The 121,896-nt window shown below is 49.5% G+C and overlaps 10 protein-coding genes across 16 annotated transcripts in view; 4 read left to right on the plus strand and 6 right to left on the minus strand.

Moving 5' to 3' along the window:
- Window positions 1–9,157, plus strand: part of NBL1 (NBL1, DAN family BMP antagonist) — a 13,091-nt gene extending 3,934 nt beyond the window's left edge. Inside the window, exons 2-5 of one of the 2 annotated variants that reach the window (XM_075113924.1) lie at window positions 5,542–5,620; window positions 6,365–6,559; window positions 6,780–6,891; window positions 7,763–9,157. In XM_075113924.1, the coding sequence (XP_074970025.1) occupies window positions 5,542–5,620; window positions 6,365–6,559; window positions 6,780–6,891; window positions 7,763–8,017 (641 nt within the window). In that variant the 3' untranslated portion in view covers window positions 8,018–9,157. The remainder of the gene's footprint in view (window positions 1–5,541; window positions 5,621–6,364; window positions 6,560–6,779; window positions 6,892–7,762) is intronic. The other variant, XM_075113925.1, reaches the window with a different exon arrangement.
- A 3,049-nt stretch (window positions 9,158–12,206) lies between these two features.
- HTR6 (5-hydroxytryptamine receptor 6) lies at window positions 12,207–17,437 on the plus strand. Its single transcript, XM_075113916.1, has 3 exons — window positions 12,207–14,284; window positions 15,883–16,041; window positions 16,311–17,437. Exons 1-3 carry the CDS (start codon window positions 13,556–13,558, stop codon window positions 16,728–16,730), a joined length of 1,308 nt encoding a protein of 435 aa, XP_074970017.1. The 5' UTR covers window positions 12,207–13,555; the 3' UTR covers window positions 16,731–17,437.
- A 2,231-nt stretch (window positions 17,438–19,668) lies between these two features.
- TMCO4 (transmembrane and coiled-coil domains 4) lies at window positions 19,669–60,711 on the minus strand. Its single transcript, XM_075113915.1, has 14 exons — window positions 60,656–60,711; window positions 56,750–56,934; window positions 56,157–56,331; window positions 51,397–51,424; window positions 49,291–49,423; window positions 45,579–45,676; window positions 44,698–44,841; window positions 44,069–44,188; window positions 41,836–42,000; window positions 41,140–41,276; window positions 39,549–39,633; window positions 35,652–35,769; window positions 32,503–32,620; window positions 19,669–20,433 (listed from the first exon to the last, which is right to left on the minus strand). Exons 2-14 carry the CDS (start codon window positions 56,926–56,928, stop codon window positions 20,101–20,103), a joined length of 1,833 nt encoding a protein of 610 aa, XP_074970016.1. The 5' UTR covers window positions 56,929–56,934; window positions 60,656–60,711; the 3' UTR covers window positions 19,669–20,100.
- OTUD3 (OTU deubiquitinase 3) lies at window positions 60,088–82,094 on the plus strand. 5 transcript variants are annotated; one of them, XM_075113921.1, is made up of 10 exons: window positions 60,788–60,875; window positions 61,097–61,208; window positions 62,790–62,841; window positions 72,635–72,783; window positions 73,521–73,633; window positions 76,711–76,833; window positions 77,543–77,665; window positions 78,678–78,774; window positions 79,060–79,241; window positions 79,581–82,094. In XM_075113921.1, the coding sequence occupies exons 3-10, from the start codon at window positions 62,798–62,800 to the stop codon at window positions 79,755–79,757; spliced, it is 1,008 nt and encodes a 335-aa protein (XP_074970022.1). In that variant the 5' UTR covers window positions 60,788–60,875; window positions 61,097–61,208; window positions 62,790–62,797; the 3' UTR covers window positions 79,758–82,094. The 5 variants fall into 5 exon arrangements, with proteins under 5 accessions (XP_074970021.1, XP_074970022.1, XP_074970023.1 ...); XM_075113920.1 differs by having other exon boundaries at window positions 60,088–61,303; XM_075113918.1 differs by lacking the exons at window positions 60,788–60,875; window positions 61,097–61,208; window positions 62,790–62,841 and adding an exon at window positions 71,537–71,777 and having other exon boundaries at window positions 79,581–79,780; window positions 81,415–82,094.
- Window positions 65,452–67,369, minus strand: RNF186 (ring finger protein 186). The gene has a single exon (XM_075113923.1). It carries the CDS (start codon window positions 67,275–67,277, stop codon window positions 66,357–66,359), a length of 921 nt encoding a protein of 306 aa, XP_074970024.1. The 5' UTR covers window positions 67,278–67,369; the 3' UTR covers window positions 65,452–66,356.
- Window positions 82,095–88,294: 6,200 nt separating the features above from the next.
- Window positions 88,295–90,448, minus strand: LOC142066448 (phospholipase A2, membrane associated-like). 2 transcript variants are annotated; one of them, XM_075113862.1, is made up of 6 exons: window positions 90,278–90,417; window positions 89,809–89,865; window positions 89,532–89,667; window positions 88,935–89,041; window positions 88,636–88,796; window positions 88,295–88,541 (listed from the first exon to the last, which is right to left on the minus strand). In XM_075113862.1, exons 2-5 carry the CDS (start codon window positions 89,846–89,848, stop codon window positions 88,672–88,674), a joined length of 408 nt encoding a protein of 135 aa, XP_074969963.1. In that variant the 5' UTR covers window positions 89,849–89,865; window positions 90,278–90,417; the 3' UTR covers window positions 88,295–88,541; window positions 88,636–88,671. The 2 variants fall into 2 exon arrangements, with proteins under 2 accessions (XP_074969963.1, XP_074969965.1); XM_075113864.1 differs by having other exon boundaries at window positions 88,295–88,796; window positions 90,278–90,448.
- A 132-nt stretch (window positions 90,449–90,580) lies between these two features.
- Window positions 90,581–91,586, minus strand: LOC142066447 (group IID secretory phospholipase A2-like). Its single transcript, XM_075113861.1, has 4 exons — window positions 91,536–91,586; window positions 91,115–91,259; window positions 90,896–91,002; window positions 90,581–90,819 (listed from the first exon to the last, which is right to left on the minus strand). Exons 1-4 carry the CDS (start codon window positions 91,573–91,575, stop codon window positions 90,695–90,697), a joined length of 417 nt encoding a protein of 138 aa, XP_074969962.1. The 5' UTR covers window positions 91,576–91,586; the 3' UTR covers window positions 90,581–90,694.
- A 1,946-nt stretch (window positions 91,587–93,532) lies between these two features.
- Window positions 93,533–95,275, minus strand: LOC142066643 (phospholipase A2, membrane associated-like). Its single transcript, XM_075114386.1, has 4 exons — window positions 95,158–95,275; window positions 94,500–94,644; window positions 94,133–94,239; window positions 93,533–93,810 (listed from the first exon to the last, which is right to left on the minus strand). Exons 1-4 carry the CDS (start codon window positions 95,273–95,275, stop codon window positions 93,665–93,667), a joined length of 516 nt encoding a protein of 171 aa, XP_074970487.1. The 3' UTR covers window positions 93,533–93,664.
- A 4,565-nt stretch (window positions 95,276–99,840) lies between these two features.
- Window positions 99,841–103,995, plus strand: UBXN10 (UBX domain protein 10). The gene is made up of 2 exons (XM_075113662.1): window positions 99,841–99,916; window positions 101,640–103,995. The coding sequence occupies exon 2, from the start codon at window positions 101,655–101,657 to the stop codon at window positions 102,534–102,536; it is 882 nt and encodes a 293-aa protein (XP_074969763.1). The 5' UTR covers window positions 99,841–99,916; window positions 101,640–101,654; the 3' UTR covers window positions 102,537–103,995.
- Window positions 103,996–104,824: 829 nt separating this feature from the next.
- On the minus strand, window positions 104,825–118,097 carry LOC142066347 (ATP-dependent RNA helicase DDX19B). The gene is made up of 12 exons (XM_075113661.1): window positions 117,942–118,097; window positions 116,912–116,960; window positions 116,433–116,486; window positions 115,410–115,545; window positions 112,148–112,240; window positions 111,137–111,239; window positions 110,232–110,346; window positions 109,933–110,110; window positions 109,266–109,503; window positions 108,081–108,243; window positions 107,112–107,303; window positions 104,825–106,711 (listed from the first exon to the last, which is right to left on the minus strand). The coding sequence occupies exons 1-12, from the start codon at window positions 117,996–117,998 to the stop codon at window positions 106,650–106,652; spliced, it is 1,440 nt and encodes a 479-aa protein (XP_074969762.1). The 5' UTR covers window positions 117,999–118,097; the 3' UTR covers window positions 104,825–106,649.
- Between the last annotated feature and the right edge of the window lie 3,799 nt (window positions 118,098–121,896).

Here is a 121,896-nt window from a genome sequence, read left to right on the forward strand (position 1 = left end):
CTGTGTTTGAAAGTGCCTATTTCTCGTATTATCCGCAGTGCACTCGGATACGACCTACCGCTGGGGACTGTTCTAGCCAAAGCATGTTGCAGGCTCGTCCTTCCTTGCGCAGGGTCTCAAGCAGAGCCCGTTCACCCTCCCTTTCCCCAAATCGCCGAGGCACCCCGCTCCCACTGCTCCCCAAAACTGCCGGCTGCTGGAGGCTGGTGCCAGGCTTGATTTCCAGGTGCCCAAAACAGCTGATCCTTGCTCCCATCCCGTTTGCCCTGCTGCTCTTAGGGGCTGCAGAGCCCCACATTTTGAGCAGGTGCTTGAAGAAGAGAGGGAGTGGAGGGTAGCATGGGGCCAGGATATATTCCTGTGCTTTAGGATGATGCATTTTCCTGGCTGTGGATTGTTCTTAATGCTGAAGAAATTGAGCAATTGAAATAAAGTACCAGAAACTGTTTATATTACTCTTGCCTCCTCCACAGGCCATTAGTGTGTCCCTTTTCCAGCAGAGCTCCTTTAGGACCCCATTCTAAGCCTCTCTAAGCCCATAGGTAGCTTTCCAATGACTTTTGTAGGTAAAGGAGCTTGGATTTTTTTTCCAGCTGCAAAAAACGAGTTTCTCAAGTGCTCAGTGCATGGTTGAGGAGCCAGATTTAAAATCCCAATGTACCAAAGTCTTTTGAAATTCTGGCCAGAGTGGGGAGGGGAGAGGGCTTTAAAAAGGCTGCACTGCTTTTCTCTCTTTCTGCTTTATTTCTGTGAATCACCCAACCATGCTTGAGTGGAAATTAATATGTTACGGAAAGGGAAGCTCTAGCATCTCCTGCTTTTGAAAGGAGCAGAGGCGGCCAGATCCACGGTGAGAAATGACCCAGCTTTTGCTCCATTATCAAAAAGATTTTAGGATTGATTCTCATGCGTGTTAAATATCAAACGTCTTCCTGTGGTAGTTCCCTTTTTATTTTTTTGCAATTTCTTCCCAGATTTTGCAGCTCAGCGAAGCAAGACTGAAACTCTCAGCTCAGAAGAGACTTCTGTGTTCAGCTGAGCACTCCTCTGTCTTGCTGTCCTGAAGAATTACCTCTAGACGTGTTCAGCACATAGTTCTCCTCCCTCTCGCCTGGCGATATTGTCGTGACATCGACCCGGTTAATGTGGGCTACTGCAGGCGCAACAGCAGAGTCCCCGAAAGAATGGTGTGCTTTGTATTTTTTGCAACCAAATTGAAAAATGTGAAGTTTTAGATGAATGCAAATTTCAAAAAAGGGGGAAGTATGGAATGAGGACAAGTACTGAATAAAATCAGTTGGTTTTTGTTTTTTTTTAAGAACACAGTGACTTTTCAGGTTTTCAGAGTTTAGATTTAAACTTTGCCTGCTAATACTGCTGGCTTATAATATTTCTTGTTCCATGTAAGCAAATATTATTTGAGGTGATATTCCTAAGAGGCAGTTCCCTGTAGTATTCAGAAGTCACTGTACAGACAAAATCCTGTGTCTGAGGAGCCCCAGGCCCTGGATCTTTCTGGGACAGGTACACGTTTCTTTCCAAAGAAAGATCAGACGCCTACCGTGGCTTTGCCTCCTTTTAGGTGCCTAAATAATCAGTTGCCTCTTAGTGTTTACAGCTACCTGCAAGAGAGATGGCTCCTGGCCACCCCCACGCACAGGAGAGCTTTCTCTTCCGCAGGCAGCGGCCCCGCTTGCCCTACAGCACCGTGTCCTTGCACGACTCCCCCACCGCCCGGCGATGCCCCAGCCTGACTCCCGCCTGCCCCACAGCGCCGCATCGCGTGGGGCACGGGCTGTTGGCAGCCATCCCTCCCCTCCCGCCCTGGGCAGCCTCTTCCCTCGAAGGAAGTCTGGCGCTCCAAATACCTCCCTGTGCTTTCCCGCTCTCTCTGCACCCGCCAGCTCGCTCGCCATACGGCCGCTCCCCTGTCTCTGGTCTTACAAGCAGGGAAACTGAGGCACGGAGCAGAGTGCTCAGCACCATGTCTTTGGGGCCCCCTTTTCTCCTGGCACCGCCGTGCAGCAGCTTTTCTCCGCAAAACGGCACAAATAACTAGTTGAACACAAAGGCAGGACCTGGTACTGCTGTGGTCCGCGTCTGACACCAACTTGGGATTGCTCCTGGCAGCCTGGCGTGGTGTAGCCTGAGAGCCAGGCTGGGTGGGAAGGCGGCTCCGTCGGGCAGGACAGCGTGTGTCCAGGGAGGCAGGAGAGGAAGGTGGAGGTCCCAGCTCTGACCCAGACCAGGAGCTGAAACCTTCGTCTTGTCCATCTCACTGAGGTCTCGTGCGTCTCACGTAAGGACTTGGATCACTGAGTTAGGCCTTGAGGTAAGGCCCTTGCCCAGCTTCATACCCCATTTGACTTAGCTACAGTGTGGAGCTGACACTATTTCTGCGCTGGATTCACAGGCTTTGAGCCTTGGCTAAGCAATGTTTGTAAAGCTTAGGGGCTTCTTGTCTCTCAGAACCTGGGATGCTGCGTGTGTGGCCATGAGCACAATATACCTGTGTCTGTGTTTTTATGTGTTTGGCAAAATTGCAAGATCCTGGAAAAGAAAAATACCTATAAATATATTAAACTACGTATGAAATGTTCCCCATGTCCACCTGCAGGCTTGTCTTGTATTATGGCATAAACTTCCCGCTGGAAAAAGAGGGTAAAACTGATTAGATCTTTTTTATTTTCCTCCAGAAGTGTTTGGTTTCCAAAAGGCAGGGAACAGCTGTGGGCTGGATGGTGGGAACGTGGCCTCCGAGGTAATTCCCGTTATTGTCCTCCAGCCGATGTAATGATGTAGATTTTCCCAGCTGGTTCCAGGTGTTGGCGGGGACTGTCCCGCTTTGGGACTCCTGCGAGTCCCCGGGGCTGCTGGGATGGAAGGAAGGAGCTCTTCTAGGTGACACGAAACATCTGAGCCTGCTACCACCAGATCTCAAAACTGGGCTCATGGGAGGCTCAGCCATCGGCAGGACTCCTGCCAGGCTCTCCGGGCCCCGAAGGGATGCTGAGCTGGTGCAGCTGAGATCCATCAGCCTTGGACATTTTGCCCCTCAGCTCCTCGGGCATGGGGACAGGCTGGAAGAGGGCTCCGGGGCCGCTCACCACAAGGCTGCAGCTGTGCGTGCGCTGAGAAGTTGTTTGTCTCCGGAGTCCGGGATGTGCCAGGCTCAAGGGCTGAGTCATTTGATTTCTCAAATGTGTGCTGGAGGGATGGCGGAGGAAGCTGCCATGCAGTTCCCTGCAGGGGGAGAGGGGGAAGACCCTCACGGGCTGACGGGTCTGCCGGAACTGAGCTGAACTTTCTGCTTGAAAAGCTTTGACTAGCAGGGAAAAAAAAAAAGAGTGCCCCGGTGCGGAGAAGAGAAAGAAGCCCCTGTGCGCGGGGAAGTGCTTGCCCCCGCCGGCAGGCCAGGGCCGGGGTCAGCGCCGGGGAGCACACACTTGTTCCTTTAGGGGCTGCAACGTGTAATTTAGCTTGTCACGGAGGAATGTGCTCAATGCCTTTATTTAATCGGGAGTTTGCAAACCTGCTCGGGTGCCTTGTCTTCCTTTTTCCCTCCCCTTCCCAGCCGGGGGGGAGAAGGAACACGGTGCTTTTGTCTCCGACCCTGTGGCTGCTGTCAGATGAATGGTTTTAGTGGCAGCTCTGTTCGCATGACTGGTTTGAACTATGCCAGCGAACATGCCGCGGTTGCGAGCAGGCTGTTTCCAGCCCCAGCTCCCTCCCAAACTCAGCTGCATCAGATGTTTTCCTAGGCGCTGGCATAAACCTTGTTACTTACTAGAAATGTGGCCCTGCGGGTTCCAGGGCTTTCTTGGGAGCAGGAAAACACTACGTGGATGTGGCTTGTTCAAGGCTCAGAATCAGTGGGGGTAGCAGTGCTCGGCCCCCACAGTGCCCCAAAGAACGGGGTAATGCTGCAACTGCTCCAGCTCTGGAGAGGAACCGGGTTCCCCTGCTCACCGCTGCTCCTCTGCAAGGCGGACCAGCGGCCGCGCTGCTAGGGGCCCTGGTTACGAGACAGGCCTGCTCAGGAAAGGAGAGGGCTTAAGCATATGTTTAAGTGCTTTCTTGAATCCAGGCCAGGTCCTGTGCTTTAGCAGAGCACAACCTCACTCATCTTCCTCTCGGTATCAGAGTGAGACAGGAGCCCAGATGCTCGGAGATGATCCTTCATGCCTCTGGCAACGGGTCTGCTCTGACCAGCGCTGCAGAAACACCTCTCTATTGAGCACCTCCCTCCAGGAAAAAAAAAGGTCCCAGGGAAGCAGGGCTGTCAGCGCAGACAGAAGTGTTTGCCTCTCTGCCGCTGGGTAGAGATGCATAGAAACCTGGAGAAAAACCAGCCACCACCTTCCTTTGGAAAGAAGGAAATTGCTCTGTAATCGGGCATGTGGAAGTGAACTTCTGTGCTGACTCCAGAGGAATTTCGGCTGTTCCCTGGGGGTTGTGATTGCTGTTTGGGTCACATCCCAGCTCTGATCTCGGACTTGCCTTTGGGAGTGGGATTCCTCAGCACGGAGCTGCTGGCATTTGAGGAATGAGTGATGCTCGTTTCAGAAAACCAAGCAAACCAAGCATGTGTGTGTGTGTGTGTGTGCAGCTTAGCCGCGTCCTTCTCAGCAGAAATGGCAGAATTTCCCCACTGAAATGGAAGAAAAATTCAGGGAGCAGAAGTAAGCCCTAAGAGTTGTTGTCAGGACAAATGTATTTAACCACACCGCTCTCATTGATGGCAGTGCACGTTCAGGGGCTAAAAACCCTCTGCTTGTCTCAAAGCAAGACCTACAGCCCCTGCTTTGTGCGGGTGTTCTCACTGGGGCCCGTAGGACTCACGGGAACCAGTGCTGGGAGGTTTGGGAAGCCAGAGCTATAAAGGTGTTGCTGCGTTACACCATTATGGTTCCTGTATCACCAGGAAATAAGAAAATTTAGCAGAGACCCCACCTGGTTCCTCCAGAGATTGTGAGGCCAGGGAATGGGGATGTCCTTTTCTGGCTGCCTTGGGATGGAGGATGGGGAACCGTGTCTCTTGATTCAGATCCAGGAGGTCGGGCTCAGTGGAGGCGCAACAGGGCAAAACCCTCTGCCCCCTAACGCCCTGCGGATATCCGAGCTGGCGCTGTGAGAGGCGCTTCGTAGGCCTCCTCACTTAGATAAGCATGGTGGTCCTCCAGCCGAGGATGTGTCGGTGGAGCCTGTGCAGATAGACTGAGCAGCCCGGGGAACGCCCAGCTGGGGGTCCCCAGCGCAGAGCTGCCTCTGACACCGGCGTCTGATAAACATTTTTCCTCTCCTTCCCCGGCAAGCATGAGAGGGCCAGGCCCAGGAGCCATGGGAATCAACAGGAGTCTTTCCAGTGTGGGCTTTGGATCTTCGTCTGGATAAATAAATAGAAGGAAATAACAAATAACATGGTTCTAACAAATATTTTAGAAAGTGTAAATGTCTGCCTTTCGCTATGATTCCATCCAAACACCACAAAGGAAAAAATTTCCCTCCTTCTGTGATCTTTTTCCATCTGCCTTTCCCCAGTGATTGGGAGTGTTAATGCAGGCACCTTGGCTCAAGAGTCCAGCACAAGGAAACCCTGCGTGGGATTTCTCTGGGGGTGGTAAGTAACCTTCTTGCCGACCACCTTCGCGAGCGAGGCTTGTGCTTGGTGTTAAAAGGACCCCCCTTGCCTGCAGACTGAGTTCCCGACCTCAGAGTAACCGTTTGCTGAATTGGAGCGGCTCTATAAAAATAAATGCCGTATCGGTCATTTCTGTGGGTTTCTTGCCTCTGAATTGAGGTTTCCTCGGCTCCCTGCTTGCTGCTGCCTTGCAGCGACACCTGCTGCGCACTCCTAGGAGGAGAGTGGTTTTCGTTCCCGAGAAAGCGGTCCCTTTTCCCTAGGAAGGCTTGCAGCAAGGCCAGCTTTGGCTTTTAAGGTGGGAGCAAAGGAAGTGGGGAAGTCTGTTCCTTCCTCAACCAAAACCACTTGTGCCGTCCGTGACTTCTCCAACCCGTTCTGAAACAAAACCCCAATACTTTTGTTTTGCAAACTTCTCCCAGCCCAGCTCTGGGTGGGAAATGATGAAAAGCCTGCTGTTGCTCCTGGCACACAGCTCAGGAGAAGTAATGCAGGTGTCTGCCTGCCCCCCAGCTGGTTTTGCACCAGGAAGCAGCGGTTCAGCACGTCCCACTCCCCATGCGGTGTTTTGGGGAGCCTCCCTGGCCACGGAGGGAGATGTCAGTACCAACGCACTGGGAGGACATACCTGCGCTTGTCGCAGCCAAGAGCTGCCGTGGGGTTGGAGAAATGGGCCGACTTGTCTGTTTTCTTTCCTGCTAACGCTTTCCTCTCTGTCTCCAGTTGTAGGATTTTGGCAGAGCTGGCCATGATGTTACGGTTCGTGGTCGGTGCCCTCTTCCCAGCGCTGCTCCTGGCTGCACCGCCACCCATAAACAAGCTTGCCCTCTTCCCGGACAAGAGTGCTTGGTGCGAGGCGAAGAACATCACCCAGATCGTGGGGCACAGCGGCTGCGAGTCCAAGTCCATCCAGAACAGGTACGGATCCGCCCTCGGTGCCGAGCTGGATGCAGCTGATTTCCATTTGCAGGTGGCACCGGAGTGGCTTTGGGCACTGTCACTCGCACAAGAAGCCAGGCACAATGTCCTGCCTCTGCCTGGCTCCCTTCCCTCTGCCTCAGTGGAAGGTCAGATCTCCTGCCTTTGCTGGGAAGCAGGCACCTCCCCGGAGGCCTCATCCCGCCTGTTGTCTTTGCAGGGCCTGTCTGGGACAGTGTTTCAGCTACAGCGTCCCCAACACCTTCCCGCAGTCCACAGAGTCCCTGGTTCACTGCGACTCCTGCATGCCAGCCCAGTCCATGTGGGAAATCGTGAGTATCCCTGCCTGCTCCACGGTTCTTTCTGCGGGGCCTCGCGCAGGGGCTCCCAGCTCTGCTCTGCCACCACATCAGGGCAAGTCGTTCTCCTTCCCTGGGGTTTCCCCACTCGTGGTTCCCTTTCGGGGTGTCTCTCAGGTGACCGTACCCTGTCTGGAGATGCCTGGGTGGAAGGGGCTGCTGGAAGCAACGTGATTGCTGTGATGAACGATGCGTTTATCACTGTTTGCAGAAGCATCCCCCATCAGTCCCTGCATTATTCATCCCTGTGCTCATCCCACCTGCCTGTTCTCTTCACCGCTCCCTTTGTCACCTCCTCCCACTTGGGAGTTTTTGCCTTCGCTGGCCAGAAGTGCTTCCCACAGCCCATCTGCCAGTCACCCTCAGACCGCACAGTTTCGTGCCACCGTTGATCCTGGCATAAAGTGGCCATAAGCCCTACCTCCGAGGCAAGCCTAGGCACCCATGGAGCTGGGTTCAGCTCTCCGATTTGCTTTCAACTCGGATGTTTGGGCAGATGGTTTAGTCCAAACCATCCGAGATGCTCAGCAACGTGTCCTGTGGGTGGCCTTTGCAGTTACCACCGGTATTTCTGTGCCAGCAGTGCCTGGGAGCAGTGCCCCGCTTGAGTCGGTGCGTTTTCCCCGGGTCTCTGCAGCTTGTGACCTTGCGAGACATTCCCAGAGAGCTCTTGCCTTGCAGACTGACCGCGGAGGTTTGTCTGTATGGGCAGTGAGCCATCGGTTCTGGCTTAAAATACCTCAGCTCCGCAGGGCACGGGGCAGGTGAGAGCGCCTGCAGCAGGCTGGCCATCCAGGCGTGGAGCCTGCGTGCTCACTCGCTGCATCCTCCTCCTTCTACCCAGGTGACGCTGGACTGTCCAGGCAACGACGAGATCCCCAGGGTTGACAAGCTGGTGGAGAAGATACTTCACTGTAGCTGCCAGGCTTGCGGGAAGGAGCCGAGCCACGAGGGAGCCCTGTTCAACGTCTACCTGAATGCGGAGGAGAACATGCCCGCTGAAGGTCCCAGCCCCCATCACTACACCCACCACCAACAGGAGGTGGAAGAATCCCCTGCCTCCAGCCACCACCACCACGAGGAGGAGGGCGACGAGTGACCTGGCCCTTGCGGACTGTCCTTGCAGCCGGCGGCGCGGGCAGGGGGTGTGTGCGAGGGAAAGGGCCGGGTTTGGGGAGGGAGGGGGGTGGTGGAGTCTTTCCTGTCTAATAGGTACCCTCACGCTTTGCTCTCCACGACACCCCGGGGCGGGAGGAACGTTTTGAGGCACAAGCTGAGGGGCAGACGTGGGGCTGGAGCTGCAGGGCAAGAGGGGAGGGCTCGGGGTTTTCTGATACAAAACTACTTGCACATAATAGTAATAATATATTGAGAGGAGCAGGAACCCGGACGAGAGGGTTTTGGCTGAGAGCGAGAGCTGAGCTGGGCTCCCCGGGGGCTCTCTGCAGGCTGCTGGACCTGCTGTGGAGCCTTTGCTGAGTCCTTCTGGGTTTTTCTCTTGTAAACAGCTCATACCTGGGGTGGAGGAAGAAGGGATGCAGCCTCTCTGCAGTCCCACAAGAGATGCACATCTCTCCTGGGGTGTGCGGGATCAGCGGCACCCCTTCTTCCTCCAATCTGCCCTGTCTGCCGAGGGACCCGTGGGCTCGGCGTGGCTGCGCTGTTCCTCCTGGCACCCGCCGGACCTTAATGCAGCCCCAAGCCCCGTGTATGGGGTAGCTGGTGGGGAGTGCTTTACCCCAGGATGTGCCTCTGGGGCTGCGTGCCTGAGGGTGCTGGGAGCCGTGGTGCTGAGAGCCCTGGCCTCGCCGGTCCTCGCGGCCACCATGCAGCTCCCTGGGGACGAGGGAGCTGGGTCATGCCGTGGGCGCTGGGGTTTTGCGATTTGTGGCCCGTGGGAAGGCCAAGAGCAGGCTCGTGCTGGGGCGCTCTGGGTGGGAGCCGGCCCCTCTCCCCCCTCTCCCTGCTGCACTTTAACGGTGGTGGAGGGAGAAGGGGGACGAGTGCCAGCATGCCGATGTACCTTTGCGGGAGACTGCTCGTGCAGGGCTGCGGAGGCTCGGGGTGGGGGGACGGCCCCGGGCCCCTCCTGCTACCCCTTTCTCTGTTGTATAAAGCTGGTTTCTTTGGCGCTGTCCTGACAAGAGCTTCCAGAGCTTGTAATCGACGCCTCCCCCTCCTTTTTACAAGTTGTGGGTTTGTTTTTTTTTTCCCTTAAATAAATTAGTTCTGACTTCCATTTCTTAGCGCTCTGATGCCTGTCTGGTTTTTGGCAGAGGGCTCCTCAGTGCTGACGGGGGAGAGGCCGTTTACACCAGGACACCCGGCGGGACAACGGCACAGGAGGGTACAGGGCACGGGAGAGCGATGGTTCCCTTTAGCTTTCTGCAACGTTCAGTTTGGGAGGAGGAGGGAGAGCCGCTAAAAGGAGAACCGGCCCCAGATGCTCAGCATATGGGCTGCACGTGGACACGGGGAGCCGGCGCGTCGGCTGGCGCCCAGGCGTGGTTGCACTCGAGGGCCCTTGTTGGGGCGGCCTGGAGGTTTAAGGGCTGTTGGTCCCACTTGTGTGGGAAGTGCGTGGGGTCTCTGCGGGATCATACGATCTTTACCGGCTCTGTTACCACTAGGTGACACTCTTGATCCAGCGCGTTTCATGGCATCCAGATGTTCATGGCCTCCAGGAGTGCCTCTGGAGTGGAGGAAGGCGAGCTTGGACACGGACATGGAGATCCCTTCGTGTGTGAGGAGGGGACCCAAGCGCCTTGGCTGAAAACCCATGGGCTCTTTGCAAGGGTGTTTGGATCAAGCGTTCCCTGGGCAGGGCAGAGTGTGCCCTCGCAAACCTCCGGTCCCGCTGCTGCCCGGCTCACCCAGCCTGGCTGTGCCCTCAGAAACGCTCAGATGACGCTCCCTTGCCTGAGCCTGACCCTGGGGCAGGACCCCTCTGCTCCCAGCCGGGCAGGAGGCCGTGCCGTGCAAGCAGCCAGCTCTCACTGCCCCTCTCTTGGAGCCCCAGGCTCCGGGGGCTCCGTGCGAGTTCCAAGAGCGGCTCTCGGGTGGTGAAGCCGGAGAGCGTTTGCGTGAAGGCAGGAATTGCTACAACGAAGGGGATGGACTGAAAAGGAAGGACCCTGGCAGGGGTGGAGGTATCCTGTGCATTAAGATAATGTTTTTAGGCCGCGAAGTGTCTTTCCAAGGAAGGGGGCTTTACCGGAGAGCCAGGAAAAGGTGGAGAAACGCGTGCTGTTGCTGACCACCACCACGTGGCCCCTTTACTGGTGCGCAGTGAAAACAGGAGCTGGGTTTAGCAGGGGGACTGTTCCTGTAAACTCCAGGAGCTGCAGTTTGGGGTGTTGGGAGCAGGATGTCTCCACCTCCTTTCGACACAACCTGAGCTTCAGTGGAGGCAGGCAGCAGAGGGCTGCTTCGCAGATGAAAACGCAGATCTTTCAAAGGCAGCCAGCCAGGCTCCAGCTGAAGCCTGCCCCAAGGAGCCAGCCCAGCTGAAGGAAGGAAAGAGGTCCTGAGAGTACTCTGCACTACTAGAGGCCACTGTGTTAAGCCCTGGGCTGCCTGGATGTCCTCGCCGAGGTCTCTCAGCCTTCCAGTTTTACTCACTCCATCTCACCAGCCCTTTTTTTTGCTGTGTTGACACTTGGGTGGCTGTTGACAACCTGGTTTTGCTTTCCCCGCCAGCGGTACTGGAGAGCAGAGCTGGTGGAAACCATGATCTCCTGCAGATGTGTCCAGAAACACAGCACAGGGGAGAGAGCACAAACAGGCCAGCAGAGCTGCCGGAGCGGAGAAGCTTTTGCAGGGGCAATGGTAGGATTTGGACCTCATTTTAAGGCAGTTTTTTTTTTAAACACATTTTGCTATGATCGATTCAGATTCACTTCCCCAGCAAACACATCCAAACCAAGCATACGAAACCTCCCACGTACCGAAGTGCGGAGGGGACAATCCTGATCCGATCTCCTCCTCTACAGCAAAAGCTCTGGAGATAAACTGAGATGCTCCTAAGGTCAGGGCGCAGCAAGGCTGAGAAGGAAGGCTTTGCACCGTGCCATGACTTCCTCGCCGAGCACTAGTGTGGACCCAGCTGGGATAAATCTGTGCCGCTGCATCCATTTATCCCAGCTGGGGAGGGTTTTCTTGCTCGTTCCCAGCACAGATGGGACGAGGAAGTGAGGGTTTCCTGGTACAAGCGCTTTTCTAAAGAAACCTCCTGCTGCGATCAGAGCCTCGCGTGTGTGCGCGCTGCCCTGGGATGCCTGCCAGGACGGAGCGACGCAGAGGTGGCCCGGGAGGTTCGGCTGGGAGCATCCGAGGAGAGGGTCCTGGGGAAGCAGTGGGAGGGCAGATGCCGTGCACGAGCTCCCAGGAGAGCTTGGCCTGGTACGAGCGACGGCAGCCCTTTCCCTGTGAACAGCTTTCGAGAGGCACGGAGATCCTGGGGGGCTGCATGGGGGCTGCGTCCAGGCGCAGCGGTGAGCTCTGCTTTGCATCTCCCCTGCCCCTCGCTCACAGGTGGTTCCCAGGCCCGAATTGCCCATTCAGCCACTAGGAAAAGCATGACAAAATTGTTGAAAAGGTGATCAGAAAAGTAGATCTTGGTGAAGAGACAAATTTCTGTTCCGGGCCGGGCGGCTGGGCAGCCCTGCAGGGGGATGGGGCTGGCGGGGCAGGCAGCGAGCACAGCCGGTGCTCGTCACACATCTGCAGCAGCACCCTCCCCGGGGAAGCGTGTTAACAAAAGCTTTGGCAGCAGCACGGGGAGGAAAGGGCAGTGCCTGGCCCTGTGACCGCAGGGGTAGGCGCCAGGGCCACAACAGGGACACACAGTTTGCGCTGGGGTCGGCGCCCTCGGCCCTCGTCTCCCCCGGACAGCATTTGCAGCCATTTGTTGGAAGGAAAAAAAACCCTTTTGTCATCTGGGTAATTAAAAAACCCAGATCAGTCCCTGCCAAGCACCCCGAGGTACTGGCCCTGAAGCGTGCAGGTGGTAGCGTGGGACACCTGACAGATTCAGAAGCGTCTTCTGAGCTAGAAGGGCTGAAGAAGCCAGCAGGACCCGCTACGGCCTCTGACACCTCACCTCCCGCTTGCCAGAGGGCAAGTTGCCGCGGTTCCATCCGGGGTCTCCCCTGCGAAGGCAGGGACCGGGGCTGCACCGAGGTGGCCCGGGTAACCCCGCAGCAGAGGGGCAAGACCACCATCTATCCCGCCGCGGATGCAGCCTTTTCCCTTGGCTTCCACTCACACCCTCCATCCCTGGCTACAGCTCACTGGAAAATGAGCCAGCAAGTCCTTTCCATGCCTCCGGCTGCTCTTTGAGCAGGCAGCTGTGGGCTATTGCGTGCAGGTTTTGTTGCTTTTTATTCAGCTTTGCAAAATTTTGCTTTTTACCGACTGGCGTGGAGGACGGAGCCTCGCGCGGCGCTGCCGGCCGGGCTTAGGCGCAGGCCTGCCGGCCCATGGGTCGCTGCCCACCGGCCAGGCGAGCGTGGGGTCGCCGGCATTGGCAGAGGCGGCCAGTGGAGGGGAGGCAGAGCGTGGTGCTGGCGGCCTCTTTAAGGCAGAAAAGGGAACTCTCTGGCTGCCACTTTGTGGAGTTTCGACCAAATCCCTGTTTTCATTAGCATTTCATTTCATCTCCTCCTCTCCCCCCCCAGCCCCACCTCCTCCGAATCAGCATTTCTGCATCCTTTTCTGTGCATCACAGAGCAGCAGGTAAAACTCCGGCTGGCACCTGCACACACGCGCACCCGCGCTCACACACGCGCACCCCTGCACGCCGGACGCACCTCTGCCGGGGGAGAGGCACCTTCCCACGCTCCTGCGTGTTGCATCTTCCTCCTCACAGGCGAGTTTGGCTCGGAGCATCCCCGTGCTCGCCTCAGGGCTGCTCTGCTTCGCCTTGCTGGCTCTGGCTGCAGCAGCAGCAGAGCTCAGGCACGGAGCTACTCGGTGGGGCCCTGCTGCCCCAGGGGACGGAGCTCTGCAGGCAGCCAAGCCTGGCTGAGCCTCAGGGATCCGGAGCATCCCCAGCATCTGCAACGTCCTGGCATCCAGAGCATTCCCAGCATCCAGGGTATCCTCGGTCCAGAGCACCCCTGGCATCTGGAGCATCCTGGGATCCAGAGCATCCCCAGCATCTGAAGTATTCTGGAGTCCTGAGCATCCCAGCATCAAGAGCGTCCTGAGCGTCCTGAGGTCCAGTTTATTCCTGGTCCAGCACATCCAGAGCGTCCCCGGCACCTCAAGCATCCCTGGCATCTGGAGCATCCCGGTGTCTGGAGCATCCCCAGCATCCAGAAGCAGCGTCCAGGGACATCCCAGCGCAGGAGGATTTGCAGGGACAAGGAAATGCCTGGCTGTGAGTAACGGGGAGCGGAACCTTGCTGCTGCTGCTCAGCTCCTGGGAAGCTCACTCTGCCCTGGTTGCCAGTGAAGAGGGAGAGCGGGGGGAGAGAGGGAGAGGAGGAGGAGAGGAGAAAGGACAGACACAGAGCAGAGAGAGCAAGCTGGTGCTTCTCCCCCTGGAGTTGGCTCCGGCAATGATCACCTAGCGCACGTCACAGCCGGAGAAGGTCCCCCCAGCTCCAGAGCCATCCCTGCCACCCGGCTCCTCATGGAGGGCGATGTGGGGGCCCCCAATGCCAGCGTGCTGGGGGAGCGCTCGCTGCTGGTGGGGAGCAGCTGGGTGGCCGCTTTCCTCTGCTTCATCATCCTGCTGACCACGGCGGGGAACTTCCTTCTCATCCTCCTCATTGTCACCCAGCGCTCCCTCCGCAACACCTCCAACTACTTCCTGGTGTCCCTCTTCATGTCCGACCTCATGGTGGGGCTGGTGGTCATGCCCCCGGCCATGCTCAACCAGCTCTACGGCCGCTGGGTGCTGCGGGGCGACTTCTGCTCCCTCTGGTACTCCTTCGACGTCATGTGCTGCAGCGCCTCCATCCTCAACCTCTGCGTCATCAGCCTGGACCGTTACCTGCTCATCATCTCCCCCCTCAAATACAAGCTGCGGATGACCTCCTGCAGAGCCCTCTGGCTCATCCTGGCCACCTGGACCTTGGCTGCGCTGGCCTCCTTCCTGCCCATCAAGATGGGTTGGCACGAGCTGGACTTCGAGGTCCGGTCAGCAAACGTCACCTTGCAGGGGGACGAGGACCAGTGCCGGCTGCTGGTCAGTTTGCCCTACGCCTTGGTGGCCTCCTGCCTGACTTTCTTCCTCCCGTCTGCCGCCATCTCCTTCACCTACTGCCGCATCCTCCTGGCAGCCCGGAAGCAAGCGGTGCAGGTGGCTTCCCTCGCCTCCAACATGGCCAGTGCCGCCACCGCCGAGACCACGCCGCAGGTAAGGTGGCCGCAGGGGCACGGGTGGGGTGCCTGGGGTGTTCCTGCCGTCGGGACGGCCTCGGGGCCGGGGCCGGCAAAGGGCTTTGGCCACCAGACTGCAGGGAGGGAGATTTTGGGTAACATCCACCCCCGCGATGGGAGGACGGCTGCTCCACGGTGTCCTTGGAGGTGCCCCGTGTCGTGTCCCAGCGATGGTGTGCTTTTTTGGCTGCTCGGGAGCACAGAAACAGCATGAGCAGAAGCAGAGAAATAAATTAAGATACAGGGAAAAATGCTCAGCAGCGCAAAATAAATGCCGTTTTGCCCCCCTCTTGGCTGGCATCATCCCAGAGGGTTTTAATCTTATCTGACTTTCCACTCATAAATCTTGGCCATGGTGGGCGTGACACATATGGGGGAGACGGATTTTAAATAACAGCAAATACCAAATTCTGGAGAGCACCTCATTTGGAAGAGCCAGCTTCTATTTTTTGTTACCTGCTCGATAACGGGAACCCCAAAGAACCTCCGCCCTCGGCTGCTGGTTCAACCAGTGGGTGTGGTTTTATAACCAAAATGTGGCTGCGCTTGTTTGTATTTCTCTGGGAGAAGGTAAATGCCACTAAATCAAACATCTTTAATTCCCCATACTAGGCTTTACTGACCTCATATCCTACAGGGAAACAACAAACTTAATTGCCTTTAAATACCTTGATTTAGTTTGTTGTTCTCTCTCTTTGAAGAAAGGAGCCAGGACGCCCTGACCCGGCCAGCTCTCCCACACATGATAAGATGCACCAGCCTTTCCAAAGGAAAATGAGAATCAAAGAATAAACAGGCAATATCATAAAGCGTTTAATTTCCCCCCTGCCCAGGTGCCGGGTTTTTGGACTCTACAAACGCAACCTGCCGCAACCCGGCGGCCCCGCGCAGGCGCTTGGCTCTGCCGCGGAAAACCTACGTCCGCCCACCGCATCTCAGCAGAGACCAGTGTCCCGGCAGGTCCCCACGAGCCCCGAGTCGGCTTGGGGTGAGCTGAAAACAAGGCGTCAGCCAGGGAACCCTCGCATTTCAGCTTTTTAACCAGATTTTTGTTCTCTTTTTGGGTGGGAAGCTGAGTGGCAATGGGGCCTTACTTAATTATGGCAGAGGGCTGAGAGAATAACTTTGGCTACAAGAGGGGAGAGAGGACTGAGCTAGTTACGGTGTTTGTAGGCTGAAATGTTTGACGTCCTGCTTTTAAAAATGCCATTAGTTTGCTGCTCTAATCAGCAGCTAGAGCCGCCTCTTTCGGGCATGCTTTATCCCCACCAAAACATTGACTAAGTTACATTCGTCTATAAAAGAAGCATTTTAATGAGAAAGCCTCTATTTTACAGTTAAAAAAACCCCAACTCTCAACGTTGTGGGTTTCTATTGCCTCCTCTTCCTGACTTACGGCTCAGGGACTGCGGTGCGTACCATCCTCCTGCCCCCTGTGAGAAGGGAAATAACGGCAGGGTTTCTGCGGGATTTGCAGCACCAAACGCCACTTTTCTTGGGCAGGAGGCTGGTGCCGGTGCTGGCGGCTCCAGCCCGGGGAGAAGCGCTCTCTCACCACCCCGTCTCCTGCTGCAGGCTCCCCGCGCCCCGAGCCAGCCCACGGCCGGCAGCGAGAGCAGGAGGTTCGCCAACAAGCACAGCAAGAAGGCGCTGAAGGCCAGCCTGACGCTGGGCATTCTCCTGGGCATGTTCTTCGTGGCTTGGCTCCCCTTCTTCGTCACCAATGTGACGCAGGTAAGCACGTGTGGGGGTTTTTATGTTGGGTTTTCAAAAGCTTTTCACGTTGAATCCAGCTGGGTTGGGTCTCAGATGTCTGCAGGTCTTGCTGGAAAGCCTCTGGGACCAAAGATGCAATTTCTCCAGGGAGTAACAGCAAGGAGAAACCCTTCCAAAGAGTTTTGGAGGGTTCCTTCAAAAGGAAAACGTTGGCATGGCTGGGAAACTGCTCTGGATCGGGGCTGAGGTGGGAGACACCGCTAACCCTTGCCATGTCTCCCCGCCAGGCAGTCTGCAGCTGCGTCCCGGCCAGCTTCTTCGACGTGCTCACCTGGCTCGGGTACTGCAACAGCACCATGAACCCCATCATCTACCCGCTCTTCATGAGAGACTTCAAGAGGGCCATGGGCAAATACCTGCCCTGCTGCCGGCGCTCGGGGGAGCCCCGTCCCAGCGCCATCTCCCTCTCCATGAGGAACTCCAACAGCGGACCTCGCGCCGCCACCTCCCTCAAGAACGTCCTCACTTTGCAGGCTGAGACCGACTCGGTTGACTCCGGGGCACTGGGGAATGAACACGGCCTGCTGCCGGCCATCGACGGCTCCCCGGCTCTCCCGGGCCCTGCCACCCACTTGGTCAACCTTTTCGCCACAGAGCCCCCAGAGGCAGAGCTGCAGCACAAGCAGCTCAGCAACCCTGTGGCCTGAGCGAGGGTGTCCGTGGGGCTACAGCCGTGGGGAGATGCCGACGGGGGGGTTACGGACCTCTGCGTGCTGGGGAGGATCCCCCAGCACAGCGCAAACTCTCCGGAGGGCTGGTTTGCCACGCGACGTCTCCCTGCCCATGCGTTGCTGCTCGATGCCCTCTTCAAATGCAATGTGCATCTCCCCGGAGAAGACGTCGTCACCGAGCACTTCCGTGGGTAGGTTTAAACAGTGCAAAGCCACGTTTTACTGCTGAATTAATCTGCCTTGTTTCTCTCTCTTTCCATCCCTCCTTCGCTCACCGTCACCAATCCCTCACTCTTCTCCGAGGGCTGCTTCTCGTGGCCTTTTTCATCTCCCGTTAGTCTGAGCCTCGGACTCCAGTCCCTTCCGCCAGCCTGTGTCTGCCTAAACTTAAACCAAGGCTTGGTTTTCAGCTCCCACTCGCACAGCTTAGCAGATCACCTCTGTCTCACCAACTGCACCCCGAGGACCGGTGAAAACCACATCCCATGACTCACGGACAAGAGGTTCGGGGCTGCTTCAGGCCACAGAACATCACGTCTTCTTGGGGTTTAATTTCCTCGCCTGATTTGGGCTGTATCTGTCTCGGTTTCCTGTGAAAGCCGTGAGTTGCAACCCAGTGAAACCATCGTGTTTAATCATGAACAGCCAGCACTACGGGGGATTAAATTTGATGCAAAATGTTCAACGCTGCTCTTTGGATATTCAGCAAGGGTGTGGGTGTTCGCCTTGTTTGTGGCTCTGTGGGTATCCTGACAGTAGTAAGTGACGGAATGAGCTTCCCTTTAGATTTCATCCTACAGCTTCCTATTTTTGGCATATGACCATCACCCTTTGCTATGACAATCTGTCAATTTTTAGATGATGCAGTTAGAAAATATACTTTTTTTTTCCCCCCTTCAAATTAAGAATCTAAATGAATATTGTGTTTTACATGACAGTGCCCCCCCCCCCCCAGCCATCAGCAGAGAGAATAGTGAGTAATATGCTAAGTGGGCACTTAAAGAAAACCACAAACGCTTTTAGCAAATTCTTCCTCAAGTGCCTTTCGGCTGCAGAGAGGGGTTGGTAGTTGGTTGCGGAGTCCTCCCTGGGCTCCGCACCCTGCGAGCCTCGCTGCCTGCTTGCCAGCTCACGCTGTCGCATTTGATCGTGCTCCTGAAGCTCGTGGTTACACAAACGACTACAAAACATCCCAAGGATATGGGATGCTGGAAGAAGCAGCCACACGCCAAGCAAGACTCATTTCGTTTTCTTTCCACGTTGCCCACGTATGTTCCGGAGCTGAACAAGTGTTTTTATGACTAACTTGACATTTATTTGCTACAAATCCCCTTGCAACTGACGGCCGGCCCAGCGGTCAATGATAAATAACCACGGAGGACTGAGCACAGGTTCAAACATCAAACCGGTTAATTCATTTTCCCACGTCTGTGGAGAGATAAGTTGGGTTTGGTAGCAAGCAGAAAGATAAATACGTACATCTTTCCACAAATGGCTTTATATAAAAACATACTTTGACTACAACTCTGGTTAAAAACGAGTAGAAAAATACAGGAGGAACTCCGACAGTCCGTTAGGTAACCATGCCAGCAGGCAGAGGCTTCAGGAGACGGACAAAGAGAGACCGCTTCAAGCCAAATGCTCAAAAGCAATAATACATTACTCTCTCATCAAGCCAATTCTTCCTAATAAGCTCTTTGCTTGCGGACAAATCCCCCGATGCAGGAGAGAAACTGTATGAAAACCCAGCAGTGCTAACGCTGACCGGCGGAACGGGCCCCTTGCTGCGGGATCCCACAGCCTGTCCCGGAGACGTCTGCCGCGGCGCTGCAGCGAGGCGCCGCTCCAGAACCGGAGCGAGCAGGCCTGAGCCCCCCGCGGCGGAAGGCATCAGGGAGAGGAAAAGCAGGGCACCATACCCAAAGCCGCTGTGCATTGCCAGGTTCTGCCGCCGCCCCCAGAAACAGCCGCGTTTCCAGCTTTGTGAGAAATAATCTGCGGGTAAGGTTTGCAGAAAGCTGGGGAAGGAAAGGAGAGGTGGTTGTTAAACTACCTTCTGGCACAGGGAGGGAGGAGGACGACGCCGTGCGAACCACAATCGGAAGCCGCAATCGCGCTGTTTCCCCTCGTGAGCCAGCGAGACCTCCCAGACCCGGGTGCGGGAAGGCATTCGTACCAACTCGCGCTGGTCTTAAAGCAGGGTAACACAGAGCTCTTCTCAGAACAGGGTTCACCCTCCAGCTGTGTTCCTGCGGGGTCATGTTTTCTTGGGCTGAGCAGCAAAACAGGCCAGAAAAGGACCTTTTACAGCAGATGCGGGTCTGTCCCACACGGTTTGGAGGACTCTGCGCAGCCAGGAGGTAAAGCAAGGTCCCCCGCTCTGGCTTGAGTCTGAGGGCGAAGCGAGTGGGTGCCGATACGCTTTTACGGAAGGAAATGAAACAGATTCCTGTTTATCCTATGCCAAGTATTGGTTTTATTCTAAGCCAATTAAAAATATGGCTAGAAGGGGCTTTTAAGGCTGGAGATGTGCGTGGGGGACAAAACGAAAAGTCTCTGTGGGTTGCTGGCTTGCAAAGCCTGGCAGGAAGTTTCACAAAGTAATAAATCATAAAAAGCCCACTTGTTTCTTCTGCTGTCTTTCACCTAGGGACTCAAAGCATGTTTCTAATAGTAATGAGGCCTCGAACACTCATCGCCCTCAGCTTGCAGATAGGGAAACAGTCGTCTCGATTGGAAAGCGCCCAAGCCCTGGCACCAAACCAGCAGCAGAAGGAGAAGGAAGCCAGGTACACGGAGCCTTTCCCCTCCCCGGCTAGCAGAGCCGAAGCGTGGGCGCTGAGACGTACAGAGCTGGGCAGCCGGAGCCTGCAACGCCCCTGCTCATGTGAAAACCAAAACCCAACTCGACCGATGGTAGAAAAATGTTTTTTAATTTCCTAGTGACGAGCCCCTCTCTACGATATGCTTAAAAATACCCACAGAGCCACCTGCTTTCTCAGGAGTTATACAGCAGAGATGCAGTCCCTAATGGTGACAGCTGCTTCCCTTGAGGATAAACCCAGTATGTGCGAGGAGGGAAGTGCCATCGCTTCCTGAGGAGCAATGCTGATTCAGGCAGGAATTGGGCTTCTCCTGTCCGTGGGGGATGCCGTGGGCAGCTGCTCCGAAAGCTTTGATCCAGTGTCACGCCAGTGCCACACTCCAGGCTCTCAGGGGGGTCTGAAAACTGCAGCTACAGCTCTGCCGGCTCGACCGATACGCCTTTGGGAGTGCCAGTGCAACGGACGGTGCTTTGAAAGCAGTTTTAGTGCTGGCTGAGCATCTCTGCCCAATGCAGAGAGCTCTAATTTGCTCCCTCGCCCGCTGCCGGTTTGTTGCTGTCCCTGCTGTCTGAACAGTCTGGGCAGGGGAGCGAGGCTTCTCCCGGGAGGCAGCTGGGGGGGTCATGGAGGTGAGCAAGGCTGGCTGGGGGAGTCTCACCGCCAGCCGCATCCTCCTCTCGCATGGTGTTTTCCTCTTCCCCAGCCTCGCTGCCTGCTGCCTGCTGTGATTTCTTGGCTAGAGGTGAGAAAAGACTGCTGCTGCCCTTCTCTTCCTGCCGACAGTCCTTGGTTTTAATGCCCACAGCTTTTAGGATTGTGTCCATTTGCTTCATGTAGTCCAGGTGACCGTTTACCTGCAAGCACCAACAAGAGTCCTGTTAGTGGGGAAGCTGCTGGGAACACAGCTCAGCCAAGTCCCTCATCTCAAAAGCCACTGCTGCTGTGAGAGTCGGGTTTAGCTCTGAAAGGCTGAAAGAAGAAAGACTGAAAAATGCAGTTGTCCACTGAATAACCTGAACTGGCCGCACCCATCGTGGCACACGCTGCTGCTGGATTACTTGTCCTCTAAGATGCATATACTTAAATGCTTGGACATTGCTGAGTTACAAAACCCCAGATTCTGGGTGCCACGAGGGTAAGAGAGGAGGTGACCTGCCATGGCGAGAGACGCCCAGGTAGGAGACAAGTTGTCTTAGTTCAACTACCTAGTCTAAATCACGTCCTCCCTGTGCCTTCACTCCTTTGTAAAAGCAAAGATTATCGTATTTAAATGAGGTTATAGTCATTAACCCTCACAACAGCTACCAAGTGCATTAAGGTTCTTGGCTGGAAGGAGCACTGATCTGTCCCACACCATATAAAACTGGGAGCCTGAGAGTTATGAGTTCATAAACCAAATTAAAGTCAACAATACGTGCAAAACCCCACACATTTTTATTGTAAGTTGATTTCCATGGCAAGATAAACCCTTCTGAGATGGATGTTGGAACACACTCTTCCAGTCAGGGCACAGGGGGCAGAGCAAACCTCCTCTACAGGTTATTGTCATACGCTAAAGGCGGCCTGGCTGCAAAGGCAGAAACTGCCTCCTTTGTTTCAGGGGTGCCGTGCGAGCAGAGCGTTTGAAGTAACCACAGCCGAGACCCTACCAGAGACCGGCCTTCGGGTCTCCTCTGCTGTTGTACTCACAGCCAAAGCGGGAGGAAGCGCTTGCGAGCGCAAGGTGGATTTATAGTGTTTTTTTCAGTGGAGAGGGAAGTGAGGTCAGGCTGAGTCGAGGCCATTTCAATGCCTGACGCGCCAGCTGGCCTGTAGATTTCAGCAAAGATTAAGGGGTATGATTTGCATCTTGAGATAGTTTAGCATCTTTGGTAAATTCTCCTTCTAACAGTTTAAATCCTTCCTGACCCAGCCAGAAAGCTGTCTCAGGCAACACCGCCTCTTATTTTCCCAACTCTTGCTAGTAATGAGGGAATTTCCGCAGTGGGGAATACCTGACACCACAGTCCCAGGTTTCCTGCTTCCCAGACACGTGTACGAACACCCCAGGAAGGGGCTGTCTGCTCATACAAGATGGTAAGGGCCCTTTGCAGAGCTCTGCAAATAAACCCAGCCGTGGACCTTCTGCTCTCCTCCCTGCCAGCTCAGTCTGACAGCCTGGCTGACGCCTGGGCAGTCCTTCCTCGCTCTGCCAGCAACCAGGGCTCCCAGCACACCTCTACCCAAAGCTAAAGCAAACCTCCTTTCCCGCATGGGCACGATACAAACATCCTAGCTGCTCACGTGAAGCCGCTTTTCAGTGGTAACATTTGGATGCACTTAGGACTTGGAGCAAAATGAAGGATTTAATCAGCACATTAGTAACGCAATACGCGACTTTAATCAGTCCAGATGGCTCAACAGGCTCTTGATGTTTTGAACAGATTAGTTAATTAAAATAACCATTGAAGGACTAAGGGACTGGCTGTTAAGACGTGTACATTGTTCTCTGAAAAAGTATGAACCTTTTACTACTCAGCAGGGGAGCTTGATGCCAAAGAAAGCAGTGAGCACAGCGTTGGACAAGGTGAAGAGGAGCAAGAAGGAAATGGATGTCCTGGGAGGGGTCGCTGAAGTCTCTTGGTTTGCTGTGTTCTGAAACCTCTACAGTCATCACAATCTGCCTGCCCTGGTCAGCGCTCGGGGATTTCTCAGCCTGTTACGTTACCTAGTCATTAGTCAGAGAGAACCAATTTCCTCTGCCACCCTGAGGCCTAGATTTTCATAACTCCTCAGTATCCAGCAGCTTCCACTGAAACAACGGGGAATTCCTCTTCCCTGAGCACCGCGCTCACTGAGAGACGCTGGCATTAAGCAATTCTGAAGAGCTGAGCCTTTCCTCACGCAGCTAGAAGAGAAGTTGAGACCTGAAAGTCTGTCCCTTACTGCAGGTCTGCTAAGACCACTGAATCTCTTCAAGGGAAACTCACTGCTGTTTCCAGGATAGCCCGGGAGAGGATGCCGTAAAGCCAGACCAGCGCAAGCCCTGAGAGGCGTCGGAGGAGGCAAGACTCCTTCTCTGCTACTTTGTGACATTAAGTACTGAGCCATCAGCAAAAGAACAGCGGACAAATTGCCTCGCCACTTTAAAACTGTGAAGCCATCCTGGTGGGAAAATTCTGCAATTCCATCTCTCAAAAGCCTGTTTTCATCCGCAATCGGAAGAGCTGAATTCCTCCGCTGGGTAGGCCGTGCTGGAGAAGGGATGGGAGCATCTACAGCATTGCAAGGGACAATAAAAGCTTTAAAGGGAAATAAAAAATTGTTTGGATATTTGTCAGAACAAAGTGCAGGAGGAATTTGAGAATAAATGGAAAAGTGTTCTTGTAACCAAAGCAAATAATATTTATGCTTGGTATAAGGAAATGAAAGCAGCGGGGTAGGTTTCTCAGTGTGCTTAGGTGACCTCTCCCCTGTTGTATCTGATTTTATGGTTGCTTTACTCACTGGAAAACACAAGCCAGCTGCCTGTATCACTAATTCTGCTGCAGGGCTACGGCACCGCAAGGGAAGATCTCCAGAGAACTACAGATGATAGCGTTGTTCAGGGGATCGATCAGTCAGCTGAAAGGAGCCGTCAGTTCAGTAAGTTGGGAAAGGTTTTCAAGTTCGAATCCACCCAAACGTGTCAAAAATGTCATTGAGCATAATCAGCTGCGCCTTTTAAATTCAAATGGAAGTCTTTTTATTTGGTACAATAAGTGCCTCTGGTTACGGTGTCATAAAAACACAGTTCAGTTTATGGGAGCTTTGAAAAGAAATAATGCCACCCCTGGGCCCGCGGCCAGCCCGCTGGCAGTGGCTGTACCAAGGAGAGCTGTGAGCTCTGCGGCACAGATACCGCTCTCCCTATTAATGACAGCAGTTCTAGGTGGAGAGGGGCAGGGGCAGAGATCAGCGTGTCTGAGAAGAGATGATAACGGAATCGATCTGCAGTTACCACGCAGCGCTCTCCATTAGCGGTAAGCCGGTGCAACCTCCACGGCACCACTCGATGGCCTTTGTGGCTGGTTTTCCCCAGCGTTGCGAAAGAACAGATCAAGCACCAACACAGGATCCACCCAGCTCCTCAGGGCAGAGGAATAATCCCGACTTCTCTCAGGTTATGAGCTGGAGGAACGCCAGGTGTACCCCAGAGCCCTGAGGGGCCGCCTGGGGAGCCTGCCAAGTGGCAGGCAGAGAAGGGACCTGGGAGAAAGGAGACACTACGCATGATCCTGGCTCTGCCGCAGACTCACATGAGCACAGGCAAGATTCTTGCTCCATCACCACACTGGGTATCACAAGGACATTACTCTGCTCAATGTGGCAGAAGTTGCCAACTCCAGCGCCAACTCTTGTAAGATACTGTCCAGTTTCCTTCACGAAGAGCTCCCCCGCCTGCTCCAAAGCCCGGCACAGCTTGCAAAGCTCTTTGCTCCGCAGGGCTGCGTAAGTTGCAAAAGCTCACCTGAAAGTCCCTTGGCCTCTCTGCTACCTGCAGGGAGAAATAAAGGGCAGAGCAGCTGGCTGTGCCCTCCTCCTGCTCTCCTTGACCAAACATCCCATGATTCACAGAGAATTACTGAGGAGCAAGGGAGGCATGCAGCGTGAGCAGAGGGTGCGCAGGTACTGCCTGCAAGTCACAGGAGAGAATTTCACCTCTTTGATTTGTTTTGAGCCCGTCGCATCCAAAGAGCAACTTTATAATGCAGGAAAAAGATACCCTCAGGTTTAAACGTCTCTCCAGAGCTTCGTTATTTCAGCAGGAGCAGCAATGACCACCTTGGAGGGCACCACAGTTGCAGGATTCCCTTTTGACAAATACTATCTGTTTTAACAGGAAACGGTATTTTGTGGGGGGTGAAAAGGGTTACTAGAGGAAGCTGCAGTTCCCGAAGCTCGGAAAATAATCACACCTCACTTTTCGGCAGCCCTTTCTTCCCGCTGGTGTGTCAGACACTCTGTGTACACACATAATGAAATGCAAACTGCCTCCGGGTGCCGTATCTCAACAGAGCCAGCTCAGCAGCCTTTGTTACTGCCAGTTCAGCTCTCGGGTTTACACTCCATTTCCAAAAGCGGCGGTGAATTTGTCGCTCAGGAGGAGAACCGGAGCGCAACCCTGCGCTCTGAAATAAACTGCCAGCCGGTTTTGGGGTGGCGTTGGTAAAGAAGGGAAGAAACTCAAATGCCACTGTTGCTTTCAAAAAAAATCCTGAGTCCTGGATAGTGCCTCCAAACCCGCAGCCCTCCTCTTCCAGATGGCAGCAAAGACTGATTGATGAGAGGACTCCCAAGCTGTGCCAGGTTATCACTCAAAATGCGGTCACCTCCGCCAAGCTGGCAGGCTCCTCCGGGCAGAGTTATACCCACATGTCAGCGTAAGCCTTAATTCAGAGTGCTGGCTACGTCTTGCATGATAGAGGGCATTCAGCCTGGCACAAAATATCCTGTGTTCCACAGTTTTCTGGAAGCTTACGGCAAAGACTGAACGCTGCTCGGGCAGGGGAATGTGGCTGGACCTGGCAGAGGCCAGTGGCAGAGCAGATTCCCATAGGGAGAACCAGAAGAACATCAAACGAACGCTCAAAGAGGCTGTGGCTGAATGAAGTTAAAATAGAAATAAAATTCTGCTGTTTGGGATCTTAGGAAATTACGTTTTCCAAAAGGGAAGAACAGTGAACACGCCCACTAATTCAGAAGCTGGAATTTAAATGGATATATTAAAAAATGTGAATTTGGCATCTGCGGCGAGTTTCCCCTTGCACTACAGGTATACCCTGAGTGTTAGCGGTCCTGCCTTCCAGCAGAGGAGAGGCTAATAAAAATATATCTGAAAAAAACTTTATAGAGCTGAATTTATTTTGAAAATACTGTCAATGTCACCTGTGTTATTCCTCTTTAATGTTCCTTTTTCTGCCCTGAAAAACCCAGGGAATAAAGATTGGAGCATGATTCAGCTGAAGCGAATAGGCTTTGCTTCTAAATCATCCCTTCGCACAATTACAATTCTTGTGAATAGAATAAGTCACTCAATTCTTATTTTTCTTCTCGCTTAAAACCTAACTTGACCGGTAAAAGTTCTCCTTGAATTATAGTGGCGTTTCTTGAGCAAGGCTGTAATTTTCACAGGCAATCATCTTTCGGCCACAACTTATTGATCGAGTCGTTCTCCCCTCTGGGATGATCGCTGCGGGCCGTTACCCTCCGGCAGCACTCGGGCCAACTTTGCACCAACGCGGTAACTTCTTCCAAGGACTTTTTCCATCAAACTTTGATATGTTTTGTGGGAACGTGTTGATGTTGAAAATGCTGAGTAAGCACTGGGGTTTTCTGCTGGAGTCATCCACTGCTGAAACACTCCGCCGGCTTTGCACCAGTTTCAAGAGGACTGTAGGATGGAGAGGGGTAAAATAGAGAGTGTAACACGAAAACAGAGGAAGTAAATGGAGGAAGTAAGTTTTGGAAGTCTGAAGCCTGAAGCGGCGAGATGGAGAGCAGCTGTACATCAGCGATGACGGGCAGGACGAGGTTAGGAAGAGGGAGCTTCCTAAATTCCGATTAATAAGAAAGCCCTTGAAAGAGTTGCAAGGGCAAGGCGCCTTCACCAACGTCCTTCAGCTGGCAGGTGATGCGCTCCGCACGCCGAGCCAGCCAGCTGAAGGCAACAGCTGCTTCCATGAATTTTTCAACTGTTTGCGGAGCTGCTGTCGACTGTTTTCTTGCTGATGCTCTCACTGACGACTGCCAGAAGTGGAATCGGTTCTTTTCTTTAGCTATTAGTCGGTGCCTGAACACTCAAGACTCCTTCCAGCTACACCAAAGTTGCAAAGCACACCAGTCGCTTTTTAGGTGGCTATAATAAAATACTTAATTTTTGGTGCTAATCCAAGTGGAAATTATTTAAATTAGATGGCATAAAGAATGTTTTAAAAGGCCCAGCATAAACTGTGCATATAATTATTGCCAGGGAATAATGTGAACATAATCTCTCGGGCCTCAGAGGAAAAGAGATCCCCAAAATAAAGACAGGATCGATACGCCAAACCAGACTGTTCCTAAAAATAGCTTGGGGGACCCAGATAACTGACTTAATGAACTACAGCAGTCCACTAGTGATCCAAAATATCCACTGTATTGATCAAGCCACGATTGTGGAGAATTTTTCAAGAGTCCAGATGAAAACACTGAGATGAGATTCAGTCTCCATGATCAGGATGATACAACAGGACCTGCTGCAGCAGAGGATGACTCCTCTGTTACACCCAAAGGGACTGATCACCCTTCCTCTCCCTGTCTCGCTCCCGGAACACACCAGATTTGGCAGCTGAAAAATTACCAGCTTTGTGGACTTCAAACCAGCTCTCGGCTCGATGCCACAAAACAAGATCGCTTTTGGTTAACTACAGGAAATTTTGCTGTCTTTGGGGACAATGACCTGTTCTCAGCTTATTCATCCCTTTATCTCCTTTATGAGTCAATGGTAATAACATATCTGGGCAAGAAGTCCTGGGCATTCTGGAAGTTTCAACAGCTTTGGAGTAGTGCAGCATCTCTCCTTAGCAATGTCATCTCCTACAAATCCAACACACCGGGATCCGCAGCAAGTTTAAGTCCTTACCTTACCCTAGTGTCCCTGTGGCAGCAGGCCGTGATAAGCTTCATGGTATTTCAGCTGCATTCAGCTAATATCAGTAACACATGCTGTTGTAACTGCAAGACCTCAAACACATTAGCTGAAACTGTGCTGCAGGAGAAAACCTCACGTACCCAATGTGTCAGCTCAGTCAGTCTTACCCCTGATTAACACTTTTAATTGGATGTTGCAACCCAATTTTCTTTCTATGTTAGCTGGAGAGGTTAGAAATGAAGCTCAAAACTGAACACAAAAATTATACAGGATTAGCGTTCGTGTTCTAACCTAAGACAGGAAATAGAAAGCTAAATTCTCTATCCTTAATTCACCTTATTGTGCTTTGTGTAGCCACTCTTGCAGAACCAGACATTATTAGCGCTACTTAGGAAAATCTCCTACCGCTTTTGCCGGCAGTTTTGCTCGAGGCAGGTCTGTGTGATCGTGATAGCTGCTGCAAAGTCAACAGCTACAAACCTGTTCGCTGCAAACCTGTCAAGAACGGAGTCTGCACCGTCTGGCTTTGTAAGAACAGTCCTATTTTCAAATGCAAGGTGCTCTAATGTGTAAAGCATAAAGGAAAAACTGTAAAAGGTGGTAAGTGATGCAAATTGTTACGCTCCATGGGAGAAAGACGTAATGGTATAAAAACTTTTACTCAAATGGAATAGCAAATTTCCTATATTGAGTTGTATTAGATGTGACCATAAACTACCTGTGAGTCTTTCTAAAATGTGGCACTTGGTAAACTCAGCTTTTCTGAAGGAGAGGGGTGCAGTCCCAGAAATTCAGTTTTGCCCGGGGTAGCCGGGGTGTCGAAACACCGTACGCACTTGAACAGATGTTGTGGAAACCCACCGTGAAACGATACACACGCGTCCCAGGCACGGGGAGGAAATGGGAAAATTACTCTATAAATCTGCAGGAAGGCCACACTGTTATGGCACCACGCTGCTCCTGAGTGGCAGCGCGTTTGTGAATTTTGGCACCAGGCTTACAAAATAAAGGCTCAAGGAGCGCTATAAAATGGTTCTCTCTCCCTTTTAGAAGCAGCTAAATATCCCCAGCCTCCCAAGGAGTACATCAGGACCATGCCATCCATCTGTGTTGAAGCAAGGAGGGACACCAGCCCTGAGTTTTTGTCCGCCACAGCGCAAAAACAAACTGTAAGTTATTAATGGCTCCATTTGCACTTTTTTGGAAAAGCTTTTTCAGTTTCTTCCTCTGTTCTAACATTGCCAGCACCCTCTGCCTGGATCCCAAAGGGGAAGATGTATTTAATACATATTTAATGTGTGATTCTTGGAGCTCCCGAATCAACAGCAAGAAGGATCACAGAAAACTAAGCCACTGCAGCTCCAGGGTTGCAGGGACATACAAGAGGAGGAGATCATCCCTGTGACCTTCTAGCCTAGCCAACAAATAGACTTGTTTCCACAGACCTGCATGTCCCCCTGATGTGAGACAGGCTCTCCGGGCTCCTTCGAGCCGCTGCCTGAAGCCGAGTTCTGCTCCTAGCTGTTGCTCTTCTGATCCCATTAATGCCCATCACCGTGGGAGGTGGCACTGCTCATTTCCAACAAGTGAGACAAAGGTGTAATGAGACACAGGCAACCTTTTGCCTTTTGAATTCCCTGGGGTTCTTAATTAATCCACATTTCGTAACCACAACTAATTGTTTGCTGCAAGTCTTGGGAACACAGGGGGAAAAAAACCCCACAGTTTAATGCATTTTAGGAAAAAAGCCTGACTCACAGAAGTGCCAAATCAGTAGGATTTCACAAAATTCAGACTTTTCGTCTGCTTATGGTATTTATGTAGGCTGTGTACCTGCCTGGCTGGGGGCCAGACTGCCTGGAATCTGTTTGCCTTCCCTCATAATGGGAATACTAGGCCCCTCTTCTGAGAGAGCTTTCGGAATGAGAGATCAGTCATTCTTGGTTTTTAATCATTGTCAAACAGAGAGCTTTCCCACCGCTCAGTTACAGTAGCAAAGAAAAGAAGAGTTAAAAAGCCTTTGAGGTAGCTCCGAGGGAAAAAGCAAAGGTGTGCTGATGTGTGACACAGATTATTCTAAAAAGAAGCTCTGCTGTTTTGCCTTCTGTCGTGCAGAGGCTGCAGGAGAAGAACATGGCTATGAAATGCATCAGCATGTTTTCTCTCTGTACCATTGCCGTGACTGCTCTAGAGGTGAAAAAGTACCTTGTGTCGTTAGTCTGTGGGCCGTACAGAGCACAGCTCCGGCCCCCAGCTGTTCGAATAAGGAGCGGTTTACTCGCCGTTGGTGTTGCCGCGTGTTGCCTTTCCAGGAGCTCGTGAGCACCGGCAGCAGGTAGGCTGCTGCATCCAGACAACGTGTTGATGAAGCATAAGAAAAGGAGAATTTAGCTGCCATCAAAAGCAGAGGAAAGGAAGGAGTTTTAAAGTTGATGCAAAACTTAATCATAGTCTAAAGACCTTTAAGACGATTTTCACGTTGGACTAACGAGAGAACAGTACTGACTTCTGCAATAATTGTCACGATCCATCCATGCTCTCCACTAGACTTCCAGCCAGGCATTCCTGCTGGCCCCAAGCCTGCAAGATCATCCCTGGTTTCTGCTGCGGTAAAGCTGCCCAGAGAAACTTAAGGACCCTTCTTGACTTGTAAGCCTCCATGAAAATGCTCTGCCTACGTTCTGACTCAGCATTTCTGCATTATTCAAATGTTAATGCAAAACATAATCTACAATATCCCATTTGAACAAACAGCAATCAGTCTAATACACTACAGCTCAATTACTTCCTTGGTCTCTGTAACAGGTGCTGTCAAATAAATCTACTGAATAAATCAGCCCCATTGTAACCATTAGGAAGGCTTTTATAACTGCATTTGCTGAGTGGGAGGACATTTTTCTCTCAGTTTTTTTACTGACAGTCAGATCAAAAACATACTAATCAAGAGAGACATGTAACAAATGCCTTGGAGGTGAACTGTTCATACCGAGGACTCTTAGTCCTCCACTCATTTGAGGATTCTGTTGCTACCACAGCAATGAGAACCAAGCCTGTTGGATCCAGTCCAGTTTTCATCATGGGTGGACTGGAGATGCCTAAAATACCGAAGCTGCCTGCATAATATTTGCACACTGATCACCTTTGCATCATCCGTGCTTTATTCTTCTATCACAGCTTGTCCCTTCTTAACCCTGGCAGGAGACTCACGGGGACCTCCAGCAAGGGCATCGGCAGGGATGGAGCTGCTCCCCATTTTAGGAAATATCTCTTTCTGTATTTCTGTTATGCTACTGCACTACATTTGCAGCAAAATCCATCTTTGCTTTCTTGCCACACATCTTGTCCCTGAATATTTCCTTCCCCATTCTTGCTCTTTTTACTTTTAAAACGTTCATCAGAATGCACTGTATTTCTTTTCATAGAGCTCCATGGTCTGGAAAATAGATCAAGAGAATGACACCTACTTAATGCAGGTTTTTCCCCCTGCAGGGGTTGCTCGTTTTCCCCCCGCAATGCTCTGCAGTAAGATTAAGCAAGTGAAAGTGTCAGCTCTTTCTGAAACGAGAACAGCACTGGGATTGTCTGTTGGCATCATGCACCACGGATACAGATGCACAACAATAGAAGATTAGCAGATAGCAGCTCTGCAACCATTATTCATTTAGCTGAAACGTAAATACTGCTCCTCTGGGGGGACGAATGGAGAGGCTGCTGCGAGCCAGGCAGGATAAAGCCTGCAGGACTCCAGGGGGTTTCAAAGTTCAGGAAGCAGAAAGTCAACAGAAAGAGGGTCTCTGCAGAGAAGTCAAGACGAGGGGAGTAACACGGACCAAACTAAGAGGAGGACTCACCCCTGTGCCACCACAGCTTGGCATCTTTGGCCATTTTTCTTTTCATGCCAGCAACAGATGTCACTGCTCGCAAGCGACTAATGGCATCTCTGGGGGTGGTGAAAAAATGGATGTGGAGCATGTGGAAATGCTCACCAAGACAGCCCAGTGAGATGCAAAGATACAAGAACAGCTCAGTGCTGGGCCATGTTTAAAAGCCTCTACTATACCATTTCCATCTGCGAAGCCTATATTTTGTTCTGCAAAGTCTCTATTTTATCTGTACGGCATTAAGCCCTGTGTTTTCTGGCAAGGGCTGCACATAGCTCAGTTATAATGAATGAAATGAGCTGGTAACACTTGGGTATTTATAGGCTCAGCGGGCTGGTGCTCAAAAAAAATCTGAAAGCACTTAGAAGTGCCTTTGGCTCCAGAGCAACGGTGACAATTCCTACCAGCTTGTGGGGACATTCGGGAGGAGTCACGGCAGGAGCAATGACTGTGGAAGTATCCTGAGCTTTGTGCTGTGCATCTTCCAGTCCAGTTTGCAGAGAGTGAGAAATGAGTTAAAACATTAAGAAATGGAAAAACAAGATTGCTCGTCCAAGATTACTGTCAATATGAGTACACAAGCTAAGTTCTGCATGATTATCTGTGGAAGAGCTTACTCATGAGTAAAGACAAGGCAATGAGATCAATAGTTTGCTTAAGGTAATTGAGTTGAATATTGCTAGACATGTAATATAGTGGCTTATTATTAATGACACCAGATAGCTTTGAGGAAGCTGAATGTCTACCAGCCATACACGGGAATCTCTTCCTGCTGCCTGGAGACCTACGCTCCAGAAAGGCAGCAGCCCAGCTCTGGACCTAGCAAACCAGCCATCGCTATCTTGGAGCTTCTGTAATTACAAACTGGTAATTACAAACTGACACCACAGCATCAATGCAGCCCAGGGGACCAAGGTACAAGGCCTATAAGCATGCCCCTGTATGAACCTGAACAGTGTTGAAGGCTCCACCAAGATAAGATAGCAGGTTACAACTGCTCTGCAGCGCGTCTTTGAGCTCCAGGTTTCCCAGCAGCTGATCTTACCTACCTGCTGATCCATGGCTTGCAAAACAGCAAGGTCTTTCCTGGAGGATAATGGCATTTTCCATCTCCAGTATGGGATATTTTAGAACCAAAAAAAAAACCCCAAACATATTCAAGAAGAGAGGCAAATCCTCATTATTTTGCTCAACACTGAGCACTGGCAGGGCCAACAAAATCTATAGTGAAGTCTGAGATGAGAGTTATCTCAAAGAAAGGACAGAGGGACAATGTACATAAAGGTGCTCTCTTCAGTATCCCATCCTCCCCTAATCAATGAGTGTGAGGTTGCAGTGCTGCAAGCAAAGGACAGATGGAGAGAACGGAGAATTTAAGAAGTACTACTTACTACAGATGAAAGGTCCATGTTTACCATCCTCCTGTCATCCAGGTCGACTGGCTGGAGGCCTGCAACGTTGATCTGGGCAGAGGAGGTTCTGTATACAAACCTCAGCAGCCAGTCCCCCCTAGGAGCAGAGCGGAAGAAGAGCGTGAATAAATCCTGCTGCCAAACCAATGCAATACGTGACTACTGGGACCACGGGGAGAGTGGAAGGGGCCGGGAAGCACAGTGATGTCTGCAGCAAGACCTGCTGCAGCTTCGTCTGATGTAGGAATCACAGCAGTTGCCAAATTCAGGGCAGCTTCCTGGGACACAGTAGTGTAAGTCTGAATTTAATCCTGATTCATGGGTGTAGTCTCATTACATGCATCAGGTTTAAAAATCTGACCTTTCTATTTATTTCTGTATTTGCTTAGAGATTGCAATACATTCACATATTTAATCTTTATAATGTACTAATGGGTAGAAGTTCTCCAGCCTGTAGACAGCTGTAAACGTGATGAGGCCTACAATACCCATATTGCTGACATAAATATTGACTGCAAAGCTCCTCGGAGTGCTCCTGATTTATAGGTACTGTATAAATACATGGTTTCAATGACAGAACTAGGAACAGTTTGTTCCCACTGCAAACTATTGCCATACGTCACTGTGACAGTTTCAGGGTTGACTGTAGCACGGTGAGAGAAGGCGATGCGTCCTTTGGAAATACATAACCTCTTCTCCTGCGCTGAGCAACAGCACAAAACCTGGGCACCTAAACACCACTACACTCTATAGAGGAGATTTAAGTTGGATGCGAGTGGCATTTGTACTCTGTGATGGCAGCAGGTGAAATGTACCTGCAGAGGCGGCCGTTTCTGGCTGCCCCTGTTCACCCCAAAATGGCCTGTGCTAGAAGGTGTAAGTCTACACAGAGCTCTGCAAAATCTTTGTAACACATCCACACTACTCAGGCATGGGTTCTTTCAAAAGCTGAGCGTTCTAGGATTCTAAGTCTAATTTGGTTAAGGTTTCCCACTAGGAATTTGTAACCCTGCTGTGAAATCTGATGGGACAGCTCTGACAGCTGGCTTTCACTCTCCACATCCTTTCAAACTTCAAAGCCGAAGGAGACAAGCTACACTGGACTGAAGCTTAATAAACTGGGCCCAGATCTGATCTTGCAGGAGTTCTATTCAATGTAATTAATCTTACCTAAATAGAGTTCTCCTAAGTGACAGAACAAGGCCACAATTTGTGTAAGCAAGAGACCAGAGAAATCGGAATCAGGTGAGGTCTTACCATGAAACATTTGTATAATCCTTCTCTCGTACCTAATATCCTCACATAAATTCTCCACATCTCTCAGTCACCTCCTCTAGCTGACCCTCATGCTAACCGAATAACCCTCAAATTCAGTGTCTGAGGGCTGAGTAGAGAACCAGTGCAGTGGAATATTCCCTGACAGTCTCCTCTCCTGCTTCTTCCCATTTGTGAGCAACAAGCTACAATTACTACATCATTTTTCAATCAACATTCAAGACATGGGCTTGCCAAAGCAGAGACCAACCAAGCTACTGCACGCACAGAGGTACAAACACACATACTATTTTATTCTGACAGCACATGCAGGCTTTGAAGCTATAGCAAGATCGGGTTTGGGTTTTTTTTTTTTTTTTGTATTATAGGAAATGAATATGCTGAGCTTTTTGCAGTAAAATTGATTTTTGTATAACACAGGGAGGAATGATATTTGCCAGGGAAAAATCAGTTATAGGCAACAATTGCTATAATTTATAGCTTCTTGGAAGACACAGAAGCACTCCCAAGGAGGCCGCAACTGCTTTTTCCTTATGTCACATGAAGAAATACTGTAACTGGTGTGCACATCCGCTATCTATAAAACCTCCTGTGATCCAAAATAGACAAAAGCAACAATTTTCAGCCTAACTGACAGATGGGATTAAGAATTTGTTGTTTTAATCTTGAATGCATTTAATTCTTTTATTTAGTTCTCCTTTGTAAATTAATATACTCTGACAGCACTTCCTCATCTTATCCATATGTACATACGCATATGTATGTGTGTGTGTATGGGAAGCACCAACAGCATTTTCAAGTGTCCTTGACCTGAGGGCTCACGGCTTTACGAGCTGTCTTGACTTGTAGTTACCTGTTGTTTGCTAATCTTCTTGCCTGGTTATTTCTCATTTTATTTTCCCATGCTCTTAGTCTTCCCTGCTTCATTCCTTCATTTTAATTTCCCCTCTTCTAACTGTGCTGGTAAGCAGTGCTCTTGTCACAATTATCTTCCAATACACAGTCATTAGATTTGATACTGTCACTTGAATTCTTAATAGCTTTTATAACGATTGCTTCAGTTGTTTCATGCCTCTGAATCTCCCTCTTCTCACCCAGCAGCTCTCACAACTCTGCAGAGCAGTCCTCTGCACAGTTTTAAAAGTCTATTTGGTTTCAAGGTAACCTTTCTATTCTTTCACATCCTTAGTAAATTTGCTGCAGCTATTCCAGCTATATGTCCCTTGTAAGTAAAGCATCTTGTTCATGTGGACTATCTTCACCAGAAACTGGCTCTAGAGATAAAAAAATCTTCAATCTGCTTGAGCTCCTTCCCTTCCATTGCAATTTTCACGTCTTGTTCCCCATAAGCAGACCCTACTGAATTGTACCTCAAAGCTTTTATAGATTCTAATTTGCATTCTTTAACTGTCGGTGAACTTAACGGCCGTATTTTCTAGTCCTTTAGATAAAGCTGAGCTTTAAAGAGGCCGTAGAATATGTCAAATTATGCACACAAACACACTGACCCAGGTTTAATCTGCCAGGGTGATAGAATGCTGCCACGGTTTGAACAGGACCTACATATTGAGCACTTCAGGCTTCCAGTGTAACTATGCATCATAAACAGCCAAGAGCTGGAGACAGAACAGCCTTCAGGTGTCTCCTGAGGACTGTCATCTCCAGTTAATCTGAGGGACAGACCACCGGAGGGAAGAGGCGCCGCAACTGCTGTCTCTGGCGCTACTCAATCAACGAACTCAACAGCTGAACAGTGAATCATTCACTTACAAAATGTTTAAAAGGGATAAATGTCCAAAATCATTCCAAAGTGACACTAGGATAATGAAGCAGGGGATTGAGCACGTACAGACCTGCAATATCCATTTATGATCCTGCCTGACACCACTTTCGCGATAGCTTTCCAGTACTTGGCTTCTCCTTCCACTGGAGCCCCCAGTAAGACCACATCTTCGATGATCCCTTGAGAGTCTATTAAGGAGAAAGCAGAACAGCTCAGATTTAGAAGACAGATCAGAAAATGTATCTTTACACTCACATGAAGGAGGGGTATGTTCAGATGTGCACCACAGAAAAATCTGTGGTTTAAATTTTAAAGACAGAAACAATGGAAAGAAGGATCTTAAACATCGTTTTGCATAAATGTTAACTGTCTGCAGTTCCAGCTGGAGTCAGTAAATGTGAAAATTAGAGATCCTGGGACAGTGGAAGGAACTAGGCTGATGGCAAGAGGGAGAAGTGGCCTGGCCTCTGTCCAGAAAGACACAGTTCAAGCAGCAAAGCCGTGGAAAGTTCTTTCCACACACCTATTGCCCTGCGTTTGCACAGAGCTGAACTATATTATGCTTTGAAAGAGGTGAAAGGGACTGACATTCTGTAGAGTGAGCAAACGTTGTCATATATTAAGTGCAATAATCTCTCCCCACAACCAGTCCTTAGAGCTGCATTTGTGAAAAAACCATGACCTGCACATGCAACAGACAACCCCCAAATTCTTAATATTGATTGGGAACCAGCAACAGTGAAGGCATTTGCCAACGTGAAGTGATAATCTGTTAAACTGGTGTGATTTTCTTGAAGGGTGCTTTAACCTGAATGCCCAGGGCATGATTTGCTGGAAAGGAATGTTGACTTTTAAGCATAATAAATCTTCCCCTCTTATCAGACAGCTGCAGCTGGGGAATTTCAGTGGAAATAACGATTGAATGAGAAATATTGGGGAGATCTGCTACTTTCCTAAACTCCTAAACAATGTATTAATATCTATTCATAAATCTGCCTTATAAAGAAAGATCAAGCACCTGATGCCAGAGCAGCTAAAGGAAATTTGCAGCAGCGCACGGCTTGGGAGACTCGTGGGCATAGCATGCCAAATCCACGCTCTCCACCTGTGGGAGCCCAGCGCACGCAAGATTGAGCTAAACCGTTCTTGGGCTGACGTTCGCAGTTTGTAAAATAACATGCTGAGGTTTACGGGGAAGTGAAAGTGAGAATGACTGCATATCACACCAAGTTGTGATGGAAAGGTGCTGCCTGGCTAGACTTTTTACTGTACATCAATTGGTTTCCTTTCCCTAATAGCAGTCAAAGACTCGGAGCTCCCTGCAGAGCCTGCGTCTTCCTCTGCAGTGTAAATCCCAGCGCCTGACAACAATCCAAAAGAGCTCTCGTGGTATTATTTCTTATTGCAAAGCAAATTTTGCACCGATCAAGAGAACAGCAAAGAGCAATTCAATTTCATTAGTGTAATCTGTGAGCAATAAAGTCCTGTTCCCATAATCGTGGGTAATGAAAAAGAAACCCAGAGCCTTGCGAACGGGGAGCTCGTTCCAACCAAGGTACTAAATTCCATGGCCACAGCGCGAGCCAACTGAATAAACAAACAGCTAATTCATCAGGATCCTGAATATTTGGGTAAGGTATTGGAAGCTTTTGTTTCTCCAGTCCTTTGTACAGCTTATTTCTTGCTCAGAACAAAAATGTTTAGCGTTGGCTGAAAAATACTGATCTTCTTCGAATGTTGACCAAGGGGGGTGGAAACCTCAGAACAGACACTGGCCTACGTAGCCACCGACACTCTAGAGAAATTAAATGTATTTCACAGTTTGCAAATCTTTTAGATGATGAAGAGTAATAAAGTCTGCACAGCAGGAGGGGAAAAAAAACACAGCAATTACTGATGGGCAAGAACTAAAAACTGGTAAGATGATTTGTCCAGAAAAGGTGTGGAAGATACAAGCTGGCCCAGAGGCCAAAACCAGTCTGTGGGAGCTGGGCTTTGCTGTGTCTTTGGGGTACAACTCGCTGGGCAAAGAGGAAAGCATCTCATCACGTTAGTCCTCACTGAAGAGAGCACAGGGGTGGCATTTAGCGCTCTCTGGGCAGTGCAGATGCAGCGCCAAGGACGGTGTTTCACGGCAGAGTTCAGCAGCAGAATTCCTGATACCTAACGCAGCAGAGATGATAACCTGGAGGCGATACTGGTCACACGTGCCATTCTGTAGGAGGACGCTGGGATCTGTGTTAGACAAATATGTAACATGCAACACCTCACTCCTATCGAGCGCAGTACGGCTTCAAGGTTCACGTTCAGGCCATTATCAATTGTCACGAGTTTACCCTTCTTATTTACTAAAACACATGGGAATTACAATAAAGAAATCAAACCAATGGTCCTCCCACGTGTTAGCTTGTCTCTGAGGGGTCATTACTACATCTTCTGCCGTAATGTCATTTTCTGGAAACCTACTAAGCTCTGGGCTCCAAAGTCGACTGTGATGAAGCATCCCAAAGGTTATTTAATTTAATTTGCAGAGAGTATCTTCTTTTAACAGAATTTGAGTTTCTGCCACGGTGTTACACTGGATAATCCACGATGCGTTCTTTGTCCTCCGAAATGCCACTGCCATCTGGATACAAAAGGCCTGCATGACTAGGCCTTGGGTTTCTTTTGTGTGAGACATCCAAGTCCAAACCCAAATCAGTCTCAGATGTCCCAGGTCCCAGCTCCATTCCTTCTGTGGCTTGCGCTGGAATGTGCATGTGAAGAACGCCTTGGCAATCTGCACGAAACATGCTGCTTTTCATCTCGCAAAGAGCTCAGCTTTCATAATTCAATTAAGGAACTGAAAAATTAGTGTACAGTGGGGAGCTGCTATGATACATAATTATGATGCTTAGATTTCTTTAGAATGGCAGCCAACCTTAAAGACCCCTAATGATTTCCTTTCACGTATTACTTAGCTACGGTCCCGTGTTATTCCAGCGAGAGACTGCAGACCGTTAAATAAAAGCCTGAAAATATCTCAGCCCCAGGCATTCTTAGGACACAAAAAGAGTAGATCTAGGGCCAGATTAGGATCTGGGTTCTGGCTTCAGTGTGACTCCATTAGGATCATTCTGGATTTGATTAGATTTATTTTGAGAACAGAATTGCTGTATTTGAGGACTTCCATCTTAAACCAGAAGTGAAGTTCTGGTACACGGCTGTCGGCAGAAACAACACTGGCCTTCTCCGTCCTCACTTGACTCTGTTCCACCTTCTTGGACTTTACTGAACTTTTTCCTTTATAAAGCTCCTTATTTATTAGCAGCTCTTTGTGAGGCTAAATGGTTAATGAATTAAATTAGCTACGCAGGGGGGAAGGCAGGCTGCACGCACACACTCACTACTGACTCAACTCCAAGATGCAATTTACATCAACTGATCATAATTATTTTATTCTTTTTCTAAATTAAAAATAGAATCTATTAATAAACAGAACCACAACGAGTAATAAATTGACAGATGGTTTTATACTTGACTTTGGGGAAAAATTACCATGAAAATAGCAGATGACAGTGGCATTTCAGTGACTTAAATGGAAGGGAGGACTCAGGGAATCAGATGCAATAGCTACAGAGAGCTTCCAATAAAGGGAAAGCATCCTCTGCCAAGATCACAGTGGCACGTGGGCAGCTCACAGACTGATCTGGCAGTCGAATGTCACAAAATGTCAAGTTGTTGTTTACAGACTGGAGACCAAACTGACATGCCGGAGCACCTTGAGCGAAGACAGCGGATTTAATCCACAGAGCTGGTGGAAATGACAGTAGAATTTGGCTCCAAATGCATTTTGAAACCATTTATTTTAGGTTTCTGTCCTATCCTAAAAGACCCAAGCTCTGTTCTAGAACTACTCTTCCTCTTGGAACTTCTCTGCCAGCGGTAAGCAAAATAAAGGAGAAAAAGGTTAGAAGGTGAACGTTACCTTTTTCTTGAGCCATTTCCTTCAGGCAGAAGTAAATGACTCTCGCACCCAGACTGAAGCCAATCAGTGTGACGGGTCGCCTGCCCTAAGATAGAAGGAAAGGAGGAAACGCCGTCAATAATGTTCTAGACCTGCAAAGAGGGATTGGCCATAGGACCCCCGAGACCCTGCCACGCAAAGCACTTACGCTTGTTCATGATCTTTTAAACATTCGAGCAGTTTGGTTGGTTTCAAAGGGATTATGTATCCTTAGTTACGCACAGTTCAACATTCGGAATTCTGCATATCTGAGTATTTTGATTTTTTTTAAACTCAGAAAATCAGTTGAAAGAATCCAATGATCAGAAGTTACAAGAAAGTTTTTGTTTCAAACAGAAACAAAACAGATGCTGTCACCGTTCTGAAGTTTCCAAATGAAAGCCTAATTCGAGGAGCAAAATTTTCCTAGAAATGTTTTGATAAACAGAGGAAGAAGCCGTAATACAAAAATATTGACCATTTCTAGATTTAGCACTGAAAGACAGCAGCACTGTGTGGCTGTTATAAAAAATGATGTGGGGTAAGCTTTTATTCTGAATAACCTAATAAAATTTTCTACAAGATCAAAGGGAGCCTAATCTCAACAATGAAAAATGGCCTTTGTACTAACCAGGGAGCAGGTGTGCGATGGACTCCCCAGACGTCACCCTAACTAGTTTTAGACGCTCCAGCACATTGGAATGTGTGTTTTCACAATAGTGAATGCTTAAAAGGCAGTAACAAATGCCCCCAAGCAAAACAAAGGGCTTGTATGAAATAAAATTTACTGCCTTTCCTGGGATTGTATTTTTATGAGAAATCAAGTTTGTTTCTACTCTGCTGTTTCGCATTGTTATTTATGACACGCAGCTCTGGGGCCACGGCTCCCACAGGGCCCCTCAATAATCGATACCGGACTAACGTGCCTGTGAGAGGAACACATGGCCAGCAGAAAACAGCCCCTCTCCGTGCCAGTGGTAGCCCAGCAAATAGTGGTAGGCTTTTGGGGGAGCAGAAACATCTTTTGCAAGCCGTCTCGGGGAGGCTTAATAACTTCTGTCTCTTCTTCCAGGTACCAGCCCATCCCACTTCTCTGTGGGCAAAACCACAGCTCACACGCATCTACTGTGCCACAGCCTTCTCTTACGCTGTTTTGTTGGTGTCTCTTAATTATCAGTGAATATTTTTAACACTCTATTCCCTTTTCCTTTTCACCTATCTTTACTTTCTGTTCCCACATTTCCACTAGGGGAGCTGGCCTGGCTCTTTTGTGACATGGTTAAGCCACTTGTCATTTATGACCTGGATCTCTTCATTCAGAAAGGCCTTAGGTTAAATGGAACGAATCTTAGCAGGAATACTCTGATTCACTTGGGACTTCCTATTTTTCCTCAAGGAACCAGATACATGCCGGTCACCTTCATGCATCTTTTTTTAATTTTTCAGTTTAGTATTCATTTTCTTCTCCCTGGAAAGATACCGCTTGGTAGTTCAATAGCACAACTACAGAATTTAACCTCTATGGGCCAAATTTCTTCCAGACATTATTCCTGGATAATTTCTAGCCAGTTACCTGCTGCCGACGGAGCAGGATATATGCTAGATGTTTGCCTACTTCAGCAGACCGATGCAGACACACTCCCCAGGGGTTGTCAATGACACTGGCAACAGTTAAGAGCGAAGCTGGCCAAGTCAAGGCCGTCACAATACCTGCAACACACAAAGCAAACAGCATGGCATAGTCACAAATCCAGGCTGCTCTTAGGAAACATCAAAAGCAGGATGGTTTGCTGAAGTTAAAAGCTAAACCTAAGACCTTTTGTCATTTCCAGTCCTTCTTTCTCAAGAGCTGATCTGAGAAATGTTTTGCTAGACTAAAGATAAGAAAGAATTTGATGTTCTGATAGGGAGGCAATCAGACGCTATACATGAATGTAACCTGCATGTTTGAAAGGTTTATGTAAAGCAGTAAAACACAGTGTAATAACAAAGAAATAAACACAGTCACACGTGAAGGAACATGTTTCCAGCTGTAATTTTAAAAGAACGAGTCGATGACACAGAGGCACACCAATCCAGGAAAGTAAATCTAAATTACAGATGGGGCAGAGGAGCTTCCCCGGCCACTTGTGCGGTGCGGTGCGAATGCTGCCAAGGGAGATGCCTTCTCAGAAATCTCCCTTGCTTAGGAAAGCTCCTTTAAACAGACACCAACAGCGAAACTGCACCAGAGCCACTCAAGCAGATCTGATACGATTTAGTTTCTTACCTGACAAGACAGTGAATTTTAGGGCTTCTTGAGCCATCATGTTCACAAAACCGTTCAGCAGGGAATCTAAGGCATTGCCAAGCTCCATCAAGTACTTGGATTCCCAGGCCAGACAATACTGCTCGCTTGATCGCAACATGCTGCTCCATGGCGCTGTGAAGCTCCCTGAGAAGGGTTGCAAAGATGGAATTCATGTTGAGAGAAAACACAACGACAGCTGACTCCTGGCAAGATGAGTCCAACAAAGAATCAGAAAAGAACCCGCAGGACACTGGAATTTACTAATATACTGTGATAATGAGGAATCATATTTAAAACTACTGGGATATTTAGACTCCATATTTCCACCATTTTACAATACATTTGGGCTTTGTAAATAATTGTGCAGCTTTAGCTGACTCAGCAAAGAGTTGTCAGTGTGGCCAGGCTCAGACTTCATGACGCATTCAATTGCCTCAGAGGCTGCCAAGACAGATGGACATTAACACTAATTATGACAGGTATTAAGGACATTCCTCCTATCATCAGATATTGGGCCAAGTCCTGCAGCTCCAGCTTCTCATATAGACCAAAGGAGGGCCTGTCCTGAGAAAGATTAAGTGCTGAATGGCTGCACAGACCGACTTCAGTGGGACCAGAGCACAGAAAATATGTAAGATCTTGTCAAAATCTGTCACAGCGCACCCTCCCAGCACTTCAGTGAGATGGCCAAGGACTGCAGTAACGGCCCTGACCGAAAAGAAGTCTGCATTTGCAAGATTTCCAGACTGCAATTAGTTTTACTTTGCCATCTAGCCTCATTAGCCACTGCAGTTTAGTTTTTTCCCTCCAGATGCTAATCAAAAGCAGTGCCTGACGTTTCAGAGATAATGGATAATTTACACTGTGCAAGCCCAATTTTTGGCTGAAAGAACAATTTTTAAGCCATAGTCTCTCTCCTCTTTGTAGCGTAGTTTGTACTAAGTGGCCAGGAGGGGCCTGGCAACGCTGTTAATGGCAGATGAACTCTGACGGGCAGAGCAGAATTTTCATTTTTACTAACTAAAACCCTTCCCACACCGTTCCTTCCCCAAACAGTGCAGGGCGGGTTGAGGCAGCTGCTGTCCAAAGCAGCACGAGAGCCCCATGCCAAGTCACACCACAATATGCTGTCAGATCTGTGAACGTACAAGGCAGCTGTAGGAGCTCAAAAATCACAAGGCAGCGAATTCCATTAAAATCTTGTCCTCAGTCCCTCTGTTTTAAGGATTCATGCGAGTGTGTAAATAGACAGACATAGCTGTAAGGAGGAAAATGCATGACAGAATTGTCACTAGAATTAGTTTTGCGTTTTCAAACGTTATAGCAGATTGCTAGTTATGGAAGAAGAATGCGTGTCATTTGTAACTCCCTTTTAAGGGCAAACAGAAACAAAAAGGTTCCTGAAGGGACACACTCGTCTTTGTAACAGTGCCTGGGAGCCCTCCAACCTCAAGGATTTGGACCCCTGGCAAGCAGACATTGAGAAAAGCCAAAGCGCAGGCTGCAAAGTGAAAATAACCTTACTCTGACAGCAAGCTGCAACCTAGCAAGCAACAGGACAGAGACATCCCTCTGCACTAATGATATCCAGTGTTAATTACGGTGCTTCTGAATAAATTGGCAGCTGTTCAGTCAGGTTGCTGAACACAACAGCAGACAGTTGACATATTTTATATGACAAGCTATACTGAAAAATAAAACACTACAGACCTTTCAAGGTTGCTGCCTGTAAGTTCACTTCTCGAGTGCTGTGCTTAACGGGATTTACTTAACAGAACTTTCTTGCCAATAAACCTCATTAGCTGGCAGATACCGAGAAAGAAAAAAAGACACTGTTTTCTGTTAATTGCTGGAGGATAAACATGAGGTCTCAGAGATAGGTCAGACACTTTGTACTGGTGCTGGAAATCATCCACCCCAAACAGACCTTTCCTAGCAAAACCTTACAGCATTTATTAACAGAAACAATCCTGCTACAGCTACTACTGATCCTACTATTACTACCAACTTACTGCCCTCTCCCTTCCCTCTGTTTTGATTGGGATTGCAGACTGGGCTACAAAGTCTTACGTTGAGAGTCAATCTGCTTTAGTTACCAGGCCATGCAAGCGTGGGGAAGACACGGTGCTACGAGAGCACAGACACTGCCTGCCACAGTGGAACACAGACACGGCTCTCCAGGCTTCTCTCAGTTCCCTCGTCTGGTTCTTACCGTATTTGCCAGTGCACAGCCACCCAGTAATTGCTATGGTGATATGAAGCTGCTTTCCTTCAGTAAGTGGGAGGAATTCAAACTCTTCTATGGCTCCCACACGCTTCTTCATCTTGTATCCTACACACAGCAAGGCAGAAGCACGAGTCTCAGAAATCACATAGCAAGGACAGGCTCTGCTAACAGTAGAAGTTCGTACGAAATTACTTGGGTAATTCAGATAGTTTTTTTTTCCTTTCCAAAACCCTCAGTAAACCCGTGCATTACTTAGAGCTTGGTATGGAGCCAACATGATCTTTCTGAGCTTGTGTGATCTGAGGGAATCCCAGCAGAAGACTTTTTTTGCTGCAGACCAGACATCAGCTGTAAGAGCTGCTGCTCTCCATGGCAGCACCTTTCTATTCCAAAGCAGCAAGCTTTCATTTCCTTCAGTACCCACATACCAAATATTCTTTTCCTACTTGGCTGCCCAGTATCTTAATCAGCATTGAAATAAAAATTTCACAGTTGTAAGATCACACCTCAATTTGCTTCCCTTGCTTTGCAGAGCTCAGTTATGTCATCAGCTCTGCATTTGCAGACATGATCCTTTGCCTCAGTAGCTGAGAAATGTGCGGTCACTCTCTTACCGGTAAGGCCAGCTCCGGCTGCTCCGAAAAGGGATGCCATGACAGCAATTCCAGCAGTGGAACCTAAAGCAGCTGCTCCAGCACTTCCGATAACAGCCGCAGCTCCCGCAGCAACCAGAGGGGCAGCAAGACCCCCTGTCAAGCCTGAAGACACAACAAGTGATATCACCTACCTGTTATCACTTACAAAAACCAGGCAGACGTTTCCCTGTGCTGTGTGAGCCCTGCTAACGCTACTGGAAGAGTACAAATGATAGTCTTTTTTGCATCAACAACAAAGGTGCTTTCTGAGACTCTCCCGAGGCCCTGAATCTCGGCACAGGTTCTTTGCCTGACTTCAGTGAAAACAAAGAATAATTTAAAAGTCAAAGGAAGAATGTGTGGTAGAAGGGGGTAAGCTACACCCTGTTTGCTTAGGAAACATTGATCTAGTCTCATGCGAGTTTGAATTTAGAGTTGAAGATCTGATCCTCTTATAACACAAGAGCCAAAGAGGAGAAAAAAATTTTTAAGGGTGACAACCTCAGTTTAATACTTCCCCCAGCCAGTGAAGCTACAGTGGAATAACTTTTCCAGCAAATTCTTTAGTTCTGTTTTCATGTGGCTGAAAATACTTTTCTTGGATTTGGGTTTTCATTTGTTGTTTGGTTGGGTTTGGGGTTTTGGTTTTTTTTTTGTTTGGGGTGGGTTTTTGGTACCTGAAGTGACATACTACCTTCAGCCTGGCAAAGAAAAGCAGCAAACGCTTTAAAATTAGAGCTTGGGCTAAAAGGTATGATGCTTCTGTTGCTGAATGTGTAATTCAGACAGCCCTCCCTCTGCCCCTAGCGCTGTGTGTGCAGCTCAGGAGCAAGTCTCCAAACAGCCTAGACCAGCCTCACCAATCACCGTTCCGCCCCCAACGGTTGCCAAACCGATCAGCACGTATGTCCGCAGCTTTTTTCTTCTTTCCTTCTTTTTTCTTGATAATTCTGCAGTTCTGTGGGGAGATTAGAAGCACAAAAGCTGACAGAAAAGCCTGATGGATAACAGCGCTGCATCAGAATCTGCTTTTATTCTCCTCAGCATAATTTCCCTACTGGGAACAGTAAAAAGTTACATGCAGGTGTGGACTGTGACAACACAGGCAGATTTATGAGCATGGACATAAACCCACAGATTTAAATTGAAACGATTTAATTGCTGACAAAAGCCAACAGATGTTACTTACTTGGAAACCCTTCCTAATAGGGCTGAAGCTTGTAAAAAAAGAAACGAAAAGTCAAAAGCATTGCAATAACTATATACTGCCCATGCATCTTAAAAAAAACCACAAGAAAGCTAAGTGGAAACAGGGAAAACTGTTTGAAACAAAAGGGAATAGGGATCATTTGTGATAGCAGACAAAGAGTTGGAATTAAACTATTTTCCAACGACACTGTTTATATTGAGCTGCTTTCTAATTGTACATCACAATATAATAGGTATTAAACACAAGCATTAAGTCGGCCGTCTGTGTGCATTTAAGCTACATTTTAACAAGCTTATCAGAAACAGATAAATAAACCTAAAAGGAACAAATATCACTTATTAGGCACTACTTTTGGCTTCTCTCCACTGCCTTTTGTTCTCTCTTACAAGAAACACTTCCTACTTTAGAGGAAAGTGTGAGAAACAGAGGATACTGGAATAAGTTGTTTGCAGAGGAAGGTTCCTTCTAGCCTGCTTACGCAGCAGTTAATCTGGGTCTTGAAACATGAGAATTTATCTTGCTTCCAAACTTGGATATTTTCCCTCTTAATCCTAGCCTAATTGTGGATTTTCATTATCCATATAATTGCCTAATCCTTCCTGGAACCCCCTAAGCGCACTGTAATTTTGATAAAGACAATTTTAGATGAGTCTCAAACAATATGCAGCTTTGTAAAACACAGCAGGAGGAGAATGAAGCACAGCGGGTGAAATCCCTGCGTCACCGAAGTCATTGGCAGAACTCCCACTGACTTGCATGGCACGGAGACTTTGTCGGCACAGAGATCCTCCAAAAAACATCGCGTATCACCTGCTGCAGCAGCAGCAAACGTAGCTGTCTGCAGAGGACAGTGCTGCCTGCAATGGCTACCGTTGCAGCAACTTCTGTATAACCATGTTCACTTTCTACAACCCTGTGGTCAAAGCGGTCCTTGGATATGCCCTAGTTTGTGCACCCAGTCTCCAACCTGATTGCCTGGAAAAAACTGCTCCCGGAGTTCTTTAAACAAGTGCTGCAGTTTGACCGTGAATACCTAAGTTGGCAATATCCAGCAATTTCTGTTCTACAGAGTGGTTTGTCAGCTTTTATAGGCAACGTGTTGTTGTTTCAGGCTGAAAATAACAACATCGAGAGAGCTGAAATACAGCTAACCCGGCTTTAGGTGCAAGAGTGAGCAATCTGAGTCATGTGGGTAGAAAGACAGTTTGCAGCTAAAGCCTGCCTGAAGATGCAGTAAGTAAAACAACCATCATAAGAACTTTTACCTCTCGTTGCTTTCCTCCCGTAGCTGCTAGCAACCGCTTTTGACAGTTGCTTTCCTAATAGCTTCTGCGTTACAATTATCACTTGATTACCAGGCTGCTTTTTATCCACTACGGTAATTAACTGCCTCTTCTGGTACTTCTCTACCCTCAGTGATCTCGGATATGCAGCTTTTTTTGTCTGAACCACAAGTTATGTTCAGAGAGATTTTATAGGTGGAATTTCAGGTCATTTTCCAATGATGAAAAGTGGCAGGAGTACACGTTAGCGAGCAACTGACGTCATGTTTTCCAGTTTCTTACAGAACCGTGTACAACCGAGAGCTTCACACCTGCAAGTCAGAACATCTTTGGTGCTAATAATGTGGAGTTAATTGTCTGGAGCATTGTTCTATAGGCGACTGAACATTTAACCTTGCACGTCCTGGGCCACAGTCCAACACACCCACAGCAGCGGATGCAGGAGCAAAACCTTCTGTTAACAAATATCAGTAAAAAAAGCCTATGCAGAAGCTGCCAAAACCCTGTTTGGTTGTTACTGTTCCAAAACCTCTTGCAGCGGATGGTCAAAACTGGAGGCATCTTAAGCAGACGTTAATGTATCCCCTGCCCCAAATGTCTGTGAGGTCAAAGCGGTGACAGGTTTATATTCCGCTTCCTTTCCCCATTGACTCCTAACTTTAAAACAAACAAAAGGTCATCGATTCCCACAAATCCCAGCCTTGTTTTAGCACTGCAGTAACAGATGTGTTTGCACTGCACTCTCACTATAAAGATTTTAGTTTTTTTCTTTCTATCTAGTAAGTATTTACTTCATGGTAACAACTTGGGCAAAGAACAAGAAGGAAATCCATGGCTTTCACCCCAGCAGATATGCCCAGAACCCGCAGGGCAATGTTTGAAAGCCAGGTTTGTAAGTACGCAGTGTAATTCTCCCATCGCTCTTGCCATTATCAGACACACTGCTACCTTTTTGGGTTGCACTACAGCCCATTTCAAGAGCCACAGTCCAGTCGATACAGAATTAGGTATTGGAGCATCATCTTTGCAAGTGACACCCTGCCCTCGGCCCAGGATTGAGTTTGTTTCACAATCCACAGCAAAACAGCCCCCATTAATACCAACCCTTGCTCCTGCATGCCAAATGGTCTCCTGTTTAGCAGTCCATGAGATTATTTTGACTTTCCCTTTTCACAGTGCGCTATAAAGTTAAGCTTTATTTAAATAAAGCCATAACTGATAGGTACCTGTCACGTGCTGGACCCCACAGGAAGGGCTGAACTGTACTGTGTCAGGGACGTTGATTGAAGCCTTTATTTACTCTCAAGTTAATCTCATAACCTGTTTCCTGGGTTGACAGATAAAAATATTAAATGGTCCCCTGAAAGTCCACTACAGACACGTTTATTGCCTTATGTATTGCTAAACCTTCTCACAATTCCTGCCTGAGAAGTGGAACATAGAAATACTACATTTCTTATAGATACCAACCTTTTGGCTGTTTCACATCTAAGAAGCAGTGATTAAGAGAATTAATCTTATATTAATAACACAGAATTAGGAGTCAGGTCTTTCAGTATCTCAAGATGCAGATTGTTTCCCTCAGAATCTACCTTCAGTAGGAGTCAGCTGCCAGTGAAGGCTGTGAACAGGCACAGTGAAGAACAGCTCCATAGAAAATGAGCAGCCGAGGATCTAATCCCAAAATTTATAGGAACTTCATTCTGCAAGAGGCAGTTCTATCCGAAGACTATTGGGCCAAGAGATAAGAGACACAAGGTCTTTGTGATGTATTTAAGCATAATTTATGGTCTGGGAGAAGCAACTGGAAGAAGGAAATGAGGCAGTTCGGTGCGGAGTAGCCTTTACCAGCTTGCAAGGTTGGGTCTCAGCTCTGGTTTTAAGAATGCTGAACTTTTCTGCTTCTCGGTGCAGCCGAAGCACTGTGAGGGCTCTGCAACACTAATCAAGCCATAAATGATTGCGCTAAGAGCCATGGGGGGAATGATCAGAGACTGGACTTAGGCACAAGTAATTACTGCTGAGCTTTCAAGCACCAGCAGTGTTTTTTCATCCCATAGTCAACCCAAATGTTCTTACTCTGACTCTTCCTCTTTGCCTTCCTTCAGGCTCTCAAGCAGAGTTTCCTCCAGGACTTCCAGCTCCTCCAAGGGGATTCTCAGCAGCCAGGTGATGTGGCAGATCAACACCCTGGCTCGAGCATCGTAGTAACCTTAAACAGAGGGAAGCCCAGGAAATCAATCAGCCTGCATCCCACCAGATTAAACAGCGAGTGGTGCACTTAGCTGCGCTAGAGAAACGCATCACACACAAGTATAGCTCCTTCTCTCAGGCCCTCTTTGACTTCTGTGTATTTGAAGACAACTCCTACTACCTAGAAAAGAGATAAATGGAAGATCCTTCATCCCTGCAAACCTCATCCTGTGAATAGAGCCACCACACCAGGTAATTGCCTCTATGGCTCAAAATGGATCTCAAATCCTTTGGTCTTCGTCCTCTGTGATAGAGGCACTTTGGCTCTGGATAGGCTACATTTTTCTTCTCAAGAGAGAAATGCTGCAGCAAGACCAGTCCTGACTGGAAATATATTTAAAAAATTATATATATGGGTAGCGTGACACGGTACACCTCAACTAGGCACCAATGCAAGAGGCATCTTGTAGAAATGCACCTCCGTACAAAGCCTTTATATTCAAATCACCTTCTTGGCAACAAGGGGGGCTCTGGAGTTTCAAACTACACACTGGCTCACCTAGCAGCATCACTGACAACTGCTTGCGTTTATACTTCACTGCAGGGAATGCAAGAGTGGACAGTGCACTCAGACAACGCGCGATAGCAGTAATGATTACTCCTGGGCTTATAAGCAGGTGTTCTCTAAGAAAAGACATTTTAAATGTAATAGATTTTAAATTATTTATGTCAACTCTTGCTTTTTTAATGTGTTTCTCTTAGTAGCATCTGCTGCTTGTTGATGGTAGGCTTTCATAAAGGGTTCTTGGGGCACCCTGGGATGAAAAATGCAATTGCTTTTCTAGGGGTGGGTGAAGACACCATCAAGACCCAACTACAAAGTGCGTTTCTGATACCCGCTGCACATAGATCAAACACGGCATTTGGCAATATATTACATTTATTTATTTATTACCATTGTTGCCAAGTTATCAGACTAATTCTTCGGTAGGCTTTAATGACGCCACTTTTAAAATCTGTGCCTAGTTGAGAAATAAAGATAGTATTTATCTGCACTTCATCCCTGATACGTGCCACGTCTCACAAGCCCACGCAGGTGTTTTAAGGAGTAGCCTTCTTGCTTCCTGTCTGCTAATACACAACTTAGTTTTTTACTTAGCCAGCTTGGCAGTAAGTCAGCAAGGCTTGAAAATATATTTCTTTTACATTCCAGCTTAGCAAAATAAGCAGTTTTGCAATAACTGACTTGTCAATTTTCCATTAAAAATAAAGCAAGAACAAAAATGGTACTTTGTTCTGCAGTGAAACAGGCTAATCAGCAAGGACGTTTCCTGTGAGAACATGTTAAAACACAGAGATTTAAAAAATGCAAGTGGTGATATAAACCAGGCTTCTTTTAGAAATGAGCATTTTGTTCAGGTGGTCTTTACTTCATTAATTTTTCAGACTAATCCATGTTATGGATTGTAAATCAGAAAACTGTTTTATGCATAATATAATACATGAGTAAAATCGCATTTATTCATAATAGGCTTCACAGGACACTCTGGGATTTATTCCCTGATATTTTTTTTCTTTTTAGGGAACAAGTGATCTGCAGAAAATTTGCTAGGCTGAGATTTTCATACCAGCTTTACTGCCTTCCTAAAGGAAGAGGTCACCTGCTCTCCTGGAAGCACTGGAGGAAAAACACCCCGCTCTAGGTATTTCAGTTCAGAACTTTTCTCCCATCACATACATTTCATGCCAGTGCATGGCATGTGAAGGTAAGGAGGTGAACAGTTGTTCCATTTTTAACAGGTTATTATTAATCATCCCTAATATAATAGTTGCTTTTCCTGTAGTGGATGCAGGGAAAGACTCTGCTCCTTTTGCTATAAAGGAAGCTAAGAAAAAATAGGATGGTACCTTGAGCTTTTTATGCATTTTAAAGTATCAGATGTAAACTCACCTACATTATTCTTACAAAGAACAAATGCCAGGTAAACTTACCATCTCTAAGAGAGAAAGACAGAAGATCCTAAAAAGGAAAAAAGTATATTCAAGTTAAAACTGATGACACACACCCAGAGGTCTCAAAATGGAGGCATGAAAACCCATTGGACTATGATTCAATTACTGCAGCATGTCAGTTCATGAACATGGGAAGCCAGCAAGCTACAATTCTGTAGGGCAGCAGAGGGCAGATGTTTCTGGTACAAAATTCCCCATATGCAGGTACAAATGGCTGGACAGAAGTAGATAAAAGCAAGATGGGAGGGCAGCATATACCTGCTTGGTATATGCTGAAGCATCCCCTATTTTTTATTGCTAGCAATCCTGTTGTAATCGAAAACACCATGATTCCACTGTACTTCAAAGTTTGGAGAAACAGGGTTCTGATCCTCCTACCTCTCTAATACCTTCTGCTCACTATATAGTCATATATACTCATATTTTCAACATGAGTAACAGGTTTGAATGCTACTCTAACGGCTCCTATTTTCTCTGGCGTTCTGGGAATTCATAGCTCTAGGCGGTAAGGCTGAACTGGCATGAAGTTCCTTTGAATTAAGTACTCAAACATAGAAAATCCAGAATTTATGGCCATCTGTCAAGATTGAGGGACTCGACTTCTGTGTTGGCTCTTCATCATAAAAAAAAATTGGAAAAACAGATCAATCCAATAGATGGTTTCTATGGACAAATCCATGAAAACAGAGGCCAGTGTTTTTACTACAATGTTCTCTTCTTTTATTGTCACTGGATAAATTTTAAGTTCTTTATGTAGCTACAACACTAAGCATTAGCTCAGTCTAGCTACTTCCCTCTCCTACACGCAAATAAAGCACAGCTGAATTTTACAGGGAATCTTTCAGCCCTTTGGGAACACAAAAAATGCAGCCAAAGATGTAGGATGCTGCCAAAGATTTTATGATTATTAGTCCCATAAACTCCTAAGCAAAATTTGTATCGTAAAAATGTCTCTAATCTTTTCCCTACTGCATGAGAAGCATAGAACGGAGAAGAAGCCACCCTTAACCATCTCCTACTAAAAGTGCAGTGAACTGTAAACATTATCCAGGCAAAAGTAAGTGCTCAGACTCTGAATATCATTTTAGCATGAGAAGCACCTGCTATTTCATAAAGGAAAAGAGAGCTTTTATTAATCAATCAATTTATCTATCAGCCAGAGACCTATAGGTCTAGGGAAACCAAAGGATTAGGGCAGTTGAACTCCCACCTGTGGGTGCTTTTTCACAAGGTATAGCCCCAAAACCTTCACTCCACTGCTGTTTTCACACACACACCCCTCTCCTGCTGAATATCTGGGTTGCTGTTCGCATCCACAGAGAAGCCTTCTTTTGCTTGCCTGTCCTGCAAATCCTAATGGGATGAGGATTTTCAGAAGGTCTCTGTTGGGCTGGGCTCTGCACAAAGCAGTCATTGCTGCTCCTTCACTGGGCATCCCAATGGCCAGAGTGCTCACCCAAGAAAAGGAAGGTCCTGGTTTGCTATCTCCAGTGCATGAATAACCTTTTAATTTAAGTTAAATGACTTAAAGCACTGAATCAGGTCTCCTCTGTTCCCCCAATCACCATGTTGCAGGAAAAAAGGCTTCTTTTTAGGTCCGGTCACAATTAACATTCTGTGCATGCACACATGCTGCAGACTGTTCCCCAGGCTGGTTGGTGGGAAATGGGAATTGGAAACCTTAATCCCCAACGGAGAGGGAGGAATACAACTCGGGTTTCCCAGAGCCAAATCACTACAACCACGCAGGTGTTTGATACCTGGGCACCATCACCTCCTCCGTGGCTGCAGTTTTATGAGGAAGGGTTGGCATAGGGGCATCAAAGCCCAGCAGTTCAGGGCTGGGAGTCCCAAGCAGAAAGCTGACCAAGCAAAGAGCCTGAAGTCTACAATAAGGTGAAGTTTGTGACCTTGTTACCACAATTGCCAACAGGCTTGTGGTTTGTAGGTAACAAATTCTCCTTGTGTGTTGCAGGTCTTGACTCAGGTCCTGTACGACATGCCCAGTATCATCTGTGGCACCTAACATCAAATCATCTCTTTTAAAAATCTGGCCTAAGCATTTATATGCATGTATTTCAGAAGGTGAGGGATGGATACAGGTAATGCGTTGATAAACTGGAACTACGGTTTTACTGCATCTGCGCTAATTAGCATTCCCAAGTATTGCTACCTGGTTTAGGCTTTGCATACTGCTGTGCAGCCTTCTGGAACCCAGTCAGTATTGATTAGATTAGTTCACAAGTAGTTTGTTTTCCTCCTCTAAACAGCAGGTACTACATTTCAGTCTTACTTTCAAGTTGGTGTTTTGCATCTCCCTGAGAACTCCACACAGAAGACCACCACCCTTATGATTGAGAAACCTCACAAGGAAAGGGAAGCGACCTTTGTTCAGAGTCTTTGCCAGCTTTTTGTGAATTGCTCCAAGTTCAAAATTCATTTCCTCAACAACAGAGAGCATCCAATCCGCATTGCAGTGGATGTGTGTAGAAAACGCAGGAAAATGGGCATTCTAGCTATGTTCAGAGCAAAAAAAATTCATAATAAGAACTTACAACATTTTCTCACCTATCATCACATCTTCACCTCTTTTTGTTGCACTGCCTTCTCATACTGCACCCACAGCCTGTGTGTTAACCACTACTGTCCTTAAAGGATTCAGTTAACCAACATTTACCTTTATTAGTCATCTGCAACGAATGCAAACAAAGATAAAAATTCATAATCCTCAGATTTTCATTGAATCAATAGTGAGCTCACCTCTAATCTCCTGACCTCATGTATTGTCCCTCCAGCACCACTGAGCTGGAGGGCATTCAGAAATGCAGGCAGTAGTGCTGACAGGACCCTGCTGCTGAACATGCCGGGCAATTAAAGTGTATACTTGTTAAATAACCAGTAAATGTTGCATCAGAAGCAGCTGAATCCAAAGAAGTAAGAGCACCATAAAGCAACATATCAAGAATCCACAAAGCCTTGTCCCATAGCTTGTTTATTTCCAGGTAAGATGGAAAAAGCTGAGATCAGCTTGGTACGCTGAAGTTCCCCACGCGCCAGTGCGCTTTCCCAAAGGCACCTTGCAAGCCTCCGCTGCTTTGCCCTTCAAAAGTCTTTAATTCTATCTTTCCTTCGACAAAGCCAAACACCTTGCCTACGTTCATAACTGCATAAGGTACTGATGTTGTGGCGTTAGACTGATAGCTACTCCTGATCTTTGCTTTCAAATAATCAAAGATCTGTTATCTACAGCTTCTGTATTCCACCTGAATCCAGGTGATAAGTGCCTCAGTTCTCCAGCTCAGAGCAAAATACCGCGCGCTCCCACTGATCCAGAGCCACTTTTGCAAAAGCACAACGAGCCCTCATACAGTGTAAGCTTAGAGCAAGCACAAGTTAAATTTCACCAAAATTTCACCCTTAATAAACTCAGCAGCAGCACAGGAAAACTTGCCTAATTCTAGAGAATCTAGAGCAGAGAGAATGAGGGAAACAACACGGGAAATACCAAGACATCTAGATGCAGAAACAAGTGAGTGTGGATTTATTTATTTTGAGCAAACAACATCAAAATGGATCATTGACTGTTGGACTTGATGGTCCTAGAGGTCTTTTCCAACCTTAATGATTCTATGCTTCTATGAAAACAGCTGCTCTCGTTTCAGAAGATCTGTCCTAACTTACTACTTAAGCTTAAGATTCTCTGTCACTGTATGTACACCATTACAGGACTTTGGGCATTGCAACGTTTGGATGTTTGGAGCAGATCCTCGGAGGCCTTTTATGGACTGACTAGAAGACATGAAAGACGGCTGAGATAATGGGAGCTGGTCACGATGACCAAGAAAGTTCACTCCTATCATATCTTGACTTATGCGGCCTTGTTCTCACATCTGCTGTTCTCCTGGGCCATTGCTAAAGGTGAGTTTGTGATAACTATTACTCAATACCAGAGCTCTGTCTGCACGCAGGATGCCTCGCTGCTTCCTTGCACGCAGCACACAGCGAAGGGTGCAAGGTGACAGTGGCCACGTTATCCTGGCATCAGCAGCAGCCAACCGTGCTCTTCGCCCTGCACAGCGTAACGTCAGGCTGGATGAGTAGATATCTTCTCCCGCTGAGACTCTGCGGTAAAGGTGAAGGCCACCGAAATACCGCACCTCTTTTAACTTTACGTCAGCTTCTACATCAGCTTTTACATTACGGAGTAGTCCCAGTCTCGCAAAGACTTTCTCAGTGAAAGAAAATGAAGTCACAGTAACTTATTTCCTTCTAGCCAAAGCTGACTCTAGGAAAAAGACTCTGGGAATTGTGCTACGTGGAGCATGTATGTAGAGGTGTTTTGTATTACAGGTGTAGTAAAGGGGCTTTGAAAGAAATCAAAATCAGGCCTATTGGGTACAGTGTTTCTCCAAAATCTTTAGAACACACATATGAATCAAAACCACTGCAATAATACAAAGTAAAAAGTCTGATAGTTGTCTGTTCTGTAGAGCGAAAGCGTCAAAGACACAAAATGTTAATTCAACAGACAGCAACCGTGCCTCCTGTTCATCACTTCCACGAGCTGTTAATGGATAGAGAGACTGCCAGTCACCCACACAGCTGCTCAGAAATATATGCACGTCAGAAATATCGATTTTACTTCCTTGACTGTACAAACAGAACGGCAGTTGCAAACAGACACGTATGACAGATCTCTTGCAAAAGCAAACAAGGGTGAGAAGATCATATGAACTTACTTGGGTAATGACAACTGGATTTTCTTTCAAGATGGGATCCTTCAGCAAAATCTGGGCAAAGGTTTCTGTGCCCTCACCTCCTAAGCCGCTAGCAAATGCTGTCATGGCAGGCAAGACAGCTTCGGGCAGGTCCAGCCATTTCACAAAGCCCTCAATGAATTCCGTCCTGAAGGAGCTGTAAGGCAACAGCAGCAATTAAGGCTCCAGAACTGGGGATTTTTGCAAACTTTGAGTGCTCCCTGCTTTGAAATGTTGATCTCTCACCGTCTGCACAAAAATCAAGGCACCATAAGAAGTCAGCAGAAGGCGAGTTGCTACATGAGCTGCCTAAAAAAAGAAGTAAGCAATCTGAATGGAGCCAGACCTTTCTCCAATACATGTGTCTGCAGTATTAAGGGATGCAACTTTTGCTGAAGTATAAAAGTCTTCAAGGTGTAAGAGAGAAAGTCAACGCAATTAAGAAAACAGCTAATGTCACCAGGATCTGCCACTCCCCTGACTTCAGAAGACCCCTCAGAGTCTGGTACCAGCTCCACCCGAGCTGCCGCCCAAAAGCCACCTCCTTTGCTCACCCCTCGTACCCTGTGTAATACCTTTGCTCTTCTCCAGGGAACAGCTGTGCTAGGGATATCCCACAAAGTGCCGCATAAGCAAATCTTCCCGGTTCACCCAGCCACTGGCGCAGAAGCACACATGGTTCCGTTTCACCTGCCTTTGCAGCCGCACTATGCTGTTTTGAAGCCCAACCTTTCCACTTCTCTTGTGCAGCCATTTTTACCTGCAAGTTCGAAGAGGAAAAAGCAGAAGAAAAAAAACAAACCAACAAACAGTTGAGAACCAGGAAGCAATGAGACAAATTGACTTCGCTTTTTCACTGTCACACTTGCTGTCGGTATTAAGTCAAGCCTGTCAAGGACCAGCTTGTGTATCCCCCCCACAACACGATGCTGCAACCAAAGACAACCAGAGACTTTCTGCTCACCAGTTCTCAAAAGTTCTGCACAAAATGAACCAGCGATACTTCACACAGCAAAAGAAATCCCCCTCCAGACTCAGAGAGGCTGGGCTCCGTTCAGGCTTATCGTTCACATGTTTACTGCAAAAATAACATGTAAAATAAAAGCTCGGCACCTGGTGCAGGGACCAGTACAGCTGCCTGGGAAATAGTTTGCCTCTTTCATCTTCAACCCAAATTGCTCCTCAGTTAATTTTGCTGACAGCGTTACAGAAGTTGAGTCCAGCTGCAGACTCTGATGAGGACTTTTAACGTGTCCCATGGACATTGCTATGCTTTGCTCATAATACTCCCTCCTCCATACAACCTGCTGCTGCTTTTTCCCTAAACATGAGATCCCTGTGCTACACAGACCTTGAGCTGGCCAAAATACTATTTTTTAGAGCGCAGACGTGCGCGCTTCCAACTGAACAGCTTACAACTGGTCCCCGGGAGCTCCCCTGATCATACACACAGCCAGCCGAGGTGACTGAAACCAGGCATACGCGACAACAGCTCATTTCACAATTCAATGTGGGTAACACTCTGCTCCAAAGCTCACTCACATCACCTGAAATTTCTACTGATTTCATAAAGATTTAATTGGTCTCTAAGGGGCCCGAACCACCTATTTCATGATATACTCCCTATTTAAATATTTCCTTTCCTCTGAACCCTGTAAAGCGGCTAAATAGGAATTAGGAGCCCGTACTGAACCATGTACTGACTCTCAGAGGATGCAGTGCCATTTGTGGGATATTTTTAGAGTCCTAGGAGAAAGAAATGCAGCACAGGAGCAGCTCTTTTTAAAGAGATTTTATTATCTGCATGCTGTCTGCAACAGCCTTCCAGGAAGGGTGCCTGTCTTGCCTTCCCGCTCAGAAATTTTATTCGAGGACATTCGTATTTCTCAAGGCTCACCCTATTTAACTGCTGATGTAGACATGCAAGGAAAATTCATCACTCATGGGCCGATGGTTATTGCAGCTCGCACCTCCCTTCCTGGGAGAGCTCAGCCCCCCTGCAGCACGTATCTCCTGATGGCTTGAGCACACAGGTCTAAGGCATCTCGGTGCGTTTCCATGGAAACATCACATTCCAGCAACATGGGAGCACAAAGTCCGCAGGAATAAACAAACTCTGGTATTTCCGTACCAACCAGAGAAGGGAAGGGCCAGATTACCTTCCCCGGGGCGAGTGGGTGCCTGGGATCAATCCCGGCCCCGGCAGGCCCACGCCGGTACCAACCCCAACGCGCAGCAGCATCTACGCTTGCTGAATTGCAGCAAGAACACACACCTGCAGAGGTGGCACAAGATGGGCCTCCACGCTTCCCAGGACTTCCTAACAAAATCCAAAGATTGTTTTATCACCTCAGGAGCTCCAAAGCCCTCATTTGTACACCCAAAAGCCATTTCATATCACTAGGCTCTGACCTTCCTAAAACATCCAGACTTATGGACCAATTTGCCCAGAAATAATCTAACGTTTAAAGTTTCAATAACTTTACAATTACTTGGCAGGTCTACTCACCTCTGGACACAGGTTTATTAGCTTATTATGGGAGACAGCACTGAAAATAAAATCCCCTTCCCTGCTGTGATAGATTTATTGATTTGTTAACACAGGCTCACATGAAAAGTGAAGCAGCTCAAAAGGATCCAGAAACAGTACAACTGTTTAACCTTGATTCCCGATAACATAAAAGATGTGGCCAATTATGGAGCGACACCATAGCGGCTTCTTGCATGCAAGTTCATTGCCGTTATGCAACAAATAATTCACGATGCTGAGCATCTGGAATACCCAGAGGAAGTTCTGAAGATACTCTCATCAGTACGCTCGATGTGCATCCCCTCAGCACAGATATCTATTTCTTCATAAATATCTAGGAAAAAAGGGGCTCGGATTCTCAGACATGCAGCATAAAAAAATGGCTACGTGTGATTTAGTAAAGAAAACTTGGGTCAAGTCTTGCCACTGAGTCCAGGATCATAGAATCATACAATCATTAAGGTTGGAAAAGACCTCTAAGACCATCAAGTCCAACCCCCAACCCAACACCCCCAGGCCTCCTAAACCATGGCCCCAGGTGCCACATCTACACGTTGTTTGAACCCCGCCAGGGACGGTGACTGCCCCCCCCCTCAGGGCAGCCTGTGCCAGGGCCTGACCCCTCTGGCAGGGAAGACATTTTCCCTAATATCCAACCTAAACCTCCCCTGATGCACCTTGAGGCCATTTCTTCTTGTCCTAAATGGATGAGGGAATTGAGAGCTAGAAATATATCCAGAAAGTTATTTACAGCTTGTGGCACTGGAATTCATGTCTCTCTCTCAAACAATGTGATTCAGCAATCAATAGCATTGCCATAATCTGAACCATCACTTGAAAGGGAAATTTTTTATCACTTCCAGCACTCGCTTTTCACACAAAGCCCTTCGCTTTCTTGAGAGGTGACGTATTTTATACAGCGGTTCCCAAAATCCTGTTTGGAAAGTAGGAAGACAATCCTTTTTGTGGATCTAATGCTGTACAATACACGCGTGCTCCCTACTGCTGGAAGAATTACAGAGATGCTGGCTTTGCGTTCATCCAAAAAGCAACCAAATCGCTCACACGTTAACCCCTGAGACCCTCAGAAGTTAATGAGGCATCTCATCAACCTCAGAGAAGTAGCTGTAGATAATTATTCAGATGGGGCTGGCCAAAACGCCAAACATAGGGCCAAAACCCTGCGATTAAACACTGGGCACCTCAACCTTGGAAACATTGGACAGACGAGTTTTCCTGGGAACTTGCACAGGGCTCCAGAGCCACACATGTGCTTACACGCTGGGAGCACCACGGCCTTTGATTTTAATCCGTAGATATGAAGTACGAACATGGAATGCAATTAATTCAGTCCCAGATAAAATCGCGTCTTGCCGCAAAAACATGCGAATGCGATAGACAGCCGCCGCAGAAACGCGTGCTAAATGTAAACCAGAGATCAGGCACCAAGGGGATGGGGACATGGAAAAGCTAAAGCTTAAGTAGTTGCAAAACTGAGCGCGTTTGATCCAGTTAATCCCGACGCTTGTAGCAGCAGCGATTGAGAAGCGATGTCAGTACACAGGAGGCGGGCAGAGCTGCGGAGGGGGACGTGACCAGCACGCAGAAATCACGAGTGGGAAAAATGTGAAAGAAACCCCTCAGCTGGTAAAGCTGCGAGCACCAACATCCCCGCAGCTGCCGATATTCGCTTTTATCGCACATCCTTTGTGACTGAAACTTCTGCTGCCAGAATACAGGCATTTTTTGTTTTTTTTTTACAGAAAGCAGCACTTCTGACAACCAGTGAGGAGAAGAAACCAGGCCCCGGCAGCGGGGCGGGCGCCGCCACAGCCCTCCCCTCAGGGAGCGGCCTGAGGAGAGGGTCCCTCCCGCTCACCCCCTCGGCCCGCGGAGCTGCACCCCCGCCCTGCCCAGCCCCTTTCCCCACCTCCCCCGGCCCGGAGCCGACCTGCTGCCGGCCCGGCCTCAAAGCGGAACCGCCGCTTTCCTTCCGCGCCTCCCGCCCGCCCCTTCCTGCCCGGCCCGGCCCGGCCCGGCTCTGCCAGGCCCGCCCTTCCCGCCTCCACTACGCAATCTGCGTACGGCGAGAGAGGCTGCTCTACCCTACGCGACTGGCGTAGCGACGGGCGTAGGTTGCGGAGCGCGGAGGGGAGACGCGCGGGGCTGAGGTGATGGTGGGGGCTGGCGGCCGGCCGTTGTCCCCTGGCCCCTTCATGGGGCGGTGCTGGGTCCATCTCCACCACGAGATGGGTAGAGCTGCGCTTTCCTCGCTGCCCGCCTTTACCCACAGTCTTGGGCCTTGTCTGCTACATTGGTGCCTTGCTCAGGGTTTAGGCCTATGTGGGTATGGGTCCTTTTGCTCCCTTTAAAACCCTTCTTCCCTTGCCAGAACTGCTCCCTCTCTGAGGGAGGGTTACAGAGAGAGGTGGCGATGTACATCTGGTGAAGCTGCTCTCAGGTTGCTCCACCAAGACTCCTTTGCCACATCTGTTGCAGGACAGGTTGGTGTCTCAGGAGAATTAAAGCTTCAGTGGTGTCTCACACTTCGTGCCGTGTTACTGGGTTGGATCCCAAAGCCATATGAACAGAAGCTGAAGTATGTGCTTTTGTATATCTATATGCGCTCATCAGGCAAATCTGAGGGCTATTTATGTGTCGCTTCTGAAAGCACTGGCGCAGTCAGCTCGGGAGGCTTTGCTCCACTGCGGTTGATTGGCCTTGCAGAAATCCTAAAGCTTTGGAGTTAGTTCAGCTACCCGAGCTCATGGCTTTTGCATTGTGTTTTGGGGGTTTTAAGAACTGCATTTGCTCTGAGAGCAGTCTCAGGCTGGATCCCCAAGTCCAATGCATAGTAATTTTTGGAGAAACACATTTTTTTCAGGGGAAGGCAAGAGGTTTTTCTGTATGATCATGTTTCATAACAGTAAAACTAGCTTTGGTTGCTTGGTAGCTGGGGTAACCAGTTTATGCTTTAAAATATGCTATGTGGGACTTTTTATAAATACTTTTAAAAAAAAATGTGGGTACCAGCTGTGTTTAAAAACTGATTTTGATTTGGCCAAATATCTTGCCCTGGTTCCTTGCTACTAATACTAGACCATCTCAGGTTTACTCACACAAGTATTCATGTTATATATAGGTGTTTTAAGCATAATCATATAGTCATTAAATGTAACACCAAAGTTCAGAATGAGAGTTCTGTGGATCCCAGTTATGGTGCAGAAGCTATCTATGTCACCTGTGACTTAGGTGACAGCAGAACACAACAGGCAAGTTGCAAATGGTTCACAACAAGCAAGGAATCACCTGGACGCAAATCTGTGCTCTCAGCCCAAGATCTGCAAATTAGTTTCTTGTAGATTTGACAGTTCTGTGTTTGAGAACCCAAAGTTCTCTTTGTACAGAATCTCAGCAACGTGGAAGCGTGAAATGTGTTACTTTAGCCTGTTTATATCTGTGTGATAATGCAGAAGAGCTGTTAAAAGTGGTCTGAAACGTAAGCTGAGTGGACTGACAATTAGGAGTTTTACCAGATTTGTAAACTTGGGATCTTGTTATATACAATTTCATAATAATCAAATCCAGCACAATTATGGATAATTTAAAGTTCTGTAGTTAAAGTGAGGCTTCTACATTTAACAGTAATTTAGAACGCCTACACTCACAATTCTTCAGGCACCTGTCTCACTCTCTTGCGTAAGTGACTAGTGACTGTAGTGGGTGATGGTGGTGCTGTTTGTTGACAAGAAGCCTGGAAAGGGGTGGAATAGGGAAAGTTGTGGCTTTGGGAGGGGCCCTGTGGGCAGAGGGGCAGAGTGGGAGCGTGCGTGACAAAAGGATAGGCCTATTTTTTAATTAAAATTGGCTCGTGTACATGCATTGTTAAACAAAACACCTTTGTAGTTGCTGGTCCGGGATTCTGTCTATACAGATTGTAATGCTTAAATACTGCTGTTTGGTCTTTTCATGTTGTTAATGTCTCGCTGGGATTCTGTCTTTGTAAGTCACAGTTCTCAGATATTCAGGTACAGCTGAATAATACTGCCTGGGCCCATTTCTCATTATGAACCTCTCTCTTTCAGGCTATGGCATGTTCCCTAGTCACCCTCCAACATTGGGAGCCAGCGAGGAAAGGTAACAGGTCAAGGCGATTTGGAGCTGAAACTTTCTTGCCAAAAAGACTGGTCTGAATTAAAACCAAGTACAAGCAAATTCTTTGCGTTTTAGAATAGGAATACAATTTTGTTGGCCTTTTCTCCATAAACCTAGCTGCTGCTTTAAAGGTTTACATTGTCATCGAGTGTTATCTTGTCAGATGAGAATCAACAGCTGTTATAAAGATACGGGTTCTAGGGCCGAATGACTCCTACCAACATCATGAACTGTGAATCAGCTGATTGTTAGTCGTTCTTAAAGGCTGTAGAAACATTTCAGTTGAACTGCTGAATGGATGCTTGGAAGGTGCTAATACAAAGCAGTAGGGGTGAAAATCTGGGCTTCTACAGCTGCTAATCTTTCTGTGTGGATCTCTCTGAGATCATCGCACAGTGTGCTGCCTTCCTCCCCACTGGTGTATACTGCCTCGAGGGAAGCCCTTTTCTGTTGGCCGTTGTTTTTCTGACACTATAGTGCAATGCACTGTTCCCCGACTGTTATCCACAGAGAGACAGATTTTGTCTTGTCAATGTGCTTCACTGGCAAGACACCAGGCACTTAACTTATACCACAATTTTATTATATTTTTCACTGTCCTTAAGCAAGTTATTTTAACCTATATAGTAAGCCCAATACATAATAAGACAGAAATTGGTAGAGCAAGATACATGAAATTGGAGGAAGGGGAATATGACTTGTTTGGTGTTCCAGCAGTCTGCAGCAAGGTCAAAGGTCTCAGACCTTTGAGACCAGAGCTGAGAGGGAGCTCCACCAGGTTATTCCCATTCTGTGATTTTATAGCTGGTGTGAAGCCCCCCGTCCCCACATATCTTTGTACCCAGAGTCTAATCGCTGCAGCACACCCTGCTACGACTCTTGGAGCTGAACAGGGGCTGTTTGAGCAGATAAATGAGGGGCAAGGAAAGAGGAAGGCTTTATGGTTCAGCAAAAATGTTCACGCTTCTATAATTTAAAGGAGTCACACAACTAAACCCTCAGCCACTAGTTGTGCTTGTGTTTAGTTGTAAGTGGGTGACACCTTCTTGATTTGATTTAAATACTTCCCACAGGGTGTTCTGTTAGAAACTGTCCAGGCTCTTGACATAAGTTTAGGCCTTATTTTCTGGCAGCTGATAAGCAGTGTAGGGAGTGACAGAGGCATGTTACCGGGGCCTGCACAGCAGGGCTGGGGCTGAGCAAGGGGTGACCACCAAGTCTTCACCTAGTTCCACCCCTCACCTCGGCCTCATTGTGGCATCCCCCTCTTCAGCAGACCCCGACATCAGTCCGGTCCCAGGGTCGGGACCCCACATGTAGAAATTAGCGTAATAAAATTGAACGCACCCTTTTGGAAGGGCAGGGTGATACGTAACAAACTAATTTTCCCTTTTCACATTCATGCTCTGATCTCATTCACTCACGCCCATGTGCTGACTAGCCCGCACAGGCTGGCCAGGCTCCACTTTGCATGATATGGAGGACAAGGGACACTGCCTCTAAAATCTTCATTAGGTTTCCTGACTGATGATGGCAAACTGATAGTGGGTGCAACTCACACACCCTTCTGGAGTTGTTTGGTATCTTCCTTGGTCTCTTCTCCTTTTAAAGTTTTGGTTTTTTTTTAATTGGAATTATTTTATGGCTCCAATCCAGCTCATCTTTGTCATCTTATCTTTAGGACAGTCTGTTTCTTCCTTGCTACTTGGTCGTTTGAATGAGATTAGTGTTCTGTAGCAATTAGCACATAATTTTCCTTTAACCCTTCTCGCTAACTCTGATGCCTTCACATACACTACCTTCAGGCCAATATTAATATATTTGTTACAAACCTTTATGGTACCAGTCACCCCTTAGCCTTGGTAGGAAAATTGTCTTTGAGCTGAAAGACTTGGCAAGAGTTTCTGAAGTTATTTTCAGTACAGCTGAATATCTGGTCTAGTCGCTGTATTTGGAATAATACAGTATTTGGGTTTAAAAGCATCTGCCTTTTCCCAGTTGAAAAGCTTTTTTCTGGTTAGTTATTAGCAAATGTTGCTACATATCCACTTTGCAGTAGGTCAGTTGCTGTCCGAATATATTAGAAAAATCAAAGCATTTATTTCCCTTGAAGGTTCGTGTTCTTAGGCAGAAAATAGATCTGGTTTTTTCCAAGACTCTAGAAGGACAGCGGCTCCTTACCCTCTTAGTCTAATCTCTTTTATCTGCTGGTGAGACACTATGTATATTTATATACTGAGCAATCGGAGTACATCAGTTTCCATTCTTATCGAACACAAATATTTACCACAGGCCTGATCCAAGGTCTGCTGAGATCCCTGCTGCTCTTAAAAATGTAACTTAACTGAGCAAACTCCTAATTTTTTTCTAATTTCATTTCAGTTGGGTTATAGGACGTTTTCTTAGCAACTGAGTATTTTTTTTAAATCCAGGAAGAAACCCAGCACATTACTTCTTTGCTTTACTCACCAACTCACTTGTACAGATTCCCTAATACACTTTCTCAGCTGTAGTTCCTGTGAGCGAGGAAACTGTGAAATGTTTTGACATTAATTGTCAGTGAGGAATTGAAACACAGAAGTCAATGAGCAATTAACATTATTAAACTTTAATGGACACGATCCATGTAGAAATCTCACACGTGGTATGGCATAGCAATTGACACGTGTCTGTGTGTCTCTGGGCATCCCCCAGGACAATGCCATACTTAATGTAAAGAGTGCAAGACAAGAGGTGGTGCAGGGAGACGCATAAGGGAGTTCAGGCAAGAGGAACTATTTCTGTGCTAAATAGCATGGGGAATTTGGAGTGTCATGAGCTTCTGAGAGCCTTGCCCTTTGCAAGCCACAGGCTCCAGACGAGGAGAGCTGATTTTGCTTCTTCCTCTCCCATTTTGTGTGTAGCTTAAAACAGCACCAGCTGACATCCCTTTTTCCCAGTCCCTTTCCCGTTCCGGCCAACAACTGTTTGGGCAATGATAAGGATTGAAGTGATAACCTGGGTTAAAACTACTCTCTTCCACCGAGGCTAGGCATCCAGTCCCTGATTTAGCAGTCTTCTTTCCCTGCATTGTCACAAGAAGAGGCGTACATGTGTTAAGAGAGTGGGAAAATGCAACCACGGCTAGGGATTTCCCCAGGACGTCACCTGTCCGGTGTTTCAGATAATGTTTGCAGTGTCATCGGGGGATGATACAAGCAAGAACAAAGTGACATGAGCAAAACAACAAAATTATTAGTCTGGAATAAAAATTGTGTGGAAACCTTACAGTTTTTAATCTCATAAATATCAATATATAAATATTTTCCTGTGTTTCCAGTAATTAAATGAAACAATGTTGTGCATTGCGGTTGAGCCTGAGCAGGATACCTTAGCCACCTGTTTCATTTATTATGTGAATGATTGCTTTCAAAGTCCAGTAACGAACTGGTGTGTCCAACATGTGGCTTTCCAGGCAGGACCAGGCAATTATCTCTAGGCAGCTCGCATTAATTGCTTCAGGCAATGGCAGCGACGTGGGTCTCCTTGTGGCAGGAGGTGAGCAAGTCCCTGTTACACCTCCAGTAGAATTTCGGAGTGCAGCAAAGCACCATAGACATGACCAACCCCAAAATAAGCATGAGACAAATTACCCATTTTATCAGCCCAGAGCGTATAAACGGGAGGATGAGGATGGTGAGAATCACCACAAGCAGCAGGAGCAGCACAAGTCTCTGGATAGCCAGTCTGTTGTCTGCTGCAACGTTGTCATCTCTGTATAACACGTCTTGGCCGGTCTGAATCCAGCTGTTGCCGTCCAGCCCTACAGCAGAGATGTGTACCTCAGGATTTGAATTGGGGTTTTCCAAGTGCTTCATGATGTCTTCTTTATTTTGAAGTGTGCGGATGAGTCCTCCTGACACAAAAGTGGGTTTTCTGCACAGGGGGCAGGTGATTATCCAGGTACTCTCTTCTTTCCTGAGTATAAGCTTGAGGCAGACGGCGCAGAAGGCGTGCTGGCAGTCTAGGAGCTTTGGTACTCTGTAGATGTTGTACTTGTTGAAGCAGACAAGGCAGTCCATATCAATAGATGCTGTGGTTGGACACTGGTGGTTCATTCCAGACCTGCATACTTCGGGAGAGCTTGAGTTCGTTAGCGTAACGAGTGGCTTTGAGTTTGGACAGTCTCTTTGCAGAATTACTGGTTTAAAGGCATCAGGACTGTCTTGCTCTGTGCCTGAAGGTCTCTCCACTTCTTGAATGTGTTCTTCAGTGAGTTCCAGCCTCTTCACATCTGCAGCATTTTCTGTTCGGGGTCCTGCTCCACTTGTTTCTGCAGCGCCTTCTGCAGTGGGTGCAGGACCACACTTTTCAGCCTCTGGTACTCCCGGAGTTGTCGATTCGTTTTCATGGTTCAGCTTGTCAGTGGCTCTCTCCATGGAGATAAACCTCGGTGTGGTTTGTCTTCCCTTAGCTGAAGGACTTGCCGAATATCTGACTCCTTTTATGCGTTGCTTTTATGCCTGCTGTATGCATGATTGATTAGTGACAGCTCTAAGCGTGTTGTGCTCTTATGATATGATGTTTTTATGAGATGGGGAGCAGAGCTAATGATTAACTTTGTGGCCAAGGCATTTTACAACAGCTGATAATATCACTGAGCAATTCCTGCCTGGAAGCAGACCCCGTGGCATTAGCAGGCTGCAGCTTTGTTCACTGGGACAGCCAGACACTGCCATTATTACTAAATTAGTACTTTATTTGTTAAAAGCAATTTCATTGCTCTCTAAACGCTGCTTTGCCAGGCAGTGACAGGTTTGGAGGAATTACCTAATATTAACTAAACACTGCAGTGCTTTGATTAGAGAGAGTGTAAGAATCACCAATTTTGAGTGCTCTGGGTAGGAAGTCTGCTCTGGCTTCAGCAATACTCGCTACCCTAGAGCTGTTACCCTCCAGCACAAAGTAAAGAACAAGACCAAGGTTATTAACACGGAGTATTGAATGTCTGATTGTTACCCACTCTTTTATACTAGGAGCATCCCCTTTGGTTTCAGTCATCGGAGGGCTTCAGGTGTGAACTGAAGCATGACTTAGCATCACAGAGGGTCTCACAGAGTCAGTGAGAGAGATCTGGAAATTAAAAGCAAGGTTATTGTCTTGGTAGGTCCCTCTGCTTTTTCCTGGTGTTCACAGGACAACCTCACGCGCTCAGGAATGCCCTTCTGTTAGGTGGGTTTGTGAATATTCAGCTCTTCTGGAAAAAAAAAAGCCTGAACAAAATCCCTCACTCTCTAATTTCTTTCTGCCTTTTTATTTGAGGGGGTAAAATACAGCTGGTTTCTCAGTGAGAATCCTGCAGAAGGAAGGAAGGTAGTAGAGGAAGGGTCACTAATCCCAGAAAGCTGGACTAAGTCAGCATTGCCAGCAGAAGACACACTGTACCAAGCCTGTAGCCTCAAGGGCACCTGTGTGCTGCCATATACCAGCCTCTCCCTCCAACAGAAAGAAATGAAACAACTGCAATTTAGGAGGGCAAGGAGTTCAGGAAGACTCTGATCTCATGAACTCGCTGAGGGGGGGATGAGGTGAGAAGAGCTTGTTCTTATTTGCTGAGTGGAAAGCTAGTCATAAGCAAACTTCGTCAAAGTGTCTGTGCGTCCCTGCTGTATTTCTGCTGATGCAGCATTTAGCATTGTTGGATGGACTTTTGGGTGACCCCAAATTTTAGGAGCCTGAAGATCTTTCAGTTGCAGAAGTGGGACTCGTAGTTGAAGTGCAAGAACGTCTGGAAGTGGGCTGGTGAACTGCAAGGCTCAGCTACGTTTAAAAATAGAATTTTCAGTGGCATTTCACGTGCCTCTTTATTAATAAGTTAATGCTGTTGAAAAGATCTGAGAAAGTAGAAGACAAGAGCTGCCATTTTTACAGTGCTTTAGGAGTTTCAAATTTTGTCTGTCCTTCCCGTCTCCAGAATGGAACTGTCTTAAAATGTACAGATCCTGAATCATTAGAACAGTACGAAACTGTCTGGCAGATGTTGGGAACCTGGAATGGACGCCAAGAGGGGCAACTACACTCCAAACTTAAGTATTTCAGTTAAAAACTAGGTGGGATGAACACCTGCCTCCGTGCCTGCTTGCTCTGTCTCTTGGCAATGGGTGGGAGCGACTTTCAACTGTGTGTGCTGGAAACCCAGAGCTGGCCAAGAGGCACAGTTCTTTCAATACGGGTGCGTGTCAGCAGCGAGGACAGCTCACTCAAGGGAAGGGGAAGCGGAGTGCGTCGTGGTTTGGAGAGGTCCTCCTGCTTCCCTGGTGCTCTGGCTACTGCCACACAGATCGGGGAGCCCGAGGGAGGAAGCGTGGCCTGGTGTGGGGGCTCAGGAGGCCGCAGCGGTGCGATTCCCAAGCTGTGTTTTCAGCAGCATTGTTCCGGCAGCATGTGGTCTCTCCACCCAGTTTTTATCGGTCGTATTGGGTTAAAAACATCCGTTTGTTGTTGCCCTCCATTGATGAAATTTTCAGCCAAGGGTTGAAGGACCTGCCCTGATTTTGACTCGTTTTGTCCATGGCATCGTGAGGGATGTTCACCGGCTTGCACACGGGTTGTACTTCACTGGATTGCCTAGAGCCCTTTAATGCTACTTCAGCTAATTACTCTGTCATTAATCATTTGTAGTCAGTTTATGCACTCCTCCTGCTTTCCTGCTTTTGTATGTTTGCATAAGAAAATGTGCTTCAATGGAATGCTTCTTATGGACTTGTTTATGACAGGAAATGGATATAAAAGAACAGTTGTGTCATTTCAGAGTAAAATCCTCACTTGCTGTAGGGCTGTGAGCACGCTAATATTCAGAACATCTGAGAAGAGCCAGCAGTGTGCCCAGGGGGCCAAGGAGGCTAACAACGTCCAGGCTTGTGTCAGCACTGGTGTGGCCGGCAGGAGCTGGGCAGGGATGGGGCCCCTGTGCTCGGCCCTGGAGAGGCCCCACCTAGAATGCTGGGCTCAGGTTTGGGCCCCGCGGGACAAGAAGGGCCTTGAGGGGCTGGAGCGTGTCCAGAGAAGGGCAGCGGGGCTGGGGCAGGGTCTGGAGCACAAGTGTGCTAGGGGGCGGCTGGGGGAGCTGGGGGGGTTTAGCCTGGAGAAGAGGGGGCTGAGGGGAGCCCTTCTCGCTCTCTGCAGCTGCCTGAGAGGGGCTGGAGTGAGGGGGGGGTTGGTCACTTCTCCCAGGTAACAAGCAATAGGACGAGAGGAAACGGCCTCAAGCTGCGTCAGGGGAGGTTTAGCTTCAATATCAGGGAAAATGCCTTCCCTGCCAGAGCGGTCAGGCCCTGGCACAGGCTGCCCAGAGAGGTGGGGGAGTCACCGTCCCTGGGGGTGCTCAGAAACTGTGCAGACGTGGCACTTGGGGCCATGGTTTAGGAGGCCTGGGGGTGTTGGGTTGGGGGTTGGACTTCATGGTCTTAGAGGTCTTTTCCAACCTTCATGATTCTGTGATTGTAAGGTAGTGGTGATACTCCCATGCTCAAGCTGTGTTTCAGGTTGTTGGGACTCTGGACAAGAGGAACCTAAAAAACTACATAACTTAAAAAATTGTCTTGGTGTCAAGCCTTGACGTGATGTCACCCAGCACACATATGAGCAAAGCAGGGAGCTGCTGTGAAGGGGTGGTTGCTTTCAGACTTACAACCTGTTGTCCAGTGCAATGAGGGATTTTTTTTTTACACATTTAGAGTGTTTTTGTAGCATTCAACACAAAGCCGTTTGGATGTGCCTTCGGAACAGGAATTAGACCTAAAATCCAACTGATGCACAGCAGTTCCGATGGCATCAGGCAAATTCTGTTGGTATACCTGCAGAGCAAAGCAGGACGAGGAAGAAGAGGGTTGATGGGGGCAGGACAGGAGGGCCTTAGCGGTGGGTGACTGCTGTAACTGTTTGTGGGAAGAGGGGAAGAGCGCGAGGGCAGCAGCAGATCTCCCCCTAAAGCCGTACTCTGGGTGAGTCGCCCTCACGTTGCTGTGCCGCCGCCTCCGGCCCTGCCCTGCCCTTCCATGGAGGTGTTCCTCAGCGCGAGGGGTATCGGACACGAAGGTTCAGCCTATCACACGCATTGCATTTAATTAATCGTTTCATTTTAATCGATCGTTGCTCTGCTCCTGACTGCCGTCAGCCACGGCGGCCTGGTGCCACCTCGCGGGTAGTCCATCTTCTCCCCTCTTTCTTGATTTCCTTTTCATTTCGGAGGGCTCATTTGGTGCTGGATCGGGACAGAGCGGCTGAAGTGATGCGGGACGGTTTGTAACTGGAGAAGAAAACAAGGGCAGCGTCTGGCACCCACCCGTGGGAGGTGATGGCAATACAGGGGTGCTGTGGCCGTGCCCCTGAGGCAAAGCTCCAAGGCAGAGGAGTACAATTAGGAGCAGAAGCTAACGAGGTGTGCAATCAAGCTGAGGCGAAGCATTTTGGTGCACTAATGAATGATTTACAGTGCTGCTCGCTGCATCCTCCCCATAGCTCACCCTTCTCCCAGCTGCTCCTTGCCCTCGCACTCCCCACTGCCTTCGATCCCTAAAGCCCTCTGCTTCCCCCAGCCTCAGTTTCCCTCCTGCCTTCGTCCACCTGCTCCTCCTGGAGGACTCCGCCGCGTGGGGGCGCGCGGGTAGAGCGGCGGCACTCTGGCCGCTCGCCCGCCTCTCGGTGGTGGCGCCCCGCGGTCACGGGAGGGGCGCCCGGCGTCGCAGGCGCAGTGGCCGCCCGGAGGATATGTCCCGCAAGCAGGCGGCCAAGGCCCGGCCTGATACCGGGCCCAGGAGGGCGCGGCGGCCCCGGCAGCCCCCCGCCGGAGCGGCCCCGGCACCCGGCTCGGGTGGTGGGGGCCTCGCCCGCCAGCTCCGGGCCCTCGGCCTCAAGCTCCGGGAGGTGCCGGGAGATGGGTGAGCGCCGCGACCGGTCTCCCAGGCGCTCCCGGGTCCTGTGCTTCCGTGGGCCAGCTGAGGCTTCCTCCTTCCCCGGAGCCGTGGGGAGCCGGTGTCCTCGGGGGCTGAGGGCTTTCCCCTCGGGGTCGAGCGGGCCAGTTCTCCACAGGGGTGTGGGCTTCCCCGCTACACTCCACAGGGATCAGGGCGCTCTGCTCTGTGCTTGAGCAGGGTCTGCGTCCCCGGGGGCTGACGACAATGTCACCGGCCGGTCTGAGGGCTCTGCTGGTCCTAGCTGTGTCACCTGCTGGTCTGAGGGCTCTGCTGGTCCTAGCTGTGTCACCTGCTGGTCTGAGGGCTCTGCTGGTCCTAGCTGTGTCACCTGCTCATCTGAGGACTCCGGTGGTCCTAGCCCTGATGCCTGGGTGGGCTGAGTGCTCCACTGGCCCGCTGAGCAGGTCACAGGAAGGCCCATAATTACTGGGTGAAAGGGGCATTAGATGTGTCTGCTGAGAAATGGCATAGTAGATCACTGGGTTGACCTTTGTTGCATGATGTCATTCATCTCAGTGTCAATTTAAGACAGTTTGGCCCAGCACTGTTACCGCCCTTGACTTACTCTGTTGGAGCTGATGTTCACTCAAAACCTTATTTTGCTACCAGCATTTCTTCTGATGTCAGCAGCTGTTCAATGCACAGGGAACAGGTCCTGCTTCACCCTCATATCCTTGCTGAACTCACTGGGCAGAAAGAGTGCAGCTCTCCCTTCCTGTGAACACCATACTCTGCCCTCTGCTGTGTCAGGGTCCTTGATTTTGCGGTGTGCCTGTGAGCTGTGTTTCAGACACGCTAACTTGGGGTTTCTCTCTCGGTAGCAACTGTTTGTTTCGGGCCCTTGGTGACCAGCTTGAGGGGCACTCCCGGAACCACCTCAGACATCGCCAGGAAACCGTGGATTACATGATAAAGCAGCGGGAGGATTTTGAGCCGTTTGTGGAGGATGATGTACCCTTTGAGAAACACGGTATGGTCTCCACAGGACACTAATGGGAGGGGTTATTGTGTAATGTGATTACATCTCATTTGAGCACCTCCTCACTAAACAGTTCCTCATCCCAAAACTATGTGAGGGCTCCTCTCTTGTTTTTAGGAACGGTGAGTTTATTCTCTCTGTTAGGTTTCCGTAGAAAGATAAGCTATTAAACTTGCATTATACTTGTCCTGGAAATTGTTTAAATTTAGGAGAAACTTGGAAAGAGAAGAAAAAAAGGCAAGGAGTGGAAATGTGGTGTTTTCAAGAGGAACTTGCAGAAATTGTCTAGCTCTCCTTGAATGCTGGTGGGTGTGGAGTGGGTTTCTGTTTCCCCTTGACGTTTCATAGTGGTAACACAGGGGAAGATGCAGAGCAGAGGCTGATACAGCCTCTGTTCTGACAGCTTCAGGGATGTGCCAAGTACCATGCAGGAAAATGGTTTGGTCATTTAGTAGGTGGCACTTTTCCTTCTGAGCTAATGCAGCGCTGACGGCCTTGTATAATCTGAGGGTATACTGCAGTTTTTCAGAGGTTTCTGTGGTTGTTTAAGATACATTAACTTCTGTCACTGCCAAATTCTTGCCTCAGCAGTCACCGTTTCACAGTTGGGATTTCCTTTCCAGAATTTCCGGGGCTTGTGTTGAAATTTTGTTACTCGCTATCCCTCCAGTCCTTTTGGAAGTGTCAGAAACTAGGTTTCCAACTCTTTTGAATGTTTTTTCCTTTAGTTACCAATTTGGCAAAGCCTGGTACCTTTGCTGGCAACGATGCTATTGTGGCCTTTGCAAGGAACAATCAAATGAATGTGGTTATTCATCAGCTTAATGCTCCGCTGTGGCAGGTGAGAAACAAAACTTCTCTATTTTGGCCTAATTTTTAGCTGATGAATACAAATAGTGTTGAAACTGCATAATCTATTAGAAGAGAGCAGTCGGGAGGTATAGTTAGCTGGACATGGTGGAGAGCTGTGCTTGCTTTTTCAGCCTTGAAGGAAAACACTGCGGATTTCAGCGAGGAGGAGAGGGGATGAAAGGGAACAATAAAGGCAGGAAAGATAAGTATGTGGAGACAGAGAAGTTCAATCTGGTTTTAAGCTACTAGCTTCACTGATACGTTTCTTCTGAAGATCAGCCTACGTATGAGGTGACTTTTCTGATAGGAATTCAAACCAGGCTTAAGGAAACCTGTATTTGATTGAGGCATATGGAGGTAAAGGTGTAGTGGGGCAATGCCTGCAGTGTGTTGGAATGAAGCTCCATCAATTCTGCCTGGGATTTGGAATGAGAAGGTTTCTGACAGTTGGAGAAATGAGGATCTGGACTGGGTAGAACAGGGAAAGAGTTTTAAAATCTTAAGGTGGTATTTAATCAGCTTTGGGACAGGATTGTGTTTGGGTTCCACTGACAGCGGGCCACTGGAACAAGTAATCCGTCAGGTCCCTCCTACTCTTTTTTTGGCAAATCCACACTGGAATGGGCCCCGTTTCTGGCCCCAATTTACAGACAGAACCAATGAATTATATAGATTAAATAGCGCAATAAAGATAAAAGACCAGATGAAAGCTGTCAGTGGTGTCTTAAATACATTAGAAACAGTGTCAGGGGATTCCTGAAGCCAAACAAGTTTAAACTCTTTATTTGTATGGCAGCCATGGGCAGTAAGACAGTTAACCTACATATTTTTTGAAAAAAGTAGTGTCCCTGACAATTACATGAATAAGTGGGAATATTCAGCTGCTTGACCTGCGAGAGCTTACAGAGGTAATGACCCTGCCGGAGAGTTCATGGGGTGCTGTTGGTGTTTTGTTACTGTTTTGATCCAGATGCTCACCTCAGTGTCCTTAACTCTTAATGATACTGTGTGTATCCTCTCAAAAACCTTAAACTCTTTTTTTTTTTTTTTTCCTTCCCCCCATTCATTGACCTTTCCAGGGCTGTAAATACAGAGTTCGTGACAAGGTTCTGTTTCGCCTGAGTGTAGTCTTGTTAGTGAAAGGTCGTCTTAGGCTCTTGAATAGCCTCAGTAGAGCGAGCTGTTAATAGTTGTAACATAAGGAGTCTCTGACCCACACAGAGCGTAGATCAGGGCATCAAATAACACAGAGGATCACAACATGGTGACAATGTTAGCAAGTTGCTGAGCTTGACTAACCCAGGACACACTTTTTCTTAATTTTCTATACATTTACATACTTCCCCCCCTTCCCCCTCCACTTTGGAGCCCCATCAAAACTTTAGATTCCAAAGAGAGCATTTCCAGAGAAATCCGTATCAGCAAGATGCTTAAAGCAGATGATGTGAATATCTCCTTTGGTCCCAGCTCTAAAGCAGATGGTGAGTTATCCTTTAATTTTAAGAGAACCGTTTGCATCCACTACACCTAAGCTGGAAAAGTGCGAGCAGAAGTGTTGAGGGCCTCCAGCTGTTTCTCAAGCTCTGGCCTAGTCGAAAGCTCTGTGGAGGTGGACATCTCTGTGTGGGCTTTTTAGGGCTTTAACACCCTTTACCCTTTTTGATAGTGACTGTAAACGTTGAGCTTCAAGTTAGCTCAGATGTATAGGTTATTTTATTGGCTTTTTGGATAACTGCTTACATTTTTTTCAGTTTGCCTTTTTTTTCACCTGCAGCTATCTTTTACTTACACTTCCAGCGTGCTGTGGAGAGAGGACAAAAAAGAGGCTTCACTACCGAGAGCCAAATTGACTAATTTTCAGAATAATCTTCCAAAAGCTTCAGGATTTGTTAGGTTTTAGGAGCAGGATTTATTTAGGCTCTGGCAAAGGAGAAATGTTAAAAATAAATCTTACTTGGATCCAACATGTTGATTAAATAGGATAAAAGGTAGGAGTTCAGCATAACCAAGTGTTGAGTTGGAATTTCAAGGTGAACAAGTGTCACATAGGTGAATGGAGAATATCTGTTGTGAAATCTGAAGTCATTAGCACTACACAAACCGCAGACGTGGTTGAAAGGTGACTTGGTGTAAAAACTCTTAAGTTGGGATAAGCTGATTCCAAGATGTAAAAGGATTGGGAAATTCTTGAGCCCTAAAGCAAGCATTTCTTGTCGTTTGCTTACTGACATCTTCTCCTGGAAAGCTGTCAGATCTTTGAACTCTGGCTTGACAGGTAAGCAAAGGAGATCTGCAAATGCAGTGTAATTTTCTGCATTCCTTGCAAGAGTTGGAATGCTGTGTAGCTTTTAGCGAATAGTTTGAGACAGTGATGGTCCTGGCATCGGTACAGGTAATACTCAGAGCAGGAATTTTCTGTGGAAGCTGCTGTACTTGGTGCTGATGAAGCAAAGGAACATTTGGTTGTTAACGGTGCTCCTGAATTGAGTTAACCAGTTTTCATGGTTTGCCTTTATTTCTATTAGCCTTCCTTTTAAAAAACAAAACATACCCACTTCGAATGCAAACTGTTAAAACAGCAGCTTGTCCCAGCTGCAGAGCAAAACTTACTCCGGGGTGACTGTTTCCGCTGTGGTCATCACATGAACGGTCTCTTTTTTTTCCTCATGTTTGAGGGGGAAAAGGCATTGTAGGCTTAATGGGAGCTGTGACTGAAATTGGGTCTGGGAGAATGATCAGAAAACTAGTAGCTCCTCTGGAAAGTTTATAAAATAGTTTTGAGTTTTCCACCAAAATATTTTCATACTTTTTTTGTTTGTTATGATGTAACTGACCCAGTCTCGTGTATCTGGTTCTCAAACATTATCCTTGAGACAGAGGGTCTGGTGTTACTGTGGGCACATCTGGATTATTAGGTCAACTCTTCCTGTTTAGAGATGCTTCAGTAGCTATGTACTTACTTCCGATCACGGTGTTTATCATTGCTTCCAAAAACAACGCTTTGAAAAAATACGATGCTAAAGTTGATTCCAAATCCTCATTTGCAATTTATTTTGTTTCATTTAGATTCGGGGCACAGACAAAAACAACGTGAGGGAGCTTCATATTGCGTATCGTCACGGAGAGCACTACGACAGTGTGAGGAGAATCAATGACGATTCTGAAGCTCCAGCATATCTTCAGATGGAGGTTGGTTACAACAGAATGACCTGAGCCAGCTGTGGGTGGTAAATAAAATGGATGAGTTACCAGTTGATTTCCTTTCTCATTTGCATTGAGATTGAGAAAAGAGCTTGGTCCCTGTGTCATGCTGGGGATAGAAAAGACCCTAAGGTCACTGTAACTAGTGCTGCCTGCTCTCCCGAGACAGGCTGTGAAGTGTTTAAATCACTGGGCTGAAAAATCAATCCCAACTCTGATGCTGTGATGTGGGCCGTAGGTGTATTGAACCAATCCCATCTAAATTATGCTCTCGTGCACCTCGAATGCAAAAAAAAGGGAAGGGAGGGAAGAGATGGAAATGTAACAGCTGGATACAGTACTCCTAATCTCGCTTTCCTCTCTTAAGGAGTAAGCTGTCCTCTCTTTGAGGTTCTCTGCACGCAACTGTGTAATGTGTGGTATTGTAAAAAAGTTAATAGCTCATTTGAAAAGAAGGTGACTATTGCTATGCACGATCTTGCTGTACGTGAGAGTTTGCTCGGTAGCATGCGAGTCATGGGAAACGGTGTCAGTGGTGACAGACGTGACAGGATTTCTGAGATGCTTTGACACGGGGTATTTCTGAGAAGTGTGCCATAATAATGAAATGTATTACGATGTCAGATTTGTTTTTACTGCATATGATGGAATTGCTGCACGTGCTTATGTGATGTCCTGTGCTTTGCTTTTCTTGCAGATGCTTTGCAACAACGATTCAAATAGGAAGGAAGTGAAGCCTCAGAAGGGTGACTCTGAAGATGAGTTTGAAGTTGAAATGGAAGATGCTGTACGAAAAGTGTGTGACGCAACTGGATGCTCAGTAAGTATTGAATAGCCTTTTAATGCTTAATCTTCAAACCTCCTCGAAACAAGAAAGTAGCCTTGGGATAAATTCTAAAAAGTATTCATCTTGGATAATTTCAGTACCACAGCCTCAAATCAGGGTGGTTTTTGGCCTAGACTCAACCATTAAATGCAGATGAAATACCCCCGTGGATACCTAATAATTATGGAAGGTTTATCTTGCAATCTCTCCAAAATTTTACTTTGAAACAAATTCTGTAAAATTTTAAATCCTTTGAGGATCATAGAATCATTAAGGTTGGAAAAGACCTCTAAGACCATGAAGTCCAACCCCCAGCCCAGCACCCCCAGGCCTCCTAAACCATGGCCCCAAGTGCCATGTCTGCACGGTTTCTGAGCACCCCAGGGATGGTGACACCCCCACCTCTCTGGGCAGTGTCTGACCACTCTTGCAGTGAAGACATTTTCCCTGATATTGAAGCTAAACCTCCCCTGACGCAGCTTGAGGCCGTTCCCTCTCGTCCTGTCACTGGTGACTTGGGAGAAGAGACCAAGCCCCCCCCTCACTCCAGCCCCTCTCAGGCAGCTGCAGAGAGTGAGAAGGGCTCCCCTCAGCCTCCTCTTCTCCAGGCCAAATCCCCCCAGCTCCCTCAACCTCTCCTCATGAGACTTGCTCTCTAGACGTCTGTAGCTGAACATCCCAAATGACTGGATACCCTGTGAGTCTTAGCCGTTGTCACCGGCTAGCCTGTGTGGTTCCTGCAGGGTGCTGCTCGCGCTGTGCACATGCATAGAACAGAAAGGGTCAGGAGTGAAACGGTTACGCTGAAACAGCGTGTTCATTTTTCTAATTACCTTCAGAATTTTAAGCTTTCCTCCCTCACCTTTTTCTGAAATGGAATCCAGGCTAATTGAAAGGTCATAAAAGCAGACAGCAGCCCCCTCTCAGTGGTGCAGAGGGTTGTTGCAGGAACGTGTGTCAGTGATTTGAACTCTCCTCAGTGTGTTCTTTCTCCTCTCGTGGACAGGACATTGACTTAGTAAGCCAGATTCTGGAAGTGGAAGACTATAATATAGAATCTGCAATATTTGCCATCTTTCAAGTGAATGAAGTGGAAAGAATCAGTAAGTACACGGAGTGTGTCACCTGGTGCTTCCGAAGCACGCTGTCTGACGTGGGTGTTTGCTGTGAGCAGCAGGTCAAGAGGCACAGTAGCGGTTGAAGCTTGCTGTTGGCTGTGCTGCCACCTCAGCCTTTCTGTCCTCAGGGAGGTTATTAGTGAGGGCAGATCCAATCCAGCTTTTGAAAAAAACCCCCACTTTTCCAGAAAGTCTGGAAGAAGGAAATGGCTGACACCGAGACAGCTCCTGGGTGGAGTGTGTCTGAGAAAAACCCTGTCTTCTCGGTAGGTACTGAGGAGCAGTGTGATCCCCAAAGCAAAGATCGGAAGTCGTGTAGCAGAACTCTGTGGGAAGAAAACAGAACTGGTTCAAGAATCTCTGGAAATCGGAATTTGCAGCGAGATGAAGTAGAAAACAACAAAGGACAGGCTAGATCTGATGAAGAGAATCAGACTAACAGAAGTTCCAAGGTATGTGAAGGGTGGTTTGTCAGTGATTTGTGCGCCCTTTAACAATTAGGGGAACGCTTAGGGTTGCTTAATCAGCAACTGTAGTTGAATCAAAAAGAGCTTCCCCTTACTGGATTTTGTTGCTGCTACAGCTGTGACTTCTCTGACATAAACGTTTAATGATGACATGTGGCCTTCTTTCCAAAATGACACAAAATAAAGTCCAGATAAGTAGTTTGGAATAAACATTCTCTGGCAGCTCCTTTGAGGTCTTCTTGTCTCCTTTCTAGTGTGTTATTTTTCCCCAACTGAGCAGAAAACGTGTGGTTTCAACCTTGTGTTTTCATCCTTCCCTTTCAGGTATCTAAAAAACAAAAGAAGGAACAGCAGCGGCTAGAGAAGAAGAAGCGGCAGGAAGAACGGCACCGACAAAAGGTCTTGGCCAACAAGAGTAACTGTGCAGATAGCAGCAGGACAGAGACGGACTCAAACAACCACGTCACCTTGGTGAAGGCCATGGCAGCTCTAAACATATGACTGAATGTGTTCTGAGCGCTCTGGTGAGAAAAGCAAATAAAACTGGTGAAGACCAAACACCCCTTAAGCACATTTCCGACCACCCGTTGTTACCTTAAAATCCCTTTCGGCGGAGATCTCTAAGCACACATGAATTTCCTCTTGCTTCGGTTGTGGGGCAAACAATTATTCGGTAATTCTGCATCAACCCATGTGTGAGAAGAGTTGTTTGAACTTCACAGAAAGTGGAGACTTGTTTGTATAATTTTGGCGTTAGGTGAAGGTGAGACCTTTTCTTCACACAGCAGTGTTAGATTTGTTTTGAGATCTCTATGTGCTTAGAATATTTTTTTAATAGCAATTTTTTACTTGGTTATGCTGGAGGAGCTTTATTTTGCCTTGCTGTCAGGGAAGCCTTAACAGTTCTCAACTCAGGAATGTGATTTTTTTTTTTTCTTTTCTATTTGAATTTAAAAAATTAAGGGAACAGAATCCCAGAATCCTTTCCAAAGCTGTGTGTGGTACAGCCAACTGTATCAAACATGAGATTCCTCTTTGTTTTCCATGCAAGAATGCAATGATTAGTTCTAATCTAACTAGAACTGTTGCTTCTTGCTTAAGTTTGAGATCAGCTCATTTGCTGGCCTTTAGAAAAAAAAAAAGGAGTAATAGCAGTGGACTCAGGAGACAGCAGGGCCAATTAATATGATGTGGTGAAGTCTAATGGGGTAGTAAAATGCGACTTAAGCAGGCATGAGGTTTTCTGTTGAGTGTTGTTACTTGGACATCTGGACTCTCATCTCCTTTGCCATACCCTTGAGTTTTGGGCTACTCCAGAGCTTTAGTCCAAGCCAGAAGCTTCATAGTTGTTAGTCTCCAAATGAAATTAGTATAGCCAAAGGATCAAGAGCCCTGGGAACAAGCTTCCAAGTAGCAGTGTTCACTGGGAACCCTGCCTACTTCACTCTTCATAAATCAAGCTTTTTCCAGGGTAGGATTTTTTTTTTTCATCTCAAATTCCTCTTTGGCAAGGTCACCAAGTACCGTAGCATGTACAGCTTGAATCCTGTGATGCTTTCCACTACAGGGTTGGGAATTTGAACTGAAGCATAAGGGCTGTGGGACTTCGCCATCAATTTACGGCTTGCAGTGTTTCAGCTTCACTCAGGTTTTTGGACTTTTATCAAGCACTAAGCTTGAAGAAAGCACGTGTGCTCTTACACACACAATAGATAACAGGAGACACCTCATCAGCCAGGGCAGAGATGAAATGGATTTTTTTGAAAGTAAGGAACGTTGCTTTTGAAAGAATTCTGTGTGTTCTTTGAAGTTTCTAAATCAGCACGGAAATCTATATGCCTTTTTTGACTGAACTGCTGCTATCTGAGCTCGTACTTCTTCACATGCTCTGCTACTGTTCATCAAGAGCATTTGAAGAATAAAAAGGAGCTCTGCTTTAAGTGCTGGTGGTGTAGAGGAGCAGGCTTTAATACTGGTGAAGAAGTTCTTTTTGGTCCTGTCATGAGCTTGGTGGAAATAAAAAGCAATGCAAAGCAGTTCTTACGCTTTACAGTGGGACATTGTGTCTGGGAAGCGAAGCAGCGTGCTAAGCGCTGCTCTGAGTGCCGTGGTAGCGCGGGTAGCCGCTGCAGAGCGGCCTAACTGTAGTATTTCGTAGGTTGGAAGAGCACGGAGGAGCCTTGAATGCACGGCACCATTCTTAAAGTGAAAAATGACTTTGGTAAAATCCGTTTTAAGCCAACCTTAGCCTGTTGTTAGCGGTGATGCCTCCTGGAAGTCTTTTTCCCCAGAACAGTCACTTGTACAGTTGTGAAGGGAATGGCAAGTCTCAGCTTCACCGGGAGAAAGCGCAAGTCACCTCACCGGTGCGATGCCTGGCAGACCGCGGGCACAGCGAGGCCGTTCAGGGAAACATGTCACCTTTGCCCAGCCGTGTTTCGATGTGAAAGGCAAGTGGGTTCTGCAAGCTTGAAAAGACAGTAAGAATTTGCAGTTGTACACTACAAATAAGATGTTTGATCTTAATTAATTGCTTTTTTGCCTTCCTGAGCCAGAGCTGATGGGAGGATTATTGTCGCTTCAGGCCTGGGGAGCTGTGACGTGAGTTGTCCTGGAGCCAGCAGACAGGAAGCTGAGCTTCTGTAGGGGTGAAGGGACCCACGAAACCTCACCTCATCCTGCCCAGGGTAAACGGGCAGGCCTGCAGCAGCAACACGTCTTAAATAGCAGAGGCTGACCTTCACCTCGTGGCCTCTGATACCTGTAACCAAATATGTGGCTGAAAATGCTTTCATTTCCAAGTGTAACGTGATTAAAACAAACTCTTAATGTCCTGGGCTCGTAAGTCTTCTTAGACCTGTCAAATTCTCTTTATTTTTGCCAGGATAGCGTTGTACCTGCAAAAATACTTTGTATCCAAAGATGTTATAACTTTCATTTTGTCTGTTTTAGATTTTTCCATCAGCTGTTGATACTTCCACCTGCCCTTACAATGTGTAGTTTTTCCTAGGGAATAATTACGCAGGGTTCTTTGGGGAACTCAGTTTTATGCAGAAAGTTTGCTTTGTAAACAGGTTGTGGATTTTCCTTGCAGGAGGAAGGGAGGCGAGGAACAAGAGAAGAGAAACAATGTGATTCATAGCTCATGTTTACGCCTTGGTGGAGCTAACTGTGCTTCATAATATGCGGTCATAGGACAATAAGCCCTGCACGTTCCCTTGGGATTTGAGGAGGATTACTGGGAGTTTTGTACAGGGCGTGCTGTGGGTTACAGGCAAAACTTCCAGATTAATTTAACGAGTCTGCACAACCTGGACCCTTCCTGGAGATGCGATCCGGTGCCCAGCGTTCCAGCCTTCACCTGCTGGCTTTCACAGGCTTCAGAAACTGCAGAAAGGGTGGGAAATTGTGCATATGTGACCCATACTCCAGCATCATATAGAATGGAGATGGCTTATGCTCCTGTTGAGCTGTGTGATCGTTCCTTGCCGCTGCCTGGAGCGGAGCCTGTTTGCAGGTACAAGCCTTAGAGGCAGCGCCGGCTTCATCAGCTCCATCCCAGCTCTCTCATCCAAAAGCCCTCGAGTGCACCAGAAAACGAGTAAAAGAAGAAATGAAGTGTTTTGGAGTTACAAAAATACCACGTTTACTGTAGGAAGTGTGAGGAAGGGTTAGGGATGGTGCTTATGATGAAATGCTTAATGGAGTCAGGCAGGAGCCCTCGAAACTGAAATGAAACTGAAGGAAAATGCCCTTAAAGCCCCTTTCTGGGCCCCGTGCTCTGAAGGTGTGCAGAATGCATCTCTGGAGATGGCGTTAAAACCAGCGGTGCCTCCATGGAGGCCCAGGTGTGAGGGGCAGCTGGCCCTGGCTCGTTGGAGCTAATTGTGGATCATGCACAGCTGTGGGGGGAGCTGTGGCCTGAGGAGGCCTGCCCGGCCTCAGCCCCACCAGGACTCGCTGGAGACAGGGTGCAAGAGCCCCCCCGACCCCTGAGACCACCACCACCGTGCTCCCCCAAGGCTTTAGTGAGTACTAATCGCTTAAACAGTCGTTAGGAGCTGGGGCTGAGGCCGGCGGCCTCTCCGCAGCCGAGAGGGGGCTGTGTTGGGGCCACGCTCCCTGAGGGGAGCCGGGTTTGGAGCCTGGCTTGGCCTTGGGGCGCAGCAGCCGCTCGCTGTTCTTGTTGTTAGTTTGTTTTTTTTTTTTCCTCTGAAGCTTTTAAAATTTACTTGTTGGCTGATAAAATGTCACTTCTGGTAAATGCTTCTTAAGAAAAAGACGCAAAACTGTATGTATGCATAAATATTTACTTGAGAAATTCAGCTGTGAAGCTCCGTGCTCTTTTCCTACCCCTTCCACCATCGATTCCTGAAAAATGTGCTTTACAAATCACCTTCGAAAAATGTATTTTTATTTGCATGGATTCCCTCATTTTTATGATCTATTTAATCGCGGGGACGGGCTTTCCCTGTGCACCAGCTGTGGGGAAAGGCGCTGGGCGCCTTTTTGGTGCTGCAGGGCTGTGCCATGCCCCGCTTGGCCACAGGTAAGGCAAAACCCCCACGATTTAGACCTTCTCTGTCAGGTTTTGAAATCGATGTGTCCAGCAGGAGGGAGCTGGGCTCTTGCACAGGAAGTTGAGGTAATTCCTGTAAGAGCTGCGGTAGGTCCTGGCTGTCCTTTGGAAGCACTGTGCTGCCCGCCTGTCGCACTCGCAGCTCTGTCTTCTGCACCAAGTCCTGGATCCTGGAAGAAAATTCAGGGGGGATGGAGCCAGGCGAGAGGTGCCAGAGTCTTCTGAACCATCCCCATAGGATACACAGCCCCCCACATTGAGTTTGGGTGTCTCGGGTCGTCCTCTTGCCCCTGGGACATGGAGCTACCTGCCTGCAAACCATGCGTGGCCCCGGAGGGACAACTTTATTTACTTTTTCCACCTACGTACATATAGATACGTGCTGTGGTCACAGGGAAGTACTTAGTTTTTGCTCCACTCACCATTATACAACAGCGTTTGCTCGGGAGAAATCAGGGCTGCAGCGCCAGGTCCCCATCCAGTCCGGGAGGGTCACCTCACACCCCTAGTATTGGCCCTTCACTGAAGGGTGAGCCCCCTCCTTCGGGAGGGCTCCAGCCTCTGACCTTCACCGTTTGCCCTATTCCTGGCACTCTTCCCTCATTTCTACCTCCTTCCCAGCAAGCGGTTTCCAAGCCAGGATGGTCTGAAGGACACCTCGGAAGAGAGGTTCTCCCCATGGCGTGGATGCTTGTGCCTCCCTCGACCCCGTGCCGCCTCTTATGGCAGATCATTTGGCTTCCCCAGGTGCGGTGTTTGTACGTGACCAGTCTGGGGCTGCAGCCGGAGGACGACAGCCTCTCGTGGCAGCGGCCGTGGGCACGGCGGTACCTGGGAGCACAAGAGTTGCGCCCAGGGCAGGCCGGGGCGCGGCGGGGACGGTACTGCGGTGGCGAACGTCTGGTGGCGCGCAGCCCCGGTGAGAACCGCCGTGCGTTTGTGCCCGGGTTAGGGGCACGGGCGTGCCACAGCCGTGTTCTCCTCGGTGTTAGCCGTGCCGTGGGAGCGAGGGAGGGCGACGCGCCTTCCTGGCATCGTCAGCACAGCTCTACTTGCTCTCCCGTTGCTCTGCTGCAGCAGCTTTGCAGAACACCTAATGGCTGCTCCCGATCAGCCCCGGTGGTGGTTGGATTCTGGTGCGTTTCTGCCTGGCGCTACGAAGGGAGAAGAAACACCGATGCGCACCGTTCCCATCAGCTGCTGCTGCAGAGCAACGTTTAAAGAGGTACGAAGGACGAGCGGTGATTTTTGCATTGCTATCTCAGCTCTCAGGAGCAGGGGCGAGCGTTCCCCTCGCTGTACCCAGGGAGAGGGAGGCCAGGAGGGCTGGAGGCACCCGCTCCACCTTCACCAGGTCCCCACTCACCCCTTGGCTGCATCCAGCGGCTGTTTGGCTCCCCCCCAAGCCACGGTAGCAGCCGTAACCATTGTAGGACAGCGGCAATTTCCTGGTCTTGTGCTTAATCATTGCACCATACTGAATCGCACGGCAGCCGGCGGGGGCCAGCCCTGCGACTAGAGATGAGGGGGATTAGAAGCACTGGGAAAAGCAAACTCCCATCCCACCCCTCTGTAGGAAAATAAGCATTTTCACCGTCCCCAACTTTATGGGTAGAAATTGCGAGCCCCAGGCTTTGCCCACACCTCCTCCGGCAGGGTGAGAGCTGGCACGGGGGGTACTCGGAGCAGAGGAGCGGCAAGAAGAGCTTCACATCTGGCAGCAGCAGCTCCGGTGCTGGGCGAGCCCGAGCTGCTCCTGGTCACGCCTTGTATGGCCACTGTTTACCCTCCTTTGGAGAACCCAAAGTGGGTGAATATTGACAATCCTCGCCGTATTGGTGCCGCTACATGTGCGAGCCTCTCTGGGCGTTGCCGGAGGCCCCAGCTACAGGATGCCCTATGCTGTGGGAGCCCTTTGCAGGCGAGGTTTTGGTAGACTGGGATGAGTGGGGCAGACTGGGGTCGAGTCCTTGCACGGCTCTGTGTACCTCAGCACCCCAGTGCCTCCCCGAGCAAAATGGAAGAGCCTGAAGGAGATCAGGAGCATCTTTGTTCCCAGATGACTATTAGTTTTTTGTTGTCTTGGTTAGAAAGACTCTTTTTACCTGAGAGGGGCTGGAGTGTGTGTGTGTGTGGGGGGTCGGTCTCTGCTCCCAAGTCACCAGTGACAGGATGAAAGGAAACAGCCTCAAGCTGTGCCAGGGGAGGTTTAGGTTGGATATTGGGAAAATGCCTTCCCTGCCAGAGCGGTCAGGCCCTGGCACAGGCTGCCCAGAGAGGGGGGGGAGTCACCGTCCCTGGGGGTGCTCAGAAACGTGCAGACGTGGCACTTGGGGCCATGGTTTAGGAGGCCTGGGGGTGTTGGGTTGGGGGTTGGACTTGATGGTCTTAGAGGTCTTTTCCAACCTTCATGATTCTGTAATTCTATGAAAACACCATTCTGTGTCCCTGTTTCCATCATGACTTAACTGGGCAGGGAAAAACACAGCCAGTGCAAAGCATCCTCCGCTTCTGACTTACCAAAGCGGGTGAGATGCAGCGCCGTGAGAGGAGGAAGGTCCAGAGTCCACCCGAACAGGCTGCGCCTGAAGGTAGGGCTGAGGAGGCTGGTTTCCTTGTGAGCAGGAGCTTGTCGGTGCCCAGAGGCTCCTTGTGCATGGGGATGCTCCATCACTTTCCCCACGTGCGCAGTGTCTTGCTCTCAGAACAGAGCAGGCAATGCTCACAAGGTGTCTGGTTCACCTTTGTGTAGAAGCAAAATAAGGCAAGCAGCAGAATAAGGGGGAAAAAAATGCAAGGGGTGTCCAGTGGAAGAGGATGGTTATGTCATTTGCTTGGCGAGAACCTCTAATTGAATCGGTGATGCCAATCAATCGCTTTAGCAGTTTTCTTCTGGCAGAGATTGCAGGTGCACAGGCCTCCGCACCGCTTTGCGGGGATCCCCGGCACGGGCAAGCACCGAGCCGGGGGGAGGAAATACCCCCCTGTCACTGACAGGGAAACTGAGGCAGGGAACAAGGATGTGACTTGCGTGGAAATCAGGGAGATGGTGAGAAAAGGGAACTTGGGTCGGGACTTCGGCAAAACCTCTTCCCCTCTCTGGCACGTGCCGTTTGCCTCCTCAGCTCTCCAGCCCAATGTAAGTAGATCCCTGGGACAGCGGCGAGTTAATTAGCTGAACCAGAGCTTGCTGTAATTCAAGATTTTCTGAGTCCGCGGCCAGTTTTTATCGCTGGGAAATAAGGTATATTTTTGTGCATCAAATTGGCTAAGCTTCTGGGTGAGCGACTCTCTGCCCCGACCCCTCTGCCTGAGAAATAACAACACCCCCCGGGGCCGAAGGCCTCCTGGGAGGATGTGGATTTTGTTTCTCTTTCGCAATATGCAAGACACAACTTTTGCAGCCCAATTTATTGCAGTGTACGGAGGGGGCGCGGTGCCTGAGCCAACACATCAGCACTTGGAGCTCCATATAAAGGGATTCCTACAACCAGGTGTCCGAGCAAAAAAATACATAGATATGTAAAATTCACCCAGAATTTAAATGGGGAGCGTGTGTTTCAGCTCATCCTGGCCCGATGGCCCTCTGCCTGATCCCCCGCTCCCATCTTGGCGGGGATTTGATCCTTGATTTCTGCCTTGCAAACAGCAGCTGTTGGGCGAAGGGCTGCCCACCCCTTCCTCGTCTCCCCGAGGCCCAAACGCTGCTGGACGAGGACACCTGGGTTACAGCCAGAGGGAAGCATTTCTGATTTAAGAGATATTTCCTGCTGCCTTTGACTTCAGCTTTGGGGCAAGCCAGGGTGGGAATTACAGCTGCCGATGCCCAGGGCATCAGCCTCCAGGGAAATAGTGATTCACTGCTGTTTCTGTGGCTGTATGTCACTGCTGAGCCCCAGGGGGGTTTGCAGCACTGAGACCTCCCTGGGGGGGTCAACCCTGCTGAGCTGGTCTGCAGGGCAGGAAACCTGTGCCATGGGGATGCTCGGTGCTGAGGGCGGGGAAAGCAGGCACAGCCTGAACTGCCTTTTCCTAAGGGACGTGCTTGGGGTTGTTGCAAAATCGAGCCAAAACATTCTTTCCTGGTGAGAAATCTGTTTTGCTCTGCACCGGGTGTGAGGCAAGAGCGAGCTCCCGGCCACCGCGTCGCAGCAAAGGTTGCCAGCGCCCGGCCCTCCGACAGCACCGCGCCTGCCCGCAGCCCCTCACGCCAGCTTTGATTTCTCTGTCTCGGAGCAATCACAAATTTTGAGAGCCTGCAGGCTCAGGGCTGAGCCGGCGGGGGGCCGCTCAGGGGTGCTGATGCATGTTGGTGGGAGACGCGTCACCTCTCAGGTGTTATTTTTTTCTGGATAATTCAATGGGAAACCTAGCAAAGAGGTTAGCTTCTCCTCGCGGGCTTCGAGGGGTGGTCGCTGGGCTCAGCTGAGTCACGTCACACCGAGGACCGATGTTTTGTGCGCTCTGGTTTTATTTTGGAGCAACAGAAGAGAATCTGCGGTGCAGCAAAAAGCAGAGGGAGCTGACAGGATGCACGGGGAGCTCGAGCCAAGGGGAAATGAGTCTCAGCGGAGAGGCTCGCGTTGGTTTCCATCTTGCCCTTCGCAGGGACGAGGCGCAGGTGTCCACCCTTCCCTTGTTTTCCTGTGCTGAAACATCGCATCTGTGCTGCTCTCCCTCCCCGGATCCAGTGTATGATGACGCAACTTCATGAGAGGGTGGTTGTCCTTGTGTCAAAGCCAAAAAGCCCCGAGGAGGAGACCCGCCAGGGTTGGGAAACGCTCCTGTCCCTTTTCTTACCAGCTTGGAGGTGGTTTTGCAAAAAGCCCTTTTGCTTCAACACCGCCCGGCTCGTCCCCGACACTTGCTGCGACGCCGGGGCAGCCTCCGGCCGCGCATCCGGCACAGCAAGGCTGCCCGCTCGCACCTGCAGGCTCCCCTCTGGCACTGGGTCCCGGAGCCTGCAGGGACCGGGGAGAAAGCACGCCTGAGACCTTCTTTTCAGCAAGATCCCCGGGGTGCTGCCCTGGAAAAGGGCACCGCAAAGGAGGGAGATGGTCTGGAAAGAGGCATCCCCAACCGCAACTGCGGGGACTCACGGCAGGTGGGGATTCCGGCCCGGGGCGCCGAGAGGGGCTGGATCGGTCCCACGCGGCACCGCCGGGCAGCCAGCTTGGCGTAGCAGCAGGCACGGAGCAGGCAGCACCTGCAGTGAGAAGGAGGGCCTGGCCTCATCCAAAACATGGCACCGGCTGCTTCTAACCTACCTGAAACATGCTCTGCCAGCCAGGCGGGAAGAGCTGCCAGCGTTTGCATCCTCCTCCTGCTCTAAATCCCTGAGAAGCTGCCCTTTCCAGCCCATTCCCACCCCAGCTGCTTCTCTGCTTCCCCGTGCAAACCCTGCCCAGCTCCAAGAGCCCTTGTGTACCCCGGCTTCAGGACTGTCCCCATCCTCCGGTGCCGCCCCCTTGACTTCAGGCAGTTGTCACTGGCATGGCCCGACCTCCTGCAGGGCTGAAATGGGGGGTGAACGCCTCCTTGCTTTCCCCCCTTCCCTAAAGCCTGTTCCCTTTCTGCTGCTGCCCATCGCCTGGTCTGTGTTTTGCAAAGCTCCAGAGGATGCTGCTGGGGTGGCGCGCAAGCCCTGGGGTTAGCCCAGGGCCAGCGTTAGCCCTCCCAGGCAGCGCTGCCTGTACCGGTCCATTAAAGCCTTCGATGTGCCGCTGGTGCCCGGTCCTGAGTAGCAACCGTGGGCGGTCAGATTTCCTACGGTGCTTCCCTCGAGTCCCGGTGCGAACATGTGTGGGAGCTTCCCATGAGACACGAACACACCTGGAGTGACCGGAAAACACAATTTTTGCAAGTTATATGCAGAAACGAGGCCCCGGGAGCCAGGGCAGGGAGAGGGGGGCTTTGCTGGATGTCTGCTGCAGCCTGGCTCCCATCCACAGGCCGGGGAATGGCTGCACTTACTGCAGGCGAGCAGCACCGCCAGCATCAGCAGGACCTTCATCTTCCTCTCACCCGGGCCTGAGAGGAGAAACAGAGGACAGACTCAGCCAGGCAGTGTGGCTGGTCCGTAGGTGCTGCCTTGCAAACCTTGTCCCTCTGAAATTCAGGTCAAATCCCCCCCCAGATTTGGAGGGAGGAAGGCAGCCGTGCTCCCTTGCATCTCTGTTGCTGCCTCTTGGCCGAAAGCAAACTCTGAAGCCATCCCACCTCCCAAGCATCTCCCACCTCCCGTCCCACCACTTTGGGCATCCAGGGCACCGCTTTGCAGCTGTTTTATCCAAAAGCAATGACACTTTATCTACAGGCATGGAAAAGAGCAGAAAGCAGCACTCCTGCCGCCTCCTCCCAACATCCCCCCCGTGTTTTTGTTTCCACAGCAGCAATGCAACCGCCCCATCGCAGCAGTGGGACGAGGGTAGGAGTCGCTTACCAGGGGATCGCTCCAGCTCCGACTCCTCGCTGCCAGCCCGTCCTCCCGGGGAGAGCGCTGCCCTCCGTGTCCAGCCCGTGGGCTCTGAACTGGAAGCGCTGAAATGATGCGTCTGTCCCAAAAACGCGTTCTGCTACGCCCCTTCCCTCACCAGCCAACCTCCCGCTCCCCGTGGGCTGCAGCCAGAGTGACGCAGGGGCCGAGGCAGAGTTGTTGCAAAGTTTGGGGAGGACGATGTTGAGTATTTATGGGAATTTCTCTCTCTCTGCCCAGCAGCAGCTCACAGAGGACAGCGTGGTTTAAGAACGTTGTTTATTTTGACGCTGATTACATTTACAGCAGCACTAACGTGCTCCGCGCAGGCTGATCCAGATGCAGAATCAGCGCGTGTGCTCCGGCCCCGCATCCCGGCTCCCATCACCGGCACCGGCGGCTCGAGTAGAAGCGGTAGCGTTTGCTGTAGCTCCTGATGTTTCGCTTCAGGCAAAGCGCCAGGCTGCGGTCGCACTCGCAGGAGAGCTGGGAGCACCAGGAGCTGTTTACTGCAGGCAGAGGGGAGCCCAGGGTCAGCCCCGGCTCGCGGGGGGGTGACACCCCCTTTGCCAGGGTCCTACTTACCGCAGGAGGGGGTGCTGCTGTGCCAGTAGTAGTGGTAGCCCCGCGTCTTGGCATCGCAGTGGGAGCTCAGGAGGTTGTTGTAGCAGGTATCGTGCAGCTGGCAGCACCTGTAAGGGGGCTCGAGGCTTTGGGATTTGGGTTTTTTCTTCTCCCTACCCCCCAAATTCGAAGCCATGCAAGGATGTGTTTGGGCAGGGAGATTTTTAAGTGGGCACTTACCTGTCCGTGGCATCTTTGGGCTGTCCTTTGCCCCCCAAGCCACAGTAGCAGCCGTAGAAGGCATAATTGAAGAACGAAAATTTCCCCGTTGCCTTTGTGATCATCTTGTGCAGCTGCCAGATGTTCCCATCGGCTGGGGACAAGGCTGTGGGGGAAAATCAGTGGGGCTCACCCCGATGCCCGGCTCGCCAGCAGCATCCCTGCACCCCTGCAGACCCCAAAGTGGTACCAGGCTGGTAACGTCTTAAAAACAAGTAGATGCAATGGAGAGGAAATGCGTGCCCGCTCAGTGCAGGAGAGCTGCTGGATGTTTCAGAGAGGTGGTCATGGGGAAAGATTCAGAAATCACTGGACTGGTCCTAATTTCCATGGGTGCAGCTGCACAGAGAGCCGTGGGACTGGTGCGAGCGAGGACGCTTACCCCAAGCAAATAGCACAGCGACGGCGAGGAGAGAGTTCATCTTTTGACAGCCCTGGGAGAGGAAACCAAACCTGTGTAATTTCCCCATTGTATCGAACGCTTTCTTTTGTAATTCCCACCTGGTGGGGGCCAGAGATGCTCCCCGCCTCCAGGGATTAGGGGAGATGAGGGGGGTGACGGTGCGCCCGTTGCCATCCCTTCGGCGCAAAGCGCTGCTGTGGCGGGGATGGGAAGCGATGGGTATCGGGTGGCGGAAGGGTGGGAGAAAGCAAAATGAAGGGAAAGGAAGAAAAGTTGGAGGGAAGATCAGCCCTCGAGGGCTGTACGCTGCCGCTCTGCCTCTGGGCTGGCTTCGCAGGTAACCAACCTCTCCTTTGCTCCTGCTTCTCCGGCATGGACCTCGCTCCCCGCTCGCACCGCGGCTTTTGGTAGGAAAGGAAAGGAAAGCGCCCCTCCGTCCCCGCTTACCTCGGGAAAGCCGCCGCTCGCTTGCAGGGCCCAGCAGGGCTTTCTTTATATAGGGTTTGCTCCTGGCTTTCGGATGCTCTTTTTGCCCAAATCTTGCTGACTGGGCTTTTCTGCAAAGCAGAAGATGCCCTCCTTCCCCTTTACAGGAATGCAGGAAATCCCCCCCAGCGCCCCGGCTCCGTACCTCACGCACCGGGGCTGGCGCCGGGCTGGAAGAGCTGGCAAAGCAGCATCATTTCCAGGCCGAGGAGGAAGCCAATGGTCTCTGCCCCTGGCCAGAGATGCCCAGGCGCCTTTTCCCCTGCCCTCCCCAGCACCATGGTGCTGTATCGGGGGGCAGGGCGGGGGGAACAAGACCCCACATTCAGCTTTCGCATCCCAGCAGCTGCAAACAAAGCGAGTTTGGGTTTTTGAGGGGTCGTACGGTTTGGGAACTGTCCCTCTGCCATGCTGCCGAGGCGACTGAGAGCAGGTCGCCGGTTCTTTGGGAAAAGTATATGGACAACAACAAAAGCACCTCTAAATGTGCAGTTCTCAGAAACACAGGGTTATGCAGATGCTGGATGATTAGAGGCTGTGAGAAGAATGAAGCAAACTAGACGTTTTGTGGTGAGTGAATGCAACTTCCCTTTGTTTCTTTCTGTATGATTTTTGAATTCTGAAATTCTGAATCTTTCAATGAGTGGAAAAATTCTGAACGCTTCCTCATTGCAGCCACCATGCAGAGCTCATTCCCTGTGGAGAGACCATTTAGTCACCAATTAACTGCCCTCATAAATTAGCATCTGCCTCGGCATGGACGAGGCTTTGAAATCTTCTCTCCTCCGCGGGTAACTATTCTTTAGCCTTACTTTGGCCACCAGTTTTACGTAAGTGTCACGGGAGGGTCTCAAATCATCTCCCACATTTCCCACTCCCATTATTCCTGTAAAAACACCTTTTGGCCATATCTCACCTGCCCCTTAATGCACCGTTTTGTTTTAGCTCCGGGAGTGAGCTCAGTTAGCGGGAAAGGGTGTTGGGAGAAGCCAAAACCCCCGACTGCCATCAGGGCTTGCACTGGGGGATTGTTTTATTAACAAACCCCAGGGAGTTTTACTTGGAGGCATTTATTTGTCCCTGTTTCTCGATGCAAAGATCCGGCAGCAGCAATGGTGCTCCGCAGCGGGATAGACCTGGTGATAGACCTGCGAATTACAGCCGCTCTCAGACCTTCGGCTTTTTCAGGCTGCTGTCGGGACCGTGGAAGTATCGGGGTGTCAGGCAGGTGGTGCGGCCAAGGTGTGAGATGCAGAAGTGCTCCCCAAACTCGGCAGCCCTGATCCCGCCCTTGCAGTGCCTCAATCTCAGGAGCTCTTACAGAAAAACACCATGGGGAGTAATTTTGAATAGCTTTTATTTAATTATCTTTGCTGGGAAATGAAATTGAAAGAAAAGAGAGGAGGAAGGGACCAAAAAATGGAAGGTGACATGTCTTTTTGGGAACTGGAGGATCCAAGTTCGCACACATAATGTGTACATGCCCTTCCTCACACTGACCATCACCTTGCCTGGAGCCTTGGTGGCTCCGGCTCTGTTCAGCCCCCACATCAGGCTTTTCTTTCCGTAGCAGTGGTGAAAACCAGTCAAAATCTGCAACCTTGGGTGCAGATTTCCCTTCCTCAGCACTGGAGCTTACTTCCTCGGCATTTCAGCCTGAAGTAGAAGAGGTAGGATTTATCGTAGGAATGCAAAGCGCTCGCGAAGCACGAAGCCACCGCCTTGTCGCATAGGCAGGTCTCTCTCTCGCACCAGCTCTGCTCATTACCTGCAGGGAAAAAACCACAGTGCTCTGCGGTGGCTTTTCCAGCTGGCATCGGCGAGGGGGTCCCCTTGGAGCACCCCTGACGCCTGGAGCTGCCCAGGGGAAGCGCATGAAGAAACATGTCCTTGTGCTTGTCCTCTCCAGCCCGCCCGCGTCCCTTGCAATGCCCATTTATTTATCGTACACTGCGTCCTCCCGTATGCACCCGGCCGGGCATCAGGCTGGTTTCACCCCCGGGTTGGATACCCTGCTCTGGGGCTGGGGTGCCGTGGGGAGCGGTGCCGGGTGCCCACCTCCGTGGGACCCCCCACTGTGCGGTACTCACTGCAGACGATGTCTCCGTTGGCGACGCCAAAGTGGTAGGGGGTTATCAGGGGTCTGCACTTGCCCTCTCGCAGCTTCCTGTAGCAGCAGTCGTGGGCATGGCAGCACCTGCGGGGGACAACACGTCAAATTGCTGCCCCCAAACCCTCCCTCGCCATGCTTGGAAGGTAAAGGAAGGTCCAGCCTCGAATTTCAGGTGGCCGGGAGGAGGAGATGACAAAGCGGCAGCAAGACGTGGCTGGGGAACAGCACAAACCCCCCTCTCAGAGCACACCAGCGCTGGAAGGCTGCCAGCGAGGAGCTTTTTAGAGACCCCCCGCACACCCTCCACTGGGGTGGCGAGTGGCGATGCTTTTCCAGGTACTCACCGATCGGTGGAGTCCACCGGGGTCCCTCTGCCCCCGATGCCGCAGAAACAGCCGTACCAGCTGTAGGAGAGCAGGGCGCTTTTCCCCGTGGCCGACTTGATCATCCGCTCCAGCTCCAAAACGCTGCCGCGAGCCGGCAGCAGCCCTGCGGAGAGGCAGAGGGACGGGCTCGCGCCGCTGCGGAGCGAGGATGCAGGCAGCACTCCCCGCGCCTCGCGCCAGGCAGAGGACTTAAATAAGTGTGGTGTTGCTGGAAATGCATGCTTTAGGCATGTGAACTATGAGAAACCCCCCAAAAGCCCCTCAGGATGATGTCTGGTTTCTGCAGCTGCCCGCTTCGGTCTGGCAGAACCTTGCATCCTGCACGCTTGCATCCTGCAGCTGGCGATGCCACGCTGCCAGGCTCAGCCGTGGGCTTGGCCCAGGCAGGAGAGCAGGGCACGACAGGCTCCAGGGCCTCTTAAATATGGATCTCAGCATCCCAAAGCCTCCCCGTCGCAAAGAGCTCCAGGACTACAGCTGTGCTACATGAAGCATTAGAGAGAAACTGCAAAATGTAAACAAAAACCTGAATCGTGCACAAAGGCTCTGGGTTTGTACATCTTTTCTGCCATGCAGACGAGATCCCAGCCTGGCCCGGTGAAACCGGGGCACTTACCGCAAGCCAAGAGCACGGCAAGGAGGAAATTCTTCATCCTCGGGCTGGCCCTGGAGGAGGAAACAGCAACGGTGGGTGACGAGCAGCACCCCAGGGGCAGGAGAGGTGCTGTCCCCATGCCTGCGCCGAGGGCACGGAGCCGGTTGGGTGCACCCTGCCAGCACTGCGCGATGACATTAGTGACACCGTGAATATACAGCATTGTGAAGGTAACACCGTGCCCGAGTGCACATGGCTGACGCCCAATGGGGCCTTTTGACTCCGTTTTTGGGATGCGGCACTTGGCAGGGGTGTGTACAGGGACACAGCGGTTGTCCTGCCTGGGGGTGATGAAGCTCCCACCGCCGCCCCCCACGCTGTCTGATGAAACAAGAGGGCAATAAAATCCCCCCTCTCCTTACCCCGCCTGGACTTTGCAGCTCCGAGACTGCCGGCTTAGCAGGTTCGCTTTATATAGATGGCGAGGTCCACCCCCTCCTCTATCTGTGCTGACGGCGATAGTCGCGGCACAGCAGGTCTCGCTGAGTGGCCTCTTGGTAAAGGAGAAGGTTCCCATCCTTCGCCTTTAGGAGAAACATGAGTTTCCCCGCAGCGGTGCGCGGCCGGCCGCCACACACCCTCCATCACCTTGCTTCTGCTCGTTGGCTGGGCACGAAGCTGTCTCCATCTCAGGCTGATGCGGCTTCTGGATGAGGGCAGTCGAGGTCTCAGCCGTGGTTTTAAAAGTTGCGGGATTCTGTGGCTGGAGAAATGGGACAGAAGTGATTTATGCTCAGGAGGGGCAGAGCTGGCACCGCTGAGGTGGCTGCATCCTTGTTGCAGCTGCAGAGGCGGCACTTTGGCCTCGGGCATCATCTCAAGCGGGTGCTTGGTTTTGCCAACTCGCACCCTGCAACCTCAGAGAAGGCTTCTCTTGGGTCTTCCCCTTGCAATTGCCCCCTCAAATCCATGTCTGCATCCAAACCCGGCCACGCCGAATGGCAAGGGGAGGGCAAAGGGAGGACGGTGAATGCCGCGGTCTCCTTTTGTGGGTCTGTAGTTCTCCTGTCCTGCCCTCAGGGCACGGGAGGCTCTGGGAGTGCATAAGCAAGGGGTCTGTGAAATTAAATCATCAGCAGAGAAGGCTGGAAACGCCATGGAAACCCAACTGGAATGCTTTTTTCAATACAGTTTCTTTAATCACCATAACTGAGACATGATACAAAGACACAAGGGAGGCAGAAAACCGGAGGAGATAAGAAACAAAAGCTGCTATCTCCCCTGCAAAACCGTGGGGCAAACACACACACAATGCACGGTATCAGGCATGTATGCAGGGCTCCACCCTCAATAATAACCACATTTCTAGGGAAGGGAAACTGGGGGGGGATGTGGATTGTAAGAAAGTGGCTCATGGGTCTGCATTCAAATCCCTTGTTGAATTTCTCGAGAGCTGCCAGAGCTGCTCGCTGGAAGGGACGTCACCTCCCGGCTGTCCTCCAAGGCTGGCAGAGACGCCTGTTACGGGGCTTTTCTGCCCTCTAACCTTTTATTTCCTGCTGCCAAGTGGCATAACAAGCCATCCAAGCCCGATAAGGAAAGGATGGGGAGCAACAGCTCGCCTGCCTCCCCGCTCAGGCGTGCCGAGTCGCTTACCCACTCGCCATCTGCGCAAGAAACCATCTCGATATGCCACGGTGGCAACCGACGGGCATCGTGCCGGCACCCAAACCCCCCGCTTTCCCCAGCTGAATTTTAAAACTATCGCATCCCTGATGATTAAATATCCGCTTCCCAGCTCATCCACATAAAATCTCAATTACAGAAGATTTTCCCCATTGTGGTGTTCGTTATCTGCGCCGCTCGTGCTCGCGTGCTTTGGCATTGCAGGTCCTCGCCCTTTGGGGCGGGTTTGCTGCTGCGTTGGCGCTGATGGGGAGGGATGGCCCTGATCTCTTGGATTTTCCTGCAGAGTTTGGCTAAACCTGCGTGAAAGGTGCCGTCCAGGGGCCTAAACGGAGACCAGAGGGCTGGGATCACACAGACTGGGGATCTACAGGTGGCTTTAATCAAATCTCCTCATTTTAAGCCCTCCCTCTCCACAGAGGATCTCAGGAGGGCGAGCACGCGAAGCGAAACCTTCTCTTCAATCGAGCCACAAACCCAAGGGCTTACAAACCACCCGTGGAAGTTATTATGCCATTGGAAATATGAAACTTTTCAGCCTTCCTATGGAGCAAACAAAAAGGGCTATCAGCCCACACATCTGTTTGTTCAGGGCCGTATTGAAATGTAAATCCACCCAGTGCTTTGATCTGCAAAGCGTCTCTTCCATGCGAAGCAGACGTCGCTGAATGTCCACATGAGCTGATATGCAAATATTTTCTTACCTTTTTAGTGTGCGGGTACACCTTGATCTTCCCCCACCCGCAGGGTGGGGATCTCTGATTTGACGGTGGATAAGTTATCTGAAGTTATTTATTGCTCATTTCTTGCTGCCTTTGGTGTGGGCATCTGTTAGTGGGAGAAGCATCTGGTTAACCAGAAGCGGGTTTAAAAAGGGATTAACGGGGAGAGATGGAAATGTCAGCGTTACGTGGTGCGTTCCCACAGTGAGAACTGATTCAGGTGTGGTTTATAGCCCCGAGGGATCAGGAGTTGCCCTCCCTGTTAGCGCAGTGCCAACCTTGCAGGCTGCAGCTCTCCCAGCACGAAGCAAGCTTGAAAGTCCCTCAGAGGAGTTGTTTCAGGTCCCCAGATGTTCTTGTGCCTAATGTGTAATGTTTTAGAGGTGTTCTGACTGAAATTAATGAATTTGATGTTTATTTGCGTGGTTTTATTCGGTGGTCGCTTGGGTGAAGCTGTTCAATCACACCATCATGGAATTCATGTCATGTCATGGGGTTAACACCTCATCCCGTTGCTCCCCTTTTGCTGCTTTTGCTCCGATGAGGGTCTAACTCTGTATTTCTAACCTTTCAGAGTTAAAAAGTTAAAAAAAGGCTTTTGGTATTCAAGCGGGGTGACAACAGTGCAGTTTTGCTGTGAGCGGGATGGGGGAAAGGAGAGCTCCTGTGGGAGGGACAGGGACAACCTTGGTACTGCACTCCCCTATGGGGTTTGGAGCAGCCATTTGGGACTGTGCCCTGTTGTCACCCGCCACCTCCTTGTGTCCCTCAGGGCAAAGCCTCCGGCCCCAGGCGAGGTGCTGGAGCTGTTCCCCCCACGCTGCCGTCGAGGCCCACCACCGCCTCCCGTCCCAGCACAGAGCCCGCACTGGGGCCCGGCGGCCCAGGTACGTCCCTCCCGTCTGCACCAGTGTGTCGTGGCCGTCCCCCGGCCGGGGTCTGTTCCCCGGGCCCGCACTGGGACATCATGCATAGTGCAGTGGGTGACCGTGGGCTGGGGGGTCGGGCTCAAAGGGTCATAGTCAAAGGGGTTACATCGGGCTGGCAGCCAGTCGCTAGCGGGGTTCCGCAGGGACCCACCTTGGGGCCGGTACTCTTTAATGTCTTCATAAATGACTCGGATGCAGGACTGGAAGGAATGCTAATTAAGTTTGCTGATGACACAAAATTGAGAGGAGCTGTTGACACTCTTGAGGGCAGAGAGGTCCTGCAGAGAGGTCTGGACGGATTAGATCTAGATAATCACCAAGGTTATGAACTTTAATGAGGGCAAGTGCCAGGTTTTGCCCCTGGGGCACAGCAGCCCTGGCTGCACAGCCAGCCTGGGGAGCGAGGGGCTGGGGAGCAGCTCTGCAGGGACCGGGGGGCTCTGGCCGATGGCAAGTTGAACCCGAGCCCCCAGCGTGCCCTGGCAGCCCAGAGGGCCAGCCGTGCCCTGGGGGGCACCGAGCCCTGCATCGCAGCCGGGCGAGGGGGGGGATTGTCCCGCTCTGTCCCGTGCTGGGGCGGCCTCACCTCGAGCGCTGTGGGCAGGGTTGGGCGCCGCAGGACATGGAGGGTATAAAGGTACTGGAGGGTGTCCAGAGGAGGCCACGGGGCTGGGGAAGGGTTTAGAGGGGAAACCGTACGAGGAGCAGCTGGAGTCCCTGGGTTTGTTCAGCAACAGCAGAGGAGGCTGAGGGCAGCCCTCATGGCGCTCTGCAGCTGCCTGAGAGGGGCTGGAGTGAGGGGGGGGTTGGTCCTGCTCCCAAGTCACCAGCGACAGGACGAGAGGAAACGGCCTCAAGCTGCGTCAGGGGAGGTTTAGGTTGGAGATTGGGAACAATTTCTTCACCAAAAGTGTTGTCAGGCACTGGCACAGGCTGCCCAGAGAGGTGGGGGAGTCACCGTCCCTGGGGGAGTTCAGATAACATGTAGACGTGGCACCTGGGGATGTGGTTGAGGAGACATGGTAGTGTTGGGGTGGGGGATGGACTTGATGATCCCAGAGGTCTTTTCCAACCTTCGCGATTCCATGACTCTCCATCCCTCAGACCCGCACTGGAGCACCGCAGCCATCCCTGGGCTCATCCCACAGGCCGCTGCCGTGCTGGGGCAGCCAGGCCGGGCAGCCCACCTCGTCCGCGCCTCACCGCGCCCCGGGACCCCGGGGGCAAGGCGGGAGGAGGCGGGGACGAACACACCGAGCGGGACGCCGGCCCCGCCGACCCTCGGGTCGCCACACGGCGGCTGGAGGACCACCGCCGGCGGCGCTCCGGGCAAGTCGTCTCTGTGGTTGTGGGGGCGGGGTCCGTCGCGCGACCGGAAGTGGGGCGGTCTCCGTGGTAACGCGGTTGTGTTTGTCGGCGGGCGCGGGCGGCCCGAGGCGGCAGGTGAGGGGCTGAGGGGCCGGGGCGGGCTGGGTTATCGGGCCCAGAGTGTGCTGTGGGGTTGTGGAGTTCGGTTATGGGGCCTAGGGCCGGGCTGTGGGGCCAGGACTAGACTTGGCTGTGGGGCTGGCGCCGGCCTGTGGCACTGAGGGCTCTGCTGGGGAGCTGGGTTGTGCTGTGGGGCTGGGGCTGTGCTGTAGGACCGGGGGCTGGGGCCGCCTGCCCTCCCAGCCCTGGGGTCGCAGTGCTTTGGGCCCCCTGTGGGCACAGCCCTCCCTGACCACAGGTCCCCACACCAATCCCTCACCCAGGCATCCGAATGTAAAACACGCTGTATTTAAAACAGCTCCTCACGGTTCACCTCTAATATATACTGTGCTGAAGTGGTACGGACTCTTGCTCAGGAGGGTCCTGTCGTGGCTTCTGGCAGTTTCATTGTTTTGGGGTCTTTATTCTTCAAAGGGGTAGTATAACTGGTGATATCTGGTAAGTGCTCTGACGTGCTTGCAAGTTCCTCTTTAGAGGATGCCCGGCTACAGGTTGTTGCCTTGGAGTTTATTTGTTAGAGGCAGTAAATGAAAGGCACAGACTGCCCTCCCTCCCACAGGCTCCTAGGAACCTCCCGTGTCACCTGCGTGGCGTGTCCCTGTCGGTAGCTCTGCTCGAGGCTTGCAGAGGGACAGATATCTCTGTCCCCAAGTGGCTTTGTACCGGGGCTGGTCAGGGTGCGCCTGTGTGCCAGGACTCTGCCTGGGCTTCGCCCGGCATTGGTGTGCTGAACGTTTCCATTTCACGGCAGTGGAGGAGACACCAAGCGTTGAATAACACATCGCTGGCAAAAGGTTGTGGAACAACCACAGTGGCTGTTCCCTTGTCTTTGTTTCTTTGTTTTGGGGTGACGAGCAGCAGGCAAGTCCAGCTTTATCATTACTGGAGAATGCCAAGCAGTCAAAGTTGACATTTCTTTTTCCCCCTTGATAAATCCTGCTATGCAAACCACACAAAAAAGGAAAAAGAGGTGTGTGACCTCATCACACTTCTCCAAAATGTTGTTGTGAGGATGTGGCCTGGTTGTCTGAGCTTTTGGGCTTTGTCCTGGTAAAGCATGAGTGGTTTCAGTGCAGCTTAGGTTGGGGAACACGCATCAGAACGTGGCTTCATCTTTAATGGAGGTTAATATCGGTCTCTGTTAAGCGGCTTTTGGTCACAGGAAAAGTCGTAATGGGTTTCTCTGTATTGAATGAGACATATTCAATCTCAAAGGTCTTCAGAGATTTTTAAAAAGTAAAGTGCAGTCAGTCTTACCCAAAAGTCCATGACAGGAGCTTAATCTTTCACTGCAGGAACATTGAAAAGGGAAGATCTGTGCTTTGAAGTTCACTTATCTCCCATTGTCACTGAGTTTCTAGCTTCAGAAAAAAAATGTTCCTGTCCCGTCCATCAAAAACTTTTTCCTACGTTGGGAAGGGCGCAACTTCCCGATGCTCTGGGTCAACTCAGAGCAATTCCTGACAAAGCCAGCACCTCGAAATACCTGTATCCCACCATCTCTGACTCAGCCATTACTGAACCATAGGCTCGCTGCCTGCCTACACGGTGATACAATGGATTTATTGCTATTGTTAGCTGTCATGCAGCACAGAAGCGGGAGCTGTGGGGACATGAACTTCTCTAGAATCTTTCTGGCCGATTCCTGTAACTTTTCCCTCTGCTACCCTGTCCACAGGTGCCTTGAGAAGCAATGGCCACAGCGGCTTTTCTGAACTTAGCACTGTCTCACCACTACTTCCCTTCGAGCACAGCAGCCCCGTTCTCCTGTACAACCGCCATCGACATGCACGTTGCCAGGCCAAAATCCGCCAAGGGACGCACGAGGCCGAGCTTCAATTACTCTCAGAACATGGAAACCTGTCCTTGCCGAGTGCCACCTTCCCCACCACTGGCAGCTCCCCATGAATTAGTGAACAGCCAGAGAGCGTCACCCACAAAACCGCCATTCCCGTCTGGCCAGGTGTCTCCTGAGGAAATCCCGGAGCTCCTGCAGCAAGTGCCTTTGAGGACCTCCTCTTCCCTGAACAAGTACAGGGTGCTCCCCTCTATTGGCTGGAAGGGCGCAGGGAGCGGCACTGTGGAAGCAGTGGCTGAACAGACCGACCGGCTGACAGTGAGCAGGGAGGGGGAGGACACTCCGAAAATCGAAACTTTCCCTGCAGAACAAGGATCTGCCAGCGTGTTGTCAGAAAATGATGTCCTGGATGAAGAGAGCTCACACATGCAATGTCCTCTTGAAGAGCTGGGGAGGAAGATGAGACAAGAGAACCCTTTGACATCAACTTTAAGTTTGGAAAAGCCACCGAAAGAAGAGCCGCGATTGCTGCTCGCCATTCGATCTCCCTCTGGTCAGAGATTTGAGCATCACTTCAAGCCCACCGACAGTCTCCAGATGGTCCTTGCTGTGGTAGAGCAGAAAATGTCGGCCAAATACAAACGCTGCAGTGTTGAAACGGTGGAGGTGCCCCGAAGGAGTTTCTCTGACCTTACGAGGTCCCTCCGCGAGTGTGGGATTCTCCACAAGTCCCTGCTGTGCATCCGACAGACAGAGCACCACGAGGCAGATCTTTAGGTGCCCAGAGAGGCTGCTGCGCTGCTCCGGGCTGTTCTGCTGAGGGGGGTGCATTACTTCCTCCAAAAACCTGAAATTCTGGTATCTCTTGGGCCTGCTTCTTCATCTTGCCGTCTTCCAAACACTCCCCTTGAAGCAGACTTATGTAGACGTGTCCAAATAGCTTTTCAGGTGTGTTGAAATGCTACGTAAATAGCATCTTTTTTCACGTGTGCCATCACAAATTGCTTCCTAGTGCCACCAACTCTTGACCTTTTTGGTTTTTTGAAATTGCCAACGTTCTTCTCTGCAGACTGAAGTTTCTGAGACCTCTCGCCTTGGCCTGTTTCCAAACTTCAGGAAGGTACCACTTCCCAGAGTGGATCCAGATGCAGAGGCACCTATCTGGGGCGGGTAGAAAGGAACTGGTTTACTCTGGAGGACCATCTTCAGTAGGTTCTCATCATCCTAAACATCTCAAGAGTGACTGAAAGGGATCAAACCCCAAAACCATCTGGAAATAACAGTAAAATGGATTATTGTGAAGTATTAAATTGCAAGACTGATGGCAATGTACCTGTGAGGGCTCAGCCCTTTCTGGGTAACCTCAGCGCAGCTTTTATGACTACGTCATTGGTGAGCAGCAGGCTTGTCTCCTTTGTTTTCCTTCTCTCATTCAACTCGTGTGATCCATAGGTAAGAAGAGACGTAGAGTTAAGATGTTACAAAATAGTTCCATTTAACACCTTTACACTGAGTCCAAGAAACCAAGTGCTGCTTTGAGAGTTTTTAAATAAAAATGTATTCATTGGATTTGACTGAGGAGTTGGCTCAGGCAGTAGACTGATTTACTAAACCAATATTAAAAAAAGGCTGGTAAAAACGTGGCAGGTTTTAGATAAAGACAACGTGCTTGTGCTAAAAAAGTCTTCTAGGTTTCTAATGGAAATTCTTGTGGTTCAAAGGCAGTCATTCAACTCGCCCAAAAAATGGACCACATTCCATGCAGCTGAGCAAGTTTCAATATTTTGCAGTGAAACAGCCATGTTTTAAGCTCAGCGTAATTGCCAAAGCACCTCAGAGCAGTAACAGCAGCGGAAAGCCGAGCCTGGTGTCGACTGAGGGCGTATCAGCTCCTTCCAAAGCAAGTGTTCAGGCTCCAGCAGCTTCATAAAAGTGGAACCTGGTGACGCCCACTGCTGCGGGCGATGGCGAGCGCACGGTAGCGGTCCTGGTGCCTTCAGAGGAACCAGGCTTGTGAAACGCAGGGATGCTTTTAGTCAAACCTCAGTGGGGCGCAAAGTCCTTCACTTAAGGGTTCAGGAACCATTTTCTGTGTTTAAGTCAGCCTTAAGCAGTTAATTCCCTTCTGATTTTGTGTGTACTGTTATTTCTGCATTTCAGTGTTTTCATGCTGTGTGGTAGTACAATCAATAAAACCTTTTAGGTTGAAACTTGAACTTTAAATGATTTCTGTGAACGGGAGGCTTAGTGTTGCATCTCCTTCTAAATGAGACATGCCATTAATTTAATGGCAAATACCTTGGGAACTTTCCAAATCAGACTTTGGCTGGTCAGCTGCTGTCCCCACCACCTCGCACGTGCCTTCCCAGAGTTTGTACCTCTGTCCTGTATTAAATACAAGCTGGCAGCGAAGGAGGAAGCAGCCCTTTGGATCCATGACCGCCCGCTAACACCCAGAGACACGGTGGCCACCGCACAGGCGTGCAGAGGCCGCTTTAGGCAAGAAGGGAAGAAAGCAGCCTGGCGCACAGCGGGCAGCCCTTCCCCTGCTGGAGCACGGTCCTCCTCAACACCTCCGTGTAAGGTACGGCTGGATGAGTTTGGTCCTCTCACAAACTCACCCATGCAATGGCCTCTCCAAGGATGTGTGTTGTAATTAGTTCCTTTTCTAAAGACCTACATCAAGTCTTGATCTAGGCGAGCGCAGGGCAGGGAAACAACCTCTTTTCTCCCCCAGTTCTCCTTCCTTTCCCTTCAAAAGGCTTCTGGGGATGCAGGCAACATCTTGGCGGCAACTCTGCTGCGGCGCAAGCAGCGCGACGGGGGAACAACAGTAGTTATCTGCTCTTGTTTATTGTGTGGTATCATTGAACAAGCTTCCCTGTGGAAGTTCTTAAGAAGAACTGCAGAAATTCAGCATTAAATCAGGTGATGTGCAGTCTGTCACAGGCTGCTTTGAGAAGGTCAGAAACAGAAAACTCATCAGGACTCCTGGCTCAGAATGTCCTTACCTAAGGCTTTTAAACAACCAAAAAAAGTATCCAAGCAAGAAATAAGCAGAGGCATCCTTCAGTAGGTGTTCTTTATTCCAATTAAAAGTACATTAGAAACAGCACACAGGACCAGCAGCAGCGTTCATGACAATTCAACCCGATACTCTGCTGTCATGAGGTCATTCAGCTGTACTATTAAAGTAGGTGATTGAAACAAGTCTTCCACTCGACACGCAAGCACTCACTCACCTGCCACTTTAAATAGGTTTCCAACAGAATAAAAATAGATACACCCCAGAATACAAAAAGTTTAATTTTAACAGGTTTTTTTTCTTCACTAAAGCCTTTATACAAATTGATAAAAGGGTGCACAATTTCCTAAAATTTTAGGTACATTTTAAATGAGCCTTTTTTTACTTGGTAAAAGGATCCATGTTCCTGTCTTTGAACAGAATATGATGGCCAAAATTGCAAAGAAAATTCCTAGTTAAATTTACAATTTATACATTTGTTTTGAAGTGATTCCTGCACCGAGTAGCAGGCCGATGGCTGCTCACGCATGTCCCATTTTCCCCAAAAAGAGCCATGCACCCTAAGTTCTAGTTCAGGAGCCTCCTGGAAACCAGGCTGGGGGGGGAACAGCCCAAAGGCTTTCAGCTGTACCATACGGGTCGAAGCCTGAGCACAGAGTTGCAAATCATTCCCCCTCTCCAGCAAGGATCCCCCTGGGGCGAGGGACTGATGACCTGTTTTGCACTACGAGCACAATGAAAGTGGAGCGCTTCCCGTCTGCAATTTGGCTGAGCAATTTAACTCAAAAAGTCTGGTACTGAAACATACTGTAACAGGTAAATTTGGTGTTCTAAAGGTATTCTTTTTGGTCAATACAAGTTACCATGATTTTTTTTTTTCATTTATTCCTATAACTGATCGGTGAAGCCCAGCAGTTCTGTACGTTATTCACCCGGAGCTTCACAGCAGCATCTTAGAACTGGCACCACCTGCCTAAAGGTGACCAACCCCCACTCCAACAGTCATTAGCATTTTATGGAGGTGAATTTATTCAGAAAATTAATTAGTACAGTTCCCTCCATACTGCCCCTCCCTCCCCACCCACCCCCCTACACCTCGGCAAGGTTCAACGCTTCGGCTGAACTTCTCGAGTACGTAGTTAAGCGCTGTCACCACCGCACTGCTTTACGTATAGTGGCCATTCTAACAAATCAAGGGACAAATGAAAAGAAAATATTGCCCAGCAAAAGCAACACGGCACCTGTGTTTGCGAGTATGAGCTACCAGAGACATCCGCAGGACAATTTACGTAAGGAAAAGCAGGGCAAATCCATCAGAAAGCCAGAAATGAGTTTGAAAGAGCTCAGGGGAGCGCCAAAGAGAATGACATCCTCTTTTGTACAAGTTGAGTTTTTAGCCAAAAACCAGCTGCCTTGTTTGGTTTTTTTTTGTGGTTTTTTTGTTTTTCTTTTTTTTTTCTCCTTATGTCCACTATATATTTGACTGTTGAATTTTAACTGATCAGGTTAATGCTGAACTTTCTTCCAATTAAAGGCAATAAAGCTTTTGGTTTTTTTAATTTTGTTTTTGATAATTACATACCGCCCACTTTTTGGCAAGTATATTTCTTAGAATTCAAAAGATCTTCCCATTTTAAGGCTAAACTAAGAAATGTTAAAAGCTTCTGTAAACATTTTCTCTTCCTCCCCATAGTTGCACAATTTGAAGTCCAACTGCAATTTTTAAAATGAGGTAATTTTTGTGTACTCATATCTTAAAGAGTCCTTTTCAGGACGAGCTGAGAGGCGTGCCAATCTGAATGCTGATCCAATTGTAGTGGGAGAGCTTCCACAGCAGGGTACACACCAGTTCCAGCAGCTGCACTTCAGTTAGTTATCTTCTCAATTTCATCCAAGTCGTCAGTATCCAATTTGTTTATCTTTTTGTCTGGGAAAAATGAGAAATAAGTCAGATTTTGTAACGACAGAGAAGGGAAAGCTGCTTTCTTTAGCTGGTCTGGAAGCATTCAGATTTATCCATGAAAAGTTCAGTCACGTTTTAAAACAACAACATAAAGCTTTTCTTCTTTTACCAAAGGCCCATCCAGGTACCCAAATGTTACCCATCCCTGGAACATCCATTTCAAGGACTATGCAGGTAGTCAGCAGACAGACAGCTTGATTTATTTCCTATCCCACGCCTAAGTAACATTACATGAAACACAGCTGATGTGCTCTCCTGCGGTCAGTTTATGGCTCAATAAGTGTATGCTCAGTATGCAGCTCGTCAAAATTCCATGGAGATAACATCTAATTTTAGAGAAAGAAGAAAGCCTGAGGGTACGTACTGAAATGTTCCTGGATTCTGTTGAGAATATTCATGCTGTGCTTGCTGTCCACCATGTTAATAGCCAGTCCTCGCTTGCCAAAGCGACCTGTACGTCCGATCCGGTGCAGGTAAGTCTCATTATCTGGATTTCCATCCTTATCCACAGGAAGGTCAAAATTGATAACAACAGAGACCTGCTCTACATCGATCCCTGATAAAAAGAAAGCATCAGGTTACACAACTACATTTAAACCATTTTATAGCAGGGACAGCCTCTTCTGCATCCACCTTGGTTACCCAACAGCAGAATTTCCAACAGCTTTCAGAGAGCTGCTGCGCGGCTGCCTGCCTCCACATCAAGTGAGGAGTTGAAAGACAGTCTCAAACTCCAAAATGGATCTTTTCCACGATATCCTTATGGGACACTTTGAAATAAAACCCATCTAGCTGTTTCACCAGAGAATCCCACTGAAGTGGCTAACAGAAAACCAGTTGGAGCTGCTCGGCTTTATCCAGGACTCGGGTATCTTGGGAACTCCTCCCTCCTCTCCAAAGCAGTAAAACCCTCGTTTTTCCCCCCCAAGTACCATGTTGTCTTAACTGTTCTAGTATGTCAAATTGCAACACAAATTTCTATCAGAGTTTGGTACTTTTCAGATTTCCATATTCCAGAACATGTTTATTTTAAACACTGGGGGTCAGCAGCACAAGCCGGGCTTGGCGCCAGCAGCATAACATCATCACAGGATGGACTTTTTCATCTCAAGCTGCAGGAGGCCTACACGGGATCCTGTGTTTGCCCACAGGCATCGTTATATGCGCGGGCACAGTCAGCAGCCCAAGAAGCCCAGGAATTACTTTAAGGACCCTCATCTCTCCAGACCGGAACACCTGAGGATATGAATTCTTTCCGCAAGCCGGCCAGCGGTATCTTATCCTGGGAAACGCTGCTTCTGCCCCTCCCCGGCCCTGCTCTGCCATGCCCTACCTCTGGCACAGACGTTTGTGGTCACCAGCACCTTTTCTTTGCCCTCTCGGAAACGCTCTATCACCGCGGCTCTCTGTTCCACCATCATCTCCCCGCTGAGCAATGCCACCTGATGGCCTTCCTTTGAGAGCTCTGCCGCCAGCCAGCTGGCCGTCTTCCGAGTCTGAAACGCAAAGCCAGGCCCATCTTTGGGAGGAAGTTTTAATGCTGCAAAGCAGGAACAAACCTCTCTGGGGTTGACTGGGAGCTCGGTTTTTATACCTCAAAAGGAAACGGCTACACCCACCCCCATCCCCACTACAAACCGTGCTCCCAGCTCTTGTATCAGAAACAGGAAAGTGGGCATCTGTCGCCACAGGAACCCTTGTTTAAGAGAAATACAAGGCTTTTTTCCTTTGTGCTCTGCTCCTCAGCTTCCACTCTGAGGGATTACATATGTATGCTAAAAACTCACGAGCCTTGTCAAGAAAACAAAACTACTCTGCTTGGAAAATGGCAGACTTTGAGCTGAATGCGGTTGTGGAATCCAACAGGGGCTCTACAAAGTCTTGAACTGAGCAGTTTCCAATTATGATGGTTTTTTGAGCTCCGATTATGTCTGGTATTGTCATATCTCGACACAGCATAAAAGCAAACTGCTACAGCAGACTCCAAATACAGGTTTTATCTCGTCTGAGCCAGCTTTACATGGCTGTTCTGGCGCTGTCAGCACTGTTTTGTTTTTTTCTATGAGTTATGGTGGCTTCCAGAAAAAAAGAAGTCTCAGGCTGGTTCACAGGGAGACCCCAGAGGTATATCATCAATTACCTGAGGGAAACTGAGTCCCAGAAAAAGTTATATATTGGCCGCAGAACTACAAGACTTCCTCATCCCTCATTCTGCCCTTTTTTTATCTGTTTTCCAACCTCAGGGTTTGGGATTTTTTCACTAGTACTGTTTTGGAAAACTGTGCGTTACCCTGATCTTTGCTTCAGAGGTCTTCAGGAATAAAAACTACCTGGATGGACAAACCCAGAGAAACAAACCAGCTTGTGCTATCACAGCTCTCAGGATTTCACTCAGAGGGAGCCAGAAAAGGGCAATCCACATTCTTGGTTTCTTTCTAAAAAGCATCCCTGGACAGGTTTTTAGCCATAGCAGACATTAACGGGGTCGTTGGGACTAACGTTCCCTAAAAGGACTCACATGGCAGAAGATCATGGCCTGGGCAATGGTGATAGCGCCGTAGATATTACAGAGAGCCTGGAACTTCTCATCTCTGTTATTGCACAGAACGTAATACTGCTTAATAGTGTCCAGCGTCTCCTCCTCTCGCTTCAGTTTGATGATGTTTGGGTCAGGAACAACTTTTTGAGCAAACTTCCACACAGAATCCTCAAAAGTGGCTGAAAACAGAAGCATCTGGCAGTCCCTGGGGAGCATTCTGCAAGAGAGTGCAAAATGGTCAGGGCTCCCACGCAGCACTGTCGCCCCCGACAGCCTGATGGGATTAATGCTACGGGCAAAGCAGAACAATCACCTCAGAACCAGTTATTTCAGTGGCTGGAAAGACTAACGCTAGTCTTACCAACACCTGATCATCCCCTCACGGACCAGTGGCATCCAGACTTGCATTCTTAAAAATGAATAAACCCTGCTCCAGGGACAGGCTTTTTATTCTGTAAGAAAATGAAACTGCTTGTCATCCCCTGACATTCTGCCTCTATTAACCATCTGGATTAGACCTAAATATAAAATTTTAATCTTGTTGCTTTATTGGTGAAGACACTGGTCAAGACATCCTGCTGTCCCTACGTTACAATATAGCTATAATGGAAAGAAACAAAGAATCACCTCGAGGAACAAGTCCTACCTCTGAATGCGGATGCTCTGGTCCTGATGGCCCTGGGTTGCAATCATCACGTCAGCCTCATCCAAGACAAACACTTTGATTTTCTTGGGATCTATGAACTTCAGTTTGGAACACCAGTCCAGGACGGTGCCCGGCGTGCCGATTACGATCTGCTCGGAGATCTTCTGACCCCTCTCCACTGCCGAGACAGAAAGGAAGGCTTTCATAAGGTGGCTGTGCAGACAGCGAAACACTGTGTCCCTCTTCCAACTGGCCCATTTCACCATCTGACTGCTCTGTTGGCGTTTCACCTTACTCACGTTTATTGCCTCGGACAGCATAGGCAAGTTTCAGCTCCGGATAAAACTTTCCCATTTGTTCAATCACTTTTCCTGTTTGAAGCGCCAGCTCGTACGTTGGGGAAAGGCACAAGCACTGGAGGGACAGAAGGATAACGTGTTTGAGACGACCAACATCCTGGGCAATGCTATCGCCCTTGCTTTTTAAAATCCTTATTGTTGAGGTTTTCCTGAAGAGGAACATGTGAGCAGCCGAACGGTTTCTGACAGCTGTCAGTTTTGCCTCCTGAAACCAGGGCAATGAGTTGATACGATACAGTCACCTCGCTGCTGGCTTTCTGCATTCAGGTCTGCTCCTCAGAACCGAGAGTGTGGATACTCTGCTGGGGACATATGTGGACAGTAGTGACAAGGAACCTTACACCTACAGTTAGACTAAGAACGGCATTTTTTAAGGAAAGAATTCTAGCTTTGCTAACCCTGCTCAACTATCTCATGAGGAAATTGCGTTAAAAAAAGCCCCTTTCTTGGCATTTCTGCTCTCTTGTCTCGGGTATCTTCTCTTCCATCCTAAATTCCACTTACTTAATCCTCTTCAGCCTGCAATATTTATCTGATTTAATTTCTCCCAGAATTATGTCCCCCTGACTTAACTCCCCACAGAGCAATGGCATCCTGAGTGACGCAAAGGAGGGACCGAAAGGAACAAGCTGTTAGTAATATCCACGTCTTCTGCATTAAAGGTATTTTGACAGATCCCCGAATTGCCAGCCCCTGCTGAGCACTTTACGTCAATGGCATCGCAGAGATGGGTTGATTGAGCTATGAATTTACTATCAATAGTCTTAACAGAACCCAGCCTCTTCACTAGGTGGCACTGCACCACCACAAAACCTCCTGAAACAGCCACGTCCCAGAAACTTTACCTGTGGATATTTGTTCCCAGGTTCCACACGACTGAGCATGGCCAGGACAAAGGCAGCCGTCTTGCCTGTACCGGACTGAGATTGTGCGATCAAGTTCTGTGGGCTGCAGACACACAGCAGACATGAGCTCAACGAGACGAACCGCTGGGACAATGTATTCATGGGGTTGAACGATAATGAAAACACGAGTGGTGTTTCAATACCTTTAGGATCGGTGTCTAGCTCCACCAGCTATGCTCCACAGGGCAGGAGTTAGTTTCTGCCCTCACCAACACTCTTGTTCAGCACAAGTGACCTCTTTATTATGGAGGTTTGGAAGGAAAACTGCGATTATCTGGCAGTTCTTTTCCGTTTTGGAAAAGAATTCTGGGCACAAATCGGGACACGGGAAGTTCCACCTGAACATGAGGACAAACCCCTTCCCTGTGCGGGTGCCAGAGCAGGGGCACAGGCTGCCCAGAGAGGCTGTGGGGTCCCTTCCCTGGGGACATTCACCCCCCGCCTGGACGCAGCCATGTGCCCCTGCTCTGGGGGTGCCTGCTCAAGCAGGGGGTGGGATGGGATGATCTCCAGAGGGTCCTTCCATCCCCCGCCAGTCTGGGATTCTGCACATCTCCTCCAAGTGTCTTAACACTTCACTCAGGGGTGCAGAGAGGAAAACCAGCCACACAGGCCACACAGCACCTCAACTACCCCCCCACCCACAGGATTTCTGGAGCTATGTTCCATAAGAACCATATTATTTCTCCCCTAGACTGACTAGGAAAATCGGATTGGCCTCGGCCAAACACCGTGGCACCGCGTGTTCAGTACCAGCCCTAGGAAAAGGACAAACCCAGGGCTGCTGTCACATCGTTTGTGACCACAGAAACACTGTGGGCATGGGAAGCCTCTCACCATGGTCCGGACAGCTCCCCCACCACCATCCTCCCCTCCAAAGCTCAGTAATAGTACGATAAATCTTTCAAATCCTTCCTATACTGGAAGGGAGTAGAAAGTATGGGTACATACGGTTCAGCAAGCATCATGGGCAGGGCATTCTCTTGTATCTTAGACGGTCTGTTGAAGCCCATGGCATAGACTCCTTGCAGGAGCTGTGGTTTCCTGAAAACAGAGGAGTTTTTATACCATGACCTATTCAAGTACTTTGGTTTTCATTTGTGTACAAAAAGGTGAGAAAAAAACCCCTTTGCAACCAGACCTAGAGCTGCCGCTTTCTGTGTGCCTGCTATAATCGCACCGGTGAAGCAACTTTGATCGGTACCTGGAAGCTACAACAGGTGACAGCAGGAAGTTTGGAAAGGAAGCTTTGCAAAACGCCCTTGATTTAGTAGGTCAGCCTGCACACCTGCACAGCTACATGGAAAACCTTGTGACACAGCTCTAAGGCTAGGGCTGAGCAGCTTTCCAGACAATCCTGGAATCTCAGAGCAGAAAGCATTAATCCTGTCTCTTAGGCCAATCCTTTTTCCTCAGTGATGCCTAATCTCGGCACCACAATCGTCACTCCTTGAAAACTCAGAGTGACCCCAGTACACGAGGAACAGAATGAAGTGTAAAGTCGTGAAATAATTGCAGGGACCTGAGGAATTTCTCCTCCTGGAGAAATTAATGCATCATGGCCTAGACAAGTGGCCTGTGCAGTGGGTGGGGAATTGGCTGACAGGCCGCACCCGAAGGGTGGTGGTAAATAGCTCTTTTTCAAACTGGCAACTTGTCACAAGTGGAGTCCCCCAGGAATCAATATTGGGCCCAATGTTATTCAACATCTTCATAAGCAATCTGGATAACGGCATCCAGTGTAGCCTGATGAACTTTGCGGATGACACCAAATTGAGTGGGGAAGTAGACACTCCAGAAGGGAGAGCTGCTCTGCAGGAAGATCGGGCTGGCTGGAAGAGTGGGCCAGCAGGAACCTTATGAAGTTCAACAAGGACAAGATCATGCACCTGGGAAAACATAATGCGGGAAAGCAGCACAGCCTGGGATCCACCTGGCTGGAGAGCAGCTCTGTGGGAAGGGACCTGGGGGGCCTGGTGGGGGAAGCTCAACATGAGCAAACAGTGGCTGCTGCGGCCAAGGAGGCCAACGGGATGCTGGGCTGCATCAAAAAGGGCATCGCCAGCAGAGACAAAGAAGTCATCATCCTGCTCTACTCAGCGCTTGTCAGGCCACACCTGGAGTGCTGTGTGCAGTTCTGGTCCCCACTATACAAAAAGGATGTGGCCAGGCTGGAAGGGGCCCAGAGAAGGGCCACCAAGATGATCAGAGGACTGGGAAGCTGCCATACGAGGATGGGCTGGGAGAGCTGGGTTGTTCAGCCTTGAGAAAAGGAGGCTCAGATGGGATCTCATCACCACGTACCAGGACTTAAGGGGTAGCTACAAAGAAGACGGAGACTCCCTTTTTACATGGAGTCCCATGGAGAGGACAAGGGGGAATGGACACAGGTTGCTCTTGGGGAGATTCCGATTGGACACGAGAGGAAAATCTTTCACAGTGAGGACAGTCACCATTGGAATAATCTCCCCAGGGAAGGGGTTGGCTCGGCCATGCTGGACAGCTTCAAGAGTCGGCTGGACAGGGTGCGGGGCCATCTTGTCTAGGCTGTGCTCTGCCTAGAAAGGTTGGGCTAGATGATCCCTGAGGTCCCTTCCAGCCTGGGATTCTGTGATTCTGTGTGATTCTTTGACCTCAGTATATCGTGATGGATTCTGTAACCCAAACCGACATCTCAACACCAGAGCGGCACCGGCTGAGCGCACAGAAATGGTTGATAAACTTAGTTCGTCGTGCCTGCGCCTGGTGATCCATGGTTATAACGCAGCACACAAACCTGAGTGACACCACTAGCCGTCAAATGCCCATCAACTGCTTTTCCTCACGGGAGCTGTCTCAGCAGACACTGTATAGACAAGGAGATCCAAGAACAACCTAAAACTTGGGTTTTGGTGCTAGCAAACCCTTAGCTGATGACCTCCAGGTACTCACTGGAGTGCTCTTAGTGGTCCTCAGAAGTAAGGGCTTTCCTTTCAAAGCAGGTTACAGGTTTCCTGCCCACCATTTCCTGCTGTTAAGAACTTCCTATTCAGCACAACATGCTTTTTAAAAATCGTATATTACTTTCAGACAATGGCTGGAACAAAAGCTCTTTGAAAACGTAACCTTGTGCCGCTCGGAAGCAAGGACGTGCAAAGCCCAACTCTGCCACAGTTGCCAAGGATACACCAAGTCATAACAAAATAAAGACTCAATTAGTCTGGCTGCCCCCATCATTAACTCACTTGGATCATGTGGCTATTGAAAGATGGGAATTAGTCTAACAGGCACTACAGGACCTCAGCTTTTTTTGTAGACGTTCAACCACTAACACGAACAAAGCGAAACGACATCCTGACATTTCACAGGGAGAAGTCTCATCGGCTGTGATTTCCCCACGGAGCTTGCGAAAGAGCAACAAAACCAAGATCATCAATATAAGCAACAACAATCCCAACAGGACAGCCTCTTTAGCACATTAAAAAAAAAAAAAGATATAAATCCATCACGCCTTAAATATAGCTATCGTCATTTGAAAGCCCCACTGGTAAAGGCTTTCAATAGGAAGGGTCAGAAAATACTAATGCCGGTAGTCTCTCCAGTACATAAATCCAATATCACTGGCAGAGAAAAGATAAGCTTTTCCCTTTGTATTATTCACTGCTGCTTCTGGACCTTCACAAATAACTGTCAGAGAACAGGAACAGAAGATGGTTGTGTTCATTACTCCTGCCAATAAAACAAATCTGTTCCCCAAAACACCACCATGCTGCTGGAACACCTGCTCCGAGCATCCCCACGTTTGCTGGAGAACCGGCAGCAAAATAACGACCCCTTGACAGAGAAAAGGTCTCACTTTGCAATTCACACAACGCCTGTGACAGCGGCTGTGGAAGGACGGCCCTCCCTCCTCTGTTCCCCGCGTCCAGCCTGTTGTGGGCGAGCTCCCCTGGGTGTTTGAAGACTCAAAACCATATGTTAAAATTCAGACTAGTGTTGCTAGAGCCAACTGCAGAAACCAGTGCTAGCTCTACGCCAGCCAGGACTTAAAATGAGCTCGTTTCAGACTGAAGCCTTCGCAAGGCACCAAGATAAAATAATTCTTCTTGCATTTAAATAATACAATAACCAATATGCTAATTTACTCGTGACAAATCTGCAGTAACTTGAAACAGAAACCCATGCACTTTTAAGCGGTATTTCCTAGAGAGACAGGAAATCTAGCAGGACTTACAGTCGCAGTTCCTCAAAAGACTTCACGGAGTAGAGAGGCGACGTGGGATCCCTCTGCAGCACCTCCACTTGGTTCGTTGTGTCAACTAAGTTACTGCGAATTAGCTTGTTCAGCAAGGACTGAGCAGCTCTGTCCTCTGTTGAAAAAGGAGGTAGAAAAAAGTATGTAAATCACAACCTGTTTGAGGTGTTGCTCCCACTGAAACACTGCACTACTGAGCCACTTAAGAAGGACAAGATGCAGCCAAATACTGAAATTCTCTTCTACGGGGCAACGTCATTAAAAAAGCCCAAACTTCCTGAAGGAGACATCTATCAAGATATCCCAGAGATTCACATTTAATATCCAGGATGACAATACAAAGCGAGTGCTGTTTTAAGGGGGACCTTAATGGATACAGAACTCTGCTTATTTAAGATATTACAGCTTAGCTCTAACCAGGGGCCAGACAGGGTTAAAAGCCTCACTATTATCTGACATGGGGGCAGAGGCCTTTTAGGGTTGTTTTTTCCTCTTTTTAAGGCAAGTTTGTGGACAAATGGTACTCTGAAAGATTCCAGGGCTGAAACGCAGCAAGGGCTGAGGATATGTGAGATCAAAACGGAAGGTTCAGCTGCTGCACTTTGGGGTTTCGCTAATAAATCTGTTTCCTAAACCCACTTTCTGAAGGGTTTAGAGCCGTTACCCACCTCTGAACAGCCATTTCATAAACGCAACATGTTGGTTGCTATGGCAATTCCAGCTCCAGGTTATCCGACTGCTCCTGTATCCAGTCCTGCCTTTGAGGACACTGCTATCCCCTTATTTCTTTCTCTCCACTCTAATCCAGGAGTCTCCCAAGTTATTACAGGACCCAATGGCTTTAAAAGTATTATGGAGGAAGGACATGTCTTACAATTAAGTCCTTGGGGCAGGATGCAAGATCATCCATCCTGAGACATAAGGCAGACTTACTTTAAGTATATATGAAATTAACCTCTTTTCAACATTCCTCGCCAAAGCTTTTTTCAAGAAGACACTCACCCTTCTCCTCATCCTCCGTCTTCTCTGCATTGTCATCCGCCTTGACAACAGCACCTAAATCAAAACGGACAGGTTTTGGGGCCGGTGCGAGGTCAGGCAGCCCACACCCAGAGTTTTAGGGTTTGAATATTACAGGAAAAGCTACAGAACAGCCCATTTTCCTGACGAGAGCCCCGCTTTTCCTGACGAAACCCAAGTTACGGATTGCTCTGTGTGGTCAAACTTAAGTTTATCAGCCACACCAACAGATTTTGCCCGCGCAGCTCCTTGAATACAGCAAAACATGGTTTTAAAAAGTTACCTAGCAGAACAAGCGCGAGAGCCAGGTATTTAGTGTATGCCGCTGTTTAATCTTAGCTTTATGTTTCCTGTTTCTGGAATTTCTTTACTAATTGGGAATTAATGTTGGCAGCACCACTCCGAACCCAACGCAAAAACACCGTGCCCTTTCTAAGGCCACCCGAGCGGCTGTAACTCACCATTGGCATCTGGTTTGGTTTTTTCCTCCTTCAGGTGTAAACTGCTCAACTACAAGTGAGGAAAAACATAAAATCGGAGTCATTCCAAGGCTACTGTACCTAGGTTTTGCTGCTGACCAGCAAAACCTGAGCTTTCATCAAGGCTTCCAGATTTATTGCTGGCTAAAACTATTGCACAGGCCCTAGCAAAAACCTGTGCTTGAAAGCAAACAGGATGCAGTCTGCAAGATTAAATTGATTTCAAGACTTTTAAGACAAAAACGACTTTTTTCCTAAGCTGTAACAATGACACAGAGAAGGGGTTTGTTTCCTGCCCCTGCATTGCCGCTCCCCAACAGCTCTGCTGACAATAAATGGGAGAAAAATTTACATTCCGGGATGGAAACTCGAGCCAAGCATGAGGTTTGTGTTACCCCCAGAAGTGTTTTGGGGAGAGGAGCCCGAGGGTCTTCCCCAATGTCCAGGGACTGCATTAATGCTCCCCGTGCTAAGGTGCGGCACTTGAGCCACTCAGGAAAATAAAAAACCCAATGCCTCGAGCAAATTTAGATCTTATACAAAAAAAAAAAACCAAAAAAAAAAACCAGAGGAAAAGGGATTTTTTTTGGTCTCTGGATGAAGGTTGGTGACCACCTCTGAAGGGGTGCTGCTGATGGGGCTGTGTATGGATGTAGGGTGAGGGGGCAGGACTGGGGCCTCCCTGCCCTTTTGGTACTCAAAAAATGAACAGGGGGAAGTAAAAGAAAAGCGAAAGAAAGGTGGTTTTCTCCCCCTTTTAAAGAAAGGCCGCAGGCCCAGGGAGACCCCGAGGCGGTGCTGCCGGCAAGGGTCCGTCGCGAAGGGGAGGGCAGGGTCCCCCCTGCTCCTCTGACGCACCAGAACAGAAAATGGGGCGAAAAAGGAGGAATTTTTTTTCGGGCGCTCGCTGTTCTCTGTGAGACGGCGGCGGCGGCGCAGCCCCGGGGCCTCCCCGCGCCTCAGGGCCGTGCCCCGCCGGCGGCCCCCGGGCTCCCCCCCGCTCCCCGCTCACCGACTCGGCCGCCGCCTCCTGCTCGTCCACGGCCAGGGCCCAGGAGTCGGTGGCCATGTCCGGGCCGGGGGCGCGGGCGGCTGGAGGGCCCTCACCAGCCGCAATGGCGCCGGGCGCGGGAAGTGCGCCTGCGCCGCCCGCCGGCGCCGCCTCTCCGCGCTCCCCCCCCCGCCCCCCCGCCGCCACCGCGCTCCGGCCCGCCGGCAACCGCACCCGCCGCCGCGGCGTTCCGGGGGAGCCCGTGCGGGGCGGGGAAGGGGCTGCGGGGCCGCGGGGCCGCGGTCCCGCCCCCGGCTGGGCTGTGGGCCGCCGGGCGCCCGGCCGGGCCTGCTGCGGGCTCGGGCCCCCGTATGGTGTGGGGCTGGGGGCCAGGGCCTGCCGTGCCGCATGGTGTGAGGTCTGGGCCCCTGTATGGTGTTAGAATGGGGTCCCGGCCCCCTCTATGGTGTGAGGCTGGGGGCCAGGGCCTGCTTTGTTGTGTGGTGTGGGGCGTAGACCCCCGTATGGCATGGGGCTAGGGGCCAAGGCCTGCCTTGCTAAGTGGTGTGGGGCCAGACCACTGTATGCTGTGGGGCTGGGGTCCAGGCCCTGCCTCGCTGCATTGTGTGGGGTCCAGGCCCCCATATGGTGTGGGGCTGGAGTCTAGGCCCTGCCTTGGTGCGTGCTGTGGGGTTTGGCCCCCATATGGTGTGGGAGTGGGGTCTAGGGCCTGCTTTGCTCTATGGTGTGGGGCCTCGCCCCTAGTATGGCGTGGGGCTGGGCGAGTGCATGCTGTGGGTCCTGGCCCCTACTATGGTGTGGGGCTGGGGTCCAGGGCCTGCTTCGCTGCATTGTGTGGGGCTGGGGTCAGGCCCTGCCTTGGTACCTGCTGTGGGGTCTGGCCCCTGTATGGTGTGAGAGCGGGGCTCGGGTTTCCTCTGTAATAGATTCCCTTTGGGAGCTGAGGCCAGCGGGAAAACATGCAGAGCTGTGACATTTGAGAGGGAACCGCAGCTCTTTCTGTCTGTGAAATAGAGATGTAGGTGAAAAACAAGGTTGTAGAACGAGTCATGGAGGTGTAGAAGTGGCAGGAACATGGAAAAGTCGTTTGCGTCCTATCTCTCGCTGTAGGGCAAGAGCTGGCTTAGACCCGGTACTAAACCTGTTCTTTAAGGCTCCTGGAATAAAGGCAAGAAAAAGGGAAAGTAGAAAGGAAAGAAGCGTGGGATGGGCCTGCAGGATTTCCTCGCTGGGCTGCCGTTCCCTGTGCAGCGTTTGTGCTTCCTTGAGCCTTATGTGGAAGGAGCATCCCTTGAACAGGGTCTTAATTTGTGTTTTTATTATATGCGGCAGGACTAGTAAAACAGCCAAGCCTGTAGGCATCAGCCAGAAGTTCCCAAGACGATGGTTACTTCCTTGTCTTGATATTTCCCTTTGCTTTTAATGAAGACACAGAGCCACTTTGTTTGCTCCCACAGCCTGAAACGCTCCATCTAAGTCGTTACTTCTTTCTGTGCATGAAAAATCTTGTCCACCCCTCACGCAATTTTGCTGATATTGGTACTTTAGCCCGGGCAGGGCTGGGCCCTTCGCTATTGCTCTTCAAACACCCCTCTGTGGTATTTTTGTTCCTTTCCAACTAAAACCCGTGATTACTGAGTATTGCTGTCTGGTGGTTTCCCCCCGTCCATCTAATTCCTCTTCAGAGGCAAGACTCCTGTGTCCCTGTGCGCGTCAGGATCCCCCCCTGCCCCAGCCGCACGCGTGAACTTTGGGGTCTGGCAGTTTTATTTGTAGAGGTGACATCATGGCTTTTTTCCATGGCAACTCGTCGCAGCGCCCGGGAGGATGCAGAGCACAGGAGCTGAACGCGAGGAGATTTTCAATGGGAACAGAGCATGCAGCTGAAAGCTAGTCTGAGACATTAATTAATTAATTGGGATAAAAATAAAAAGGAACATGGGAAAGACAGGAGTCCTGGAGGCTGATGGTGCTTTAGCTGCAGAGAGAGGGATGCTCGTGCTTCCCAGTGTAATTGTTTTCTTGCAGAGACGCACGCCTCCAATAAAGAGAGGTAATTTGGATTAGCCCCATTTTAGAGATGGGAAAATCGAGGCACAGGTTTCCTTCCAGAGGAGAGCTGCCTGTGGTTAGGCAGTGTTAGCTGGAGGCAGATCCTTCCAGCCCTCCTTTCTAAACCTCTACCTTAGCTGCAATGATTTCTTGGGATTTTCAAGCCTGTGGGGACTGTCAGTGAGGCACAATGACGCTGACCATCGTGGGTGTTTCTGTGTTGTGTCTTCTACGTGAAGGAGGACTTTCCTCCGTCAGCCCCTGGGGCAGAGGTGGGTTCCCAGCGTGTGCGCTCAGCTGCCCGTACAGGGTGCTGGATTTTGCTGGGGATTCTGCTGTCGCATAATTAAATGTGTATTCTTTTAAACATGAAATAGATATTCAGATTAATTTAACAATAAATAAATGCTTAATTCCCTTCATCAGCAGACTTTCCCTGTGCTGTAACTAGAGATCTCAGGAGGGCAGATGTCGCACTGTGGAACTTTATTGGAATTAACTGCGGTCCTCACCCACTGAAGAGGTCGGAGGCTCCTTGTCCGTGTGTGTACCTGCTCAGAGGAGGCAGTAGTCCCTGCTTAGCCCTGTGTTATCCCTTTTTATCATCACCATCTAGCAACAGGGTGATATTTTTTTTTCTCCCAGAGCATTCCAGGATGAGGAAAACTGCATTTGCATACAGAGCAGTGCATGGGGATAATGACAAATGCTCATTGCTCTCCGTCTAGCATGAGATTTGGGTTAGGGTAGGGGTTTTTTCTGTTCTTTTTTTTTTAATCATGCCCAAAGCTCCCAGCCCATTGACGCAGGCTGTGTTCGGAGCGTGCAGACGTGAGGGTGCTGTGCTTGCATACTCCTGTAACGTTGAAGCGTGAGTGAGCTGAATAACGAGCGGGCCAGAAGCTGGGAAAGCCTGCCCTGTGCTTGGCTGCTGGATCCCCTTGAGCTGGTCCCGTAACTCACCTGGGCTGGTCCCAGGCATGAGACAGGACTGGAAATACTCCTCTGCAATGCCTTGATGGTTAGAGAAGCTGCCTACCACCGGTTCTTACCTGACCCTGGGTGGGTGAGCCACGAGCTAAGGGATGGGTGAGCTCAAAGTCTAATTTTAGCTTGTCCTCCCCCAAATTTGGTCTCATTTACGCCCCTGCTGCAGCCTATCTGATTTCTCAGCTGTGGTCCCTGGGAGGAGGTGACCCTTATCGATGGTGGGGTTTCCGAGGCATGGCCAACCTGGGGAAGGTGAGGAGGAATGAATGCCAGAGGAACGAAGGCCCCTGTGAGCTGCTTTGGCAGGTGGCAGCGCTTTTGAACATCGTGTTGATGCCCTCGGCAATGTGGCCTCACCTTCAGTGCTAAATATCAGTTCCCCCTTAAACAACTCTGCCTCTGTTCTCCCAAGGTCTCACATCTGCCTCAGCCTCCATGTCAGATCCTGCTCTGTTTTGCAAATAAATATGCCGCAGCTACCAGATTTGTTGGTAGGAATCCCAGGATTTCTCCTGACATATGTTATTTTCTTCATAAGAGCCAAAAGCCATAGTAAGCAAACATTTTAACAGGCGCTGGAAACATGGGACGTGGGCTTCTTGGTGGCTGACTTATTTGTCTAGCAAGAACCATAAATTCTCAAGCTTCAGGGCTTAAGTCAGCCTCTGGGAGCTGGGCTTAGGGAAAAAGCTGTTGACTAGGTGTTTGCTTGCCGAGTTTCTTGCCATTTCCCCTAAAGTGTGTCCTTCTCGATGAAGACAAGATGATTTGTTAGGGACGCCATACCTCTGGCTACCCTGGTCCTCCTACAGTGTGAACTTGTGCGTAGAGACGAGGGGGAGAAACAAAATGTGCTGGGTTCATCTGAATGCAGACAGAAAGGGAGACGTGGGAGTTATGGGGGAGAGATGGT

Source organism: Phalacrocorax aristotelis, chromosome 19 (genome assembly GCF_949628215.1).
Source record: "Phalacrocorax aristotelis chromosome 19, bGulAri2.1, whole genome shotgun sequence".
Lineage (NCBI taxonomy): Eukaryota > Metazoa > Chordata > Aves > Suliformes > Phalacrocoracidae > Phalacrocorax > Phalacrocorax aristotelis.

What these genes read in the sequence shown, in the direction of transcription:
- LOC142066643 (XM_075114386.1), bottom strand. Translation starts at nt 95,275, where the DNA reads ATGGGGACAGCACCTCTCCTGCCCCTGGGGTGCTGCTCGTCACCCACC. An exon ending in TGCCGTGCTCTTGGCTTGCG is followed by an intron (nt 94,645 to 95,157) that starts GTAAGTGCCCCG and finishes GCCTCTCCGCAG; the next exon opens with GGCTGCTGCCGGCTCGCGGC. An exon ending in CCGGTGGACTCCACCGATCG is followed by an intron (nt 94,240 to 94,499) that starts GTGAGTACCTGG and finishes TGTCCCCCGCAG; the next exon opens with GTGCTGCCATGCCCACGACT.
- HTR6 (XM_075113916.1), top strand. Translation starts at nt 13,556, where the DNA reads ATGGAGGGCGATGTGGGGGCCCCCAATGCCAGCGTGCTGGGGGAGCGC. An exon ending in CCGCCGAGACCACGCCGCAG is followed by an intron (nt 14,285 to 15,882) that starts GTAAGGTGGCCG and finishes CTCCTGCTGCAG; the next exon opens with GCTCCCCGCGCCCCGAGCCA. An exon ending in TCGTCACCAATGTGACGCAG is followed by an intron (nt 16,042 to 16,310) that starts GTAAGCACGTGT and finishes TCTCCCCGCCAG; the next exon opens with GCAGTCTGCAGCTGCGTCCC.
- TMCO4 (XM_075113915.1), bottom strand. Translation starts at nt 56,928, where the DNA reads ATGGCTGCACAAGAGAAGTGGAAAGGTTGGGCTTCAAAACAGCATAGT. An exon ending in AGCCGGAGCTGGCCTTACCG is followed by an intron (nt 44,189 to 44,697) that starts GTAAGAGAGTGA and finishes TGCTGTGTGTAG; the next exon opens with GATACAAGATGAAGAAGCGT. An exon ending in ATCATAAATGGATATTGCAG is followed by an intron (nt 32,621 to 35,651) that starts GTCTGTACGTGC and finishes CTCTGCTCCTAG; the next exon opens with GGGGGACTGGCTGCTGAGGT.
- LOC142066448 (XM_075113864.1), bottom strand. Translation starts at nt 89,848, where the DNA reads ATGAAGGTCCTGCTGATGCTGGCGGTGCTGCTCGCCTGCA. An exon ending in GGCGGTGCTGCTCGCCTGCA is followed by an intron (nt 89,668 to 89,808) that starts GTAAGTGCAGCC and finishes CGGTCACTCCAG; the next exon opens with GTGTGTTCGTGTCTCATGGG. An exon ending in GGCCGGAATCCCCACCTGCC is followed by an intron (nt 88,797 to 88,934) that starts GTGAGTCCCCGC and finishes CGGTCCCTGCAG; the next exon opens with GCTCCGGGACCCAGTGCCAG.
- LOC142066447 (XM_075113861.1), bottom strand. Translation starts at nt 91,575, where the DNA reads ATGAACTCTCTCCTCGCCGTCGCTGTGCTATTTGCTTGGG. An exon ending in CCCAAAGATGCCACGGACAG is followed by an intron (nt 91,003 to 91,114) that starts GTAAGTGCCCAC and finishes GCCCCCTTACAG; the next exon opens with GTGCTGCCAGCTGCACGATA. An exon ending in CAGCAGCACCCCCTCCTGCG is followed by an intron (nt 90,820 to 90,895) that starts GTAAGTAGGACC and finishes CTCTGCCTGCAG; the next exon opens with TAAACAGCTCCTGGTGCTCC.
- OTUD3 (XM_075113922.1), top strand. Translation starts at nt 71,608, where the DNA reads ATGTCCCGCAAGCAGGCGGCCAAGGCCCGGCCTGATACCGGGCCCAGG. An exon ending in CGGGAGGTGCCGGGAGATGG is followed by an intron (nt 71,778 to 72,634) that starts GTGAGCGCCGCG and finishes CTCTCTCGGTAG; the next exon opens with CAACTGTTTGTTTCGGGCCC. An exon ending in GAATGAAGTGGAAAGAATCA is followed by an intron (nt 78,775 to 79,059) that starts GTAAGTACACGG and finishes TCTTCTCGGTAG; the next exon opens with GTACTGAGGAGCAGTGTGAT.
- RNF186 (XM_075113923.1), bottom strand. Translation starts at nt 67,277, where the DNA reads ATGGAGAGAGCCACTGACAAGCTGAACCATGAAAACGAATCGACAACT.
- UBXN10 (XM_075113662.1), top strand. Translation starts at nt 101,655, where the DNA reads ATGGCCACAGCGGCTTTTCTGAACTTAGCACTGTCTCACCACTACTTC.
- LOC142066347 (XM_075113661.1), bottom strand. Translation starts at nt 117,998, where the DNA reads ATGGCCACCGACTCCTGGGCCCTGGCCGTGGACGAGCAGGAGGCGGCG. An exon ending in AGGAGGCGGCGGCCGAGTCG is followed by an intron (nt 116,961 to 117,941) that starts GTGAGCGGGGAG and finishes CCTCACTTGTAG; the next exon opens with TTGAGCAGTTTACACCTGAA. An exon ending in TGCTGTCCGAGGCAATAAAC is followed by an intron (nt 110,111 to 110,231) that starts GTGAGTAAGGTG and finishes CTGTCTCGGCAG; the next exon opens with TGGAGAGGGGTCAGAAGATC.